The 144,179-nt window shown below is 41.9% G+C and overlaps 1 protein-coding gene across 4 annotated transcripts; it reads right to left on the bottom strand.

Moving 5' to 3' along the window:
* Positions 1-34,004: 34,004 nt before the first annotated feature.
* PIK3R1 (phosphoinositide-3-kinase regulatory subunit 1) lies at positions 34,005-129,334 on the bottom strand. Of its 4 annotated transcripts, XM_070357545.1 has the most exons (16): positions 129,180-129,334; positions 117,720-118,431; positions 62,342-62,434; positions 61,828-61,902; positions 55,482-55,613; positions 54,516-54,717; positions 54,225-54,304; positions 42,693-42,795; positions 42,063-42,161; positions 41,767-41,947; positions 41,372-41,497; positions 40,493-40,635; positions 40,108-40,284; positions 39,941-40,009; positions 39,055-39,225; positions 34,005-38,179 (listed from the first exon to the last, which is right to left on the bottom strand). In XM_070357545.1, the coding sequence occupies exons 2-16, from the start codon at positions 118,051-118,053 to the stop codon at positions 37,990-37,992; spliced, it is 2,175 nt and encodes a 724-aa protein (XP_070213646.1). In that variant the 5' UTR covers positions 118,054-118,431; positions 129,180-129,334; the 3' UTR covers positions 34,005-37,989. The 4 variants fall into 4 exon arrangements, with proteins under 4 accessions (XP_070213646.1, XP_070213647.1, XP_070213650.1 ...); XM_070357546.1 differs by lacking the exons at positions 117,720-118,431; positions 129,180-129,334 and adding an exon at positions 76,002-76,051; XM_070357549.1 differs by lacking the exons at positions 54,225-54,304; positions 54,516-54,717; positions 55,482-55,613; ... (2 more) ...; positions 117,720-118,431; positions 129,180-129,334 and adding an exon at positions 46,192-46,662.
* Between the last annotated feature and the right edge of the window lie 14,845 nt (positions 129,335-144,179).

The raw sequence follows: 144,179 nt of genomic DNA, 5'->3' as shown, positions 1-144,179 counted from the left end.
ATGTGGGATCTATTTCCCTGACCAGGAATCGAACCCTAGTCCCCTGCATTGGAAGCTCACAGTTTTAGCTTGTGGACCACCAGGGAAGTCCTTGTACATCTTTTTATTTTTTTAGACATGGTGCTATTTTGCACTTAATAGACTGCAGTATCATATAAACATAACCTTTACATGCACTGGGAAACCAAAAAAAAAAAAAAAAAAATTGTGTGACTCACTTTTTTCACTGTTTGCTCTATTGAAGTGGGCTGGAACTGAACCCGCAATATCTCAGAGGTCTGCCTGTGCTCTTGAGTGAGTATAAAACAAACAAGACTCAAAACATTGTTACCTGAATGCAATAGGTTGAAAGTGTGGGAAGCAGTTTTCACCCTGGTGAGAGGTTGGTCCCTGGGGAGGTTTATAAAAAATGCTGGGGCTGGGGTATAACCTCAGACCAATTGAATCAGCATTTCTGGGGATGAAGCTCAAGCACTGATAGGCTAAAAAATTTTCTCAGATGACTCTCATGTGAACTTGTATGTGAAGCACTGATGTGGAGTTTTGCTACTCCAAGTGTGGGCCAAAGACCGGAGCATAAGCAACACCTGGAGCTCAGTAGATGCGTGGAGTACCTAGACTTGCTAAATTAAATCCTGAAGAGTAACATAATCTTAAGTGCTTTGTATGTACATTAACATTTAAGGAGCAGTGGTAGGATCAATGATTCTCAAATTTTGCCAAGCATTAGGATCAACCCAGATGGCTTGTTATAACATAAATTGCTGAATTTCTGGTTTCTGGTAGGTCTCAGTAGGATCCAAGAATTTTACTTTCTTACAAGTTCCCAGGAAATCACACCTTGAGGACCACTTGTATAGAGCATTGGACAGAATGGGGGAATTCTAAGGAAGCATCACTTCTTTCAGGCAAACACCACCATCCTACAGGCTTACCTTTTCTACTTACCTCCAAGCAAACAAATAGACTCACGGACCCTGAACTTTTCAGGGTGACACTAAAAATAGTTACAAAGCCAGGCGGGAGGTTATATTGAGAGCATGAATGTATAGAATTCATCTTGAGAATGAAATCCCCTTTTCTTCTAAAGTCCCTCAGGATCCGCTCACTCTTTGGAAGGCTTTTTGGGGAATAGAAAGTCAGTGTCTCCTTTCTCCTGAGGCTAGAGAGTGAGAAAGAAGCTTGTTTATATGTGAAATTACCATCAGTTCAGTTCAGTTCAGTCGCTCAGTCATGTCCGACTCTTTGCGACCCCATGAATCGGAGCATGCCAGGCCTCCCTGTCCATCACCAACTCCCGGAGTTTACCCAAACTCACGTCCATCGAGTCGGTGATGCCATCCAGCCATATCATCCTCTGTCATTCCTTTCTCCTCCTGCCCCCAATCCCTCCCAGCATCAGTCTTTTCCAATGAGTAATTACCATAGCTTTTAAAAAATTTCTCTCTCAAAAAATTTCTCTCTCTGTGTCTCCCTCTTCTTCCTTCCCTCCCTCCCATTTCTCTCTCCTCTTTCTCTTCATACCTACCCCTCTTCTTCCTTCCCTCCGTCCCGTTTCTCTCTCCTCTTCCTCTTCATACCTACCTCTTTCTGTTTCTTCTCTTTTCCTTTTTTTGTACATCAGAGAAATTCATCAGATCAGTCAGGACACCTGACATCCTGAAGCAATTTCTTTCATCAGTTCACTGATCCAAACCTGCTCCCCGCCTGAGAGGACAGCAGGGGAGAGTCCAATTAACTTCATTTTATGGATGTGGCATCTGAGGCTAAGTTACCTACTCAAAGTTGCTTAGCAAATTGGTATTAAGACCTGATCACTACCCACAAATACTCTAAGACTTCCCAACAAATAAGCTGTCCATTCAGGCTTGCTTGCTCTTCTGTTCTCTTGGGAGAAGATGCTACTGAGGTGACTGGAAGTGGGCAAGTCCAGAGTATGACTCACAGGAGGGGTGAGGAAGAATGAATTTCTGCATCCTTCCAGGCTAAGCCACAGCTGCACCTGGATACCAGCCAGCAGCCTTGTGGAAGGAGCTGTGGTGAATGGAAGGGCCCGGAGAGGAGTGGGGAACCCAGGGCGTGAGCGCCTGAGGGGGTGTCCAGCCCTGGGTCCATTTGTTTATTTAAGATTCATTCATTTTATTTGTCTATGGTGGGTCTCCTTTGCTGTGCATGGGCTTCTCACTGTGGTGGCTTCTCTTGTGAGCACAGGCTCTGGGGCACACGGGCTACCACAGGTGCTGCACATGGCCCAATAGTTGAAGCTCCCGGCTTCAGAGCAGAGGTTCAGTAGTTGTGGTGCTAGGTCATAGTTGCTCCATGGCATGTGGGGTCTTCCCAGACCAGGGATCAAACTCGGGTCCCCTGGTTGGCAGGCAGCTTCTTTACCACTGGACTGCCAGGGAAGCTCACTCTGGACCTGCTTTACAGAGAGCCTAGTAAGAGGAGGGAAACCTTGATTTCTTTGCCATCACCCTTGTGTGTTTCATTCATCCCTTCCTGGTTTCTCGGGGAGATGACCAAGGACCACGTTCTCAGAATGGTTAGGAGGATAAAGGCTCTTCTCAGCTGTCTGCTTCCCCAGATCCTCCCCTTATATAGGTGGCCTCTGTTCCCCACTTGGCCTGACCTGGCCTTTTTGTAATATTGGGTGGCCACAACCTTTGATAAACACTCCACTTCTGACTGAAGGAACCCACTTCCCCTATGGTACATCTTTACTACTCCATACTCCATAGAGATGTTTTCTTTCTATGATTTGTTTTATTCTGATGGTTAACATTTATTGGGAGTTTTCTGCATGCCAGGCACTGGGTTAAGTTCTTTACATAGTTTTTACCCTCATTTAATTCTCCAACATACAAGTATTATTCTTATACCCATTTTGTAGATGAAGAAACTGAGTCACAGAGGATAAGTGAAAAATTGTAGTAAATGTGTTATGTGAAAGCCTTAGATGATCCCCATGGAGGAGATTCCAAGTGAAGGTTACTCCCAAACCTATGATATGGTCTATTCCCAAACTGTAGAGAGATGACAGAAGAGGAAATATTCTGAGTTCTCTGTTAGCAAGATTAGTAAGCTGTGGGGGAGGTTTAGCAATGTGGGAAGAAGGAGAGCAAGGCATAGGGCTATGGTCCTGAACATCATGAACCCCGGGTGTTTCTCATTATCCTTTCATCCTTAGCCTATAAAATGCAAAAGTTCAGCTATATGACTTCCAAAGACATTTCCAACCATAAGAGCCCATAATTGTACAAAATCAATGTGTTTTAGAAAACAGAAGTCCCATTTGACCCTAGACATTTGTTCCCTGTGTTGATAAACACTGAGCCAAGCCTTTCTGTTGGACAAGAGGACCTGTGGGAGATGTAACCTGGGAGAGGCCAGAGGCTGTGGTTGGACCTTCCCTGCCATGGTGAAAGAAGTCATCTGCAGGGAGGAAAGTTTTAGTTGAAATGCTTTACATGGGCTCACATATACCCAGAACTTGTGCCCAAGATAGCGGGCTAGAAGGATGTGTGCTCATCTTCCCCTGAGACAACACCAAAATCACAACTAGCTGCTGAACAGCCATCGACAGGAGAATGTTGAATCCCACCAAGAAAAGCTACTCTGAGTCCAAGGGCAAAGAAGAAGCCCCAACAAGACAATAGGAATAGTGAAATTGTGAGAAATTCCAATGTTCAAGCTAGATTTAGAAAAGGCAGAGGAACAAGAGATCAAATTGCCAACAAACCTGTTGGATCATTGAAAAAGCTAGAGAATTCCAGAAAAGCATCTACTTCTGCTTCCTTGACTATGCTAAAGTCTTTGATTATGTGGCTCACCACAAACTGTGGAAAATTCTTAAGGAGATGGGAATACCAGACCACCTGACCTGCCTCCTGAGAAACCTGTATACAGTTTAAGAAGTAACAGAACCAGACATGAAACAACAGACTGGCTCCAAATTGGGAAAGGAGTACATCAAAGCTGTATACTGTCACCCTTCTTATTTAACTTATATGCTGAGTACATCATGAGCAATGCCGGGCTGGATGAAGCACAAGCTGGAATCAAGATGGCCTGGGAGAAATATCAATAACCTCATGCAGATGACACCACACTTATGGGAGAAAGTGAAGAAGAGCTAAAGAGCCTCCTGATGAAGGTGAAAAAGGAGAGTGAAAAAGCTCATTTAAAACTCAGCATTCAAAAGTAAGATCATGGCATCCGGTCCCATCAGTTCAGTTCAGTCATGTCCGACTCTTTGCAACCCCATGAATCATAGCACGCCAGGCCTCCCTGTCCATCACCAACTCCCGGAGTTTACTCAAACTCATGTCCATCAAGTCGGTGAGGCCATCCAGCCATCTCATCCTCTGTCGTCCTCTTCTCCTCCTGCCCCCAGTCCCTCCTAGAATCAGAGTCTTTTCCAGTGAGTCAACTCTTCTCATGAGGTGGCCAAAGTATTGGAGTTTCAGCTTTAGCATCAGTCCTTCCAAAGAACACCCAGGACTGATCTCCTTTAGAATGGACTGGTTGGATCTCCTTGCAGTCCAAGGGACTCTGAAGAGTCTTCTCCAACACCACAGTTCAAAAGCATCAATTCTTCAGTGCTCAGCTTTCTTCATAGTCCAATTCTCACATCCATACATGACCACTGGAAAAACCATAGCCTTGATTAGACGGACCTTTGTTGGCAAAGTAATGTCTCTGCTTTTGAATATGCTATCTAGGTTGGTCATAACTTTCCTTCCAAGGAGTAAACATCTTTTAATTTCATGGCTGCAATCACCATCTGCACGACCTAGAAAAGATCTTCACAACCCAGATAATCACTATGGTGTGATCACTCACCTAGAGCCAGACATCCTGGAATGTGAAGTCAAGTGGGCCTTAGAAAGCATCACTACAAACAAAGCTAGTAGAGGTGATGGAATTCCAGTTGAGCTATTTCAAATCCTGAACAATAATGCCGTGAAAGTGCTGCACTCAATATGCCAGCAAATTTGGAAAACTCAGCAGTGACCACAGGACTGGAAAAGGTCAGTTTTCATTCCAATCCCAAAGAAAGGCAATGCCAAAGAATGCTCAAACTACCACACAGTTTTACGCATCTCACACGCTAGTAAAGTAATGCTCAAAAGTCTCCAAGCCAGGCTTCAGCAATACGTGAACCGTGAACTTCCAGATGTTCAAGCTGGCTTTAGAAAAGGCAGAGGAACCAGAGATCAAATTGCCAACATCTGTCAGATCATCAAAAAAGCAACAGAGTTCCAGAAAAACATCTATTTCTGCTTCATTGACTATGCCAAAGCCTTTGACTGTGTGGATCACAACAAACTATGGAAAATTCTGAAAGAGATGGGAATACCAGACCACCTGACCTGCCTCTTGAGAAACCTATATGCAGGTCAGGAAGCATGGAACAACAGACTGGTTCCAAATAGGAAAAGGAGTACGTCAAGGCTGTATATTGTCACTCTGATTATGTTACTTCTATGTAGAGTACATCATGAGAAACGCTGGGCTGGAAGAAGCACAAGCTGGAATCAAGATTGCGGGGAGAAATATCAATGAGCTCAGATATGCAGATGACACCACCCTTATGGCAAAAAGTGAAGAGGAACTAAAAAGCTTCTTGATGAAAGTGAAAGAGGAAAAAGTTGGCTTAAAGCTCAACAGTCAGAAAACTGAGATCATGCCATCTGGTCCCATCACTTCATGGGAAATAGATGGGGAAACAGTGGAAAGAGTGTCAGACTTTTTTGGGGCTCCAGTCCCATCAATTCATGGCAAATAGATGGGGAAACAATGGAAAAGTGACAGACTTATTTCTTGAGCTCCAAAATCACTGCAGATGGTGACTGCAGCTCTGAAATTAAAAGACACTTGCTCCTTGGAAGAAAAGCCATGACAGACACTTCTCAGCACAGGCGTGCTCTTGGTTACATAGGTCAGCTCTGTTCAGTGTGGATGGGACTGCTAGAAACACGAATACCAGCGGTTAGGAATCACTGGAGCCATCCTAGAAGTCATTTGATAAGCTGGCTACTGCAGATGTCATTGGATGTACTGTTCTGAGATTATTGCTCTAAGTTGGAACTACTTCTAGTATAAGTGATGACCTCAGCTAAATTTCAGGCCTCCTCTAGCCCAGCAGCTCTTTCTGTTCTCTGAACTTTAGACTCCAAAATACGGATGATAGGAAAGAGACAGCAACAAAGTGTCATGAATACTTAAAAAGAGCAATGAATAAGGATGGGTTGAGAGGCTCAGAAAAGCTTCAGGAATGCTGAGCATTGTCTTGCTTGGCCCTCGTTTTGCCTGTTACAAGTCAGGAGAGTTACTGAGTCAACTTTGACCAATAGTTTCGAATTCTCACCCCACCAGACCTTTCATCCATCCTGCCAACAAAAAGCAAATATAAGCTCGACTTCCTGTGCTATTTCCTGCTCAACCTCTCTAACGGGGTCAGCCTACACAGAAATGGTCAGAAAGGGGGCCAAAAGAGAAAGCATTAAGCTCAGCAACCGCCCTTCTTGCTCTGAGCTTTGCATTTTTCCCCCTACAATAATGAAATACAGTCAAATCTTGACAGAATTGCTCAAATGTTTTCTTTTACTTTTTTGTGTCTCACTCAAGATTTTATGAGATTAAAAAAAAACACTCCTTGTATTTCTAGGTGTGCATTGTATACTTAATGCATTCAGTTTTACAGGCATTTATATAATACCAACAGTGTGCTGCAGAACTTTGCAAGGTGAGAGTAAGAAGGAGATACAGTGAAAAGAGAATTTTCTTTTTTTACTCTAAAAAGTAAATTAATTAATTAACTAACTAATTGGTATACCAATTGGTCTTAGTTGCAGCATGCAAAATCTTTATTTGCCGCATATTACCTCTTAGTTGCAGCAGTGGGATCTAGTTCCCTGACTGGGGATCGAACCCAGGCCCCTTGCATTGGGAACATGGAGTCTTAGCCACTGGACGACTAGAGAAGTCCCAAGAATTAATTTTGAAAACTCTGCCCTCAAGAATCTTATGGTCTATTGGGAGTAACAAAGCATTAAAAAAAAAAAAAAAAAAAAGCTGAAAGAAACTACAGTACCCCAGTGGCAGACGCATTTGACTGGTGACCCAGCAGGCATTCCAGGACCTTTTTCTGGCCCTACTTCCACTATAGACAGAGAAGCGAGGTACTTGCTTTTCTGGAAGCTAGGGCTGCCCACATCGCCCAGTCCTGGCCCATGAGACATATGGTCTGCTGGAGATATTTGGGAAAGTATGTGAAGAGAGGTCTTACTAGCATTGCCCCTTCATCTTCTGCCTTGAATGTGAATGTTGGGCTAGCGTAGGGCGGTTATCTTGTGACTGTGAAGCACAGCTCTGAGGCCAAAAAGCCCACATGCAGAGCGATGCATGAAGGGAAACTTCGTCAAGGATGGAACCGCAGTCTTTCCAAACTTCCATCAATCCCCTACCTCCAGACTGCTAGTAATAGTCATTAAAGCCACTTTGAGGTGGCTTTTCTCTTGGTTTCATATTCTTCCTAAGTAAAATGAAAGAAGGCCAAATAAGTGTTAGAAAGTAAAGGCCCTGAAAGGTCAATGAGAGATGACTTCAGTGAGAGCTGGGAGCTAAGAAAAGGCTGGTCAGAGGAATCCAAGTCACTGGGGTGTGCTTGGATACATGGAATGTAGCAGATGAAAGGAAGGATGGCATTCGAGAGGAGATGCACCAGATATCCCCATTAATTGTTGTCACTGAATCTGTATCTCTAAAGACAAGATCATGTTGGTCCCTGTACCATAAGATGTGACAAGGCTAGGGACATCTTGTGTCGTTGGAGGGAGTATAGTGTATGTGTCTGAGCAAGGATTCTGGCATTAGACAGACCTGGGTTTGAACCCCAGCTCCTCTGCAAACTGGCTGCGTGACTCAGCACTTTGCATAAACTTGTTAAACTTTGGCTTCCTCATCTATACTCTCAAAGCAGTAAAAATTAACCAAATAACAAGCAAGGCACATAGATGGTGCTTGGTACATACTAAGTGGTAGTTATTATTACCATCAATAATATGAGTAGTAGTTGTGAATATGAAACCAAGAATAATCACCATCATCATTATGATCAGATATTATTTTGTGTATTTTTATAAGTCACCATAGGGATGCTTGTTTAACCCCTGGAACCCAGTTGTTCTATCTACCATATGGGAATACGCCACGCTACGCTATGCTAAGTCACTTCAGTCGTGTCCGACTCTGTGTGATCCCATAGATGGTAGCCTACCAGGCTCCCCTGTCCCTGGGATTCTCCAGGCAAGAACACTGGAGTGGGTTGCCATTTCCTTCTCCAATGCATGAAAGTAAAAAGTGAAAGTGAAGTCACTCAGTCGTGTCCAACTCTTAGCGACCCCATGGACTGTAGCCTACCAGTCTCCTCCGTCCGTGAGATTTTCCAGGCAAGAGTAGTGGAGTGGGGTGCCATTGCCTTCTCCGTCATATGGGAATATCATCTCTCAAAGATGTTTTGGACATTAACAAAGGTCCTTATGAAATCATTTTTCTTTAAAGAAAATTTGCCTGGAGTATATAAATAACATTGCATTTTATTATTTTTAAGCCCTTTAAATAGATTTTTAAGCTAAAATTTATCACATGATTGTTTGATCCAGCAAAAGATACAATAATTATGTATGATAAAAAGATAAAAACTTAAATAATGACCTTTAGGTTCAGTGATGTTTTCAGAGTTGCTATCAGTTCAGTTCAGTCACTCAGTCACGTCTGACTCTTTTCGACCCCATGGACTGCAGCATCCAGGCTTCCCTGTCTATCATCAACTCCCGGAGCTTACTCAAACTCATGTCCATTGAGTCGGTGATGCCATCCAACCATCTCATCCTCTGTCATCCCCTTGTTCTCCTACCATCTCCTGGACTTCTTTTTCCCAGCATCAGGGTCTTTTTAAATGAGTCAGTTCTTCCCATCAGGTGGCCAGAGTATTGGAGTTTCAGCTTCAGCATCAGTCCTTCCAATGAATATTGAGGACTGATTTCCTTTAGGATGGACTGGTTAGATCTCCTTGCAGTCCAAGGGCCTCTCAAGAGTCTTCTTCAACACCACAGTTCAAAAGCATCAGTTCTTTGGCACTCAGCTTTCTTTATAGTCCAACTCTCGCATCCATACATGACCACTGGAAAAAACATAGCTTTGGCTAGATGGACTTCTGTTGGCAAAGTAATGTCTCTGCTTTTGAATAGAATTGGCATAGTCTGGAGTAAACTGGATGAGACTAATAATTGAATTTAATGAAACTGGAACATCTACAAAAGATATCTTAAGTAACTGCTAAAACAAACTGCTGATAAAATACATAAAATTTTATTTTTAGTTTTAAATGGAACGTTAAGCAATTCAGAAGGATAAACTTCAGTTTTAAAGATTCTTTCCCAGCTTTATTGAGATATAATCGGCACATAACATTGTGTAAATGTCAGGTGTGCAGTGTGATAGTTGGATGTGTGTACAGTGAAACCATTACCACAGGAAGCTTAGTTACACCCATTACCTCATACACTTACCTATTTTTTTCCTCCTTGTGGTAAGAACGTGTAAGATCTACTCTCTTAGTATACAATATGCTATCGGAAACTATAATCACCATGCTGTATGTTACATGCCCAGAACTTATTCATCTTAAAACTGGGGCCTTGTACCTTTGACCACCTTCACCCACTTCCCCCATACCCTAATCCCTGGCAACTTCCAATGTACTTTCCATTTCTATGAGTTTGGATAGATTCCACATATGAGTGATAACATATTATATAAATTTTAAATTGTTTGTGGTTTCCTTCTGATCTATACTATAATTTTGTGCAACAAATTATTTTCCATTTAGATGAATTACAATATTTGTTATTGAAAGGAATGCATCAGCAAGCATCCTTGTTGTGTTGTTGTTGATCAGTTGTTTAGACATGTCTGATTCTTTGTGACCCCATGGACTGCAGCATGCCAGACTTCCCTGTTCTTCACCATCTCCAGGACTTAGCTCAAACTCATGTCCATCCAGTCAGTGATGCCGTCCAACCATCTCATCCTCTGTCATCCCCTTCTCCTCCTGCCTTCAGTCTTTCCTAGCATCAAGTTCTTTTCCAATGAGTCGGCTCTTCACATCAGGTGCCCAAAGTATTGGAGTTTCAGCATCAGTCCTTCAGGTGAATATTTAGGGTTGATTTCCTTTAGGATTGACTGGTTTGATCTCCTTGCAGTCCAAGGGACTCACAAGAGTCTTCTCCTCAGTTCAAAAGCATCAATTCTTCAGTGCTCAGCCTTCTCTATGGTCCAACTCTCAGATGCATACATGACTACTGGAAAAACCATAGCTTTGACTATATTGTCAGCAAAGTAATGTCTCTGCTTTTTAATACACTGTCTAGGTTGGTCATAGCTTTTCTTCCAGGGAATAAGCGTCTTTTACTTTCATGCCTGCAGTCACCATCTAAAGTGATTTTGGAGCCCCCCAAAATAAAGTCTGCCACTGTTTGCATTATTTCCCCATCTATTTGCCTTGAAGAGATGGGACCAGATGCCACGATCTTACTTTTGAATGTTGAGTTTTAAGCCAGCTTTTTCACTTTTCTCTTTTACCTTCATCAAGTGGCTCTTTAGTTTCTCTTCCTTTTTTTCCATTAGGGTGGTATCATCTGCATATCTGAGATTGTTGATATTTCCCCCAGAAATCTTGATTCCAGCTTGTGATTCATCCAGCCTGGCATTTCACATGATGTACTCTGAGGAACCAGAGATCAAAATCAGAGATCCAACTGCTGGATCATCGAAAAAGCAAGAGAGTTCCAGAAAAACATCTATTTCTGCTTTATTGACTATGCCTTTGACTCTGTGGATCACAATAAACTGTGGAGAATTCTGAAAGAGATGGGAATACCAGACAACCTGACCTGCCTCCTGAGAAATCTGTATGCAGGTCAGGAAGCAACAGTTAGGACTGGACATGGAACAACAAACTGGTTCCAAATAGGAAAAGGAGTATGTCAAGGCTGTATATTGTCACCCTGCTTATTTAACTTGTATGCAGAGTACATCATGAGAAACGCTGGGCTGGATGAAGCACAAGCTAGAATCAAGATTTCCAGGAGAAATATCAATAACCTCAGATATGCAGATGACACACCCTTGTGGCAGAAAGTGAAGAAGAACTAAAGAACGTCTTGATGAAAGTGAAAGAGGAGAGTCAAAAAGTTGGCTTAAAGCTCAACATTCAGAAAATGAAGATCATGGCATCCGTCCCATCACTTCATGGCAAATAGATGGGGAAACAGTGGAAACAGTGGCTGACTTTATTTTTCTGGGCTCCAAAATCACTGCAGATGGTGATTACAGCAATGAAATTAAAAGGTGCTTACTCCTTGGAAGGAAAGTTATGACCAACCTAGATAGCATATTCAAAAGCAGAGACATTACTTTGCCAACAAAGGTCCATCTAGTCAAGGCTATGGTTTTTCCAGTGGTCATGTATGGATGTGAGAGTTGGACTGTGAAGAAGGCTGAGCACCGAAGAATTGATACTTTTGAACTGTGGTTTTGGAAGACTCTTGTGAGTCCCTTGGACTGCAAGGAGATTCAACCAGAGCCTCCTAAAGGAGATCAGTCCTGGGTGTTCATTGGAAGGACTGATGTTGAAGCTGAAACTCCAATACTTTGGCCACTTGATGCAAAGAGCTGACTCATTTGAAAAGACCCTGATGCTCGGGAAGATTGAAGGTGAGAAGAGAAGGGGACGACAGAGGATGAGATGGCTGGATGGCATCACCGACTCAATGGACATGAGTTTGAGTGAACTCCAGGAGTTGGTGATGGACAGGGATGCCTGGAGTGCTGCAGTCCATGATGTTGCAAAGAGTTGGACATGACTGAGCAACTGAACTGAACTCTGCATATAAGTTAAGTAATCAGAGTGACAATATACAGCCTGGTGTACTCCTTTCCCAAATTTGAACCAGTCCGTTGTTCCATGTCCAGTTCTAACTAGTTCTTGTTTACCTACATACAGGTTTCTCAGGAGACAACTAAAGGGATCTGGTATTCCTATCTCTTCAAGAATTGTCCACAGTTTGTTGTGATCCACATAGTCAGTGAAGAAGTAGTAGATGGAATTCTCTTGCTTCTATGATCCACAGATGTTGGCAATTTGATCTCTGGTTCCTCTGCTTTTTCTAAGTTTGCATATCTGGAATTTTTTGGTTCACATACTGTTGAAACCTAGCTTGAAAGATTTTGAGCATGACCTTGCTAGCATGTGAAATGGGTGCAATTGTGCGGTAGTTTGAACATTCTTTGGCATTGCCCTTCTTTGGGACTGGAATGAAAACTGACCTTTTCCAGTCCTGTGGCCACTGCTGAGTTTTCCAAATTTGCTGGCATATTGCGTGCAGCACTTTCACAGCATCATATTTTAGGATTTGAAATAGCTCAGCTTGAATTCCATCACCTTTACTAGCTTTGTTCGTATTGATGCTTCCTAAGGCCCACTTGACTTCTGACTCCAGGATGTCTGGCTCTAGGTGAGTAACCACACCATTGTGGTTATCTAGGTCATTAAGACCTTTTTTGTACATTTGTTCTGTGTATTCTTGCCACCTCCTCTTAATCTCTTCTGCTTCTGTTATGTCCTTACTGTTTCTGTCCTTTATTGTGCCCACCTTTGCATGAAATGTTCCCTTGGTATCTCTAAGTCTCTTGAAGAGATCACTAGTCTTTCTCCTTCTGTTGTTTTTCTCTATTTCTTTGCATTGTTCACTCAAAAAGGCTTTCTTATCGCTCCTTGATCTTCTTTGGAAATCTGCATTCAGTTGGCTATATCTTTCCTTTTCTTCTTTGTCTTTCACTTCTCTCCTTTTCTCAGCTATTTGTAAGGCTTCCTCAGACAACCATTTTGCCTTCTTGCATTTCTTTTTCTATATATCCTTGCTCATATATAAATATACACACGTTCAGTTATCCATTTCAGGATTATTGGAACAATTTCAATTTTTTGATCTATATTTTCCCCTTTCATCTTAATTTGCCTTTACATTTCAATAATACCCCATTCAATAATTATTTTGTCATTTTCATTATTTTTCATGTATTATGTGTTAGCATTAATATGGATAATAGATGCTTTTACTACTGTCACTGTTTCCACTATTCTTTAAAGACAATTTTCCATATAGTGATTTTTATCTTGATTTTCCTTTAATTTGGCTAAAGGATTTTTTTTTTTTTTTAAGAAAAGGTAAACAGTGGGCACTCTTGGGCATTGTCTTAAATTTCTCTTGCCTTTAAACATGATCAGTCATTTGATGGTCATATAGTTGTTATGTCACAATCCTTTTCCCTCAAACACTGCGGATATTCTTCCACTGTTTTCTGTCATTAAGTGGCTTGAAGAAAAGCCATCATCAGCATAAGTGAAGAGGAGCTCAAAAGCCTCTTGATGAAAGTGAAAGTGGAGAGTGAAAAAGTTGGCTTAAAGCTCAACATTCAGAAAATGAAGATCATGGCATCCTGTCCCACCACTTCATGGGAAATAGATGGGGAAACAGTGGAAACAGTGTCAGACTTTATTTTTTTGGGCTCCAAAATCACTGCAGATGGTGACTGCAGCCATGAAATTAAAAGACGCTTACTCCTTGGAAGGAAAGTCATGACCGACCTAGATAGCATATTGAAAAGCAGAGATATTACTTTGCCAACAAAGGGTCGTCTAGTCAAGGCTATGGTTTTCCCTGTGGTCATGTATGGATGTGAGAGTTGGACTGTGAAGAAGGCTGAGCGCCAAAGAATTGATGCTTTTGAACTGTGGTGTTGGAGAAGACTCTTGAGAGTCCCTTGGACTGCAAGGAGATCCAACCAGTCCATTCTAAAGGAGATCAGCCCTGGGATTTCTTTGGAAGGAATGATGCTAAAGCTGAAACTCCAGTACTTTGGCCACCTCATGTGAAGAGGTGACTCATTGGAAAAGACTCTGATGCTGGGAGGGATTGGGGGCAGGAGGAGAAGGGGACGACAGAGGATGAGATGGCTGGATGGCATCACTGACTCGATGAACATGAGTCTCAGTGAACTCCGGGAGTTGGTGATGGACAGGGAGGCCTGGCGTGCTGCCATTCATGGGGTCGCAAAAATTCGGACACAACTGAGCGACTGATCTGATCTGATCTGATGTTTTTGTTTGGCTACTTATAATTTTTTTTTCTCTTGAGTCTTAAAAAGAATTACCAGCAATTTGAGGGTCTTAATTATTTTCTGTGACTCAGTGGGTTCTTTATGTGGGCTCAATCCTTATTCAACCCTAGGAAGTTTTTTTCCAGCAGTTCTTTCATAAGTACTCCTCTGCCTGCCCTGCTCTCCTGAAACTCCGAGTACTGTTGACCCTTCATGCAGTGGGAAAAACCTCGCATCACTTATAGTCAACCCTCTGTATAGGTGATTTTTCTAGTATCCATGATTCCACATCCTTGAATTCAACCAACTGTGGTGTGTGTAGTATTTACTGTTGGAAGAAAACCCACTTATAAGTGAACCCACGCAGTTCAAACCCATGTTGTTCATTCACTAGGTCTTCTCTCTTTCCACTTAGCATGTTCATTTCTTCTTTCTCTGTGTACTGAGAAATACCTTGAAGTATTACTCTAATTCATTAGTATAAGTTTCTGTAGGATCTGATGTGTTTTTTAACTGACAACTTTCCATTTTACACTTTGCTAATAGTGTTTTTCATCTGATAGCAGCTAGTGTGTGTACATGCATGCATGCTAAGTTGCTTCAATTGTGTCTGACTCTTTGCGACCCTATGGACTATATCCCACCAGGCTCCCCTGTACATGGGATTCTCCAGGCAAGAATAATGGAGTGGGTTGCCATGCCCTCCTCCAGGGGATCTCCCCTACCCAAAGATCAAACCCGTGTCTCTTACATCTCCTGCATTGGCAGGTGGATTCTTTACCACCACTAGTACCACCTGGGAAGCTTGATAGCTCCTAGACCTGATCTCAAATTATCTTCTTTTCTCATAATACAAGGTTTTATCAACTTTAACTGAGAAAATATTTTTTTTTCCTATAGTCAATTTGTTTTATATGGAAGATGTTTGCTCTAACCCTCCAGAAACGTCCCCTTTGTTTTAATTACTAAAACTTTTCAAGGGCCCAGAGATTGGCTGTAAAATTTCTGCAGCAGGGCAGTTTATCACTGAGAACACACATGAATTCTGCCTGAGATTGTGGGGGGTGGAGAAAGTTACATAAATGTCTTTTAATACTTTAAAGTTTTTAATTAAAAAGCATTATAAAACTTTAAATCATCTAAGAATTTCTAAACATTTTTCTAGACAACTACTACTGCTAAGTCGCTTCAGTCGTGTCCAACTCTGTGTGACCCCACAGACAGCAGCCCACCAAGCTCCCCCGTCCCTAGGATTCTCCAGGCAAGAACACTGGAGTGGGTTGCCATTTCCTTCTCCAACGCATGAAAGTGAAAAGTGAAAGTGAAGTCGCTCAGTCGTGTCCGACTCTAGCGACCCCATGGACTGCAGCCTACCAGGCTCCTCCATCCATGGGATTTGCCAGGCAAGAGTACTGGAGTGGGGTGCCATTGCCTTCTCCATTTCTAGACTAGAGGACCACTGTTTTGTGATGAAACAAGGGAGAACTCCTAAATAAAACCAGTCACTGCTCCTATTTGTTTTCCATGTTATTGTAATAGTACTGAATTAGCCAGGACACCGTTTGATCCTCCCCCTAACTGATATTGCTAGGAATCTGGTATGGGGATCCTTCTGCTTTTCTTAGCAACCGTCCTTCTAAGCAGAAGCAGAATGTGAGGTCCACTAGCCACTGGTGTATGTAGATAACCCAGTGCACCATCCGAAGTGCCCTTAAATTTAAGATTAGTCCTTTCCTACAGCTATAGGGGTGTGCTGGAGCTGACACAAAACTCAGCTGGCTATGTTTTCCAGTATTTTGCAATTTGGTTGTTATATACAGCTCTTATTTAAAAGTATGTGATACAAACTGAAAAATAAATTATAAGTATCATTAAAAATTAAATCATGTAAACTTACAATCAAATGTACACTCAAAACTCATCATTTCCTAGTTGCTTTACAACATTTTATTATCTGTGCTCTTAAGGATACTTTTTATCTCTTGTATCCATATGGTGGCAATACTAAGTCATATCGGTGTGCTCCTGTGTATCACTTCCCAATTCCCATTCAGTGATGTGAAGGAGACCTGATGGTTGATTATTTTCTACCCTACCTCTGTTGATCCACCATCACCTCTAGCATCAATTTTCTCTGAAATCAGGGGAGAGAGAGATGTGCTGTGGGGTTCTGCTGAAGATTTATAGCTATTTACTTCCCAGAGATGCCTATCCTTCTAAAGCCTTTGATCATAGACTGATCAGAACTTCCTTTGATCCTAGCCTGTGCTCACAAGTTTTTGTAGAAATTTATCAAAAGTTAAGTTCTTCCTATTGATTGTAAGTCCTTCCCTAAGGAAAAGGCCAAAAAACTTGGAGTCCCAGAGATTCATGGGTGTTATTGTAGCTGATACATATCATTGAAATTGATCTGTGAGAGATGAAGTTAAAAAGAAAATGAACAGTAAAAATGAACTGAATTAGGAAGTCCTGTGGGAGAACGATGAACAGGATGTAGTGTCACGTGAAGTTGGGCTCTAGACCAGATCAAGCTGATGTGCAGATAGGTAAGAGACAGTAGCATCTGGTTCCCCACACCCTTGCCATCTGGCACTGCCAAAGATGTCATATGGACTTCTTGAAAAGGTGCATTAGCTTTTATTTTGCACTAACTTTTAGTATCCACATGCCAAAATGTACATTAAGTGTCAAGAGAGATTTACCACTGAGCTTTCAGCCTGGAACAGTCTAGCATATAAGTTGTGGTCTGTGATTTTGTTGCCTTTCCTCTGAAGAACTCGCAGATCTACTTTTATCAGGTATGTTAAAGCAAATGCAGCTAGGAAATGAAGACATTGCAATATGATTATAGAGCCAAGCCATAGAACCTTTCTAGAACAATACCTAGCTTCCGCCACAGGGCACATAAGAAAGTCCTATACAGGGAATATCTATGAAACAATTTTTTAACTTCAAGAACCTTGTGTAAGAGGCACTAATCATTTACAAAGTCCACTCTGACAGATTCCTCCCAAGAATCAGGGCAAGGGAAATGTTTATCTCACAGTGAGCTAGCAAGTTCCTTCTATTGGAGTGTTAGGACTATGAAACCATTGTGTGGCCTTTTGTTTTTGCCTGACTAATAGGAAGCTCCATTTCCCTTCAATTATTGAAAATTTCCATGGGTATAATTTTATTTTCAATAACTTCTCTCTTCCCCTCTTCCTTCACTACCTGTTTTGTATCTATTTTACACTGCTCCTTTTTTTTCTTCACTCATCATACTTGTAATTAATAAAATGCTATACTATATTTTTATCAGAATAAATACCTAAATAGAACAGCCAACCATGTATGGATCAGTGACTTTAGTTTGTTGAATTATGAGTAGTCCAATGCTGTGTACCAACAATCCAATAAAAGTAAAGCAGTGAAATATTTTCTGGAAGTTAGTAAAATTATAAATAAATATTTTAGAAGTTAAGTAAATACATTTGGAATGGCCTAGCAAATGTTCGGTCCTATGCTAAGAACTCAGAAAATCCAGTTATGGTTTCTTGAGAACCTAATCTTATTGGCTAGGGAAGTCTTTCCAATGACCATAATTCCTGGCTTCTAGTTATTAGGTGCAGCCATGTTCCAGGTGCATTCTGTATATTATCTTATGTAGTCCTCACCCCTAAGACATCAACTCATTGGGTCAGGTTTTTATTAAATTGCTATCCAGGTGATTCTAATGTGCAGCCTGTGCTGAGAATTTCTAATCCAGAGTAAAAGAAATAGGTGTGACTGCAGAGCATGCACGGAGAAGGCAATGGCACCCCACTCCAGTACTCTTGCCTGGAAAATCCCATGGGTGGAGGAGCCTGGTAGGCTGCAGTCCATGGGGTCGCACAGAGTCGGACATGACTGAAGCGACAGCAGCAGTAGCAGCAGCAGAGCATGCAAAGCAGAGCCAAATGACGCCACAGCATTTGTCCATGCATAGGGAGGACAGCAGCCTGCCTGGAGCCGAGGGTGTGATGTCAGTTGTTGGAACCACCTGCAGAATAGGAACCACAGATGCAGACGTTCAATTCTGGAGAACTTGCAATGGAAGTAATGCCTATGACAGTACTTTTACAAAGAAAAGGAAAAATAAACTATGTTTGAAAAGTGATTATATTAAAGAGGTGCAATGGCTTAGCCTTGACAATACTAGCTCTCATAAAGGCTGGGGAGGAGAGATATCAGCTAAGTGTTGTTCCTTTTCCTCCAAATTCACATTCTGAGGTTTGCCACCAGTTGTGATGGTATTTGGAGATGAGGCCTCTGGGAAGTAATTAAGGTTGAAAGTGAAAGTGTTAGTCACTCAGTCCTGTCTGACTCTTTGCAACCCCATGGACTGTAGCCCACCAGGTTCCTCTGTCCATGGGATTCTCCAGGCAAGAATACTGGAGTGCGTTGCCATTTTCTTCTCCAGGGGATCTTCCAGAACCAGGGATTGAACCCAGGTCTCCTGCATTGCTGGCAGATTCTTTACTGTCTGAGCCATCAGAGAAACCCCAATTAAGGTTAGATGAAATAAAGGAGGGTGGGGCCCTCACGACAGGGTTAATGCCAGTTCTTATAGACACCTAAGTGCCTTCCCCTGCCCCCATGCACACATGTGCTAGCACACACACGTGAGGGCACGTGAGCAGAGAACTGCAGACCATAGGCCAAAAGAGGAAGACTTAGAGTAAGGCCCGCCTCCCCAGCTCCTCCCTCTTCAATTTCCCAGCCTCCAGAATGGTGAGAAATGGATTTCTCTTCTTTCTTGTTTATAAGCTATGGGTATTTTTGTGATGGTAGTCCAAGCTAAGACAAGGAGCAGCCTGGACGAGAGGTGAATTTTCTAAACGAGGTATCATGTTAAGGTGTCTCCTCTCTGAGGCTTTGCTTAACTGCTCCCCATGGCCTCTTCAGGCTTATTGTTCATTCCTCTCTACCATGTCTCTTATCGTGATAGACAATGGTTGTTTAAGAGTATGTCTTCCCCAGCAGACCCAGGTCTTTGAAGGCAGCTGCCTGCCTTCTTTATCGTTGGACTGCCAGTGCGTGCGTGCTAAGTCGCTTCAGTCATGTCTGACCCTGTGCAACCCTGTGAACTGTAGCCCATCAGGCTCCTCTGTCCATGGGATTCTCCAGGCAAGAATACTGGAGTGGGTTGTCATACCCTCCTCCAGGGGAATCTTTCTGACCCAGGGATCTAACCCGTGTCTCTTCCATCTCTTGCACTGGCAGGCGGGTTCTTTACCACTTGCGCCCCGTGGGAAGCCAGAGGGACGGGTAATATGGTGTACCTGCTGCTGCTAAGTCACTTCAGTCGTGTCCGACTCTGTGCAACCCCATAGACGGCAGCCCACCAGGCTCCCCCGTCCCTGGGATTCTCCAGGCAAGAACGATGGATTGGGTTGCCATTTCCTTCTCCAATGCATGAAAGTGAAAAGTGAAAGTGAAGTCGGTCAGTCCTGTCCGACTCTTAGCGACCCCATGGACTGTGGCCCACCAGGGTCCTCCGTCCATGGGACTTTCTGGGCAAGAGTACTGGAGTGGGGTGCCATTGCCTTCTCTGGACTTGTTGAATGAATCAATAGGCCGTTATCAGACTTCTCAAACTCATTAGTCTCTGTGAAAAAGATCATTACCTCTGTCAACAAAAACTGCTTAAAATACCAAACCATGAGTCACAGGGCCTCTCAAGACAAGTAAATATGAAATAAAGTGACCAGCACATTTTCTCCACTGTGGTAAAGTTATCCATATTTTTTGGTTTGGGAGAGTTTGGACTATAAATCATTGAGCTCCGAAATGAGACCTCTGTAAATAAATTGGTTCCAGCAGGTTAGTCATAGAAGGTATGGTATATTTCCCACTCAACACCATAATTCTCATGCACAGTCTTGGTGATGCATGGAGCTATCCTGTAACTTTACTCTTAACGTGATGAGTGGTGGCAGTTGGAGGTTGACTTCCTAGTCTTGTCTTACAGAGCAAACCTTTACACATATCAAACCAGGTACAGCTTTAGAAATTTTTATTTAAGAGAAAGTTAAACCTGAGGTCATGCTTCAGACAGCTGTGATTGAGTGCTGCACAGAGCAGGGAATTTCTGAGTTTCCTTCTGGAAAGTAAATGCAGATATGCATGTTGATGGTTACTTGTTTATCCTCCCGCTCTTCTTTTTTTGCTCCTGAAAGTATTTCAGCAGTTTTCTGCTAAGCTGATTTATGACGTCAGTACCAAGCTGGAGGTAAAACAAACAAACAAAACAAAAAAAGCTGCTATCTTTTGAGAAGATTATCTGAAGTTTGAGTGGTTAATAATCAATTATATATCTGTGTATACTTGAGATGTCACAACAGGATTCTGTTATTTCTTATAGTTTTATTGAGATATAATTGACATAGAGCAGTGTATAAGTTTAATGTATACAGCATAATAATTTGACATATATATTAAGTTAACATCTGTCATCTCATATAAGTACAAAAAGAAAAAATCGTTTTTGTAATGATATCTCTTAGGATTTGCTGTGTTAACAGCATTTAGATACACCACACAGTGTTAGCTACATCATTTTGCACACTACACTCTTAATCTTTTTTTATCTTACAACTAGAAGCTTGTACCTTTTGATCTCCTTCATCTAATTCCCACCCCTCTTTCTTGTAACCACAAATATGACCTCTTTTTCTTTGAGCTTTGCTTCTTGTTCTGTTTTTTGTTTAGTTAGATTCCAGATATACATAAGATCATACAGCGTTTGTCTCTGACTTATTTCACTTAGCATCATGCCCTCAAGGTCATCCATGTTATGACAAATGGCAGGATTTTCTTCTTTTTCCGGCTGAGTAATATTCTAGTGTGTATGTGTGTGTGTGTGTGTGTGTGTGTGTGTGTGTGTATAAAGGTTAAGGGGCAGGTATCTCTTTGACATAGTGTTTTTGTTTCCTTTGGATGTATTCCTAGAGGCAAGATTGCTGGACCACATGGTACTCCTATTTTTAGTTTTTTGAGGAACTTCCATACTGCTTTCTATAGTGGCTACACCAGTTTACATTCCCACTAACAATGTACCCTTTTCTCCACATCCTCCCCAGCTTTTGTTATTTCTTATCTTTTTGATAGTGGCCGTTCACAAAGAGTCAGACACAACTGAGCAACTGAACTGATAATGGCCTGACTTACATATAATGGGAAATGATTACTATAATAAATGTAGTTAGTATTCATCATCACATATAGATAAAATAAAAAGAAAATGCAAAACAAAGATTATTTTCCTTGTAATGAGAACTCTTAGAATTTACCCTCTCAACCTCTTTCATACATAACATATAGCAATGTTAACAATAATTATCATGTACATTAATTGTCTTATTCATCTTATAACTGGAAGTTTGTACCTTTTGACCACCTTCCTCCAATTCTGCCTCCCCCTACCCTTCAATTCTGGTTGCCACATATCTGATCTTCTTCTGTGAGTTTTTTTATTTTTATTATTAGAGTCCACAAATAAGTGAAGTCATACAGGATTTGTCTGTCTCAGTCTGACTTACTTCACTTAGCCTAATGCCCTCGAGGCCCACCTATGTTATCACAAATGCCAGGATTTCTTTGTAATTTTTAAAATGCTTAAATAATACTCCATTATATATATGTTTTGAACTGTGGTGTTGGAGAAGACTCTTGAGAGTCCCTTGGACTGCAAGGAGATCCAACCAGTCCATTCTAAAGGAGATAAGCCCTGGGATTTCTTTGGAAGGACTGATGCTAAAGCTGAAACTCCAGTACTTTGGCCACCTCATGTGAAGAGGTGACTCATTGGAAAAGACTCTGATGCTGGGAGGGATTGGGGGCAGGAGGAGAAGGGGACGACAGAGGATGAGATGGCTGGATGGCATCACTGACTCGATGGTCATGAGTCTCAGTGAACTCCGGGAGTTGGTGATGGACAGGGAGGCCTGGCATGCTTCGATTCATGGGGTCGCAAAGAGTCGGACACCACTGACCGACTGAACTGAACTGATATATATGTATATATGTGTGTATCACAACTTCTTTATCCATTCATCTATCAGTGAACACTTAAGTGGCTTCTATGTCTTGGTTATTGTAAGTAACTGCTATGACATGGGAGTGAAGATACCTTTTCAAGTTCATGTTGTTGTTTAGTTTGGATATATTCCCAGAAGTGGAATTCCTGGATCATATGGTAATTTTGTCTTAATTTTTTGAGGAGACTGCATCCTCACTAGTAATGCACTAGTATATAATCTCACCAACAGTGCACATCCTTGCCAGCATTTATTCTCAGTTTTCTATTTGAGGATGGCTGTACTAAGTATGAAGTGATATTTCAATGTATTTTTTAATTAGTTTCTTTTTTATGGAAGTGTAGTTGATTTACAGTGTTGTAAGGTTAGATGTTACTTAGTAAGCCCTAATGTCTGAGCCACCAGGGAAGCCCTATTTTATATATAGTAGTGTGTATATATAGTAGTGTGTATATTGGAGAAGGCACTGGCACCCGACTCCAGTACTCTTGCCTGGAAAATCCCATGGACGGAAGAGTCTAGTAGGCTGCAGTCCATGGGGTCACTAAGAGTCGTGTCACTTTCCCTTTTCCCTTTCATGCATTGGAGAAGGAAATGGCAACCCACTCCAGTGTTCTTGCCTGGAGAATCCCAGGGACGGAGGAGCCTGGTGGGCTGCCGTCTGTGGGGTCGAACAGAGTCAGACACGACTGAAGCAACTTAGCAGTAGCAGTGTGTATATGTTAATCCCACACTTGTAATTTATCCCTCAGCCCTTTCCCTTTTGGTGACCATAAGTTAGTTTTCTATGTCTGTGAGTCTGTGTCTGTTTTGTATATAAGTTCATTTGTATCTCTTTTTTAGATTCCACATGTAAGAGATGTCATATATTTGTCTGATTTACTTCATTTAGTATGATAATCTCTAGGTTCATTCATGTTGTTATAAATAGCATCATTTCATTATTTTTATGGTTGAGTAATATTCCATTGTATATATGTACCACCTCTTCATTATCCATTCATTTATCAATGGACATTTAGGTTGCTTCTGTCTTGGCTATTGTAAACAATACTGCGGTGAACATTGCATGCATGTGTCTTTCATTATGTTTTTCTCCAGATACAGGCCCAGGGGTGGATTACTAGATCATATGGTAGCTCTATTTTTAGTTGTTTAAGGCAGCTGTGTACTGTTCTTTGTAGTAGGTATTACCAACTTACATTCCCACCAACAGTGTAGGAGGGTTTCATTTTCTTCACATCCTTTCCAGAATTTATTGTTTGTAGCCTTTTTGATGATGGCTATTCTGATTGGTGTGAGGTTATATCCCCTCATTTTGACTTGCTTTTCTCTAGTAATTAGCGATGTTGGATATCTTTTCCTGTTCTTCTTGGCCATCAGTATGTCCTCCTTGGAGAAATGTCTATTTAGGTCTGCCCATTTTTGAATGGGTTATTTGTTTTTTTCATCTTGAGCTATATGAGCTGCTTATGAATTTTGGAGATTAATCCCTTGTCTGTCACATTGTTTGCAAATATTTTCTCCCATTCTGTGGGCTATCTTTTCATTTTGTTTATGGTATCCTTTGCTGTGCCAAAGATTTTAAGTTTAATTAGGACCCATTTGTTTATTTTTGTTTTTATTTCCATTATTCTAGAGAGTGGATCCAAAAAAATATTGCTGCGATTTATGTCAGTGTTCTGCCTACATTTAAGTCTTTGATCTATTTTGAGCTTATTTTTATGTATGGTGTTAGAGAATGTTCTAGTTTCATTTACATGTAGCCGCCAGTTTTCACAGCACCACTTATTGAACGGACTCTCTTTTCTCCACTGTATATTGTTGCCTCCTACATTTTAGATTAATTTGACCATAGATACATGGGTTTATTTCTGGGCTTTCTATTCTGTTCCATTGATCTATATTTCTGGGGTTTTTTTGTATGTGCCAGTACCATAATGATTCGATGATTGTGGCTTTGTATTGTAGTCTGAAGTCAGGGAATCTGATTCCTCCAGCTCTATTTTTCATTCTCAGGATTGCTTTGGCTATTTCGAATCTCTTGTGTCTCCATACAAAAACAATTTTTTTGTTGTTGTTGTTCTAAGTAAGTGTTAGTTGCTCAGTAACGTCTGACTGACTCTTTGCAGTCCTATAGACAGCAGCCTGACAGGCTCCTCTGTCCATGAAATTCTCCAGGCAAGAATACTGGAGTGTTGCTATTTCCTTCTCTTTTGTTATAGTTCTGTGAAAAATGCCATTGGCAATATGATAAGGATTGTATTGAATCCATACTGTTGGATTTTGTTTGCTAGTATTTTGTTGAGGATATTTGTGTGTTCATCAGACACATTGGCCTGTAATTTTCTTTTTTTGTAATATCTTTGTCTGGTTTAGGTATCAGGTTGATGGTGGCCTCATGGAATGAGCTTATGAGTGTTCCTTCCTCTGCAGGTTTTCTGCAGTTGTTCAGAAGGATAGATGTTAACTCTTCTCTAAATATTTGGTGGAACTCACCCATGAAATGGTCTGGTTCTGGGATTTTGTTAGAAGCTTTTAAACCACAGTTTCAATTTCAGTACTTGTGATAGGTCTGTTAGTATTTTTTATTTCTTCTTGGGAGATTGTACTCATCTAAAAATGTGTCCATTTCTCCCAGGTTGTCTATTGGATTGTCATAGAGTTACTACTTTGTTTTTTTGCAGAGTCAGTAGTATCTCTTCCTTTTTCATTTCTAATTTTATTGATCTCAGCCTTCTATTTCTTTTTTTTTTCTTGATGAGTGTGGCTGAAAGTTTATCCATTTTATTTTTTCAAAGAACTAACTTTTAGCTTCATTGACCTTTCCTATTATTTTCTTCATCTCTATTTCTTTTCTAATCTTTATGGTTTATTGCCTTCTACTAACCTTGGTTTTTGCTTGTTCTTTCTTTTGTTGCTTTAGGAGTAAGTTTAGGTTGTTTGAGACTTTTCCTGTTTCCTGAGGTAAGCTTGTACTGCTATAAACTTCCTTCTTAGAGAACGGCTGTTGCTGCAACCCTGTAGGGTTTTGGATCATTGTGCCTTAATTTTCATTTATCTCTAGTTAGTTCTTGATTTTTGTCTTTGATTTCCTCAGTGATTCATTGGTTGTTTAGTAGCATATTTTTTAGCCTCCCTATGTTTGTGGTTTTTTTTTTTTTTTACAATTTTTTCTTGTTGTTGATTTCTAGTCTCATAGCATTGTAGTCAGAAAACATGCTTGATATGATTTCAATTTTCTTAAATTTACCAAGGCTCACTTTGTGGCCCAGCATGTAATCAAGCCTGGAGAATATTCCATGTGCATTTGAGAAGAAGGTGTATTCTGCAGCTTTTGGATGGAATGCTCTATAAATATCAATTAAGCTTATCTGGTGTAATCTATAATTTAAGGCCTCTGTTTCCTTATTGATTTTCTCTTTGGATTATTTGTGCATTGATTAAAGTGGAGTGTTAAAGTTCCCCCACTATTACTGTGTAACTGTTGATTAATCCTTTTACGGCTGTTAGTATTTGCTTATATATTGAGGTGCTCCTATATTGGGTGCATATATATATATATACACACTTTTAATATCTTCTTTTTAGATTGATCCCTTGATCGTAATGTAGTGTTCTTTGCCTCTTGCAACAGCCTATTTTGTCTGATATGAATATTACTCTTAGACCTTGCTTTTGACTTCCATTTGTGTGGAATACCTTTTTGTGTCCCCTTATTTTTAGTCTGTATGTGTCCCTAGATCTGAAGTGGGTCTCTGGTAGAAAGCATGTACATGGGTCTTGTTTTTGCGTGCATTCAGCCTGTCTGTATCTTTCTGTTAAGAGTATTTATGTTTACAGTAATTATCAATACATGTGTTCTTATTGCCATTTTGTTGATTGTTTGGGGTTTGTTTTTGTAGATCTTTTTCTTCCCTTTCTCTTGTCTTCTTTTCTCTTGTGATTTGATGACTGTATTGTTGTGTTTGAATTTCTTTTGTGTGTGTCTGTGTTTGTACCATATAGATTTTTGGTTTGTGGTTACCATGAGGTTTTGATATAGGAGTCAAATAGATATAGATATACAAGGTTATTTTAAGTTGCTGGTCTTTTAATTTCAAATGCATTTCCAATATCCTGAATTGGTTACTTTCCTCTTTTCACAATTTTTGTTTTTTTAAGACTTTTATTTATTTTAAATTATGTTTTATCTATTTTATATTTATTTTTAAATTTATTTTTATGTATTTATGTATTGGCCATATAAGATCTTAGTCCCTGACTTGGGGTTGAACCTGTGCCCCATGCATTGGGAGCATTAAGTCTTAACCACTGGACTGCCAAGGAAATCCCACAATTGCTGGTTTTGATGTCATATTTTTGTGTGGATGATTTCCTACCTTCATTGTATGTTTGCCTTTCCAGGTGAGCTTTTCTATTCATGATTTTCTTGTTTCTAGTTGTGGCTCTTTCTTCTCCTAGAGAAGATCTGTAACATTTGTTGCAAAGCTCTTCTGGTAGTGCTGACTTTGCTTAGCTTTTGCTTATCTGTAAAGCTTTTGATTTCTCCATTGAATCTGAATGAGAGCCTTGCTGGGTAGCATGTTTTTGGTTGTAGATTCTTCCCTTTCATCACTTCAAATATATTGTGTCACTACCTTCTGGCCTGCAGAATTTCTGCTGAAAAATTAGCTAATAACCTTATGGAAATTCCCGTGTTTGTTATTGGTTGCTTTTTCCTTGTTGCTTTTAATGTTTTCTCTTTAATTTTTATCAGTTTGATTACTATGTGTCTAGGCATGTTCCTCCTCAGGTTTATCCTGCCTGGGACCTGTGCTTCCTGGAGTTGGGTGACTGTTTCCTTTACCATGTTAGGGATGTTTTCACTTCAAATATTTTCTCTGGTCCTTTCTCTTTGCCTTTTCCTTGTGGGGATCCCTATAATGCACATGTTGGTGCATTTTATATTGTCCCAGAAGTCTCTTATACTGTCCTCACTTCTTTTCATTCTTTTTCCTTTATCCTGTTCCAAAGCAGTGATTTCCACCATTCTGTCTTCCAGCTCACTTCTCTGTTCTTCTTCCTCACTTACTCTGCTATTGATTCCTTGTAGTGTTATTTTTCATTTCAATTATTGTATTGTTATCTCTGTTTGTTTTTTAGATTTTTTCTTTGTCAAACATTTCTTATATCTTCTTGGTCTCTTTTTTCCCTGAGATCTTGGATTATCTTTACTATCGTTATTCTGAATTCTTTTTTGGGTAGATTGCCTATCTCCATTTCACTTAATTGTTCTTCTAGGGTTATATCTTGTTCCTTTGTCTGGAACATAATCCTTTGCCATCTCATTTTGTCTAACTTTCTATGATTGTGGTTTTTCATTCTGCAAGCTGCAGTGTAGTAATTCTTCTTTCCTCTGTTCTCTGCCCCCTGATGGATCAGGCTGGTCTAAGAGGTTTGTGCAGCCTTCTTGGTGGGTGGGGCTTGTTCCTGCCCACTTGTGTATGGAGCTGGGTGTTGTTTCTTTGGTGGGTAAGGCTCTGTCAAGGTGTGTGTTTAGCAGACAGCTGTGGATTCATGGAGAATTTAGCCAGCCTGTCTACTGGTGTGTGGTGCTATATTTCTGCCCTGTCAGCCTGAGGCATCCCAGCACTGGAGCCTGCAGGCTTTTGGGTGGGGCAATGTCTTGGTGAGAAAATGGTGGCCTTGAGAGGGTTCATGCCAATGAGTACTCCCCAAAACTAGAGCCACTGATGTCTTTGTTCCCATAGTGAGCCACAGATGCCACCAGCCTCCACAGAAGACCATCCAATACCAACAGGTAGCTATGACCCAGACTCCTATGAGGTCACTGCTTTTTCCCCTAGTCTTGGTGTGCATGAGATCTTGTGTGTGCCCTCCAAGAGTAGAGTTTCTGTTTCCCCCAGTCTGGTGGAATTCTTATGATCAAACCCTGCTAACCTTCAAGGCCACATGCTCTGAGGGCTTCTCTCACTGCCAGACTCCCAGGCTGGGGAGCCTGATGTGGGGCTCAGAATTTTGACTCCTGTCAGAGAGCCTCTGTGATACAACTATTTCCCAGTTTGAGGGTGCCCACTTAGTGAGTATGGGATTTGGTTTTATCAATGACTGTGCCTCTTGTACCATCTCATTGTAGTTGCCTTTGTCTTTGGATGTAGGATATCTCTTTTGATAGGTTCCAGTGTTTTTTTAATCAATGATCGTTCAACAGTTATTTGTGATTTTGGTGTTTATGTGAGAGCAGGTGAGCTCATGTCCTTCTACTTGGCCATTTTCTCTCCCAATCTTGTTTGTATGATTATAATTAGCATTTTTTTAACCCACTCAAAGAGTTCCCTTTAGCATATCTTAGAAGGCAGTTCTGGTGGTAATGAATTCCCTCAGCTTTTGTTTCTTTGGGAGTCTGTATTACTCCTTTTTTCTAAAGGATGGCTTCACCAGGTGTAGAATTCTTGGTCAAATGTTTTTATCTTTCAATATGTAGACTATTGAAAGATAGTCTACATATTGGGCTTCTCTGGTGGCTCAGCTGGTAAAGAATCTGCCTGCAATGTGGGAGACCTGGGTTGGAAAGATCCCCTGGAGAAAGGAACGGCTACCCACTCCAGTGTTCTGGCCTGGAGAATTCCATGGATTGCATAGTCCATGGGATTGCAAAGAGTTGGACATGACTGAGCAACTTTCACTTTCATTCTCACACAGACTGCTGCTGCTACTGCTGCTGCTAAGTTGCTTCAGTTGTGTCTGACTCTATGCGACCCCATAGACGGCAGCCCACCAGGCTCCCCTGTCCCTAGGATTCTCCAGGCAAGAACACTGGAGTGGGTTGCCATTTCCTTCTCCAATGCGTGAAAGTGAAGTAATTCAGTCATGTCCAACTCGTAGCGACCCCATGAACTGCAGCCTACCAGGCTCCTCCGTCCATGGGATTTTCTAGGCCAAGAGTACTGGAGTGGCTTGCTATTGCCTTCTCCATGTAGACTATGTCATCCCATTTTCTCCCAGCCTGAAAAGTTTCTGTTGAGAACATGGCTGATTGTCTGATAGGGATTCCCTTATATGTAATTCCTTTCTTTTCTCTTGCTGCTCTTTGTCTTTTGATAATTTAATTATATTGTGTCTCTGGGCAGCCCTGTGCTGGTTCAACCTACTTGAGGTCTTCTGGGCCTTTTGGATCTGAACATCTATTTCTGTTTTGGAACTTTTCAGTCGTTATTGCTTTAGTTAGACTTTGTCCCTTTCTCTTTCTCTTCTTCTTCTCTTCTGGAATTCCCATAATATGAATATTTTTACTTTTTATTGTGTCCCATAAGTCATGTAGGCATTTTTCACTCTTTCTTTTCTTTTCTTTTGTCTTGTTGCTCTGCTGACTAGTTAATTTCAAATATATTGTCTTCCAAGTCACTGATTCTTCTATGGGATTGAGTCATTTTTGAAGCTCTCTATTGAATCCTCAGCTTTTTCAGCTCTAGGATGTCTTTTTTACTGGTTTGTTTCTTTGTTGAAGTTCATGTTTTGGTCATGTGGTTTTCCTAATTGCATTTAGTTTGTGTTCTTATAGTTCACTAAACTTCTTTAGGAGAATTATTCTGAAAATTTTGACTATTCAGAGTTCCATTTCTTTAGGGCTAGCTATTAGGGCTTTCTTAGTTTCCTTTGGTGGTATGATATTTACCTCATTTTTTGTGAACCTTGATTTCTTACATTGATATCTGTGCATTTGAGTATGTAGCCTCCTCTTCCAGATATTGCGTGTACATTTCGGTAGAGATAATTCTTCACCAGTTAGTTCAGATTGGGTTTCTGGACAGGTATCCTGGTAATGACCTTGGGCAGGCTGAGCCTGCTATTAGGGTCTATTACAGGGTGAGGCAGCAGTTTGAGCTTTGAGGTCAGGAGTGGGGTCATGTGCCACTGGCTGAGAACAGCTGGATAAGACTGCCAGCTTGGTTACTTGGCCACATGATGCTTTAGGATGGGCTCCACAGTTGCATGGATTATCTGGTCATGTTTACTAGATGGCAGGGACTGAGTAATGTACTCAGGAGTAAGTGGGCCTATGAATTAGCTTCCCTTCCCTGGCAGGACAGCAGGATAGGATAGGGTAGGACAGCCTGCACAACTGATTGTATGGGGACCTGAATCAGGCAACACTGTGCACTGAATATTTTGGTCACCAGTTTTGCTCTGGAGACAGAGAAAGCATGGGGGTATGCTCTCTGTTGAAGTTTCCATGTAAGCAGGATTACTGGATGGGCTATACAGCTTCCTGTGTGCTCTGGTTAGATTCCCTGGTCAGATAGGCTGAAGGCTGTCTTCAGCAGTGAGCAGGGCTATAAATTTGTTTCCCTGACTGAGCACATTGAGAAAAGTAGCTCCAAAGCCACAAAAGCGTTTTGTTTGTGGTCTTGACTCACAGAGACGTGGGCCCCAAGTTTCTTGGCTGAACAGGTCCACTAGCTTCACTCTAAGGGTGATCAGCTCTGTCCACCTGCCTCTCAGCTTGAGTGTTGCTGGGTTTCACAGCTTCCAGATGTTCTCACCAGCCCTTCCTGTCATATGAGGATGGGAGCCATGTTCTGCAGCTGGTAGGCCTGTGACTCAGCTTTTCTGCCTGGGTGTGAGCAGACCAGGCTCCAGGGCTGGCAGAACTCTTCCACTAGGAACTTGAATCAGATAGACCAGTATCCTTAGCCAGACTGGGCCACTGACTTGGTTCTGCAGGTGAGCAAAGCTGCTGATTGGGACAACTGCTGAAGCAGGGGCATGCTTCCCTCACTCCCTTGTTCTACGATTCTCAGTTGTAGCTTGTCCATGAATAGTTGAGTTGTGAATTGTTCCTTGTGTGAGGGGAAGTCAAATCAGGAGTCACTTATGTCACCATTTGGGTGACATCACTTATCAATAATAGCCATTCTGGGGACAACTTGTGGTTTTCTTTTGCATTTCCCAATGACTAGTGATTTGAACTTTTTTTCCATGTGCTTTTTGGCCTTTTGAATGCCTTAAAAATGTCTACTCAAGTCTCTTGCTCATTTGGATTATTTGTGGGGCTTTCTGCTATTGAGTTGTATGAATTTTTTATATATTTTGGATATTTACCTCACAAAACGTGCGGTTTGCAAATATTTTTCCCGTTCTGTTCATTGTATTTTCATTTTGTACATTATTTCTTTTGCTGTGCAAAAGCTGTTTAGTTTGATGCAGTCTGTCTTGTTTATTTTTGATTCTGTCGTTTGTGCTGTGTCCCATCCAAAATCATAGCCAAGACCCACACCAAGGAGCTTTTCCCCTGTTTTCTTCTGGGAGTTTCATGGTTTCAGGTCTTGTACATTTAAGTCTTTACAGGATTCTTATTTTTAGACAAATACTTTTTCGTTTTTAAGGGGCAAGTCCAGGGAGGAAATATTTTTTTGAGTTGACACAGTATCAAGTCTTACTATACTTACCTAACTCCAACCATATCCCAGAAGATTTGGCAGGCCAAGTTCTCTGACTCAGGGTCTTGTGGTTTAGATAGATGGACAAAGTGCCATCTTCAACTGTATTCTTCATCATATTATCAAGAACTTGGCTTCCCATTTTGACTCATCTGAAGTGTAGCTTTAAAACATGAACAAGATAAGAGGATTCTAATTTTGCTAATGCTTCTTGGCCATTGCTACAGATAAAGGGCCATACTACAGTCTTAGTGGTCTATAGCCACAGTCATGTTGTGGGTTATAACTTTGGCCAAATTGTAAGTGGAGAACTGGGCAACTGAGTTGTTTCACTCAATACACAACATGTGCTCTAGGAGTCCTGAAGACTTTCTGGACTTTCTCATAACCTTACTTCACAGGTGTAGAACTGGAGGTCTACAGGTATGTGGAGTTGATAAATTCCCACAGCTGGGTTAAAGAAAGAGCTGACCTAGCTAAGACGTCCTAAGCTGTAAATGGATCTTAGTCTCTTCCCTATATAGAGTCTATGCTATGAATACAAATGATAAAGTAAAACTACATATCACTCATTAATGGTAGTGACTTTTAACTAAAATATAAGAAGCACTATTTCAACTATCTGGTGATCTTAAGTAGTGATTCTCAAATTTTAGTATTAACATTAAAATCACCCAGAGAACTTCCTGAGACAGATTTCTGGGTCTCACTCTGAGTTGGTCAGGGGTGGGGCTTGAAGAGGCACTTCTAACAGGTTTCCAAGCAGTCCTGATGCTAATGCTGTTGGTCTGGGGACCACACTGCAGGAACCACTGTTCTAAAGCAACCCATGCCATTTCCTGCCACTCATTGTGTGCCACGTGTACCCTCTCCAGCACTTGAGAGCTATATGGTTAGATCCCCCAGCAGGAAGACCAACCAGTGGACTTTTCTCTGAACTTCCTAGTGCCTTTTCCAGCACTTAGTAGTGAAGAGCTGTAGCTTGAGTCAGACCGCCTGGGTACTCTGTGGTCATAGGGCTGCATGACGTTGGATAAGTCACCTAGATTTGATACTTGTTTCCCCACCTGAGATACTGTCTTCTAACTCATAATTGTGAAAGAATTGTTAAATCAGATAACACATACATAGTTTAAATGGATAATATTCACTTGGTCTATCAATCAAAGAGCAGTGAGGAGAAAAGAAATGAATCTAGTCTTAAAGAAAGGCCTGAATAAAGACGGTTGGCTACTTAGGTGACAGAAACCAGACTAGGTTTGGCTCAGAAACCAAACTGGGAGTTCTGAGAGAAACCACAAGTTTAGCAACAACATAAAGCTGCAACTACACCTTGTGTTAGAGTAAAAATGGGAAGACACAGTTGCCAGAGGAACAGAGAGGGAGAGAGGAGCATAGTAAGGCTGCTCAGATCCCCAAGTCTTTCTGGCAGGAGCTGGGAGATTCACCAACTAGATGCACTACCGAGGTAGTGAAACAAGGGAGAGTCGCTCCCTAAAAGCCAGAGGTCAGGAGATTCTGAGTATAGAGTTCTCTCTAATACAGAACAGAGCAGGGAAAGAGCAGGAAATGAATCCGAGCAGTACTGCCATACTTGGTGTATTAGTCATTGTTGCCATGACTGTAATTACTGTGTGCCCATCTCATCACCATCACCAGACCATGCCTTCATGTCTGGGACCCTCACTGTGCTTAGGTGTTGAGTGCCAGGTGCATGCAAAGTGACCTCATTATAAATTCAGTCAGCAATCAAAACAAGTGGGAAAGTTATTTTAGATTAAGAATGGTTTACATATATTGACTAGATGCTATAATGTGAAAGCAGAATCTAGAGTGAATCTTCGTTTCCTGTCTGGAGGTCCATGTCACCTTTGCATGCCGCACAGTGCCTCTCAGGACCCCTGTGCTGTGGCTGGCCCATATATGCAGCCCAGAGAACAGAGGGACAAAGGTTACTTTCACCGACCAGTTTTTAGAGAACGATTCTGCAGCTTTGGAGATGGACAGTGAATGGGAGGGACTGACAGTGATTACGTTTTCTTACACATGATATTACCTAGAGCTATTTCTTTCCACCATTAAGCATATAGTGAAATGGTGTAAATGACACTGACCCATCATTCACGTGACCACTCCTGTTTTTCTCACTGGACAAAAACGAGATAATGACAGTGATGGGGTGGGTGGGGGACTACAGAAGGAGATGCAACATTAACATAAAGAGGAAGAGTGTTTAAAAATTTCTTTGGTGATTGCTGAAATTTCAAACCATGACTTCAGTTTCAAAACAACCTTTATTCTGTTTGAAGACCTAATACAATGCATTAAAGCAACTTAAAACAACAAGACATAGCTCCATTGAACCTATAGCTTGAACAAATGTCAAGGAGGCACAGTCCCCCCGCCCCCCGCCCCAGGTGCCTTGTAAAGGCAAAATTACAGCTGACCATGACAACCTCCCTCTCGTCAAAAGACCAACTTTATTTTAACAATGTCATAGAAACAGATTTGTAAAAACATCGAACAGATCATAGCTTTAAAAAATACACACATATAAATGAGCTATTTTTGTTTTGCCTTTTTTTTTTTTTTTTTTTTAATAGCAGCATCCTGGGCAGCTAATGCTCTCTCATGGTGACAAGCTCAATGTTAAGTTGGTTAGTGTTTCCAATGAACCCAATTCTGTTCATACTGGTCATTTATACTGGTAATTTAACTAGATTTCTAAAAAATAAGAATTTGGCATTTCAGAACTTTGTCTCATGTGAGGCATTGTGCCATAAACTGCCCCTTTCTTAAATGACCCTAAACTCAAATTTCAGGGTCTGCTTTCCAACTGACTTGGATACCATGCATAGCAGAAGCACAGTTGTTAGAACCAGCAGAATTTTTCTCCCAAAAAGGAACATCAGTAGGACTTCCCAAACACGTTACTAGTTCATAACCAGCTATATGACAAAGCAGTTGGTTCCGCAGTGACAGCTCACATCAACACATTTGACTGAACACACCAAAAACGTGGGTTTCCAAGTTCAGTGAGCCACGGAGACCAGCTACCCCAAAGGAGTAACTTTTAAACAACAGAAAAAAGGCCAAAGAATTATGAACTTCTCACTCCACTTGCAAACAATTTTCACCTTTGTTAAGACAAAACAAAACAACTTCAAAGAAAAAAACCCCATACACATATACAAGAATTGTACTAGACATTGTCTCGTTATGTACTTGAACTCAACGACTGTGGATCTGTTTTGGCTGAAAGGTGTACTGGAAACAGTCCATGCACATATACATATATACATATATCAAGGGCCGTGAAGTTGTCAGAAGTTGCAAAAACAAGCTTTCTGCCTTTTCCTTATGGTTGTGATTTTTTTCTCGTGGGTGATTTCAGATCGCAGCGCTCCCACTTCTACAGCCCCATCATAGCCTCTCTGCAGCTTAGCTTCTGGCTTTTACGTTCAGGATGCTATACCGGGTGGGGAAAATCCACACATGGATGTAAGCATGTATCAGGAATGCCTCTGCTGTCTCCATTTATACTCACAAGCCACTCAGTGCTGTAAGATGAATGGTTGGACTCCAAGAACCCTGCTGGTCAAACATCTACAAAGACAGATGTGATGGGATGCTATACACTATCAATAAGGCGTCGGGCAGAGGTATAGCATCCTACGTAAGGTGTGACTCACTGTGATAGGAAATCATGAATTCTGCCTTTGCTGTTCAAAGAAAAATCTACTGCATTTATGCTCATGAGATGTAGAAATGAGGCAAGTGCCTAATACCATGCCATCTTGCAAAGTGTTGAAGCAAAAAAGGTGAACAGAACTGTAGCTTTTCCACGAAATACTGCATCTCAGATAGTTTAGAAATTAAATGAAAGTTAATAATATACATGGATGTGCTATCAAAAAAGCAATAAACCTAGCTGATAAAACTACTGTTTACTAATGGTTGGGCTTCTGTATGACATGGAAGGATAGTTGTAAAGCAGACACTCCTAGACTAAAACTAGGGGAATCATCAATTGTCTGGAGATGAAAGGGAGATGGTCAGGTCAGTACAGTCAAGTTTGAGGACTGACAGTCTGTCTGGCTGTAAGACTGACTATTGCTCTTGATATGAGTAGCTTCATGTAAAAAGGAAAAAAAAAATACATTCTAGTTAAGTCAGCTGCGGGATTGATCCTTTCAAAGGAACAACATTAAAAACAAAACAAAACCCCTTACCCCAGTAGTTGGAAAGAAAGAAAAACAAACCTGTGGAGAATCTAATATTGAGCAAGAAGAACTGAAGTTGTAAGATTCCATTTTAATCTCCCCTTTACTCCTTCCAGTGTAGGTACAGTTCCCAGTAAACTGAAAGGCTTTTACATACAAGTTGGGGATAGACACCTCTTGCTCTTGCTAAGGTAAGTTGGAAAGAATACTCTAACAATTCCTCCCTCTTCCCCACAATGAAGTAATAACACATACAATTATTTGGGTGAATGAGGACTGTTACTATGATTCCTACAACGGCCATGACTTCAACAAGCTCCCCCACAATCGGGGCAGGAACGATGATGACCATGTGAGGCTCTCTGATCTAAGTTGAATGGAAAGCTAGGAAAATAGCAGATACCTGGATAAAAATATCTTTTTCAGGTCATGCTTTTTCTTAAAATGGATGTTGGCTGGTTGGTAATGGGTCATCTAATGTTAAAAAATGCAGCAATGATATTTTGAAATCAGTGTTTCCAACAAGGATGAACACTGCTCGAAGACCCTGCCTGCCTTCCTAAGAACTAGCGTTCCAGGAGGTTTGTAATTGTCATGAGGGCATAGTAAGTAGCAGATCAAAGTGGGAAGAGACTCCACTTTGCAGTGATCCACTTCTTCGTAATAACAAGAAAGAGAAAGTGCATGCCATCTTGCCAACCCTCCCCCACCCCACTTGTACAACCCTTTGCTACATCCCCGTCCCTAGATTCAAGAAGTTCACAATTCTTTACGAAACAAACATTGCCAGGTACCGTATCTTAAGTCTTGAAACAACATTGTTGAACTCAGCGATACTTTGTCATATTCATATATCTTTTTTTTTTTTTTATTGAATAAAGCAGCTTTGAAGCTTATCAGGCACTGCCCAACAAAACATTTAGTCCAAAAAAAAAAAAATCTGTTATGAACTTTTTAACCTTGGGCTAACAGCCAAGTACTCTGTACAAGAAAGACTGTAAAATATTTCATAGTTTTAATTCTGAAGCCATTTTTTTTTAAACTGGCATCCTGTACATTTCTTAAAAAAAAAAAAAAAAAAAAGGAAATGAGTAACAAAATGAATTAACAAAAAAAAAAATCAGGGACAGTATTTTCAAGCAACAAAAACTGGGGCAGGGGAAGCTTATTCTGAAGGTACATTTAAAACAGATAACAACAGTGAAAATTAAGAATTGCATAGCACTGTGAATTTAGCCTTCAGCACAACAAAACAGAAGCTATTTGGTATTGATACAAATCCATCTATTTGATAGTTAGTCATCCAATGGTATGTACATATTTTATATACTAAATGTCATTTTGAAGTCCTGTTTTCAAAGCTCCATTTTTCTGTTGGTGGGTCTTCTTGGTTTAAGAATTTCAACAAAACACTTTCTGGCACTCTGCTACAACAAAACTTCCTCTGAACACACGGAGCAGACGTTCCCTCAAGTGTTCCCTGCGAGCGGAAGTGCCTTTCTGCTACATATCGGTTCATTTCGTTAGAAAATGAAATAATCCACAGTGCAGTGCGTCTGGGGGCCACCGTGCACGGCAACACCCAGGCTGGACCGAGCGACCCCAGGCTAGGGCTCGTCAGCCCGTCCCCGCTCCGGTCTCCAAGGTCCCAACTCTTGAGCTGGTAAAGCTTCTGAAAGCACGAACAAGCACCATGGTTAAAGGCCTCTTTGTCCCTGCACGCAGAGATTTTTGCATTTCTTTTTCTCTTTGTGTGTGGTTGTGGCTTTAAATTAAACCAAAAAAAAAAAAAACGAAACAGAAAGAGGGAAGAGAGAAAGGCTGACGAAGCACTCGAGACGAGGAACGGCGGCTGTCCGGTGCGTGGCCCTGCGATGCGTCTTCCCTTCCTGCCGTGGGGTCGAAGGCTCGAGTCCCATCTGAAGACAGGCGGCTGGGTGTCCGCAGCTCAGTTCCCAGGTCAGGCTGCAGGGGAGCCCTGTGCTTGCCAGAGGCCTTGGGGAGTCAAAGGTGAGGAGCAGGCTGGAGGGCGGCCCTTCATCGCCTCTGCTGCGCGTACACCGGGTAGGCTAGTGTGACGTTGAGGGAGTCGTTGTGCTGCACGAGAGAGGTGTGCTGGTAGTGGAGCACCAGCTCCTTGAGGGAGCTGTACAGGTTGTAGGGCTCGGCGAAGCCGTAGCCCGTGGCCGTCTTGTTGATGACGCAGTGCTTGACCTCGCCGTCCACCCTGCGCGGGGGAGAGAGCACACGGGCCTGCGTGAGCTAAAGAAGAGCGTCATGCCAAGGTACCCCCGATGCTGCCTGAGCTCGGGACTGGTGGCGCTGTCCCCGTGCTCCTTAGCGGCTGAGTGATTTGCGGGGGTAACCAGCTTCCCTGAGCCGCTGGATGGTCATTTCGAGACAGCTTTGGAATTGTCCACATACCTCTCCATCTACTCTAAACTCTATTGCCTTGTCCTCTATTCAAGGTCTTTCCCCTTCCTTCCTGTGGCAGTGGTCCTCTGCTTACACGGAGGGAGATGACAGGCTAGAAAATACCCGAGAGCCTTTTCCTTCAGCAGGCCACTCGCTTCTCTGAAATAATGTTAGTGATCCAACCTCTCCCCCTTCATGGTACTCCCCAGACTCTGACAATAAACAAAGGAAAACCAGCCCTAGGAGGGAAATGTCTTCTCTTGGCAGGGACAGTGAGCAGAGCCCTTTCTCTTACTGTTTTAACTGGTCCCTGATGGGGACTTTACCTGTTGGTGGTGCTTCCACGAGAATCTCCTCAGATTTTTAACTATACGGAAGCCCCCAAACAGCAAGTATGGCTGTTTCCATTTTAAAGATGAAAAGCAAAAGACTTCTCTTGATGAGACAGCTGCTGACCTGCCGCCCAGAGCCCCAGTTCTCCACCTGAATAGCAGCTTGCTTTCTACTAGCCCTCTGAACAGATAGATACTCCTGCTTAGATGTTCAAATATTAGGTTTTATTTCCTCTTCTACACTATCGTAATGCTTGACAATTAGAACTTTTTCAAATCTTGCCCCCAAGGTTGGCTGGCTGGAATACCTCCTTGACGTGTTTCACAAGACAGATAATTGGCTGGAGATACATACACCACAGAGCAGGCGTAGCAGCCCTGTTTACTGCTTTCCCGGACAAGAAAAGTGCCGTCTCGCTTCCCTCGCAACAGGTTTTCAGCTTTGTTTCGGTTGCTGCTTCCAACATTCCAAGTCTTCTCATCGTGGTGGGGCAGATCCTCATCATCTTCTACCAGCGAATATTGGCTGAAAAGGTGGAAGAGGAGGTTTCTGAGTGAAGTACAAGTGGCGGCCACTCGCTGCCCCTCTGAGGAAAAGCCCGCCTATCGCCTCGACCTAGTTCCTGCCTCTGCTCTGAGCGACTCAGGCTGGCAGTCACGGGGCTGACTCAACCAGCTCCTCGGGCCTGAGCTTCCTCATAGAGTTTAGCCTTCAACCCCCTGAACAAAGCTAGCAGCACTAAGTGAGACTCTTCCTGTTTTCAAGTCGGCAACTATGCTCAGCTACCTGGGCAGAGAGGACGGTATTAAACAATCCTGTTTGTCCAGTTTAGATCAGGAAATTGACTGACTAGGAGGAACGCCAGTTTTTAAATAATTGAAACAAAAGGTAGACATAAGCTTTAAAAATATACTAAACAGCAGTTGTCTCCCTCCCAACTCCCCTCTGACTGTTCCCAAAATATGTTGGGATTTTCCAGATGGTTCTGGGGCTTCATTATGGACACAGGGTCACTCATTCCCCAGCCTGTGGTGGGGGTGGGGAGGTGGTGTGGATAAATCTACGTTCTCCTTTGCTAAACTTTCCTTTTTGAAAATTCTCGGTAATGAGACAGATGTATTATCTCCTACAAGATAGTCCATTCCTCACTTGCTCTACAGACAAAGCAAGTCGTGCATTTTCCTCAAAAGAAAAAAAAAAAAATCACCCCTGCCTCCTCCCATCTGTACTAACTACTTACTCTTCAGTGTTTTCATTGCCCAGCCACTCGTTCAATTTCTTCTGCCGAACACCTTTCTGAGTCAACCACCTGGAAAAGAGTTTTAAAAAGAAAATGCATTAAGAACCTATCCTTTATTTTCACAATTACCTATCATGCACGGGCAGGATTCCACTTCCAGTACGTACATCAAGTATTGGTCTCTCGTCTTTCTTAGCTGAATGAGGTCTGGTTTAATGCTGTTCATGCGTTTGTCAATCTCACGATACTCAGCCGCCTGCTTCTTCAAGTCCTCTTCCAATCTCCTTCTGCTGTCGACAATTTCACTGATTCGAGACTTTAACTTTTCATAATTATGCATAATCCTGCAGGCAAGAGAGATGCATCTGTAATTACCTGGAGAATCATGAAAGTTCCCCCAAGGTTTCAGTATTGATTCTCAGCAGTTCGCGCCAGGTAAAGAATGCTTTCTCTCCCTGTCATTTCATAGAAACAGAGGTCACCTTTAGACAGTATAAGAGAAGTGTGGTGAGCTCAAGCACAAGGACAGTGAAACCCGCCCAGGCCACCAACCTTTGGATTTCCGTCTCGTTGCCTTCACGTTTGAACTTTTCTATGTATTCTTTGCTGTACCGCTCCTGGGTTTGGCACTGTTCTTCAAATATTTTTATGGTTTCATTAAATGCTTCAATAGCTGTTCTTTTCATTTGGATTTCCTGCAACACAAATTTTAATAAGACAGGGTCATTCCTTTCACAAAACAGACAATTTCTTACAGCAAGACACTGCTAGAGACAATTGATTGGCACTACTATCTGACATGTAAGTCCCAGTGTTAGCAAGGTAGGACTCTAATTCATAAAACTCCTTAAAATAGTATCAGAGAAGCACACATTTCCTTTGGAGAATTTTCCCAGTCTGTGGAAGATGACTGCTTGACACTTTGCTACAGTTTTCATCTTTTTTTAAAAACCATTCCACTTTTATCAGCAGTTTATGGCATCCTTCTGCTCCCTCTGGCGGTCCCAGATATGTGATGGCCTAGAGGAGATTAAGCCTCTAGGAAAACAAGGCAGTAAATGTAGCCTCAACCTTTCATTGCAACAGGACCTACCTATCATGGTTAAATCCCCATTTCAGAGATTAGACAAGTCTGTAGAACTTCCAGTTAGTATTAGCTTTTACTCTAAAGAGAATTCTGCAGTCAGCAATTATGTCAAATCAACTTAATTTATTATTCTGATACTTACAGGCTTCATTTAAAAGGTTTAGAGATATAGTAAGTAAGTACTAGAATAATTAACAATGATTCACAAATAAATGATCTCTCTCATCACTCTATTGCCAGAAAAAAACATTTTACAGTCTTTTTTGGAAGCTGAATATAACATGCACTTGATTCTAATAATTAAGAACTCTACAGTTTTAATGTGATTTTCACAGAAAACTCACCTGGGAAGTTCGGGTATAGTCTTCATATAATCTATCATATTCCCGACTTTTTTCTTGAAATTGAGTGTTATATTCATGTAATTTTTTCCCTACAGCTTCAATATTATCTTCTTTGACAACTTGATCCTGGAAGGATTATAGAGATTGGAAGAAAAAGGGAAAAATAAATTCAGTTGATAAGGTACTTTTAAATGACCACTGTTGGGAGGATTTTTCCACATCAGATATTTTGTTACAGTATTTTATTGTTAAAATATTTTATACATTTGTGATCACAAAATTACAGTTTGAAAGTTTTTTGAGTTTAATGACATGGAATTCATCTGCCTCAAAATATTTTCTACGCAATAAAAGAATCTTTTACAAATATTATAATAACATGGGTATGTGATTACCTGTTGGTATTTGGATACTGGATAAAGTAATTTCACATCCAGTTTGGGATTATACTGAGCTAGAGATTCATTCCGGTAGTGGTTTATTAGTTCAACCACAGAGTTGAAGGTTAATGGGTCAGAGAAGCCATATTTCCCATCTCGGTGAAATATTTTGATTAATTTGTTATTTCCTCCTTTCCTGCAAATGCAATATAAAAATAATGGCATTAGAATTCTCTTAAAAAAACAAACAAACGCCGGCATGTTCTACCATCACCCTGAACATGCCATTCCAGCCACGTGCCCTAACTCACCTTAGTGTAAGCGTGTAATCCCCGTGCATTTTAGTAGATGCGTCTCGTACCAAAAAGGTCCCGTCAGCTGTGTCTCGAAGTTTTTCATTCACTTCTTCCCTGAAGTGAAAAGAACAGGAGATAATGCTCACCTCGAAGATTTGATGGTTCTCGAGTTATGTTTTTTAAAGGCATTTTCAGAATTAACACCCAGTCACTCTGGACAAATCAGCACAGAAAATCATGATCCCCAAAAGGTTGCCTCTTTACTCCCCTCAAAAAAAAAAAAAAAAGCTTAGACTAAGAACGCCACTTCGTTACGTTTAACGTTAATTCTGAGAGTTCCTGTCTAATAGAGAGTGACTTTACACTCTGCCTCGAGGCAGTGCCACTTCACCCTACTGCCTCCCTGACATCTCTGGCAATAATGAAACTTCTCGGGTATTTAATTTCCTGCGGCATCCAGCACCCACAGCTCCCCGGAGCTCAGTGACTTCTATGGTCGTCTCTGGAAGGGAACCAACTATGCTTCATGCTTATGTTGGATGATATCCTAAAAATGGAATTTAGCAAGCTGGTGCTTTTGCTTTGCTTTCTCTTCCTCTAAACTCCCCAGCTCTGCTGAAAAACTCGGAGTCTCTATAGCCTTACCTCGAGATATCTCCCCAGTACCATTCAGCATCTTGTAAAGACATATTGTTATTCATACCGTTGTTGGCTACAGTAGTGGGTTTTGGTGGTTTGGGAGGCAGTGCTGTAGATGGAGGAGAAAGAAAAAGTTTTTGCAATCCCAACTGCAAATAAACATTTAAAATTCTACCCAAGTTCCCTTAGATAAACAACATTTTCATGTAGAAAAGATTAGCTATGAAACACAGCAGTAATGTACAAGTCCATGAAACTTTCTTTTTTTTTTAAATCAGAAATTTTTGACTACCGATTAAAATTTTAAAAAAGAGCTTAGAGACTAGCAAATAAAATGGGCTGGCCATGTAAATGAATTTCAAAGTAAATCCAGGGTCACAGCATCTTCTACTTTTAGGTTTGAGTTGTATTAAAGTTTCATATCTGGTCAAATCTAGCTAAAGTAAGAAACCACGAACAGAGTAGCAGGAGGAATCACATGGCTTGGTTTTAATTTCCTCCTCTTATTTAATTATAAAAGACAAATTTCCTTTCTGTCCTCCACAAATGCCGTTGCGGTAATAAAAAAGCTCATCTACACAGCAATATGTTTTAAGAGGAGGAATTGGGTTTCTCTAATCTTAGTATTTCAGGCACTGTTCTGCCAAATGCCACTTGAAGAGACTCCTCTGTGACCTCAATCTCTTTAGTATTCATGTTAATATTCTATTGGATAACTATGCTCTACATTATGCCAAGACTAATTAAAAACCATATCCCCTCTTCCTCAATGTCAAATCAGTATTCATATACCAACTGGTGACAAATAAAGACTGCAGTATTTCTGAATTTCTTAATTGGGAGGAAGGCTGAAATAATTGAGAAAGTAAAATAAGTCTAGGATATCTTGCTAAATTCTAAGTCATAAGTTTTAAAGCACCACTATTACATTTTAAGCAAAAATTATTTCAGGAGTCTAGCAGGTATATCTTATAATGCCTGAGACTCAATAATGGAAAGCCAACTTCTCTCACTGCAGTATCTTAAAAGAAGAGAGAGCAGACAAAGTCTCAACATTTGATTCAGAATAGTTTCAGGGCACCAAGAACTGAGTTGCAATCACTGCTACATTTGACATGCTTTCTAAAGTACCGAGTGTTATCACTGCAAAGTACCACACTGTTCTCAACCACTGTCAGAAAAGAAGCACCAAGGATGCAGCCTTTTAATTAAAGGAACAATATACAACAATATAACCCAAATAGCAAACGAGCTCGAGTCACAAAAGACACAGGTGAAAAACTGGAATCCAATTTATATCCATTCAACTAAGAATAAGCATTTACCAAACACAGCCTGACCTGCTTGCTGCCACAGGCAGTCAAACCATTTGTTTCATTTTCACACTGTGAGCAAACTCATTAAATTAGAACAAATTAATAAAAACAGACATCCAAAGAGGAGCTGTTAATAGCAGTTGTCAAAAAAATTAAATGCCACAACATTAACCAGTTCTCTAAAGAATACTGCAGTATTACCTGGTGGATCCATTTCTATATAAAACATCAAGTCTGTGCCACAATTTATATCTGTCTTAGCATATTCTAAATCCAGGTCTTCCATATTCCAAACAGTGTTGTACATTTGTGCGAGAGTTTCCTTGGCTGAGCTCAGTTATAAGAAAAGAGTCCGGCTTTCTTTGTAATGGTGTCTTGGAATTCATTTTAAAACCTATAAGGGGCTGCACTGTAACCTATGACATCACACACCCCAGCCAATCAAGTCACAAAAATGTCACCAGACCACTCCTGCTTCATCATTTCTCTTCCCTACCAGCTTTAACACAGCCCCAACCTCAAGAAGATCCTACATTTGACAGAGCTGCAATGTGTAAACGCTCTTCGTTTCAAAAAGGTGTTTAATCTGACTGTTCTTCTTGAGCCGTGAGTTGTCTAATTCCTTTTTTATTGCTCCTTGCAGCATGGTATGCTCCACTGTTGGCAGGCTGACAAAGCTGATATGCAGCAGCACGTAGCTTCCCCCCACCACCCCGTCCCCGCCTCCCCCTAGTGCATCTGGGTTTATAGATAGCCTGATCATTTCTTGGTTTAAAAATCTTACAAAGGCATCCAAATGGTATACTTAAGATATGTTTTACAGTCCTAAAATGCCTCCGATATATATTAAGAGCAAGAAGGATCAAGAACTCTCTGGATATTTCATGCACTCAGAACTTATACAGTGTCACAAATGTACTACATTAGAAAGCACAATTAAAAGAAAATGTAGAGGCAAAAATCTCTATTAAACACTGCAGTTGAAACTAGACTTTATAGAATATGGAATGCAACCCCCCACCCCCTCAAAAAAAGACAGGCCATAATATCAGAATGCAGAGTACAGGCAGAGTTATCTTTGCAAAGTATTTCTCACTGATGAGCCCATCTTCAGATTTACTGTGCTAAATACTGCTTGAGGGGGTGGGTGATGTAATCACTTGGGGGGGGGTACTTTTTCCCCCTTCCATCTCAAATGCCTCACTTTGGGAAGAAATATTATTCCTTCTTAGCAGTATTTAATGTAAAGAAATCAACTCCCCTATAAATCTAAATGCTAGTTCTTCTATAATGAGCAGGGAGGAAGGAAGAAAAGGTTTCCCTCACCCATGGTAAATGTAGCTAATTTAAAAAACTACAGTGGGCTGTGTGATCTGCGTACGTGTGCCTGTCACATATTTCTGTGACAATTTAAAGAACACAGAAGCCCTTGAAATTTATTCTTAGAAGTTGTCAAATTTGGAATCATAAAATATATAGAAATAGCAAAGGCAAGGCAGTCTCTGAGCACTGCTCACGTGTCCCTCTTCCAGCTTATTTCATTTTCCCACTAAGGAGGAAGGCAGATGCATCCTACACCCTCCCACCCTCTCTCACTCACATGCTCTCTTTGCTTAAAGCTTAAGTAACCCGAAATGCAAAGACAAATGGTAAAAATGGTAAAAGTGATGGTGGGGGGATAAGCCCTCAGAAAAGAATGAGAAAAAAATTTTTTTGAGTTTAATAAAAATGTTGACCCAAGTCCTCCCAGCAGCTTCGGACAGCACACAGCCCCAAGGGCTCCCCCACCCCATGCCTCTGGGCGCACTTGGTGCAAACCGGTCCTGCCGCTGGAGCCCATGTGGCAAACAGACCCGGGAGGAGGGCAGGGAGACAGGTGACTTTTCACGTCTCTCCCAGGCCTGGCCAGACCCCAACTTCCAGACCAGCACTTGGTAATTACCTTCCCTCCCCATTTCCAACGGGAGCCCATCTTTCCCTTACACTGCCCAAGGAAATGGGGGAGTGGTTCCACTAATCTCTCATCTGCCCTCCTCATGCAGTGCTTACTATCTCTCCCTCTCTCCCTGGGACACACACACACACACACACACACACACACACAGTAGAAATGAACCTTCCAAAAGAGTCCCCCCAAAACAGTGCAAAAGCCAAGGGCCAGAACAGTGCGTAAATGAAAGGCAACTTACTTTGCAGGTTATGCATTTCAACGGTTTCCCTTGGAAATGCTTGTATCCGACAATGGGAAAAAAAAAAAAAAATCCCCAAACCGATTCCTCCAGCCAGGCGGCGCAGGACCCCGGGACTCTGCCGCTCAGCGCCCGCAGCCCGTGCAGAAGCCGGCCGCCCGGAGCCCGGGCTGCGCCGGCGAGAGAAGGAGCCGGGGCGCTCGCACGTCCCTCTCAGATAAAGATCGCGGCTTCATGATTAACTTGGGCAGGTTCAAATATTTGCTGAGCTAGGGATTTCGGGTGGGGGAGGGGAGCCCAAGTCCAAGTTGTCATCATCGGCTAACAAGTGGCCACTGCCAGCCCGGGTCCTCCTCCTCCTCCTCCTCGCCGAGGAAGTGAGAAGGCCATTGTCAGGGGGCCTAAAATAGGTTCTCCACAGGCTGCGGCGGCAGCGCGGCTCGCAGGCTTGTGGGGCTCAAGTGGCCACAGTGCAGCGAGGCACTTGGCGCTGCCAAACACAGGAAGTGGCTGAGCTAGTTCAGCAAAAAATAGAATCAAAGCCTCGCTTGTAAAGGCCTGAACCTCTCTCAGAAGGGCCCAGAACACCGTGCCTCGCTCGCGTCCACCTCCTCCCACGCACCAGCACAGACAGCCCTGCAGGTGTCACGGGGGAGCCCCCGGGGGAGCCACCCTGCAGGGAACAGGGTTACAAACTGGTCCACAGGAGGAGGCTCCTAGGGAAGAGTGACTGCATGGCTCCAGTAAGTGCCGTAGTATTAAAAATACACTCAGATAAAAACTGTACTCTGCAGCTATTTGTATGGAGTCAGTTTCAACTCCAGTTGAAATGGCCATAAAAATGCATTAGGTTCATGCATATGCTACAGGAAGCAAAGAGTAGGAGGGCAAGGAGATGGCACCCCATGCTAGAGGAGTCTTTTCTCTTTACTTGATAAAAGTTGCCAAACTTAGGACCCTTGGCTTCTATTTAAAACAAACAAACAAACAAAAAAACCCCTAAACTTTGGCCAAAGAAAATTTTCACTCACATCAGCACAGATGGCTTCACTGTTATCTCAAGAACCTTAACCCAATGTAAAATCACAGAATCACTAGCTTGAAAACCAGAGCAAAATTCAGAGATCACTTAAAGGAATTCCCTCCTACTATAACACAACACACGTTTCAAAACCAGAACACTTGCTAGAAGACAAAAACAAAATTTAGAGATCACTTCAAGCAATTCCCTCCTACTACACACACACATGCCTGAAAACCAGAACACTCGCTTGAAAACCAGAACAAAATTTAGAGATCACTCCAAGCAATTCCCCCGTACAACACACACAAACTGTTCTGACCCAGAGTGAAGTGGTTTGCATAAGATTATACCACTAGTCCTAAACTCCTTTTTGGTCCTAAACTCCTTTTTCTCCACCCACTGGCCCTGCTCTTTACTTCCCTCTGCCAGAGAAAGTAAAAATTAACAAGTGAAACTGAAGTTAATTTCTTTTAAGCCACATGCAAAAAACTTCACACCTAGAACAAAACTGACTTTTTTTTTTTTTGGTTTCCTATTTTTAATTTTTTTGAAAAGCTGCCTTCTAATTATCTTCGAAGAAACATGCATTCTGTGATACCCTTAGACTCTATACGAGAAGGTGACATGCAATGTCAAAGGTCATATGCAATGATAAAGGAAGATCTAAGTGCTGACCCAGAGTCCAAAAGGGAGGAACCAGTTTCAGAATTATTGCAATATCTGGGAAATGCTGCCAAACTCACAATGAGAGTGATTTTACAAGCTCTGCTTTGGTGCAATTGATAGACTATGAAGCACCTACTTTTCCTATGGGGGAAAAATTAGTCTATAGGTGAATTTCCTAGCTCCTGCCGGCTGATTACAGACATAGGGTTAGTTCAGAGAATACTCCTGCATCGTGAGTTGCATAATCTTGCCCTACCTAAAAAAAAAAAAGTCTTTCTAAAGCTTGGGGATCTTGGAAACATCAGTCACTCACGCATACCTGTCTGGATTTACAGAATGTGTCACGTCAAAACCTTTTAAGATTAAAATGTTCTCTAGTCCAACGGTCTGTTTCCTGTGTCAGAAGAAAATTATCCATGGGGAAACAGCACACTACTTATAGAAAATCTTAAAAAAGATTTGAAAACTTTGCTTCAAATTTCTCACAGTATGTACAATCATCTACCACAGAGGTTCTATTAATTACTCAAAGTATGAGAAGAGTCTCTTCCCATTCAATTTTAGTCAATTTAGTAATCTGCAAAACACATGCTATTTATTAGTTTAAAAAGGGAGCCCTCTGCTGGTAGAACAGAATCAGTAACTTTGGCTCCAGAGAAAACTTGCTGTGTATTTATTTAACTCATCTCCCAGTGTTCAAAAGTTCACACAAAAAAACATAACTGCCCAACTGTCATTTAATCTATATGATTCACTAAGAAAAAAAAATAAATGCACAGATGTCATAACAACCTTGGAAATATTTTACACATGCCTGCTAAACTCTTGTAAGAAAACTTTTAATTTCTGAAACCCAGAGATTTCAGAAATCTGGGTTTCCACAATAGAAAACTTACTCAATTGAAAACTAACTTTACCTTCTAGATTCTTCAAAACTCTAAGTCTTACGACTTTCCTCTTCCTCAAAGTTTTGTAAAATTCATTTCAGAGGCAAAATAGGCCATGTAGCAGTTCTCAGCAGGTGTGAGCTAGTCAGGAAAAGGTTTCTTAATTGTTAATATAGTGCGAAAGTTCCAGACTGAATGCTGAATCTCATACGTGCCAATCACCATTGAGTGGCCAATGCCCCACAGGCAGCTTTCAACCTGCACAGCTTCTTAAATGGTTTTGTGGGCCACAATTTATGAACAAAAGCCCATTGGAAAAAAAAAAAAAAAAGGCAGTGAGAAAAAAAAATAAATGAACCCAAATCTTCTTTTAAGGGTTCAACTAATGCCTCTTTACTTAATTTTAACTTAAGACAATTTAGAGTAGAAAGGCCTTTCAGGGTGATGCCAGATCTGCAGTCCACATCCAGGGCTCGTCATGACCCTACACTAAGGAAAATGTCCATTAGAGTTTATACATAAACTCAGGTTTACAGATGCACCAAAGTTATACGTTCTATAGACTATCGGAAAAGGTGTGCCCATTGCTTAGCAGAAAAAAGAAAAAAGAGCCCCTCCACAATTTCCGTCTCAGCTGTCCCTTGAGACAAAGGAGGCTGCACTGTGAAAACATAAAGTAAAAGTGAACCGTAGCCTCCACGACGTGCTCCTGCTGTTCAGAGCACAAATACACTTCCTATTTTTTGTCAAAACCTAGCACGCCTGGCCTGTTTACTCCTACCCATCTATTAAACACACACAGTTTTTTCAAGGTTTCATTTCTCACCTTCGAAACAAGCCTCTAATGTCAGACCGCATTTTAAACCCAATAAAAAATAAATCAGAGAAAAGTAAAACTCTTTGAAAGTCATTTCCCTCTGGCTTAATGCTTGCTTTAGTCCTGGTTGCAAACCAAGCCCAGAGCATTTAAAACAAGATTTATGAATCAGGCTCTTCAGGATAAATGTTTTGCAATGCACCAGTGGTTAAAAATTAACTCTGACAGGTGTAGAAGGGCAAGGGGGAGAAAGAAAGTCATTTATTTTCCCTCTGGGTTTGAGGGTGCAATATTAGACTTCAATTTTCTGAATATATCCATGAAATCTGAAATATGTCAATACACTTATAATGGGTTTCATTCAAAGGCACCCTGTGTTAAATAGCCCCTGTTTTACCTTAGTTGCTCTATAGAAATCTGCTTTAGCAACCTAAGGATCAAGTAGGGTAAACATAACACAAAGTGATTCAAGAAAACCTGCTGCTCCACTTTAACCATTTTTGACTTTCAGTAACAAAGAGAACAGCAAACTGTCAACCAAGTTCTAAGAACATACCGGGTGCCTACTCTTTGAAACCTTAGTTTCTCTCCCTATAGGAGAGAAGTTACTTCACAGGTGTGCTGGTTGCATTAAATGGGTTGGTGTGTAGAAGTTCTCTGACAGTAGGGAACTTTATCAAAGAATTTTTAAAAATTTTATTTGGAGGATTATTATGCTATGCCCAGTTCTACGCTAGGAAGAGCCGAAAAGAAGGCTTTGTCCTTGAGAAATGTAGCCGAGCAGATGAAACGAACAGAACACTACTGAACAGCTAAATATAAGAGGACGAGGGACTTCAGGACATAAATGTACTGAATGGGTCAAAACCCTGCACATCCAGCAGGGGAGAGGCTCCCTGGGTGCCAAAGAAGAGGATGGCACTGTCAGCGGCTGCTGGGCACTGATACATCGTGTGCACTGGGTTAAGGGCACCAGGGCAAGGTGGTGGAGGAGGGCTGGTCCTGAGATGCAGGCGCCTCCACTCACCCGGCTGCACACAGGGCCGAGGCCATCAGACCTCCAAGCAGTGCGCCCACGGGGCAGCAACTGCCCGGAGAGTGTCCTTTCAGATGCCCTCCAGCTTTTCAGTGGGGAGCACTGCCTGCTGGGATTTGGACAGCACTAACCAGGAAGGCGGCTTGAGGAGACGGAGCTGAGAACGAGGCCAGCTCCGGTAGGGTCTCAAACACTAGAGCTGAGAGGAGGACACGAAAGGCATGCTATATTGTCACGTGCTTCAGTCCTCCTCACCTCCTTCAATTCTCATAACCATCCCAGGAGAGAGGCATTATTCCCATTTCACAGACTGGAAAACAGTTTGGAAAGGCTGAATGAAGGTCTTGGCAATGAAGCCAGCAAGGAAGCAGCAAGAATTGGAATTCAAACACCTGGATCTATCTGACTCATCCTCTTCTCTCCATTGCATGATGTATGAAGCACGACAGAGCAACTTGGAGCCTGATCTCAAACAGCCTGCATTGGGGCTGTTCCCTGTATGTGATCCCTGGGCGCAAACGTCACCTATTTTTAATGTATTACTTGCTGGAAACTTCAGAGAACTTTTTGACTGGACACTAACAGCAGCCCTGTTGCCAGTGAAGATTCCCAAAGTCCAGGCGGCAGACAGAGCCGCAGGCTGGTGTCCTGAGCCAGGCCCCCCGCCGCAGACCCACCCCTGGCTCACACTGGTTGGGGTGGCCCCAGGTGAAACCATCAAGCTCTATGGCCTTCAGGTGCAAGTGAAGAGCTGGACAATACTTTCAACTCTAAAGTGACGCTTTGGATGATACTGTCACTTAAAGTATTTACTGCTTTTTCAAACCTGGTAAAAATATCGAGCCGTTATTTTTATCCTTTACAATTTATTTTGAATAAATCTTTGAAACTCTTTCAATGAAATGCTATTTCTTCTTCCCCCTTTCAAGTTGTACCTATTCTTCAAAGCCCGTTTCAAGTTCTGTGTTTTTCCCTATAAGTTTTTTTTCTGTCTATTCAATTACCCTAAAAAGTCACCAATCACATCTCTCAAATTCTTTTTATACTTCCAGTACACGCCCTCCCACCTAGAATTTAATGAGATGCTATGTGCTGATGGGTCTTATTTGAATTGACACAGTGCCTCACACATCATTAGTTCTGCCTTTCATTTCCAGTTCTAACTGGCAACAACTAGAAAAGGTATCTGTTTGCCCCATAATAGTCTTGCTTGTCCTCCACCCCCCAAATATCATTCAGGCATTCATTTCTATTCACGATAATGAAGTTACTGCAAATGAATGATTTATGACTGTTCCCTGGAGGTGCGCCAGTACTGTTCTTCCCAGCCCCATGGGACGAGCACGTGTCAGGGTAATGATGAGACTCCAGGAAAATATCACGTTCCTACCAGGCCAAGGAAGTCAGTTCTCTAACCTGGGGTGTCCCGCCAATCATCTACACTGGAGCCATTCCTGAATACAAAGGTGTGGGTGAGGAGATACTGTCCTGGGGTGGGTGGGCTATTTTCACCAGTGAGAGGCACTGAAGCAACAAGTTAATTCCAAAGGTTCCATATGATTTCCAGAATCACGTGAGAGATATCACACAAATGGGGAAATGCCTCCAACTCGGGTTTAAAAATTAATTGGATGCAATTTGAGGGGGAGAGGCTGCTTGAGTTCTGGGATAGTCATTTTCAACAGAGCTGATAGAACAAATCCACCCTTGAAATTGGCACACTAAATTCTTAGCAGAAAGATGTAGGTAGGGTCCATGACACAGCAAGCAGTCTTGAGCGTGCGTGATGAAAAACAGTTGCAGAGCAAGCTTTTCTTGGGTGGAATTAGGCTGAAACTGAGAAAGACATTTAGCCACTTTACATCAGAAGCAGAAGCATCAAACTCTACCACCGATTCTAGTATACTCTGTGCAGTACAAACGCTTGAAAACTCTCGTGGAATGAAATCGTTTGTGCGTCTCTGTCAAGCTTGGTCTGGCTTTTCACTTCCATGTTTTCCCCTCTTTTCTGGAGCAGGGTGGGGCGCTGAGAGGACTAGGAACCCCCCCTTTCCTTGCAAGCTGGGCGCAGCTCTCCCTGTCTCTGAGATGGACCTCCACAAGAATCAGGAGGAAGTGAAAGATGGAAGCGCGATGCTTTGACCCAGGGTCCTGTCCTGTTCTTGCTGGTCCTCTTCCTCTCCACCCTTGTGATCAGTCTAGAGGGGGTGGTCAATAAACAGCTCTAGTGCCCTGGGCACGCTGGCCCATCCCCGTCCCACAGAGTACTTCTGACCTGTCACTGCGTCATTTCCTACTGAGCCCAAAGGCAGCTTCTGAACACCAACACAGAGCTCCCTAACCATTATCAAGTGATCTGAGCAGTCACACAGATGAAACTTTGTGGCCAACACCCAGGACTACATACCTGGGCCATACCTGTTAACATTCTCCGATGCAGTGGACCTACAATCCAGGATATCCCTGTTTTATATCCTCCTAGCTGGGATCTGGAACACTGGAATGGACCAGAGTTGCCTAATGGACTGTTTCTGCTACAGCCTTCACCTGTGGCTCCCATATTTTGGGTCTGTCCATAGAAGCCCTGCCCGATACCTGCGCCATGAATGCCCATCCCATCCTTTAGGTGGGTTTTAAGTTGAGGCCTTCCCCTCTCTGTCCACCCAGTTCAGATACAACTAAGCCTGGCTATGTAACATCCTTAAAAAAATCCGTGTGCACACGCGCACACACGCACACACACAAGCACAACATAATGTACCAACGTATGACTGATAACTGGGTTCCCATTGCTTGCTCATACAGAGATGAGTTTGGTAATTTGCATGAGCTACTTGTAATAAGCAATAAATTCATGATGTTTTAATTAAATTCAAGACATAAACTCACACTACAAGCGATATTACTGGTCCTGAAACCTCGCACTTCACTTCTAGGGCGCTCATCACCATTTCTAAATGACCAGTTCACTTTTAACCAAGGTTGTTTAGACTTTCCACAGTAGAAGAAAAATACATCAGTTTAGATAAAATCCACTGCTAGTTCCATCTGCATTTCCCACTTTGTTAAAAGGCTAACTGAATGCCAAGCTGCTTTCACGGAAGTGTATGGCTTGCTCTAACTTGTTGCAGTCAACCCCTATTCTCCTACTGCTTGCATTACTAAAAATGTTTATTTTGACAAGACATTTCTTAGCCTACGTATTTCCAAAAAACACATTCCAAAATACTTTAAATTACATAGTAATTATAAACTCCCTACCTTATAAGTATTAGAAAGAAAAACAGAAATGTCAACAAGTAAAATGAACGCCATAATTTATGCAGCAACCAGAAGCATTGAGTTGAAGGGGTCAGGGGAGCACTCCCAACAACCCTCACCTAAAACCAAGATCATGTAAAATCCACAAATTTTAAAAGCCAGATAATACTGATTATATATGCAGCACCCAGATATTTTTTCTTTAAATCATAAAGGAACATGTTGTTATGGATCTCAATTTCATGAGAAACTTATGCTACTTCAAAGGAGGTTGAAAGCTCCCATTTTTCAGGCTCTAAAAAATGAACAGCGAGGAAATTTTAAAAGTTCAGAAGGCATTACCTGGTGCAGGCTGGCGTTCATTCCATTCGGTGGAGATTAAGATTTCTATAATTTTTATGAGGTGTTCAGTATTCTCAGAACTACAAAAAAAAAAAAAAGAGAGAGAGAGGTCTGTTAGAAACCTTGTTCCCTAAACAACAAACTCATTTTCATTTCTGCACATTTGGGTGACTCTGTCTGATGGAAGTATGCAAATGCATTTGTGAACTAGTATCTTTAGAAGCCTAATGACCCATCACCTTAGGACTACCCTCATGATCCCCAAATCCAGGTTTCTCTTCTATCACTTACCTTGCTGCTGGGAATCTGAAAAGCAGAGGGCTGAAGAGTTCAGAAAGTACTCTTGCATTCAGAAGATTTTTGCTGGACGTTTGAGAGAGCTTGAAGAAATGTTTTAGCAAATACTGCAGTGTGAGCCAGTACTGATGAGGTATGCTGGGCGACCTAATGAGTTTCTTCAACAGCTGGATGTATTCTTCAGAACCCTGCACTTCTGTGAGTGAAAACAAAAAAAAGCAAGGAAAAGACTAAGAGACTGTTGGTAGCTATCAGTGACTAAACACCTAGATTTCCGTTCTAGCTACAGAGGAGTCGTTTAGAACGAAGGCACCAGAATCAGCAGAGAATTATGTTTGCTCTTCTCATTAGAAAAGGCATTATGAGAAAGTCGAAATCTCACGTCAAATGGAAACGCAAGAAACTCTTGGTGTGCAGAACCCAGGAGGTACTGGGTGTGCTGCCTTCTGTGGGCCAGCTTCGAGTGTGATTGGCTAACTCGGGGGAGCAGCAGATAAGTATCGCAGGTTTTAACTTTGAAGGTTACGAACCACAATTTCCTGTCCCCGGAGCACTTTAACTGAGCATTAGCTCCTGAAGCGGAGAGTCTTCTTCCCTGAACTCATGTTCTACTGGAGGAAGGTGATGAGAACATCCCCAGTCCCTCAGTCCTAGTCCAGTTCCCTGAGTCCAGTGATGATGCTTGGCACTCTGAGCCATTCTCTGATGTAGTATTAAAATACCGACCAAGGGTTCACAATTAGCCAAATTCAGCATGGGGATGCAAAGGAGAACATGGGTCTTCTACTGGATACCAGGGAAGGGAGGGACTCTGTGCTGATGGGACGGGGTGGGGGTGGCGGGGGACAGAGTCCTACTAACATTTTCTAAGCAATCTCTCTTTATATGCAGCACTTGAGTCTACAAGTCCATCCACATCTCAACACATGTTCAAGGAGGCTCTCAGAAGAGACAACATACCTGGGGCTAAAGAAATCAGTTCACTGGAAACGGCTACCGGAATGACAGGATTCGGTAAGTCCAGGAGATAGCGTTTGAAGGCGTCAGCTAAAACGTGCACATCGAACATCTCCAAGTCCAAGGAGGCGGTATCTATTAATAGAAATGTGCCACAACAACAACAACAAAAAATCAGACCTGTTATGCACTGTTTGGGGTGATTTTCTGAATATGCAACTTACATGTGACACGTGAAAGGAAGCAGGATGAGGACAAATAGAAGATGCCTGAGCATTTATTAGCAGTGTTCTCTCAGGGGCTGCTCGTGGCATTTCGAATAGAGCATTTCTCCTCATGCAGATCTGTCGCCCACACTGCAAGCATTTAGCATGAAGGCCCCTGCCCCTGCCCCTGCCCATGGTGCCAGAACACATTCCCAGACTTTGCAGCAACAGAAAACAGTGCCTCTGCTGTGGCTGAATTGTGTCCCCCACAACTCCTATCTTGAAGCCCCAACTCCCAGCACCTCCACATACCAATGTATTTGGAGACAGGGCCTTTGAAGAGGTGTTTAAAATAAAAGGGGCCATAAGAGTGAGCCCTAGTCAACTGGACTGGTATTATAAAAGGACAGAATTTAGACAGAGACACAGCAAAGGTGCACGCACAGAGGACACAGCAAGGAAGCGGCCACCTGGAAGCCAAGAAGCAGCCAAACCTGCTGAGCTGGGACTTCGAGCCTCCACAACGGTGAGAAAACAGACTTCTGTTTTTTAAACCACCCAGTCTACGGAATTTTGTTATGGCAGCCATGGCAAACTGCTGCAGCCCACACAGCATTTGCACATACATTCTGGAGATGGGGGTTCTGCCCTGGTGGAGAAGGGTTCTGTCTAAGGGTGCTGAATCACATGGTAAAACCTTCCTGAAATCCCAATGAGGAAACATGAAACGCAATCCTGTCCCCAGATTTCCTAAAATCTGAGTTGTTCAATATCAGTATCAATTTAACCCAAGAGAGTACAGACTGATTGATTTAACAGCAAGCGATTAGAGAATTTTACTAATCTCAAGAATAGCCATAAAAATAATGTGAACATCCTTAGAATATTTCTCCCTAGTACTGACAGAGTATTCTGATTAAGGTATTACTAATTAAACCTGTGGGCACCGAACTATCTCGAAAGAAATATAACATGTGCAATCTGTCCAGTAAATCCTTCATCTGGAAAAGAGGTCAGGCAATTCAACCCTGGGCTGATGTGAATCACAGCTGCTCTGTGAGTACCTGGGGTATAATGAGGCATATGGCCCAGTGGGAAGAAGTGCTGCTGGGGGCTGGAAGGACCACAGTCACTGCTGAAGGATGCACACTAGTGATGGGAAAGACGACTCAAGAGCAATTATCTGGGGACTCGTGTACTCAGTGGAGAACAGGGAAGCGGAGGAGCAAAATGCTACATCTTTAAACAGCTTTTTTTTTTTTTCTCATTAAAAAAATTTTTTTTAGAGGGTAACTGCTTTACAATGTTGTTAGTTTCTGCTTACAGCAATGTGAATCAGCTATTATGTATACATGATGGTAGCTCAGTTGGTGAAGAATCCGCGGGAGACCCTGGTTTGATTCCTGGATTGGGAAGATCCACTGGAGAAGGGATAGGCTACCCACTCCAGTATTCTGGCCTGGAGAATTCCATGGACTGTATAGTCCATGGGGTTGCAAAGAGTCGGACACGACTGAGCGACTTTCACTTTCATACATTTGTCGCCTCCCTCCCACCCCCATCCTACCCTTCTGGGTCATCACAGAGCACCGAGCTGAGCTCCCGCGCCATACGGCAGCTCCCCGCTTGCTGCCTGACACATGGCAGTGTAGCACGTCAGCCCTACTCTCTGTCCCACCTGCTCCTTCCCCGCTGCCCCGTGTCCACAAGTCAGTTCTCTCCGTCCGCGTCTCTATTCCTGCCCTGCAAGCAGGTTCGTCAGTACCATTTTTCTAGATTCCGTATATTTTCCTTAATACACGATATTTGCTAAACAGCTTTATTAACTGGGCTTTCAAATAAGTCTGAAAGGCGCACTGCTGCAAGTGCTGATACCACGTTTGGTAATCTGGATTCCAAGGCAGTTAGAAACTAACTAGGAGGAGTAACCTAACCAGGAGACGGACGGGACTGGGTGGTGGCCCAGGAGAGGATGAGAGAGAAGCAAAGTTCACCGGGAGATGTTCAGCTTGAGAAGGAGCGGCAGCATCCTGGACGCTCATGAACCAGGTGTGACACTGTATGAAGCACTCAAGTGGAGCTGGAAGCTCCCAGAGTTCCTTGAGCACATCGTCATCATAAGCCAAACCTGTCTCGCCAGCTAGGTAGATCTTATGAAAGATAATCATGTAATATCATAAAGCTCAGAGATATCCATCTGGTAGCAAATATGGACAGGGAAAGAACGAAAAGGTGGAGAAGCAAGGGGTTAAATCACTTAAATGTCCCACAAAGAACAAACCAGGTACATATCACATCCTTAGTTAAGTGTGGGAAGGGCAAGACTAGATCTCTGCCTAAAAGATCCATGTGGAAAGTAATATAACTAGTGTGACTGTCAAAACTGTGCGTGCATTCCTGCTGGAGCATTCCATAGCTGCTGGCCAGCTCCCCCCACCCCCCCAACCTGCCACCAAATCACCTGTATACTCCATTTAATGTCACTTTGCCCAGAAAATTCGTATTTCTTAATTTGCTCATCCTAAAAAGAGTAATAAACCATTTTTGCAATGAGGTATAAACTTTAAGATGCTAAATATTCCCCATGTCCTTCCCTCAGGCAGGCTATCTGCTGCCTTTTCTCTGTGCAGGAGCAGTGCTGATAAGCCATCCCTCTACTGGGACACTTCCCACTACGGTAATTACGAGTCTCTCTCGGAGACCGATGGGCACTCCTAGGCTGACGTCCCTTGAGGGCACAGACTGTGGCTCTCACCTGCTTTTCTCACATCCCTCAGGGCTCAGCACAGAATGTGCTTGTTAAATGTTTGTGGGCTGAGCTACTTTGTGGGCTCAGGACTTTCCTGAGAGTGATGTTAACTCACTGAAGCCCTTCTCCAAAACATGAGGTATTATTCCAAAGAGACTTTATAGCTTTTGAATGAAATAACCTTACTTCGAGTCTTCAGGTAACCTCACCTTATGTCAAATTCCACCAGAGCTGATGTAGTACATTCTATTTATTTACAGATAACTTCTAAAGCTCCTTGGACTTTCTGACTTCTGTTCTAGAAGTCTCCTTTTCCGTATTAAAGCTATCCTAACATGCTTTTCCAAGAGCTGGAAACAGCTGTCATGTGAGGACTATGGAAGTTGGCTGAGTCTTCAGGTCTGGGTTGGGGGCATTTACACTCTCTTCCACCCTGCTTTTCACTGAGTCTGCGCCTGACAGGTAACCAGTAACCTTTCCCACATTTCAGCCCTTCTCCCACTGGAAAGGAGTCCCCTCCCTGACTGATCTCTAGCTGAGTCAAGGGGTTGCCGACTGGGGTCCTCAATTTTGCTGCCCTACTCCTGACTTCAGGAGACACCAGTACCTGCAGACAGTTCTGATTGTCACAAGCTGGGCACAATCTCAGTGGCATCTACTGGGCAGAGGCCAGGAGTGCTGCTGAAATCCTACAATGCTAAGAACAGCTCCTTGACAACAAAGAATTATCCATCCTAAAATGTCCACGCACTGAGGCTGAAAAAGTTTGAATTTTAAAATTGAGGCATCTTGACACATGATTACCACATAATGATTTCTTATTTGTATATACCATTGTTAAAGCATCACCACAGTAAGTCTGGTTGATATCCACAGAGTCACACATAGAAATTTTTTTCTTATGATGAGAACTTTTAAAGAAAAAAATCTGAATCAGGTTAAGAGAAACCAAAAAGGTGGGGAGAGGGAGAATAATTCACACTATTAAAATTTTAAAAAAGACAATGTATTTTAGGGCAATACAGTGGGAGGGTAAAAAGAGTAAGGACTTTTAGGGCCAGAACAATCTGCATGCAAGTCATGGCTTTATAAGCAGCATAACTTTTATACACAAGACTGATGTGTGGATGAAATAAAGTAACTTAGTGGGTGCTACTAAAAATGGGCTGTGGTCCTCCACGCACATCCACCCTTTTCTGACATTGGTAATTCATGGGGTTAGTTAAAAGCCATGCTTTTTGTTTTTGAGTTTAAGTGACTTATCTCTGAGCTTCCTCCAGAGATAAGTTTTTAATCTCTGGAAATTACGTTTTTTTAAATAGACAAATCCTCAAGCTGGAAATAGTCCTGGAGGATCCTCACTCCTAAACTGAGATAATGTTTTTTACTCTTTTTGTTTTGCCACAAAATTTACTTTTATGGCACAGAATCCAAGGAAAACCAGTTTTCTCTGTGTGTGTTGATCTCAAATGGGGAAGAAAGCTGTCTATCAAAATATCTTGTTGACTTGAACTTGGGTTATTTATTCCCTCTTACAGGTGGTATGAAGATTTTTTTTTAAAAGCTCAACTGGATCATTTTGGTTTTGGTTACATTTGAAAACGTAACTACTCTTTTTCAAATAACTCCCATTTCATCAGTCTCTGAAGTCTAAACATTTCCTGTGACTTTTAACATGCTCAACTTGACCAATTTTCTGACCAAAACATGTATCTCTAGTTCAATTGGCTAGGACAAAATTCAGTGTTTCCTTAACACCCTGGTAAAGCTGTTAGAAAAAAAAAAAAAAGCCAAAAAACCACGGCTTTTCACCTTGCTTTTTCTGCCAGTCAACTTCTAATGACCTACTCTGGGTGTGTAGGAGGATGGGCCCTGTGTTGTGTGTAAGACTGATTTCCATGTACAAAGGAAAAATGAAAGTTAAAAAAAAATTTTTTTTCAAGCTTCAAACATTTGGGTGGTGTGTTTCAAGTTAAACTATCGACTGATGAAGATCTAATCTCCTTTCTTTCCCAGAAACATCTTTTCTAGAAATTTTCATAAGCTGCCTCGTTTTGAAGCTGCCTTACACTTCAGATTTTTTCATTTATTAAATATCACGTGGGTATTCTTTGCATAACTGTACATCTGAAAATGCTTCTTCTAAAACTAGATTTTACTTTTGGTTCAAGCACCCAAATCCAGTTAAAACAGTGCAAGGCAAAAAAAATTATCAGTAAAAAGAAAAGAATTGGGAGGGAATAAAGGGTCTAAAAGATTCCAGAAGCTGATGTAGAAGATGACTTGCTGGAATGATGGCAAGTAAATTTGTATTTTTATAGTTGTATTCTGTATGGCAACGAGAGAAGGAACTAATAGTTAAGGTACCATTTGGTTAAATTAATGGATGCCATTTATGGTGTGCTAAGAGTTGACTTGAATTGGCTCACAATTCTTCCCAAGTGGTAACACATTGGTAACATGAAATTAATCACGTAGGAATATTTACACTACACTACAAACCAGGGCTTCCTCCCCTTCTCCAAGAATTGGTTTACCAGCACACTACTAAATATAATATCATGATGTTGCAAGTGTTACTCACTCAGTTGTGTCCGACTCTTTGCAACCGCATGGACTATACTGTCCATGGAATTCTCCAGTTAAGAATACTGGAGTGGGTTGCCATTTCCTTCTCCAGGGGATCTTCCCAACCCAGGGATCAAACCCGGCAGATTCTTTACAGTGTGGTCATATGGCTCAGCTGGTAAAGAATCCACCTGCAATGCGGGAGACCAGGTTCAATCCCTGGATTGGGAAGATCCCCCGGGGAAGGGAAAGGCTACCCACTCCAGTATTCTGGCCTGGAGAATTCCACGGACAGTACAGTCCATAGGGTCACAAAGAGTCGGACATGACTGAGCGACTTTCACTTTACTTGACAAAAATATGGCATGAAAAGGCAAGCAAGCAAGAAAGGAATGAAGACAGAAAAGAAGGGAAAAGGTCAGAAGAGACCTTTGTTAAATGACAGGTTCATAAGTACTTTTTCAACTAGTCCAAATGAATTAGATGTAGCCAATGGCAAGGGTGGAGAAAGATGACAGATGAGCAGAATCAGAGAAATCCCAAGATGTTTCTCTTCTGTGCAGTTTCTGCAGGTCCAAGAGGCTCATGGCTGTGATGCCAGCCAACGTACCTGCAGGCAGACGGGCACAGACACCTCTGCTCAGGAGACAAATATCAAAGGCCTGCCCACTTACACAAAGAACACAGAGGGAAGTGTGCATGATTTCTGAGCTCCCTCCAAACCGAGAACGTTGCACGCTTAAGCTCAAGTGTTTTGTGCTTTACCTAAAACGCAAAGGTAAGAACCGTCTTTCCCTCTGTGTATTTCCAGCTCTCTGACACTCACCACAATCAAGAAGCTGTCGTAACTCGGCTGGGTTGCTGGAGCTCTGTGTTCTGTATAGAGTTGAACATTCCAGACCTAGGACACAAAACAGACTGAGTATGCAAAACACAGCTCTCTGGGGAACCTGCAAGCCTGCAGCCAGATAGACATTCCAGTTTTCATCCAGTGTCTATTCGAGATGTGTACGGAGCATTCTTGGAAGTCAACTCCCACTATTCATCTTATTTGGCATATCAATAATTTTGGCAAAATCATCTGGCCACTGAGGAACAAGTTAATTCTATTTATTAAGATAGGGAGAATTTAAAAGTTTCCATATAGTAACTACACATTAGTATGGAGTGAGAAGTCAGAGCAAGACTATCTCCCCACATCACGGCCACAAACAACTTATGTATCCAGCACAGGTGGCAGGAAGTGGATTCAATGAACGTCCACGCAACAGATACAAATGATGACACCCACGAGATCAGGCCATAACCTGTGAGCTGATTTCCCTGACCCGTTGGATTACCTTTCTTTTCAATGGCTTCCACGAGCTTGATAAGAAGCGGTGGAGCAACGTCAGGGGGTGCGAACTGCTCTGCAAGGTCTGGGAGAGTGGAAGCTGCAAACAAAAACAATCCTGCGGTTACGTTTGATCGAGGGTAATCCAATGCAGTCAACAGCAGTGAAAACGATCCCAACACGAGGTCATGGACTGCAATCAGGACAGCAGCAAACTCAGGCCAGGAAGAAAGAGAGCGCCTGAGCGGGGCCCTGTGTTTAGAAGGCTCCTCTCAGGCCACCACCCTCCAGCACTGCCTCTTCCCACGGGGTGAGCTGCCTGGGGCACACACCTGCTGCTCCTCTCCCAGGACACGATCAGAGGGCTCCCCAGAAGCCCAGATCCCCTGCCTCAGTGGCTTCTTGGGTCTCTGCCTCAGGCCCATCCTTCTGAGCGCAGACCTAGCTCCGGCATGCCCCACTGGCCCAAGGCATGGGCTGTGGCGGAGGGGAGTGGGCTCAGGATGGAATGGAGTCTGGCCGCGCAAGGTTCCGGCGGCATGGGGCCAAGCCAGGCGCGGACCAGCTCTCCACATGTCACCACGCTCTCAGGCAGAACTCGGAACCCAAGAAATCAAAATTCAGGTCCAGCTTCCTGGTCATTGTGAAGATATAACTGTCAACGTAATAGGATGGAACCGCTTTTATCAAACTGTCTGTCGATGTGATTTTAACTTTCAAATATTCAGATGCAAGTTGGGGCTCCTTTGTGTTTTGTCCCAGGCCCCACAAATGCCAAGGTGGGTGTACTATCAAATACAAAAGAGGTCCAAGTCCCCATGGACCTGCTGCTGAAATGCCTTTATTGGCTTACACATGCTTTGGTCAGTTAATATCTTAACACATGTGATACTGTCACAAACTGTTCTTTCCATGCTTTTATTTACATGTTTTACCAAATGATAACAAAAGAAAAAAATCTAATTGGGTGACACACATAATGTCCTTCAACATTTGATAACTGCATTTTTCACTCCAAAAAAATATAAATACCTTTCTTATAAGACACCAGAAGAGGGAGCTAAATATACGCACCTCAAATTTCTCAAAATGCAAAATATAGGTAAATGACAGTCTTTATGAAAATACCTAGCTGTGAAGTCTATTTATCAGCCACCCATAAATCACTTTTAGACACTTAAGGTTCATGGCTGTGTGTGTACTCTCACATAGTTTATATAATCTAAGACTAAATATTGAAAACTTCGTTTCAATGAGATTTCAGTGGTGTGACTTTTTAAGCCATATATCATGTTAAGCAAATTTCTAATGCAGCCCATCTTTCTAATAGTGAGATAGCACTATTAGAATATCTCACTAATAGTGAGATAGAAAAACAACAGACTCACAAGACAACCACAGTCAAGCAAGATTATGTTAAACTTTGACCTCAGAAAATTATTGTTTATGTGATTTTGGAAACCCAGACCCTGTAGTATAAGACCCTTCTATTCCCTGAGACAGTAACGTGATCTTGCCACCTAACTCTGTTAGCCATACCAACTACTGAGGATAAAAGGAGAAGAGCTATATTATGGAAGAAAATCCTATAGGAGCACTCTCCAGAAGAACTTGCTGTGATAGTGGAAATGCTCTATTAGCTGTGCTACCCAGCAAGTGCTCCGAGCACTTGGAATATAACTCCCGCAACAGAGGAAGAGAATTTTTAATGTCTATTGACTTAAAATGAAACAGCTGTAAATGACTACTGACCACAGTCCTGAAGAGCACAGTCCCACAGCCTGAACAAGGGCAAGTTTCGTCAAAAGCACATGAAAGATTCCTGAGTTGACTTCGTACTACAAAGACCTCACTGTAAAGCCGGCCCTGAGCACCCAGCATCGGTACATGGGACTCAAGAGTGTGTGAACACAGGGCATGCAAGGTCTATCCCTGAGTCTCCTGGGCCACTTTGTCCTGCTGCAACAGCACTTGAACATACTTGGCACTTCATAAAAGCAGGGCAGGCACGCTGCTGACTCGCCAGACAGTCACGATGCAGAAAGCGGAGTGGCGACTTCATCTCACCTGTGTTTCCGCCACCAACCTGAGCCTACGGATCACCTGGAGAACTTGTTATGCAGACAGACTGCTGGTAAAACTACAAATCCCCAGAATCAGAATATCCAAGAATGAAGCTAGTCATCTGTTTTAGGTTAGTAATACGTTTTAGGACAAGACACTTACTCCTTGAAAGGAAAGTTATGACCAACCTAGATACCATATTCAAAAGCAGAGACATTACTTTGCCAACAAAGGTCCGTCTAGTCAAGACTATGGTTTTTCCTGTGGTCATGTATGGATGTGAGAATTGGACTGTGAAGAAGGCTGAGTGCCGAAGAATTGATGCTTTTGAACTGTGCTGTTGGAGAAGACTCTTGAGAGTCCCTTGGACTGCAAGGAGATCCAAGCAGTCCATTCTGAAGGAGATCAGCCCTGGGATTTCTTTGGAAGGAATGACGCTAAAGCTGAAACTCCAGTACTTTGGCCACCTCATGCGAAGAGGTGACTCATTGGAAAAGACTGATGCTGGGAGAGATTGGGGGCAAGAGGAGAAGGGGACGACAGAGGATGAGATGGCTGGATGGCATCACTGACTCGATGGACGTGAGTCTGAGTGAACTCCGGGAGTTGGTGATGGACAGGGAGGCCTGGCGTGCTGCGATTCATGGGGTCGCAAAGAGTCGGACACGACTGAGCGACTGATCCAATCCCATCCGAATATGAGAAGCAAATCCATGCAAGTGACCCCCAGCCACTGCCTGAAAAAAAATCCAGCAATGACACTGCCCACATCTGTTAAAATATGAGTACACCTGAAAAGTCCTTAAAATAGAAGTATCTTGGGGTGGGGAGAGGGATACATGAGGAGATTGGGATTAACATATACACACTACTATATATAAAATAATCAAGGACCTACTGTATAGCACAGGGAACTCTACTCAGTATTTGCAGTAACCTATACAGAAGAAAATCTGAAGAAGACTATATATATGTATATATGAAACTGAATTGCTGGCTATGCTGTACACCTGAAATTAACATGATACTGTAAATCAACTATTCTTTAGTAAAAAATGCAAATATCTTGAAAGTTTCTTTTTAACTAGTCTTTTTAATTAAAAGCACTGTAAAAAAAAAAAAAAACACTATAAAAGAGCACAGCATCTCATTTCCTCTGGTAAACTATAAACTACTTCCTTTTGCCTTAGATTGTCAGCTCACAAAAAATATCCTCCCCTACAGATGGCTTCTACACTGAGCAAAGTGAAATTTCCTATCAGCACATGTAACAGGAGAAAAACACAAAGGTAGAGATCAGAGGTACAGAAATATTATTAATTAGGACTCACTGTAGCATCTCTGGAGAAGGCAATGGCAACCCACTCCAGTACTCTTGCCTGGCAAATCCCATGGACAGAGGAGCCTGGAAGGCTGCAGTCCATGGGGTCGCTAGGAGTCAGACACGACTGAGCGACTTCACTTTCACTTTTCACTTTCATGCATTGGAGAAGGCAATGGCAACCCACTCCAGTGTTGTTGCCTGGAGAATCCCAGGGACGGGGGAACCTGGTGAGCTGCCATCTATGGGGTCGCACAGAGTCGGACACAACTGAAGCGACTTAGCAGCAGCAGCAGTAGCATCTCTTAACCTTCTCAAACTTACAGATCTCAGCATACACCAAAGTGCAAAAAGCTAAAGATTAAATAGTAAATACATGAACCCACATATCCGCACAACATTCATCCAACTAACATGTCTAGCTCCTCTTTCTCTTCCCTCATAAATTACACAGGCATTTTTTTTTAATTAAAAAAAAAAAGTTAAAGTTGGCAACCAAAGATGGAATTGCTTAATAAACGTTTATCTTCTCCCAGAATCTTATCAACAAGATCATTTCTGCAAGCAAATATGAAAGTTAAATTAAGTGATAATTAAAGATTTCACCTAACTGTGATTGAAATGTGTACCCAACAGTTGTTATATTACTGGGCTGCAAATACTACATATAAAATTGTTTCTTCACTTCAGTTTGAAGGAGGGAAAAAAAAATCTTTCCTAAGTCCTTTCAATGTTTCTTTGGCAAAACATGGTAGTTTGCTTTCCATATCCTGAGATGCAAAGTATCATCTGTTTCACTCATACAAGTGCAACGTGAAGTTTCTAAAAAGCGCTGTGATGGCTATCAGGTGTCTATAACAACACCTTTCTCAAAGTACACCCCAGAATATTTTAAAAAGAAAAATACTAGACGTATGCAGTAGGAAGTACAGGTACTCCTTTGTAACACATCGAGTGAATTTATCACTGCATCTTTTTTTTAATATTGAAAAAAGCTTATTACTTAAATGTATAAATCATTACAACTGATTAAAGTTTTGCAATGGGGTTTTAAAAAGTAAATTTTACAAAGACACAAGGTTTTTAAAAATAACAATGCAAGGATTTCCTATTCTGTAGTACAATATCTATGATTCAGTCCATTTCCCTTTAAAATATTTAAACACAGGGGATGTGAAAGCTTTACCCAAGAAACTTATGAAGTTCACGTTTTCTACTTTGAGTATTAGGATCAATTAACAGTGAAAGTCTAAAAAGCATTTTAAAACAAAGTATTATTTCCACAATCCTAAAATCAACTATTCCTTTAGTTTTATTAAATACTCAAGGTCAATATTTACACTTCTGTTAGATCCCATTTTAAAGAATTTCAGCAGGAAATGACAACTGCTAAGAAGTACCAAATTTGGCAAGTTGTTCTTTGAAAAGTCCTTGATGAAGTACATCATACAGGTCAATAAAGTAAAACATAATGGAACTCATATATACACACACAATATAGAGGTCATATATGGTGACCATTAAACAAAACACAAATTAGCAGAGCGTAATCCTCATACATATGAATTCTCATTTGATTTCACCTTGCAGACAGATTTGTATACCTGAATGAGGAATGTTTTTTTGGTTTTTGACTCCTGCTGTAATCAGTGTAAACGTGTGGAGAGCCAAGTCTACTCTTAAAGCTGGGTGAATTTTAGATTCCTCCACTATAAGCAACACCAGTTTTTCACTTAGCTGAATCACTTTTCATCAAAAGAAATAGGTATTAAAGAGAAAGAAGACAAGAAAGAACAGCAGAAGGCTCTAAAAGTGATGGTGAAGCCAAGATGCATCTTGTTTAAAAAAAAAAAAAAAAAGAGGAATCAGCCTTTTACAGGAACACCAATGAACTAGTCATACTGTTTAAGAGCCCACTCATTGGAAAAGACCCTGATGCTGGGGAAGATTGAGGGCAGGAAAAGGGGGCGACCAAAGGATGAGATGGTTGGATGGCGTCACCGACTCAATGGACATGAGTTTGAGCAAACTCCAGGAGACAGTGAAGGACAGGGAAGCCTGGCATGCTGCAGTTCCACGGGATCGCGGTCAGATGCCACTGAGCGACTGAACAACAACAAACTAATGAACCTGTCCCAGGTTGTAGAAAAGAATTCTTGAGGACATGTCAGTCAGTCAGTTCAGTCACTCAGTCATGTCCGACTCTTTGCAACCCCATGGACTTCAGCACACCAGGCTTCCCTGTCCATCACCAACTCCCAGCGCTTGCTCAAACTCATCAGATGCTGCCTTTCCCACTAGTTCTATTTCCCCCCCTTTGCCCTGGCGACAACCAATCGCATGCACAGGAGAGAGCCTTCCCTCCCGAAGCAGGCCCTTCCCAAATCACTAACATGGACAGGCCTGAACAGTCCTTGGGCGCCAGTGGTGTGTGGGAGACAGTGGCATTCCTCACGATCAGTGGTGCCAACGCCGCTACAAAGTGCAAGATGAAACCAGCACACAGCTGCACCTTTTGGAGGCCTTCTCCATAAAAAAAGATATTTTAGAATTAGGGCCTGGCAGGGACGAATGGAAAATTTAGGCTGAAATTCTGGGACTCCAGAAACGGCCCAAGCCAAGTATTTCATTACTGATGGAAGCAGCTTGGAAGTACATAAAAAGCTGCCACTTACCTTTTAAAATGTAGTACAAATAAACAGAAAAGAAAGTATATGCAAACTGTGGATCAATATTAAATCAAGATGCTTGCCTATTAACTGTTGCTCAATCAAAACTTTTTTCCACCTGGAACAATCTCTCAGTCTTTCAAATGAAAAATGGACATTCTGGTAGGCTAAAATCTAACAAATCCCAATAATACTTTTCTCAAATAAACCTTATAAGCACATTCATACTTTATGCTTATAATGGTTAGTACTCTGAACGTTTAAACTTCTCAAGTTCCGTGGGCAAAGCCATAACAAATGCTGGCTAAGGCAATGCAGAAAAAAGCGAAACAAAACAAACAAACCCCACAAAAATAAAATAATCATGAGTTCCTTAACTCTGTAACTGCTTAATCAGCAGTATAGAGAAATTACTAAAAGCACAACTTTAAAGCCAAAGAGACCTGGGTTTTAATCTTGGTTTTGCCACTTACTGAGTATAATCTTGGGTATGTTAATTAACTTGAACCCCAGTTTCTTCACCTGTAAAATGGGAATAATTTTAAGTGTAGCAAGGATTAAATGAATAATACATAAACAAACACGGGTAAGCACAGTGCCTAGAATGTAGCCAAGCACAAGCTAATGGGTAGCTATTATTAATTTTGAATTATCCATTTAATCTTTTTTATTATTATTCATAGTTTTTTAAAATACCTAAAAGCAATGGTAAGTTTTAACACCAGAAATTATTAATTAAGACAGAATTCTCAACAGTTTTTTTTTTTAACGTGGCAAACAGGAAATATTTAATTAGAGTAGATATCTGCATTTTGCCTTTCCATATATAACACTCAGTATCTTTTCAGAAATTATATCTAAATTATCACATGATTTTCACTACAGCGCACTTTTTCCCTGTAAGGACTATCTATTTGAGCTACTATGTTTCAGTTTTCTGAATGTAAAGGAAGATGTGGTTGGAATGATACTGAACTTGGTGTAAACTAGGATTTTTCTTTTGGAGTAGGAGGAAGAAAAAAATACAAGCAACTGAAAATGGGAGTAGAAAGTAAATGTCAAAGGAAATCTTCAGCCATAACTACACTATTTTTAGGCATAACTAGTTGGGGGGAATTAAAGAGTTGTCAACAGATTTAAATAAGAAGTTTGCAAATCTTTTCAGATCCCGTAATTAGTCTTTAATACCTTTAAGTTTTATCTTCTCCCATTTATCTCTTCTGCTCCACAGCTGAAAAAAGGGATCTGAGATCCTCTGCCCATCAATTTATTTCTAGACAAGAGACTAGTCCAGGAAACAAACAGCAGGCAAAGACTTTATTAAACATAAGCAGACATTACAGTTTCGCTTCTGATGGCCTTGGCTGAAGTCTCAGCATTGAGATAACTGAAATGCAAGATTACACTTAATCTTTGACAGGCTAGCCTAATTAATTGTGATTCTTATCACCTAAATTGGAGTCTGATTTAAAGATTACCATTTATAGCATATAGCAAATTAAGATGCTGGGCAAGAGATAAATGGGGAAGAGAAAAAGACTTCTCCCTCTCCCCACACGGAAAATAATTTGTAGTTGAGTCCCTAGGATCTGGGAGCCTAATGGTTTATAAGAAAAGTTGGGATCCTTTGGTTGGTTGGCTTAGAAAGATTTCATACAAAGTGTGCTGAGAGGCCCCAAAAGGGAAGGAAAGAGAAGAACCGTGTGACTCAAACCCAACGGACGCTTGACCATTTATTGAGTGAATGACTATTACTGAACATCAGTCAGGAATCACACTGCCACACTAAGTATTTTACAGACAGGCTTTCACTTATTTTTTATAGCAGTTCCTTATCACCCTCAATTTAAAGGCGAGGAGACGGAGAGAAATGAAGTCATTTAATCACAAACCTCCTGAATAGTGTCCCTGAGTTCAGCTTGGGCCTGTTTCTCTTCACCAGAATCTTATTTTTTCTTTTCAAAGACAGAAACCTGTGATAAGTTTCTCCGAATCTCCCACCAAGGCTCCCTAGTTTAAGGGTAACTGCAGCAAGGGAGTCACGTGACACACAGTGGCTGCTCCCCAAGTGGGCAGCTGTAGTATTGATACTCTCTGGTGTCTTCAAGTAAAATGACTCTAATAACACCAGTTTTTGCACTCCCCACCAAATAAACAAAGGATGTTCAAGCTACCACGCGACTGCACTCATCTCACACTCTAGCAGAGTAATGCTCAAAATTCTCCAAGCCAGGCTTCAACAGTATGTGAACCCTGAACTTCCAGATGTTCAAATTGGATTTAGAAAAGGCAGAGAACCAGAGATCAAATTGCCAACATCCACTGGATCATCAAAAAAGCAAGAGAGTTCCAGGAAAACATCTGCTTCTGATTTTTTGACTACACCAAAGCCTTTGACTGTGTGGATCACAATAAACTGTGGAAAATTCTGAAAGAGATGGGAATACCAGACCACCTTACCTGCCTTCTGAGAAATCTGTATGCAGGTCAACAAGCAACAGTTAGAACTGGATATGGAACAACAGACTGGTTCCAAATTGGGAAACAAGTATGTAAAGGCTGTATATTGTCACCCTGTTTATGTAACTTATATGCAGAGTACATCATGCGAAATGGCGGGCTGGATGAAGCACAAGCTGGAATCATGATTGCCGGGAGAAATATCAATAACCTCAGATATGCAGATGACACCACCCTTATGGCAGAAAGCGAACTAAAGAGCCTCTTGATAAAAGTGAAAGAGGAGGGCAAAAAACTTGGCTTAAAACTCAACATTCAGAAAACTAAGATCATGGCATCCGGTCCCATCACTTCATGGCAAATAGATGGGGAAACAGTGGAAATGGTGACAGACGTTTTTTGGGCTCCAAAATCACTGCAGATGGTGACTGCAGCCATGAAATTAAAAGACTCTTGCTCCTTGGAAGACAAGCTGTGACCAACCTAGACAGCAGCTTAAAAAGCAGAGACATTACCAGTACACAACAAAGGTCTGTGTAGTCAAAGCTATGGTTTTTCCCGTTGTCACATATGGATGTGCTGCTGCTGCTGCTAAGTCACTTCAGTCGTGTCCGACTCTGTTCGACCCCATAGTCGGCAGCCCACCAGGCTCCCCCGTCCCTGGGATTCTCCAGGCAAGAACATTGGAGTGGGTTGCCATTTCCTTCTCCAATGCATGAAAGTGAAAAGTGAAAGTGAAAGACGCTCAGTCATATCCGACTTTTAGCGACTCCATGGACTGCAGCCTAACAGGCTCCTCCATCCATGAGATTTTCCAGGCAAAAGTACTGGAGTGGGATGCCACTGCCTTCTCCAGTATGTATGTGAGAGTTGGACTATAAAGAAAGCTGAGCACCAAAGAATTGATGCTTTTGAACCGTGGTGTTGGAGAAGACTCTTGAGAATCCCTTGGACTGCAAGGAGATTGAACCAATCAACCAGTTAATCAATCCATAAAGGAAATCAGTCCCAAATGTTCACTGGAAGGACTGATGCCGAAGTTCCAATACTTTGGCCACCTGACGCAAAGAACTGACTCACTGGACAAGACCCTGATGCTGGGAAAGACTGAAGGCAGAAGGAGAAGGGGACCACAGAGGATGAGATGGTTGGATAGCATCACCGACTCAAAGGACATGAGTTTGAGCAAGCTCCGGGAGTTGGTGATGGACAGGGAGGCCTGGAGTGCTGCAGTCCATGGGGTAGCAAAGAGTTGAACATGACTGAGCGACTGAACTGAAATGACCAAATAAAGAAGCCAGTACATTGCCCCTCACTAGAAAATACCCTGAACTTCAGATCCTGACGGTCCTAAAAAAATAATGGGAGCCCCGTTAATAACATGAGGGAGGTGGGGGCTCCAGGTGAGTCATGCTCTCTCTCTCAGGGGCAGGGTGGACCATAGAGGCACACCCTTCTCTCCCACTTTCATCTGATAATAGATTTCACAGTCAAGTGCAGAAAAAGTAAGAAATGCTTTATGTAGGCTCTTTCAACGAAACTTGAGAGGCACCAACCTCATAAGAATCAAAGGATCCTCTCATCAGGAGAGGGCTAAGGTAAACGAGAAACCGAACAGAAAGATACTACTGGGGAAACCGGAGGCCAGAATGAAGCATCTCAGTGGAGGCTGGAACCTTATAACTAACAGTGTAGAAGCAGGACATTACCCGACCAAGGAGGGAGTGCAGAGGGGGCTCCTGCCAAAGAGGCAAAGCTGTCCAGCGAAGCCGTTTTAAGAAAGCCTGGATGGAAATCAGAGAAAAGAACCACTAGATTCACTCCAGTAACTAAAGAGAGCAGGGCTTTTTCTCTGACAATTTTGAATATGCCAGAAAGAACTGTACAGTGAATATGAACATCCTAGATTTTATTATTAACATTTTACTGTATTTAATTACATATCTTTCCGTCTGCCTATTTTACTTTTTTGGATGAATCTCAAAATAAGTTGCAGAAATCAGTTGCCATGGACTGAACCACATCCCTCCAAATTAATATGTTGAAGCCTTACTTCCAACGTGATATTTGGAGATGGAACCTTTGGGAGGTAATTAAACTGAGATAAAATTATAAGGGTGGGGGCCATCACGATGGGATTAGTGCCCTTGTAAGAAGAGATACCAGAGAGCCCCAATATGTGCTGAAGTCACTCCAGTCATGTCCAGCTCTTTGCAACCCCATGGACTGCAGCCCTCCAGGCTCCTTTGTCTATGGGATTCTCCAGGCAAGAATACTGGAGTGGGTGGCTATTTCCTTCTCCAGGGGATCTTTCTGACCCAGGGATCAAACTCAAGTCTCTCATGTCTCCTGTGTTGGCAGCTGGGTTCTTTTTACCACTAGTGCCCCCCCTAATATGTGAGAACACAAAACAAGCTACTGTACACAGTCCAGGAAAGGGCCCCTGCCAGAACTCAACCACACTGGCACCTGGATCTCAGACTTTCAGCCACATGACCTGAACTGAGAAACTACTTTTTTTTGTTGCTATTTAAGCCACTTTGATATGGTATTTTGTCATGACAAACTGAGCCACCTAACACATCAACACACTATACCCAAAGAGAGGAAAGAAGCTATAAATCTAGGCGGGGGGGGAGGGTGGTGAAATCAATGCTAAATACCAATTCTATAGTTATTTAGTAAATGTCCTCTGTGTCAGATAGAATATTCCCCATGGCAGCCATTTGGGGCAGTGCTTCCTGAACTTTAATGTGTATTAATAACCTGATTCAGTAGATCAGGGTGAGGTTCGGGATTCTGCATTTCCAGCAAGCTCCCAACTGATGCCCAGCTGCTGGTCCTCAGACCACTCTGAATAGCAAGGATTGGGCCCACCAATTGGAGAGAGAAAATCCAGATCACTGTGGGAGACAAACTCTCAACAATTAACCTTCACACACTGATAACTTGTTGCTTAAATTGCTCTGGGCTTCACAGGCTGATCTTATACCAGATCCCACAGCACAATATCCAAATATGTGTCAGGCAGGTGATGGGTCTGGCTCTCAATTCTAATTAGATCTGCTATCATACCCAATTAAGTATCAGAAGAGAGAGATGAGCATTTTTATTCTCTTCCAAGGTGAAGGATCACCAGCAGAATGGAGACCAAGGTGTGATTTTATGACTGTTGCTCTGTGCCTCTGTGTACCATTGTGTGGGAAGAGATCACTAAGTCTCAACGTGTCCAAGGTCCCACAGAAGTTCAGGCCAAGGGCTAGAACCCAGTCCTGAGGCCCACACAAGAGCTTTTCCTACCTTGCCACATTCAGAGGACTCAGCTTGTTAAACTGCAGGGTGGGTGGGAGGGAGGAAGGTAAGGAAACATTAGAAAAGCTGACCTGACAAGTTACTCCTACTACAACCAGTGGTTTCTATGTACTGAACAATTAGTGTTGGAAACTGCTCAGCACTTGATGTGCTTCACCTCATTTAGTGTGCAGAACTCTGTGTGGAATTATGATTGTCCCCATTTTACAGAGGAGGAAACCGAGGCCAAGTTCAGCACGTTGGCCATAAAACCACTCCATGAACCTCATTTCCTCCTTACGCAGACATGCTGCATATGCCTTTCTGGAGGTTACGAGCCACGAGAAGCAGGGGGAATATCCTTGCAGGAAGCCAGTGGTAAAGCACTTGGCAACAGGAGACACCCACAGCTACACCCCTTACTGACAACAGGTGCGACTGTTCAACCTGAGCTTGGACTAGAGGGCCAGCTTCTCACCATCACCTCAGCTTTATCAGGACTGAACCCTCGCCAGTCTACTCAGCCAGGCTAAATATTCTCAGGACAGCATTTATTAAATGTTTTCTCATAAGGCTAAACTAAGCACATTCTTCCCCAAGGATGTAATGGGTTTTATTTTGCTAAATATAGCTGACTAACTTATCACTTTCTGCAAGATACAAATGGACTTATTTTGGTTAATCATCAGACGGGGAGAGGGCCCCGTGAATAATTTACCAAAAAAAAAAAATTAAAGATTTACATAGTAACTTATATTTCAGAGAGTCCAAAATGAAATATTAATGTCATATGCCTGCTTAATAAGGATAAGGGAGTTAAAATGCTCATGATCAAAGAGGCAGAGAAAAGGAAAAAGATGATGTGTCCACAGGATTACAAAGAAAAAGGTGAGAAAGACAAGGGACCTGAAAATAACTGAATAGATATACCCTGTCAGCTAACAGAGAAAATTAAGCAAGCAAGAGGTAACTTAATCATGCTTTTTGATTAAATGTGTTTTTTTTTAAATCACAGAAAACTAAGCAATTCATATATACAATAAAGGATAGCAACTGTGAGATAAAAGCAAACACAACCATTAACAATTGTGCGAGGAATCAAGAGTTTTTAAAAAATAAGAGTCATACTTTTACAACCTCAGACAAATGTAAGTAATTCTGGTGGGTTAATAAATTCTCCGTTTTCACAATGTACAACAATCATTTGTGAAATGAACACAAGGCTATTCACCCCTCAGCTAAAGAAGTCCATGGACTTGCTCTGGATGTAAATTTCTTTTTAAGGATAACAATTTTAGATGGGTCAGTATTGGCAGCAGTTGGATCCTATCATTAAATTCTCAAAAAAGCACAGGGTATAATAAATAGTACTATGCTACAGAGACTTAATTGTGCCAGACCAATCTACCATCTTCTTTCCCCCTAAACTGTGACCAAAAAAAAAAAAAAAAAAACCAGAAAAACGAGAAACAAAAAAACCAACTGTGATATACAGGAGGTCCTACAGATAGAACAGAAGCAAAATATAAAATGAATTAATTACAGAAAGAAATCTGACTACGTTTCCCAAAAGACCAGAAGTGAGCTAAAAAATACAGATTTTTTAGGTATATTTTTAGTAATTGCTTAAAAGTCAGCAAGGACAACGTGGTTTTGTCAAATATTATAATACAATACGTGGTCAAAGAAAAGGAGTGAATAAGCTTAACCCAGATACAGAAGTATTCAATCAGTCATAGTCATCAACATCTTAGATTAACAGAAAATACACTGTTAACAATTTGCAGATATCACCGTGTTTAAGCGTCCCAGTGAAAAGTGAGATTGGTCAGAAAAACCCTGGTTTCCTACAGTTGAAAGACCTGTGACGTTGTCATGAAAAAGGACGCAGCCGCCTCTCTCTTAACCACCAGAACCATCTGCGCTCCGCTCGGTTACACCACTCTGTCTTCAGCTGAAAGGGGAGCGACAGGGCCTGAACCACAGGAGCCGGTTGTGTACATTTTGTTCTTCTAGATTAGGCCTCAGTAACTTTATGAATTATGAGCTGTCAACTACTTTTTCATCTGCTATAGAATATGCTTCTTAGAAATTGTGGCTATAAATAAGTCAACAGATGTTTTCTGCTGACTTCAACAGGAGCTTTTAAAAGGGGCTAAACCTAAGCGAATTAATCCAAAAGGCTGTAGAAGGTTTCCCCCTGTTGGTCACTTTTTGCATTAGTCTTTTAAAGACTAAAGGCTTTCATTTCAGCCTGTAAAATACTTTCTGGGCATTACTTGAATGTAATTTATTAAAGAAACTGAAAATTAGGGTCCTAAAATACATTGCTGGACTTTCTGTGACTTCTGTTTAAAAAAAAGCAAACCAAACACTATTAAAATGCCATACCTATGCAAGACTGTTACTGTATCATATGAAAAGCAACCCAGAAGCCACTGTGTCATAGTAAGGAAAAAAAAAAAGACAACAGGCAAGGACATGAGTTCTAGATCTGTAAGTAACACATTGGGAACTTTGGGAAAGATATTTAATACCTCTGGGTCTTCACTTCTGTATCAGTGAAGTGGTAAGGATTAGATAAGTTCTAAAGTAACTACTAGTCCTTAAAATTCCATGATTTGAAGATAAAAGTCAAGGAGATCATATGCCCAATACTAAATTGCACTTAATCATAAATTACTGTAAAAATAACTATATCCCAGTTAGCCACCATGTTGCTGTAGATCTGAAAAAAATCACAGGTACCTGGGAGATGGCTGGTGTTGGCCCCAAGCAAAAACTTACGTTAAATAACCGGGTGGGGGGTAAATTAAATAAAGTAAGTAGGAAAATGGCAGCATTTAGTTATATTTCATTCTTATACTTTAACCCATCATTTCCAAAAGAGGAGGGGAAACTTTTTTGAAAGTGTTTTTAGGTGAGATATAAACTTCCACTTTTCCAGAATGAATAGTAAATTCAAGAAGAACTAAAACCTCCCTCCCGTTTGTGTGAGTGGATCTAATGGAAGACGACGGACCACATGTTCTTAAGTGTTTCCACAGTCACTGCTGCTGCAAGTCAGGGGATCTAACACTAAATGGTTTCTATCCAGCAGTCTTCAACCTTTGTGGCACCAGAGACTGGTTTTGTGGAAGACAATTTTTCCATGGACAGGCGGTGCGGGTGTTTGGATGATTCAAGCGCATTTTAATTCTATTATTGTCACATCAGCTCCACCTCAGATCATCAGGCATCAGATTGCAGAGGTTGTGGACCCCTGCTGTATACCACGATTAAAGGGGGCAGAGGTGGGGAGGAAAGATGGTGAAATTAAGAGTCAGGGTCAGGCCAAGTGAGGAAGGGAGGGGAGGAGTGAGCAGTCACTGGCTTAGACTGTTCTAGTCATCTAGGTCACTTCCTAGTCATGGTAACAGCCTTGCAAAGTCCATCTGTCTCACTGTGTATGTGGGAAAGACACAGGTTAGGTGGCTAGAGCAAGGTCAACTGACTAAAGTTTGGCAGAGCAGATACTATCACCCATGTCTGTCTGAATCCAAGGGCCCTGCTCATTCTACTTCACCTGTGATTTTCCTCCAGGGAGTTTTCTCCTGTTCACCCTCTTCTGGGGTCTCCCTGGTGGCTCAGCCAGTAACGAATCTGCCTACAGTGCAGGAGACCCAGGTTTGATCCCTGGGTCTGGAAGATCCCCTGGCAAAGGAAATGGCAACCCACTCCAGTATTCTTACCTGGAAAAATCCCAGAGGCAGAGGAGCCTGGCAGGCTACAGACCATGGGGTTGCAAAGAGTAGGACACGACTGAGTAAGCGCACGTGCGTGCACACACACATACGCGCACACACACACCCTCTTCTGAGTTTCTGAATTAAGTTGCTTGTAAACCCAGTTCCTTTCAACACCTTGAGATTTCTGACCAAAGCACACTGGGTTCCAGTAAATGGGAGTCCATGCAAAATCAGCTTGCGATCTATGCTGTGCACTCAGTGAATACAAATGTCAGTGAAAAAACAGGTAAAGGGACAGAATTAGATGCTCAGAGGAAATTGCTCTGTTCCCCAAATCCTAGATCTTTGTAAGTTTACCCAGTCCCCTCTGGACTTGGGGCTTGCCATTCAGTCATTTGAAAAATGGTACATTTTCAAAAATGTGGCAGTAGGAATAATCCCAAATCACACAAGATCAGGAAAAAATCATTCAAGATTGCTTAGTAGCTGAGGCTCTCATTACCGTGACAGCAATAATAACAATAGGTAACACTTATGATGTGCCAGATACTGTGCTAAGTTATTTTACTGAAATTATCTGATTATGATAATCAAATATTCTATCTGTATTCTCATTTTACACAGAAGAAAACGGAGGCTCAGAGAGGTTAAGAGCTTTGCCCAGGCTCACACAGCTGTACCAGTCAGAGCCAGGACTTAATTGAGAAGGGTTATCTGGTTTGGAGAACCAACCAGCAGTTCCCTTGCAAAGGGTTCTTCTGCACTGTCACTCCCCCCGAGGACACGGGGCACATGGCTTCTTTAAAGACTGCACCTTTTCTTGTCTACTCTGGAAACTGGTACAGCCAAGAGTCAGAACCACAAAGGAAAAAAACAAAAACACAAAGCTGTCTAGAGTTCTCCCAAGGACAGACCAGGAAAGCAGAGAACAGGTGCTCAGGAATAGCACCTCCTGCTGGCCCATGTCCCTGGTAACCATGTATTTTGAATTCTATGACATTCTATAGGATGTTGAGCATAGGTGCTCTGTACTCACAAAGGAGAGAAACCCCCTCCAGGCATGGGGACCACCAGTCCTCTCCACTGCTGAAAATCATGGCACGAGACAGACTATTTCCAAGGTCCTGTCTTTGAGTAAGTGACGATTCATTTTGGAAAAAAAGACACAGATATGCATACATGAAATGGAATCCAACAGAATATGCAAAATAGTCATTGAGTTTATAGAAACTCAGAGAAAGAAGAGGCTTTCAGTACCTTTAATGTGCTTAGTTCCTCAGTCATGTCCAACTCCTTGTGACCCCAGAGACTGTAGCCCACCCAACTCCTCTTTCCATGGAATTTTTCAGGCAAGAATACTGGAGTGGGTTGCCACTTCTTACTCCATGTACCTTGAATGGTGGGGTCCGAATGTAAGCCATGTTGGTTAAAATTTTCTACTAGCCACGTTATCAGCAAAAAGAAACAGGTGAAAGTTTAATCTTCTATTTAGTACTATATATCCAAAATAGTAGTATTTCAACATATGATTGGTATAAAAGTTATTAATGAGCTATTTGACAATTTTCATTTCTCTTTTCATACTCACAGCCACATTTCCATGGCTCAGGGTGACTGTGAAACATGTGGCTGGTGGACCCTGTACCAGGAAGCACAGCCTAAGAAGGACAGCTTTCAGCTTGTCTTCATGTGAATTTGGTAATCTGCAAAAGATGTTAGCTGTGGGATCAAAACTAAAAAAAACAGACAAAAAAGAGATATATTCCTTAGATCCCCAAAGACCAAACAAGAGTTCTGAGTTTTCTACTCTTCTTTACTCATTACTGTGTATAATGAGTACAACCAGCTTTAACCCTACTGTGAAGGCATTGAGTCTAGGGCACCTGCAGAGTTCATTATACACTAAGAACCTTCTGGAATATGCAGCAGCAGATGCCCGGTGTCCATCACAGTGCCTGGCCTGGGGTCAGGACATGAGGCCAGACCTGTAAGTCAGTTTTTCAGAAATGCCCATGATTAGTGAAATTGCTTCATCTGGTGGCTCTCCATCTGCTACTGGCTACCCTTAGAATTTGCATTCTGTGTGTCTGGGTGCCTCCTGTTAGAAACAGGTGGCTGACTGCAGCTGACAGAAGCTTGCATTATCTGGGAAAGGCTGCTACAGTCCAGCTATTAAGTCAGAAAATCTGAGGTCTGGTTAGGTTCACATCTTGACAGCGTGAGCTGCAATAATTTCATTTATAAAATTAGGGTTCGTTAACATGTCTGATGTTTGCTGCAGGATAAATAAACAGAAGTCAAAAACCAAAAGGATGGAGGTAGAAATGTCTACCTACTCTGATGGGCAGAGGCAGGCACCTTAGAGAGCGTTCCTTCTGATAAGCTGGTCCAATGTGTTACCCAGCATCTTTATATTCAGTCTCTTAATACACTGACTCTTTTCAGAAGGTATAATTTAATGTATCCATTCTTATAAAATCTTGGAGACTAAGCCCTATGGGTTATAATAGTAAATGCCTTCTGGGCTTCAAACCTCGGCTAAAACATGGGGCTGTGGACAAGGGTGGAGACACTTAAGGGACAGACTGAACTGTCCAAGGCAGTCTCTCCTGTAGCAGGTGTCCATGCCACCTGCTTCTAGCCCTAAAACTTGACTTTGTCCCAGTACATGGAACATGATGCTTCAATTCAGCTCCTGACACTTAAAAAAAAAAAAAAAAAAAGTTTCACAGCTCAAATATCTGCTTCCAGTTTGATCCCAGAAGAGAAGCTGTTTCCTTTAGAAAGTCAAGCTGCTATTGTTTTCTCCAAATGTGAAATGTTTCATGGGTGGCAGAGGCTGGAAGAGGCAAGCAGCTCCAATTCTGATGATGTGATAACATGAGAAAGAGCTCAAAGGCACCAAAGGAATCAAGATTCCTCATGCAGGAAAGGCAATGAGAAAAGAACAGAAATCTCCAGTGAGTGCGTCCTTCTGAGCCCTCCGGGCTCTTTCTGGCATAAGGTCTACAGGTCTGAAGGCAGTACGAATTTCCAAACTGCCTGAACTTCTAAGCAAAAGTCTGCATGAGCTGGCTCCTTGAAAGGCAGCTGACCCAGAGTTCTTCAAGGTAGCATGGCTTTTGAGGTGTCAGTGTGAATGGTTTCAGGGTTTGACTCTGCAGGTGAAACCCTGGTATAATGTGCTTTATGGTGGTAATACCCAGGAAAACTGGCTGAAGAGTATGGTCTGTAAAACTAGGTCCACACCACCTACACTGAAGAGCCCGGAGATTCATTTCAGCTGCAAACTCATATTTCCAAAAGGTGCTCCAGATCATGAAGAGAATATAGGTTTGGGGAGATCACTCTTGGAATGTGCCCCAAACTCACTGTACAAGGACACAGAGGATATGATCAGCTGACCGAATGCATTTATAAAGGGGCCCCTGTCACCCCAAATGTTTAAGAAGTCTTGTTCTATGAGGACCATTGGAAGATAAAACTTTGGACAGATTACAATCCATCTGAGGTGCTTAATTAAGAAACCTTAGGTGCTTAATGAAAGAGCAATCACTTTAGAATTAGTTTGACCTGGGTTCAAATGACACCTCTGCTTCTCTTCCACCGGGTGGTGTCTCCAGGGCAGGGAACTGGAGGAAGGACGATAATCACTGGACCCTGCACTTTGTGAAGTGCCTGATACATAAAAGCCTTTTAATGAATGAATGTTGGACTCCTCTAAGCTGACTCTTTCTGGATCTCAGTTTTCTAAGACATAAAACTATAAGGAGTGGATTATTTCTAAGATCTTTTCAAGCGCTCTCTGAACAATGGTTAAGAACTGAACTAGCTGTTTGAAAATAACTGAGCAACTGTGTTGTGTATTTCTGTTAACAATATGTTAAAATACCTAACGTAACGTATCACCAAGATTTTAACAACCATAAGTAATAGATCTTTCCTTACTCAGCACTTGAAGATGGTATATGAATAACTCAGAGATTACTGATGAACAATAAAATGATGTTATGGTGTTAGGAAAAAAAAAAAAACAACGAAACAAAATTGTAACACCATATACAGTAAGTGTTTGAAAATGTCAATTAATGCGTTCTGCAAAAATTGTGTAACAAACGAAGGAGAATACTGCTCTGCAAGATGCAAGTAAAAGTATCCTAACTTCAGAGTAGTGAAAGCCCCTTTCCCCATCCTACCGACTATCAAACTCTATCACTCCCTTTTAGGATCTTCCACAGATAATAAGCCAAAGGCATTAGGACCAACTTAAAATTAATAAAGGCCAGGCCTGTATTAATGGGTTGGTCTCTCATGGTAAAGTCTGCACTGCAGCAGGCTACTTGGTAGATGAGAGGGAGTGAAACTTGTGGGTAGAGGGACTTTGTGACCTCTCCCGATGAAGACGCAGCTTCCCCTGTCCGTCTATCACATTTCTTTGAGTTATGAGCCCCTATACTTGCTCCCGGAGAAGGCAATGGCAACCCACTCCAGTACTCTTGCCTGGAAAATCCCATGGACGGAGGAGCCTGGTAGGCTGCAGTCCATGGGGTCGCGAAGAGTCGGACACAACTGAGCGACTTCACTTTCACACATTGGAGAAGGAAATGGCAACCCACTCCAGTGTTCTTGCCTGGAGAATCCCAGGGACAGAGGAGCCTGGTGGGCTGCTGTCTATGGGGTCGCACAGAGTCGGACACGACTGAAGTGACCTAGCAGCAGCAGCTAGCATACTTGCTCCTGTAATTCAAAATACTGACAAGGAGAGAAATGACAGGCTGTGGAGGTGAGCGGGGCCTGGCTGGGCCCTGAAGCAACCCCCGCTCTGGGGCTCCCACCTGAGACTGTAGACTGTGCAGTGGCCCGTGTCCCCGTGGTACCCACCACAGAAGTGAGCAGGGTGAGCCATAAAGCACATCTGCCTCTCCCCAGTGTGGCCACGCCCCACGGAGGACAAGTACTAATGTAACCCCAAGCAGGCCAGGTGGATGCACTGGCCTTCTTCAACAGGGCAAAGCCTAAAACAACTGAAAACCAGGGGCCTTGTCCTGAGCGTCTCCATCCTCTCCTCCTAAAGCTGTGTCCTGCTTGGCAAATGTTTCTTCCTCCAACATCCCGCTCTCTTGCTAACTCTCCTCCCACAGCCCTGAGACCACTCAGGGCCCCACGGTCTCTCACATCACCCACCCCCTCCACCCACCATCCCCCCTCAGAAACCAGTCTCTTAGGAAAGGTCTGATAAATAATCACACTGAAATGGAAGTTAACAAAGCTTTCTGTGTCATATCAGAGGGACAGGGCTGATTTTAATAGGGTCTGCGGCAAAATTCTTCTACAGAAACTCCAAGCATAATCTTCTCTGAAAACATATACCCACTTATATGGTCCTTTAGTACTTTGCTATGAATGAATCATCAGAACATGTCTAATTAAGATCATTAAAATGCTCAGGATCTTGGTGGGTGTGCAAAGCTGAGACTGGATGATCACTGAAGATACCCAACCATCCTCGCTGTTAGTGCTTCAGCAACAATCCACTTCACACCACAACAGTAAAAGAAAGAAGGATAACAATAATGCCTTCAATTTCTAGACCCTTTAAAAGATTACAAAATGAGTTCATATGTGTTTGTTTTTGAGATCCTCGAGAGAAAACTAGATAAAGAAAAAAAGCAGAGGGGAGCGGTCAAGGGGGAGAAAGACCAGGTTAATAAATAAGTTCAGGATGTTATCATTTAAGACCAGAAAAACATCCAGTTGGGGTCATCAAAGTTGTTTTGAAGGATGTGCTATGTGGAATAAATAGATACTATTTTTAAAGGTTTCAGTGTATACGCCCCTATGAGTTCAGTGTCCCACTCCTTGCAACCAAGTACTTCAGAAAAAAAGAGTAAAACCACACCACAGAGGCACTCAGTTACCAAGCCTGCAAAGCCCACGACTTCGTGGTTTTTAAAGATGTTATCTGCATTTTAAAGCAAAATGGCTTGCAGACCAAAGTTCCAAGCATCACTCTTGGGAATTCTGCAAAGCATAAATAACATTCCAGCCAACCTAAGAACACTGCTGAATGTATATATTATAATCTCTCCATTAAAAGTGATAGAAGACCACAGACACCAATGCTGAAAAGCTGCTTCACCCCGATGGCCAGCACGTTTCTCTGGGCCCTCCATTTCTGAGTTAAAAGAAGCAGTGCAGGGTGGATGAAGTCAGGCTGGGATCCTAAAAGAATGCTATGAAAGTAGTGAAGCTGAGAATCAAAATGAAGATATATGCAATCATTATGAGCAAGCTTAAGCATGTTCTCCAACCCCCACTATCATTATAAAATCACTGACCCATTTTCCCCCAAGGAGTATTTCACAGAACATGGCTTCAAATTAATGCTTGGTCCATTAGGGTCAGGGAGAAGTAGCTAACAAGTGACATTTGTTTAATCCATTGCTGAAGGAGATGGTGAGGCTGAATCAGAGGCAGACCCGGATAAAGATGCTATTCGCATATAGCTTGGTCAAGAATGAATACCTCCAAAGACTCCGGAAAAGCCCTGAATTCACCGTCTGTTCCTGTCCAACACTAGCTTCCCTTTATCAGCAAGAGTGGGCCATTCCCTCCACATCCGTGGCATGGAAAAATCTTTATCCAACAAAAATTTCAAGAGTACTATAATGTGAGTACTTTGCAAATCAGGGGCTGAAACCATTTTCTTTCAGTAATTTTAGAAAATTATATACTGTTAAATTTCATTCCCCTTACTGAAAAATCTCAGAAGTTAAGCTCTAAGGAAATGCTTCTGGAGCCATCCAGCAACACACATTCCAGTCTAGATTCATTTCCCTTGAAGAAATCTTTCCCTGCCAGCAAGTATCGCCTCAGAGCAGCATCGTTTCCACTCACAGTGTAAATCGTGACCCGACTCGTGTCAACTAGGGACAAAGGCGAGAGAAGGATTTGGAGGCTACCCAGGGGAAAATTTAGGAATAAGATTCTGGATCCTCAGGAAACCCTGATTTAAGACACTGCTTCATCTGCTTCATTAAAAAAAAAAAAAAACAAAACTGTCCTTGTGCAATCTACTTCCCTGTATTATATACAATTTTAAGACTGAAAAGAAATATGATTGATTGATTATGGGCATGAACCATAGCTAAGCACTTCCAAGGGTGTCTTCCCTTAAATCACATTAAAATTGTACAAAGTAAGTTACAGATGGTGACTAACTCAATTACCAGGCTATTCAGACCAGCACCAAGGTAAGAATGACTTCAATACTAAACCAGTGTTCAGGAAATGTTGAAAGCGAAAGTGTTAGTTGGCAGTTGTGTCCGACTCTTTGCAACCCCATGGTCTTTAGCTCTCCAGACTCCTCTGTCCATGGAATTTTCTAGGCAAGAATACTGGAGTGGGTTGCCATTCCCTTCTCCAGGGCATCTTCTGCACCCAGAGATTGAACCCGGGTTTCCTGCAAGGCAGTCAGATTCTTTACTGTTTGAGGAAACATACCCATTATCCTGTCCTTAGAATACCTGACAAAGAGCCACTTTTTTAAAACTGAAGACTTCACTACAGCAGTCTTTATAAAGCTACCCTTTTGGATAGAGGTCTCAGATGAAGACACCTTAAGATGATTCTTGCTTTATGAAGAGATCCCAGTATCCCAACATGACATCATTCATTCTCTTTGAAGTTTTTTTTTTTTTTTTTGCCTTTCAATTTGGACTAGATGATCCCTATGGTCCTTTTCCAATCTAAAATTCCACTCAAAATTCTGTTCGGTAAACTTTCCATTTTCCACCCTGGAGAGGACAAGAGGAGGGAACTGACCACACCAAACACAGCAACATCTAAACAGCGTGTGAGTTTAGAGTTGGGATACAGATCACTCTTTTGTCAAGAACAAATCTCTCCTGGCCCACTTCCTGTTTGTTGTTGGTGCCAGGAGAAAGGGTGTTCACAGAGCCATCTTCAGAAGTTATGCCCAGCACTGGTGGGTCAACTGCTTTAAATCATATCCAAGCGCACAGGCTCCTATTCACTTGTCACATTTATGACCAAATGGCAAGCGTTTCAAAATCACTCAAGATTCTGGAAAGGTTATAAAAATATGAAAACAAACCCCCAAAATGGGATTTGTGGGAAAATAAAAAGACATTTAACAGCTCTTTCTTGGAATGGCTATTGATGGATTTATAGCTCACTGTTCTCAGTCATTCCTCTGACTAAATAAACTTTCCACCTGCTCAGTCCGCTGCTGAGAGAATCTGACTCCACCACAGTAAGTCTGAAGCGTGTGCTTCATTTACCATAAGGAGCTCAGACGAGGCAAATGTGTGCAGCTGGAACTGACTTGTGCCACATTTCGCCCATCCCCCAGCTCGTAAAGATTTCTGCAAACACCTCTGGAATCCCAGCTGTTTTCAGTGAAGAGTTGATGTTGGGAGCATCTTGCCTAATGTACTGAACTATCATCTTATTTAAAATAGGACTCTGAATCTTTTCTTTTTAAAGTAAGGACTAGATTCATTCATTTTCAAGTCAAATAAATGACCCAAAGATAAATTTAAGTTTAACTCTTTTAAAAACAGTCATATTTCACATTGAATGTGCTCCTGAGGCCAAGGGAAATGTTCTTTCCTTTCTGAAAGTTTCTCGCCAAGTACTAACAAACCCAGTTTCTTCCCAAGAATATTTGTTTTCTATCTCGCTGAGTCGAGTTTTAAAAGGGCTGGAATCTTTCACAAGGCAGAATAATTCCATTTGCTAGTTGGCGCTTTCTCCAAATCCAGCTTGAATCCTATGGGACACACAAATCCTCGTCTGAAATGTAGGATAAGTGTCATGAAACATACTTGGGAACTGGGAAACCGCAGCTCAAAGATAAACATGAAGATATAAGTGAAGACTCTCTTTGAATTAAAACTGTAACAAGGGGAAATACCATCAGGCACTAATTCTTTAGCCAAAGAAACAAGAACATTCAAGGAAAAAGTATGCACATTATCACTAATTGGAGGAAGAAAAATATCAATATGGATAATAATTAGTACCACTAGGAAGAAGGGACAAAGTAAAGAAATGCACATTTACCCTGAAAGACTGAAACTAGACATATAGTCAATTCTTCCCATCAAAGACTGGGTCAGGTATTATCTATGGAAAACACCCCCAAACTAGAAGCAGCAGAGAAGTGGACGCTCAGGAAGGGAGAACAAAACGAGGTAGATTTTACAGCTCCCGTGCTGCCCAGCAGCTGCCACTGGATGGCAGCTGGGTGTCATGTAGGTAAGAAGTGTGAAGATTTAGGATGGGTTGTTCAACATCCTCAACATGCTCTGCCCCACAATGCAAGGCTTCAGGAGATTAAAAAGTAGATCCTCTCCATAAAGAGGCTGAGGACCTCCAGCCTAGGAATTGCCAACCTCTGTTCTCATCATCAGCAAGTCCTGCAAAAAAATCCTGATTTACTATAGTATAGAATTGGGAACTGAAGCAAATTTAAACCTCCTAAATAACTTCCAGAATTTTGAAATTCAGAAAACTCTCTCCCTACAGTTTACTATTGAAACATTATCATCCCAAGCCCAGTACAACAAATTGAAACCACATTTTATTCTACTTTTTCTTGTTAACTTGATGGCTTCACCACACTTTTAAATGCTACACATGCCCCTCCTTCTCCCTTGGCATTTGATCTTTTTTTTTTTTTTTTGGGAAATCAGTAATCTCACCAGTGACAAGCTTTGCTTTCAATAAGTCTATCTGCCAACTTAAACAGCATCTCCTAAGGCAACAGAATAATGAAAGACACATGTAGGTACTTGTCCGTCATCAGACACCAACTCAAGTCGGCCTGAAATTGGGCCTGTAATTCTGCTGGTCGTCAGGTTCGGGAAAGTGTGCCAAGAGCGGGCCAGCAAGGCCGAGGTCTTAGTCTAAACAGCACAAGAGAGATGCAAGGGATGGACTTTTTCCATCTCTGCCGGACTTACTGTGAGACAAGGCATAGCCTTCTCTTCCACAGGAGATGTCAAGGATTGCTCAAACCCTTGGCAAACGTCAGGATCTTAAGACACCACATCGTGAATTCTGCCTCATTCTTGCCAGTGAACTTGAGGCAGGGCTTTCCAAGCCCAAATGCATGATTCAGCCGGAACATCTCCCAGGTCAGCCACTCCTTCCACACACAGCCAAGGCTCCACCAACACCCCCTACCCCCAGCAGGGTGGGGGACATGCAGACCTCCAGATCTGAGGCCCTCCTTGGAGGACACGAGTCCCCTCCAATCTTTCTCTCTCAGTGGTGTCAATTTTGTGCCTTCCTCTGGATACAGAAAGACTCAATTTTCAAACCCGTAAAATCTGAAAAATGAAAAGGCTAGAAGTTTTGAAAGAAAGAACAGGAGTTGTTCTAGCCCCTAAGGGAGGCCTCCTACTTTCTGCAGCTGAGTCTACCATCTAGAATCAGTGGCTGATGATCCAGGGCTCCTGTATTAGTCAATGGCTCAGGAACATTCAGCTTGCTTAGTTCAAATAAGTAAAAACGTCAAGGACCAGTAAAGCTCAAAAAAAGATATATTCATTATAAAGTTTTTTTTAAAACACAGGGTACATTGAAAAACCAACTCAGAAACACTGTACACCTTGCATCTACTGAACCAAGAAACTCTGGGTCATCTCATGCACAGCAGGGCCACCAGAGATGTCTGGAAAGGTGTTATCAAGAATACATTACACATTATCAAATAGCTATTTTAAAATCAAATCTAGAATTCAGGAATTTTAACTAAGAATCAACTACTTTACAAGAATCTTCCTGGCAAAAAAAAAAAAAGAAAAAAACCCTCAACCAAACAAACAATACAAACCCTAAGGCAGTTTAAATGGGATCCTTATTCGAAGGTAACCCATTGTATGCTGAGAGGTTTTGACGATAAATCTTTAATACCCAACAGGTGGTTACTGTGTCAGGAAATTAATCATTTCCCTCCCTTCCCTAGTGCCTCAGAGCATCCCAAGGCAACAAAGTTGATGGGAGCACCAGGTTAATTTCAGTATGTGCATAAAAGGTAAAAACACACACTTCTGATCAGAAAGGATCATTTCAGATATGAATTAGGTTTCATTTAGCTCTGTGGTGCTGGTAAGCAGATTTTGAAATTGCGTACCTAACTTCAAGAATCCCAAAGTCAATCTGAAATCCCCAGCAGCATTGCTTTCAGATTACTTTTGGGAGCAGAAGGCTAGGGATACACCACCACTAGCAAAATGAGGCTCTCCCAGTGTGGCTGAACGTCAATACAGGAAGTCTCTGACTTATATATGAACTGTGTTTTCCAAGCTCATTTGTAAGTTGGTTGTGCAAAACTTGGAACACATTTTCCCTAGAAACATTACAAAAGGTGGTTAGGTTCCCCAGATTAGACCACCAAAGTCTATTTCACAAGCTATTTTCAATAACTACATGGGTGATGACTGCAAGTTAGTGTATTTCATGGCACCATGGGTAACAGAATTTATAGTAAATACACACGGAAATCACTTGTATGAATTTCTCTATGTAAGTATTTCAAGACCAACAGGAATAATCCAGACCTCCCTCCCTTTGCCAGTGACGTCAGAGGCACAGGCAATGACGGAGCAGGGGGAAATTCAAGGGGTGGGAAGCAAGAGTTAGAAGAGACCTAGCAATTCCAGGAAGCAACTTGTGGGTTCTATCCAGCTGATGACTGTCATTGACACCCGAGACCCTGTGAGAGGCTCCCCCCGCCCTCCTCCTGCTTGGATGAGCAGAGGAGGGGGCACTGCAGCCCGGGCAACCCACATCAGGGAGAAGGGCAGTGATGCAGGAGAGGGGCTTGGTGCAGGGGTGAAAGAAAGCACCGCCTTCCATTTCCAAGGTTCGCTGTACACACAGCGGGGGTGGCACTTCGCTCATGCTCTTTGTTTGCCTGCACTTTTGGAGCTTCCCTGCAGGCAAGAAGATGTTTTATTCATTATGGTGACCCCAGCATCCAGCCCAGCATGGGGCATAAAATAAGTGCATAATAAATGTGAACAGAGGTGCCCAGGGAATCACCTCCACATCCCTATAGGAACAACTGAAGGTCACTGGCCTGAGCTGGGTATTCATTTACCCATCTGAATAATAAATATTATTAACTGGTAAACAAATCCCATCTGAATGTAAACGACTATATTCATTTACTCACGAAATCATCTACCAACTGCTTTCTATGTGGTGGCGTGATTGAGAAAGTACCTGTGTTAACATTTTCCCCCAGCAGTTTCCATCCAAAGAGTACTTGAAACGCTTGGTAAGTGATACCTATAAACACCTATTAAAATGCAGCTTTATGGGAGATTAAATCATTATCATAGCAGCACGGTAACAGGAGCTACTGGGCTAGTAGAAGTCCTAGAATGGCCTGTTGGACTAACATGTCCTTTGGGGAAAAGAAACTGTTTAGCTAAGACATTCAACTGCCCTACACAGTATTCTTTATAAATGAGTTTGAACTTAAACAGGTCAATCCTGTATGTTTAAGTACTGGATTCTGTGACAGCACCTCTTAGTGCCCAAGGCAGATCATTTCAGCAACTGAAAAAGCCCAGTACATCTGCTTTGATGGAAACAAACCACAAAAAGACCAAGGTGAGCTAACCACTATACAGATTGACGGTTGGAAGAGTGGATTTCTAAAAGGTATACAAAGCTGGGTAGCTGGAAAGAGTACAAGTTAAGGAGGGCTGAAGTTTCACATGTACCTAATTCCACTCTTCTGTAATGGTAGGAACCCCACCGACTGGAACAGGAAAATGACTCTGAATTTTAAATAATGAGTAAGCATATATTCCTTTTCCTAAAGGAAGGGACAAAAATAGAAGAGAAAGAAGGTATCATTACTGGTAAATGGGCAGGCCTTTACAGAAGGAAATTACACAGACTGATTGTAACAATGTGTTCCAACTTTCCTACATAAAAATGCTCAGGTCTTCAATTCTTCAACAGTGTTGACAAAGCTATCTTTTCTTCTCTATTTCAGCTTTTCAAAGTACACAGCAGGTATATAAGCCTACTCCCGACATCCATAGGAATCTGCTGCGAAACATTCCTTGATTTATTATGGCCTCACTCCAACCTCTCTTCTGCGTGATTTTTGTTTTTAATTGTACCTACTAATTTAAATTCATCAATATGTTGCTTTATAACAGTTTATGTATATTTTTAACACACATATAGGTGTGCTATGTACAAATTAAGTCAAATAACATATGGTTCTTCTCCTAATTTCCCTTGTACCACCTCTTCTGTAGCTGTTAAGAGTACTTGGTTCCCTAGCCAGGAAGGATGATAAAACAGGCTTTGTCAAATTTATTAACCAAATAGATGATGCCAACAAAGGGCATCAAATTATTTGGGAAGTACCTAAGATGAAAAAGCTTAACATTTTAAATGCCAACACATATGAGCAAAAAATAAACACAGGAGCAGTGATAGCCTTAATCCTAAATTTATTAGGATATATACCTACATATACATATGTAACACACAATCACTGATAAAACGCATTGTAAACTTTAATTATCTGTAGATGTAAAGGGTGTTTAGATACTGAGGAAACACAGAGGGAGGTAGACTTAAGATGCTATAGTATTAACAAAGAATTGGTACACTGGTGTTTTATATTCAGTAGAAGTATTCCTAATAATTGAATTTATATGTATGTATAAATACATATCGGAGAAGGCAATGGCACCCCACTCCAGTACTCTTGCCTGGAAAATCCCATGGATGGAGGAGCCTGGTGGGCTGCAGTCCATGGGGTCGCTGAGGGTCAGACTCGACTGAGCGACTTCCCTTTCACTTTTCACTTTCACGCATTGGAGAAGGAAATGGCAACCCACTCCAGTGTTCTTGCCTGGAGAATCCCAGGGACGGGGGAGCCTGGTGGGCTGCCGTCTCTGGGGTCGCACAGAGTCGGACACGACTGAAGCAACTTAGCAGCAGCAGCAGCATAAATACATATATAATATTGGGAAAAATAATTAAAAAGAACATTTTCCCAGTATGCAACCATTTGGGACTTTTCAACAAGAAAATAGGAACTTTTTTTTTGATTATCAAATGCACCTTAAAAGGACACGTGATGACCCTGGAGAGAGGAAGTCACCCAGGGCTATGCCCCATGTAGTGTTTGCGATCTGGAAAAAACACATCCTGGCACCAAGGGGCACGAAAAGCCAGTGTCACCAACCCCATCCCATTTTGGTTGGACAGGAAATGCTGGATTTCAAAGTCTGAAGGGAAGCCCAAACTACAGAGTTAGAAAAATGTTTTCAAAAAAAAAAGAAAAATGTTTTCAAAATCAAGCTTCCAACATTTGTCCAATTAAACATGCACTTATCCACTTAGGATTCCATTAAAATGGAATTCTGACAGTCTCAAAAATACATGTTTAAAAAGGGATCCTGAGAACAGATATTTAAGGGATCCTTCTCCTTAAATATCTGCTGTACTTTAATGATACTGGCTGTGCGAAGTTCAAAGCACAGAATAAAGATTCTCATCAGATCACACATTTTCAAATACCTCCACCCAGAGCACCACTGAAATAATTCTGTTTTGATCACACTTAGTACTTGGGACTGGCAAACCTTTTTTTAGTTTTAGTTCTTTTCTTTAACCAATAGGTGGCAATCTTTATCACCAAGAATATTCAGGCAAAAGATTCAGTTGGGTAAGATTGTTTTTTTCTCCCTCCTGTCAAGGCTCAGAATTTTTTTTTGTTTGTTTTTAAACAAATGAACTATTTGACAAATGACTGGTAATGGTAAAAAAATGAAAGAGTTGTAATTTACTAAGTTATTGTAATTTTGGCATGGAGGAGAAAAAGACAACCTGGAAATCTCCTCAAAAATAAACACCAAAAAACAGGAGATATTTTTCGGGAGGTGGGGTGGGGGGGTAGCCAGCATGGTTTTGACAGTATTAGCTCCAAGTACAGCAAAGAAAAAGTATACAATATACCCAGATAGCATAATAAAGATTGTGGAATGTCTATCAATGAAATTGTATAGGTAATGAAGCCATACAAATAGAAAAAGAACACAGGGGTTATAACTAGAAAACATCTTCAGAGCACTAGCCCAGTGTTTTTGTGGGGTTTTTTCGATTTTCTTTTGAGGCAACACATACACAACTCTGGCAAATTCACTGACCTTTTCGTTGAAACTGAGGTACTCAAGTTTGGGTCTTACAAAGAATTGGTATCACTACCGTTGCTGTCTAACTTATGTAATTCTGCTGTAATTGAATCTCACTTCTTCTTTGGATAGCCTCAAAAGAAGCTAAAAAAGAATTCATTACTATGGAGACAAAACACTTCTTCAAATCATTTTCAACTGTTTAAATCGGCCCTAGATCTTTATTTCCTGTAGCTCAACAACTTCAATTCCTTTCATTTCCTTCAGGTCTAAACATATCACTTAAGTCTATGAAATATTTTGTATCTGTCTGTGGCAAATGTGTTTTTCATGGTTTTGACTGGCATCTATGAGTATATCTGGCTTTCACCAAATATTTGGTTTTTAATACTCTAATTAGTATTGTGATGATGATGCCTCCCTGAAATCCCTGGCCTGTAGAGTGTCATTAATTCTATTTTACAGATGAGAAAACCAAAGTTAAGGATGTTACTGTCTTTAGGTCACACAGCAAATTAGTTACAGCAATTAGGACTAACGGTTGGCAAAGGGCATTATTCAAAGCCCTGAGATGCTCGGCCGCCGCACAGGGCTCCGTGAAAGCAAGAACAATGAAAAAGGACGCTGAACAGTGTGATGGTTGCTTGGGTGCTCCTGTAACGTCAGTAACGAACGCATTCTCCGATGCATCTTTACAAGCCCACAGAGATCAAAACTTAGCCTATGTAAAACTCAACCATCTTAAAATTAAAAGAAAAAAAAATTAGAATTCGTCAACTTACCACAACTTGCCACTGTTAATTCATTCACAATGCTATAAATAATGACGAAACATAATAAGAGATGTGCTAATTTACTACAGGAGTTCAAAATTTTCCTCCAGCCCGGAGGCTATTTTGATTAGAAAACAAGGGATAGTTAACAAGACCCATCACATACTGCACACCATGTTCTTTTCGGATGCGGCAATGTATTTCTTCCTTTTGACGATAGCAGCTGAGTCTGAGAATCTACCCAAAGCAGAGAGGCTTAGATGCCCGATTTAATCCGGCAATTAACTGTGAGTCACTTCACCCCTGTTTTGTCCCCTCAATAACAAAAATAATTCCTTGTGCTCCAGGGATGCAGGGTGGTTGATAAAACTGCACGCAACGTTGAATTTCTTAGAAACTGTGAAACACATGGGGTGTGTCGTGCACTGGAATATTACAGAATTCTAGATGACGTTCAGTTAAATTTCTCACCTCTATTCCCACTGATGGTCATGGTAGATCTGAGACATTCCAAACAAGTACATTTTTCTAAAAACATAACACTGTCTTAAGACTATTCTTAGAAAACAAAGGAAGAAAACTTAAAAGCTGACTAGTCAACTACTTAGGGAAAAGCAGCACTGATGTATTCAGCACGAGCTACAATTACAGTTACAACAAAAAACCCTTCTTTCTACCTGAGAAATTTAACTTACTATTCGATATAAAATGTGCAGTTAGAAGGAAAGTTTTCAGAAGGACCACTAAGTGAGCTTCATGTTCTAATTAAAAGAAATAAATCCTAAAGTCTGTAATTATGACCTGTTTAGGTGAGAAACTTTCAACACATGCTTCCTGCTAATTCTCACCGAGGAACAGACTTTTTCATACATACTTCAGTTCTGCATCCATGCAAACACTCTTCACCACTGTGCACCATGCCAGTTCTTTTGTTTTTCTACCGAACTAGTATTAAAAAAAAAGAAAAAAAAATCAAGGTGAATTATTTCATTGTTAAAAGGTTTTTATGTATAAATAAAAGATCACCAAGGCTCAATGGTTATCAGAATCTGGGTTTGCCCCAGATAAGTCATACTGCTGCTCATACGCCTCTGTCGAATCCAAAGGAATGTAATCTTAGTAAAGATATAATTAATGCAGCTACAGAACACTCCAAATTAATGCTTTAATTTAAACTACATCTGTCTAATCTTCTCATTGTAAGAGACCAGAGTAGCTAATGCTGGATTCTAGAAGAGCAGGAAGTAAACAAGAGTAAAGAGAGGAAACTGAAGTTACTTAATTGTCCATGAAACTTAAGGAACCATTTTATGAAGCTTCAATTAAACAGTCTCTTGTCACCCGGGTCCATGTGGGTGTTCAACAGCAGACTCTTCAGAATCTGGATCCCAAAACTAACTTGCTTCTTCCTCCTGAGCCCCCAAAGTGAACTGAGCACTTGCTTTATGCTAAAGCCCTGGGCTGGAAGCTTGTCATGATGTAGCTTCTTTTTGGTCACCATATCAGACTGTCTCCAAAGTAGAAGAAAGGCTACACAAGGGGATATGTGTTTACCACAGTTGCTTACACTGTCCCACTGAGTGAAAGAACAGAAGCTTTCCATCTCTCAGTCCCGCACCCAAGCAAATACACTTCTTTTAATTGTGCTTTGAGCAGATTCACTTTTCCTTTACCTAACTAAAAAAATAAAAAGAAAAATCAAGTCAAAGTGTTTCCATTTTAAAAGGTTTTTATGTAGAAACAGCGGATAAGATAGTTGGAAGGCATCACCGACTTGACGGACAAGAGTTTGAGCAAGCTCCGGGAGTTGGTGATGGACAGGGAGGCCTGGCGTGCTGCAGTCCATGGGGTCACAAAGAGTCGGACATGAATTGAGCGACTGAACTGAATTGATGTAGAAATAAAAGATGACTGAGGATCAGTGGTTAACAGAGTTCTCTCCAGAGAACATTCTGGGTAAGATACAACTATTAATATAAATTCTTAGTGGGGTCCAGGCCTCCTCTCCCCTCCACAATGAACTGAAATCAGTGACCTCTGTGGACAATTGGCTACAAATTATGATACTGCCCAGGCTCTAGAGTGAAATGATTTATTTAGCTGCAGCTATGGTAGGACAGAACGTTGTTTCCTTACCCTGCCCTCTTTTAATTCACTGAAACTTCCCTTCAAAAATGTTCTCGGTTACGACCTCCATGGATGGTTCTTCCCAGAGCTGAATTTTCTCTGAGGAAAATCCTCTCATCTAGTTGGAGTTCACAAGAGAGGACATTTTTTTTTAAACAGGAAATAGAACATCAAAACCCTTCAAAGTTTTATGTGTCTAATTAGAGCAGAGGAACAAATCTCTTAAAATGATACCTTAAGAGTTAAAAGGGCCTAGTAGGTTTATAAACCTATCAGAGAAGAGAAAAAAGAACAATTCTTCTGATACCAAGAACAGAAATACAAGTGACTTTCACGTAGCACAGAGGCAGAGTGTTCAAAAATGGGCCTTCCTCTTTCTTCGTGGCCTTTTGTAAATATTGCAACAGTGGACCAGTGGGAATTCTGGCAGGAAAAAAAGTCCCATCAGAGACTGGCTTTTTGTTTAAAAAAGAAAAAAGTCTTGCTTATGCAGAAAATTCTTGCTTTTTCCATTATGTGGTGTCTGGGGGAGGGTGGGAAGAGGAAGGCTTCTTTCTATATCTGTAGAGCACTGTAATTTAAAATGAGTCATGTAAAACATAAATGAAAATGTTAACCTCTGAGAACAGGGGTCAGTAAATTTTATTCCCACTTAGATCCAGTATTCTCTGGCAAGCGTGACTAAACTCAAACCAGGGGCTTTCCCTATAGATATACAGCAACTTACCCAGAAACTGAGGGTTACGTCTGAAAGAAGACAAGCTTAAGAAAGAGGCCCTGTGAATTTGAGAAATCCTTGTCTATGGTTGAGCTTTGGGCTAACTGGTCAAGCCCTCATACCTCCCAGTTAATGGGAGTGAAGCTCCCCCTATCCCAGCTACAGAGGATACTCTTAACTTCTAAGAGGGGAGGAGTTTTCTGCCTTAGAGTTAAAATAGACTGCAGTAATGGACACTGGAAAAGCATTTGAGGGCCTGTCTACTCTTGCAAGAACTCTGAGCCCCCAAGCTGTGGTTCACTGGAAGTAATGCTTCAAGTAAAAACATTAAATCCATCTTGATGACTTAACAAAACCACCTAGCACCTAGGACTTTTTCTTTGGCTTCTGACTTCATGACTGAGATGAACTGAAGTTTGGCTGCCGTGTTCCCTGAGGAAGACCCAGAGGCCACATGGGGACATTCAGTCAGTCCCCTGATCCATGTTCTAGCTTCAACTGTTCTCAGAGCTACTCTCTTTTCAAATTTTTAAAATTGTTAATTTTAAACAATTAACCTTTAAACGACACATTAAAGCACACATACTCTTCTAGACTGGCACTGCTATCAAAGAGTTAAACTCCAGGTTTAAACACTGATACTGTTCTGCTCAGATCAGATCAGTCACTCAGTCGCGTCCGATTCTTTGCGACCCCATGAATCGCAGCACGCCAGGCCTCCCTGTCCATCACCAACTCCCGGAGTTCACTCAGACTCATGTCCATTGAGTCAGTGATGCCATCCAGCCATCATCCTCTGTCGTCCCCTTCTCCTCTCTTCTGATAGCACAACACTTTTGCATGAACGGAATGAGGTCAATGTTTTAACTTATAGATTTCATATTCTTCCCTTTTTACTGCAAGAAAACTGTTAGAGAAGTTGACATTTTCATACAAATTGTCTCAAAAAAGTCTCTGGTTTGACATATGGTTCAAGCACATGATCTTGACAGAGACAAAATATCAGCCAATCAAGCATTTTTAGTTATCTGTCTTTAACATTTTTCAATTAATTTGAGAGTAACCTGATTATGGAGCAAAGATTACAAAGATGTGAGACTGTTTAAAATGTCTGCCTTTTAGTATTTGCTTTCAGAACCCGTGATTGCTTTAATGACATGATTTCTGGAGAAGTTACTTCTAAAGGTTCCTTCCTTCCCCATTTTCCTTTGGGGATGATACAGGTTGGAAAGCACACATCCTCAGGTCAGAGCCTGCATGCCAAGTCTCAGCTGTCTACCATCTACTACATCAGATGTCTAATGTCATCTACTAGGTTGTTCTTTCTAAGCCACCACCTATAAATAGCACTAAATAAATAAAATTATGGAGATAAAGCACAGAGCAAATGCTCACGCATGCTATCAAACATATCAATAAAGAATAAACTTGGAACTTCTCATCTCAGAGGTAAAACATTTCATCCGACACATATTTAAGAAAGGAAAGAGCCAGCATTCAGATTCAATGAACTAAAAAGTAAAATTTTAAAAACCGCATATATAACCTTTTTAGCAAATCAAAAATTCATGTAATCATTCAACTTGCTGTTCAGTCACTAAATCATGTCTAACTCTTTTACCACCCCATGGACTGTAGCCCATCAGCCTCCTCTGTCCATGGAATTCTGGAGTGGGTTGCCATGCCGTCCTCCAGGGGATCTTCCCGACCCAGGGATCAAACCTGGGTCTCCTGCATTGGCAGGCGGATTCTCTACTACTGAGCCAACAAGGGAGCCCTCATCATTCAACTAAATGACCATAAATAAAAGGTCTAAAATACGGTAACAAAATTATCAGAGCCCATACCACCTCTGTCTAAAACGCTGAGTATCAACTGTGTGAGATGGATTTCCGGGAAAAGACTAACATCAATCAGTAGTGGTCTATTCAACGTGTATAAACAAGAGACTTTCCTCCCTTCCTTTAAAGAAGGTTTAATTACTCTATTCACCCCCACCCTCTCCATTTCCCTTTCTGAGGAAATTATACACAAATGTGAGACAACATAACCTGAAGACTATTAACTATATTTACTAGCATATAAAATTTGGAACATTTCAAAATACAACCTAAACACAACTTTGACACAGACAAAAGATGATCCTTTAGGGACCTGGAGACTCTGAAGCCAAAGCCTTGGCTGCATTTTAAATTCTTCTAGAAAGTGGACTGAGCAGGGGTTGCCCAAGAGATGAGGAGGACAGTGGTTTTGCATTCTGGAAAAAGATCATTGTGAAACTGACCCTATGCTTCTCTTCTGGAGTATATGAAGGAACTAGCCTCACAGCTATACTCTAACTAACCCCTGCCCCTCAAAAAAAAAAAAAAATCCCATAAATATCTTCACTCTTAAAAAATATAAATTCTTGAAAATATTAAAGGGATGTAGTTACTAGGCTGAAATTCACCCAAAGCAGCTCAGGGGATGAAAACAGTTAACCAGTGACAACTGGTTTACGTGGCCACACTGCCTTCAGATAAGCAGAGGTCTCAGCCCACTGCACAGTCTCCGGAAGCTGGCAAAGCAAACAAGAGCAAACATTTGTGTGTCTTGCAAGGCCCTTCCTTAATTCAGGTCAAAGTCAGATGACTCTAATCACAGAAGAGCTGGATACATGTGATCTGACAAGAAACGGAGTTTTAACCTAAACAACTGTACATTTCATGTTCCAGTGTGTTTAAACTTCCTCTAAATGTTAAAGCTGACCAGGTTTCTCAAGCTTCCCTTGAGGGGAAGATTAGATCACAAATGACAGTTACAATATAACTGTGCATGTAACTGCAGAGTGATGGTCAGGAAAGTAGCGAGTTAGAGTGAGCTTTCAATCCTTTCAAGCCTGTTGTAGTGAAACAGCAGATCAATTACATTTGCATAATCAACCCAACAATGACTTTCCTATTGCCTTACATACTGCACTAGCAGATAGATGTTTACATAAACATTGTCTATATAAATGTTATTAAACACACAAATTATAACTTTATATAATAATGTATGTTACATTATATACATGCATGCATGTATATACATGTATGCATGTTACATACATGCATGATTATATGTTACTTATACCATTTTATAAATTTATCTTTTATGTTTTATATATCTATGTATATATATAAAAAATAAATCTATGGATATAGATATATAAAACGTTTTGAGAAACCCTAGCCAAGTGAGGGCTGATGCAAAGGTTAGTATTTTAACCATTTAATAAGCCCCACAGCTTCCAACTGCCAAGGGAAGGACTGTCCCTTAAAACTCATCACCTCTTCCCAGTCTGTTCCGATGAGGTTCTTTTGCTGGACCCAAGAGTAACTCGTGCATTTGTTTCATTCTCTTTAGATTTTCTTGGGTCTATTGCCTGAGAATGGAAAAACCTGGTTAACTCCTTTTTTCCCCCCCATATCAGACCACAGCATAGGTCACTGGCAAACCAGGAGATGATCTGTCCTCCTGGCTGGGAGACCGTGGCCAGAAACACAGTAGTGTCACACAGCACAAACAACACTGCCCAAGCGTGCATCACTGTGTCACACCGTCACTTACTAATGCTGGGTCAGGACGTCCCTGGTGGCTCAGTGTTCATCTGCCTGTCGATGCAGGGGACCCGGGTTCAATCCCTGATCTAGGAAGATTCCATATTCTGCGCAGCAGCTAAGCTGGTGAGTGATAACTATTGAGCCCACACTCTGGAGCCCTCAAGCCCCAACTACTGAGCCTGTGTGCTCCCACTACCGAGGCCCACACACTGTAGAGCCTGTGCTCCGCGACAAGAGAAGCCACTGCGACGAGACCCCACTCACAGCAACTAGAGGAAGACTGCACGCAGCAACGAAGACCCAGTACAGCCAGATAGAAAGAAAGAAAGAAAGCTGGGTCAAAAGTCACATGGCTGGGGTCAAACCCTAACTCCTGCATAAGCTATGTGACTACGGGCCATTAACTAAGCTTTTTAATTTATCTTTAGAGCAGGTAAAACATTAAGGCCAATGTCATGACACCTAATGAAAAGTAACATGTCAATGTAGCAAAATGTTAGAATAGCATCTGACACAAAACAAGTATTTGTTGAACACACAAATATAGGTAGGTAACAAATTGAATTTTGTATTTCTGTATGTATATATGTGTTGATATATGTATTTCTTTAAATTTTCATACACGGTAAACATTTTCTCCATGTCAATAATAGTTTTGCTCTTTGTGTCTAGTTGTTTTTTTAATAAATATACCTAGGTATTTGGAAGAAATATATCTTACAGTTTTACTCTTCTGCTAATTATTTTTAAGATAATCAAAATGAATTGCTTTTCAATCTATGCTTTTCTAATTATAAAACTTAATGAAACGGCAATTTTGAAGTTCACCCTCCTGACATGAGAAGTTCAAAGTATCTCCCTGAGTTCTTGATTATCAGAGAACACCTCTCAATTCCTTCCACATGATATATAAGGAGGCAACACACTGAGGTCTTGCGTCAAAATTTTTCTTCCTCAAAACTCCATCCACCACCTTGGCTTTACTGGTACAAAAGAGAAGGAAGCCTGAACTTGGGTTTGTGATAGTTAAGCAGATATTTTGGCAAGATGTTTGATAGTATTCTTAAACAAAATTTTTTTAATTGTCAAAACGTATCTAGAGGTGGCCTTTCATTGATCTTATCTGAACAATGTGAGCAACACTTTCAAATCAGCACAAAATACACACAGGCTTATTCTTATATTTGTTTTTTTTCCATTTGATATGACTTAGTTCTTTCTCATTTATCAACACTTAAAATCCCCAGGTTGTATCTTTCCACAATGCATCTACAATCTTCTTTATTCTCTCTTTGGACTTTGGAAGAGCTTTGAGTTTCTCCTCCACGACATTAATTTTACTTTCAGTAGTGTTAATTCTATTCTTTATTGCCATCCCCTACGGATTTTAATGCGCTATACAGCATTCTTAATTTCTTTACAATTTTTTCTTAATGGTTTCACTCTCATTTCATCCCATCTAATTCTTTTTAGCTCATCATCTAACTGCTTTCTGCTCCTCTTTCATTTGGGCCACTGTTTGGCGGTCTGCTCTTCCTTCAATCTTTGCTATGATCTCACCTTTCCTTTACAAAGCAATGTTTTTCAGCTATTTTCCCCCTCCTATTTATTGGTCATTATACAGGGAGATATCTGCCTAGCCCTGGTGTTTGCTCTGAGCTACTGCTGATCCACATGCATGCTGGCTTCAGACCAAGAGCTAGTGGGCAAGTTGAGCTGAATAGTTCCCAGGCCAATTTCCAATGTGATTTTCATTCCAATATAGTTTTGCTGAAAGCAAACCTTCTCCAACCTTTACTGCCAAGGCTTTCTGAAGCTCTAAATGATGGTGGACTCAAACAATACTCAAACCCTCAGGAAACACAGCTCTAACTCTACCCGACCTCCAGCACTTGACTTTTATGGAATAAGATTCTTAGGATGTAACAGTAATACCAGCCCCTACCCACCCCACCCCCAGCTCTGCCTGGTTATTTTCTGAGTTATGACCTTCCACTGAATAAAAAGGCACTGTTGGAGGAGATTAGAAAGAGGAAGGGAAGAGCATTCTGGGGACAGCTGCTAGGAGGCTCTTTCTGAATTACAGGCAGAGTCAGCAAGGACATGGCTCTCCCTACCTATTTTTAGGTGTCAAAACTTATTCTGCCCATATTTTTAAACCCAGTTCCGTTTGGTTTACAGTAGACACTACTCCAGCTAGTTCTAGTTTTTTTAACTGTTTAGAATGTAAGGGCTTTTCTCTACCTTCTTAGAGACTCCAGCGAGAAGCATGTCAGGACTACCTGGCAGACACCTTTTTAAATCAGAAAACTTTTAACAAGTTTCCTTTTTAATTGAAAAAATTAATAATAATCAAAAATAAAAGCATCCAAGAATTTTTACTGGCACTCATATCCCTAGAAAGACTTTCTCTATGTAATGTCACAGTGTCCTTTTAAATTAAACACCTAGAAATAAAATTCACCTGAGCCTTTCACTTGCCCTCATCTACCCTCTTGTCGTCGGAATTCAGGTAACAAAAACACGATGTTTATGTTATAAACTTGGCAGTGACTAATATTCCTGAGAAATAAAATTTGACATTCAAAGGAATTTATTTAGCCAAACTCTAAAAATGGCATTTATTGCTAATTTTGACAGAACTCAGGTACGAGACTTTATATTCACTTGATTTCATTTAAGATTTCTTATAATCAGGAATTTTAAGCAGCTGCTATCCACACACCAAAACACATAATTTTTATGCTGAATATCCTCAGCTTTGGGCTTTTAAGAAGCAGGTAATAACCAGCCTGTGCTCAATTTTAGCCAAAATGACTCAATTTTGAATCAGAAGTCAGAAAATGTAGAGCTCAGGGAAACATTTGAGGCAGACATTTAACTTCTTCCAACTAATCACTTATCAAAAACTGCACATACACACATGTAACCAAAAACTTGGTTTCAGGTTCATGGCCTTATCCATTATCAGTCTCTTTGCGACTCAACTCTTTCATATTTTTAGCAACATACGAAAACTCTATAAGTTGTAGGTAAAATAAGATAATTTGTGTGACTGTATGAATGTAACAGCCAATTAAACTTAACAGATTAAATATACATAATTACAGACCACCCAAAAAGCAGAAAATAATTGACTTCTTCAGTTACTGGTAACTCCACAAAAGACTGCTTCACGAGACCCACCCAACTGCCTGCTGGAGTGTTCTTGAACCTCTGAATGCTCCTTTTAGGGAGCCCCCCTTTCAAATATTTATACAATCATTTGAGCTTTAGTTTCTTAATCTGGGAAATAGTTATAATAATGCCATATTTGCAGGGTGGCTATAAGGATCAAAGGAAAAATGTCTTTAAAATGCCTAGCAGAATACTTAGCAAACTGTTAAGTCAGCAAATTTTTAGAGTGTATTTTGAAAAAGCCATTTTCAGTATTTAAATAAATACATGGGGAAACATGGGACAATGACTCTAATGTATACTTTGATAACTAAATTCATTACATCTCATTCCTTGGTACCCTGTAGATAATCACTGAGCAATTATTTACCAATAAAAATCACATCTTGCTCTAACTTCTTTGAACCTCTCTCCTTTGAAAATGGAAAATTTACTTTTTGCTCCTGGAAGAAACATGGCAAGACCTAAGTTAACCATGCTGTAAAATAATCTGAAATTATAAATTAACAATGATACAAATATTCAATGACATTTCCATAGTTAAGACACAGGAATAGAAAGAAATTTCAAATGAATTATTTACTGATAAAAGAAGCAACATTCTTAAACATTAGAAAAAATTTTAAAAGAATAAAAATAAAGCCACTAGTGGTTTAGTGCAGATTCACAATAGGTTATTCTATGAACAACCTCAGGTCATTTTGAAAACTGCATTTTCCAAAACACAGTAGCCAGTGGGAACCAATGCTGCCTTTCTCTTGCTGTGGCGGTGGTCCCACGCGCTGAGCCTGAGGGCACTGTGCAGTTAAAGTCTGGGAGAGAACACTGACCCCTCAGTAGTCCCTCTAGTTTTACAATGCACACTCACCTAACACTTATGCAAGAGTATTATTCTCTTGGGTGGATATTTTAATATGTCTATCTCATAAACTGGAAGAAGTCTAAATAAATCTTTAAAACTTGAATAGGCAAATGTTATAAACATCACCTCCTGCCTTGGAAAATTTAACAAAAAACCCACTAGAAAAATCCCTAGGAGCTCTGATCACATATCACGTCAACAAATGCAGTTATGCCACACAGACACAGGCCAAGGGAGGTATTCCATCAATGTCTTTTAACTCGCTGATGAACTGCAATGTGTAAAATGGGAAGACTCCCAAACCAATTTTGATGCCAGCGATAAAGGTAGAGCATAAATTCTCACACTGGTGAAACAGATCTTAAAATCATACAGTACATAGATCTGCAAAAACTTGGTACCAATTTGGCACTTTCATTAGCAACAATCCCACATCATCCCAAGTACAGACCTGCAATCAGATCTTGCGTGAGGTCACGTGAGCACATCTGCTCAACTGTCCTTGTTTATTTCTCTGAGTTCCTTCCTTATTTTCTCTTCTAGCTTCTGGGTTACACTATTGTTATTATTATTTTTATTTCTTGGCAGGGGCTTCCCTGGTGGCTCATATGGTAAAGAATCTGCCTCCATTGCAGGAAAGACCCGGACTTGATCCTTGGTTCGGAAAGATTCCCTGGAGAAGGGAATGGCAACCCATTCCAGTATTCTTGCCTGGAGAATTCCATGGACAGAGGAAACTGGCAGGCTACAGTCCATGGGGTTGCAAAGAGTCAGACACGACTGAGCAACTAACACACACACACATACATTTTTTGGCTGCGTCCTTCAGCATGTGAGATCCCAGTTCCCTGACCAAGGACTGAACCTTTGCCCCATGCACAGGAAGTGATGGAGTCTTAACCACTGGAGGTCCAGGGAAGTCTCGGTTTGCATTACTGGGGAAACACTACTAGTAAGAACTTACATTTTCTGGGTTTTGGTTGCCCAACAATTCTTATAAACAGGAATGGAGAAACTTTCACTGGTCAAGTGTCACTAAGAGGTTAAAATAAAAATATAGCAAGAACTCAAAAGATCCAGCATCTACTTCTTATTTTACAAGTAGAGACCACTGAGATAAGAAGGGTTACATAATTTACAGAAAGCAAAGCTGAGTGGAATTTTTGATTCAAATAATATAGGGATTTCTATTTCACATATGCCTACATCTTCACCATCTTGTTTATCAGATTTGATCATCAAATTACAAATAGTCTCCTACAATAGAGTGTAAGGAACTCGCAGTGCTAAGTTTAGTATGCATCAGATTGTGACAGGACAGAAGGATCTATAGGTACTGCATAACACAAGCAGCCAACCGAGAACAGACAAAATAGATGAATGCAAACACCCCCAAGCAAGAAACAGAGGAGAGAAGGTATTCAGGAAAATGACAGCCAAACTTTAGGTCGCATAAAGTCAGGAGGACAAAGTTCTGCATATAAAAATGAAACAAAGATCTTCTGCATGCCCGTTTTGTTTTTAACTGCAAAGTTATGTCTTATCAGAACATTTAAAAAATGCATACTGCATGCAATTATCATAGCAGATGCAAATCAGTCTTTTATATAAATTAGTAACTAGGAATAACACATTTACTATATAAAGTATGCTAACATTCCATTAAACTTGACATTTTAGGGAGCTGTACCGAGTAATTAAAATAAAGCCAATTTCTAGTTCACTCTGACCTCCTCTATTTAGATTAGTTTCATTGAACGCTGAAAACACTGTTTTGATATTGAATGCTATAAATTCAATCAAGACCTCAAAAATTAAGATATAATCCATCATGTAATTATGCTTCTCATTTCTAGTTAAAATATCAACTTATTTTCTCCCATTTTAGCCTTCAAACCAATTTTATGCCCTTCCTCATGGAAATTTGTTAGCAACAAAAATACACAAATATGCAACAGCCAGCTGTACTGCTAACATCTGTTTTGTTTTACTAAGAAAAACATGGATATGTAAATAGCATCTAATACTTGGTATTCTTATTTGCCAGAGGTACCATATTCTCCCCTTTCGGGAAGCTACTTAGCATATAAGGTGCCATGTGTCACTAAATTTCAGAATTTTGAATGTTTATTTTCTCAAACTCTGACTTACTGAAAAAGTGCTTATTAATCAGAATTCAGAATTTTGCCTGTTTTAGACAAAGATGCGTTCACTGAGAAACCAGAAAAGACTGACATCAAAGTTATCAAATGATCTATTGACAACTAAGCTAAAAAGTTAAAACAGAAACACTTTTAACATACAGCGTTCTACTTTCACAACAAAGAAAACTGTATCAGAACATTAACATTAGCTAGGTTGCTAGTAAACAAAACAGGATCACTCCACTCACACAGCTCCTGTTTGAATCAGAAGTGGGAGGGCTTTGCTGGGTTGCACAGATGCAGACATGGGACCCTTTACCCATTTTAGAAAAAAGAACAGGGAATGAAACCTGTAGAGCCAGTAGCCTTAATAAAAGCCTCTGAAATAAAGTAAGTAAAAAGTAAATAATATTAATTTTACTTAAGTAAAAAGTAATAATAATGTTCATACTACAGCTGAGATTCTAAATGACACAGGCCATGGTAGCCTGGGAGGAAAGCTTTTCCTCGAATGTCTTATCTGTAACCCTGAACTTAGCTGTCACGGAAGCTCCAGGAAAGAGACTATCAAGACCTTCTCGTCTAATAACACACTGGAAGAAGGAGGGAGGAATTCTAAATTCTCTAGCTGAAGAGGAGAGAGTCCAGCTCATTTCCACCTGGGAGAGGGGAGCTTCCGGCTCCTTCTCACCTCGGGGTGGCCTGCAAGTTTCTAACGCGGCTGGGTCAGCTCCGGGTGGAACCTTCCTGCTAAAAAGCAGCAAAGGTGAGAATCCTTTCTCTTCTCGTCAATTTCCTTTTCAAATAACCGTAGATACGGAAATTGTTAATTAGGGTTACTTCCTCCGGGGAAACTAAATAAATAAATTTAACAGGGACAACATCTTAAAATTAGAGAATTCAGTAGAAACATTGGTGCTTCTGAGAGAGAGAATTGTGTTCTAACATGTAACTAAATGCCTGAGTGATATATTCTATCATGAGAGAAGTGGTTAGGCTCACCTGATTTTATCAAAAATGATTATCACATTCCCCCCTCACCCAGGCCTGCTCTTTAATCAATTACATTGACATCTTTCATCAACACTTTTCTCTTCTTACTAAAACACAAAGAGCAAACACATATATTGGGAATTCCCTGGCAGTCCAGTGGTTAGGACTGGGTGTTTCCACTGCTGGAGCCCACGGTTCAATCTCTGGTCAGGGAACTAAGATATCCACGCTCCCGCCCGCCCCACAAAAAAACCACTTATATATTAATATCTGGGTAAAATTTTCTATTGTTCTGATTTTTTTCTGATTGGTCAGAAGTTAAAGACAGGACACCAAGGCCCTGATCTTCAAATATCCTATAACCAGGCCTGCTTGCTCCCCAAAGCAGAGTGACTGATGAAAAACAGGGAGTCAGCACCAAAGTGAAAGGTCTCACCCCATCACTGGTGGTTAACCACAGTCCTCCCGCATCACAGCAAAGTCTCACTTAAGCAGGAGGAAAGGTGAGGAAAGTTGTGAGAAAGCAGATTCTGAACTAAAATAGAATTCATGAGGCAGGAATTCGTGAGGCACAGCAAACTATTTTCACGGGTACCATTTCTGTGGGTAACAGCAGTACGTTCTACCACAGGGCTCAGCAGAGGTGTATAATTTGGGATCAGGTCGCCATCCTCTGTGACCTCTGTGTAGTGTAGCTGATTTATGTGATTTATTACAGCTGGCTTCCCAGACAGGGAACGACAGCCGTGAAGGGACACACAAATGCTGAGTGTGAAAAATGGAAAAATCACGTGCCTGGGGAGACCGTGAAAGCAAACACAAGCTGCAGGCTTTTCTCCTTTTCTGTTTAGAAAGAATTTTGATCAAAGTTTAAAATAAGCCACACCAAATGTGTGCTTTATGTTTTATATGTGGGACCAGCTGGGACCCACTGTGAGAGTCCAAAGTAGGAGCTGGGGGAGGAGTGTGTGGATGGGGGATGGAGGTGGGGATGAACTCAGATTCCTAAGTGATCACTCAGGCTAGCGGATTTCAACATCCTCTACAAACTGCTGTGGTCCTGGAATCTCGCTAGTCTAAATATTCCACATTAGCGTGACTTTAATTAAAGGACTGCAGAAGACTGTCTCGAGAAATAGCCCCAGTGGATGCTATCTGAAAGAAACACATTTTGATTCTCTTGATTCTCTTATCCCTAAATCCCCACTTCCATCAACTCATTTCCTTGTGTCAGGGGAAATATGGCAGCATGGTTGAAGAGGGCTGTGTTTATGGGAATGCCATGTCCCGTGCAAGCAGCCTGATGCAGAGAGGGTGGAAGGATGGCTTTTCAAGAGCTCACATGTCCCATCCACTGTGCACACCCATTACCTGCACCAGGCAGGGAAGAGGTTCTCTTCAGAGAGGGTAAAACAGGGTTTGACTGGGTTTTGCGGAAATGAAATGTGCTGCTCAGAGCCGCAATTTTAGCTTCCATGCAAAGAGGAGATAAAAGATGGGGAGTGAGGGCATAAAGTCTGCTCCTGAGGACACTTGCTCATCTTGACACAAGTTCTATTCACTTTGCTTAAGTGGCTGACCGAGCCCACTCTCAGCTCCACAAGCTTTCCTGCCAGCAGAACTACCAGTCCTAGGAAACGGGATAAAAAAATAACAGTTTTACAGACCACCAGGCAACAGTCGAGGCCAAGGCTGCAAGATCCCTCAGATGTGAATGATGTGCATGCACAATAAACCATGATGTCTAAAAACAGAAATGGGCTGCAACAGACTTGACATACAAAGCATATGGCTCATTTCCACAGTCACGTGGGCTGTGAACCAGTTAGATGATACATTTCAACAGCAAGCATCTGTCCCCCTGCTGAGCACCCACAGCACTGTTGGGACAATAGAGACTGCTCTGCCCTCACGGGGCTTATAGTCTACCCGAGGGAGCAGAAAATAAACAAAGGACATGGCAAGTAAATTCTGTAGTAAGTTAGATGATAAATGCTTTGCCAAAGCGGAGAGGAAGGCTGCCACGTGAGACTGAGGTAGGCAGAGCCAGTCTCCTTGAGAAGAAAGCTTTAAGCAAAGAGTGGAGAGTAGGTCAGCTAAGAGGGTGTCCAAGCAGAGCGCAAGGTGGGAAAGGGGCTTAAGGGGGGCTGCAAAGTGCATCAGAGGGCACGCCATCTCTCTCAGGTCCTGACTTCATCTTTCATCCCTGCTTTCTGGCACAGAATAGGCACTCAGATCATTTAAACTCCAAGAAACACAAGGTTATCAAGTATAGAAACTCAATCCAAACAGGCCAGCACTTACTAAGAAAACTGCACGCGAACCAGATAGCTGAATGGCACATTGTCCTGAGAGGAACTGGGTGCCAGATCTTCAAATAGGTTTGTGACCCTCTTTTCCTCCCCAAAGTGAAACATGACAGCTTTATTTCTAGGAACATACAAGAAAAGTGGGGAAAGCATGTTGTTATCTAAGGGGGAACTTCTCACACAGATTCTACTTGTGGGCAGAGTTTAAGGACAACTTCCTTTTACAAAGAGGGTAGGCAGTGAGGGGTCTTAAAGGCACGTCCCAGCGGCCTCCTTTTATTCCAAGCAGGGGTGCCGTGCCCACCATCCCCAGGACACTCCTTCCACAAAAGAGACCTGCATGTCACAGGGGTACCTCCTCAATAAAATAAAGACAGTCAAACCTGAAAAACAGGCTAAGTCAGGTGAAGGAGTAAAAACGGAAAAAAGGCCAATGAATTCAATTACAGTAAGAAAAGAACCATCCTTTCTCACCTTCACATAATTTGTCCCTGCAAACACTTTTCAAATAATAAACACACGCTTAGGCAAACGAAATTAGAGTCCCACAGGTTCCAACAAATCTGTCCTTACAACTGTTTTCCCTATCAATCTGACATGCAACTAGCATGAGCTGCTGAATCCTCTTCAGAAGACATTAACATTCAGATTAACATTTCTAGAAAATCTAATATTTAGCATCTCAGCTCCCTACCCAACCTCCCCATACTACCTTTTCAACCTTTCAATGGCTCCTAGTTTCTCATTTATATTCAGGCCTGCTCTTTACTTTAGTGCACATTATGTATCTCTTTCTTATTAAACTCTGCTAAAATTTTTTATTTTACTCTAACTTTCTATACATTAAAAAAAAAGAAAAAGCTGTTAAAAATCTCAATTGTTACCATAGTACATGAGAAAGAAAGCATTATAAAATATTTTATATTTTACAAAGAGAAAATTATTTTTAAGGAATAACTGGCTTCTCCATATGCTATAATCAAATGAAGTTACACCTGACAGCAGATATCAAACGCAATTTTTGTGTAGCAGTTATTTTTACAAAATTTTTGTCCCTAACCTTGGCAAGGCACCCCTTTCCACCTGTTAAATAATCTTTTCTACTCCAACTCAGATATTTTTATGATTTTGTAATCTTTCGTGTTGTGTGCATGCTTAGTCACTTAGTCGTGTTCGACTCTCTGCGACCCTATGGACTGTAGGGTCCTCTGTCCCTACAGAGGACTGTATGGACCAGGCTCCTCTGTCCATGGAACTCTCCAGGCATGAATACTGGAGTGGGTAGCCATTCTCTTCTCCAAAGGATCTTCCCAACCCAGGGATCGAACCTGGGTCTCTTGCATTGCAGGCAGATTCTTTACCATCTGAGCCACCAGGGAAGTCTCAAACTGCGACAAATGAAAATGAAGTGAAAGTCGCTCAGTTGTGCCTGACTCTTTCTGACTCCATGGACTACAGCCCATAGAATTCCGTCCATGGAATTCTCTAGGCAAGAATACTCCAGGGGGCAGCCATTCCCATCTCCAGGGGATCTTCCTGACCCAGGGATCGAAACTGGATCTTCAGCACTGGAGGCAGTTTCTTTACCATCTGAGCCAACACAAATTGCCAACAACCAATAGACCACAGAAAAAGCAAAGAGTTCCAGAAAATCCTTTACTTCTGCTATATTGACTACATCAGAGCCTTTAACTGTGTGGATGACAATGAACTGTGGAAAATTCCTAAAGAGATAGGAATACCATGTGAATACCAGCCCACCTTATCTGCCTTCTAAGAAATCTGTATGCACGTCAAGAAGCAACAGTTACAATTGGACATAGAACAACAGAATGGTTACAAATCGGTAAAGGAGTATATCAAAGCTGTATACTGTCTAAGAATTTGTCCATTTCTTCCAAGTTGTCCATTTTCTTGGCATGTAGTTGCTGATAATAGTCTCTTAGGATCCTTTGTATTTCTGTGTTTGTTGTGATCTCTCCATTTTCATTTCTAATTTTATTGATTTGATTTTTCTCCCTTTGTTTCTTGATGAGTACAGCTAAAGGTTTGTCAATTTTATTTATTCTCTCAAAGAACCAGCTTTTGGCTGTGTCGATTTTTGCTATGGTCTTTTTGTTTCTTTTGCATTTATTTCTGCCCTAATTTTTAAGATTTCTTTCCTTCTACTAACCCTGGGGTTCTTCATTTCTTCCTTTTCTAGTTGCTTTAGGTATAGAATTAGGTTACTTATTTGACTTTCTTCTTGTTTCTTGAGGTATGCCTGTATTGCTATGAACCTTCCCCTTAGCACTGCTTTTACAGTGTCCCACAGGTTTTGGGTTGTTACGTTTTCATTTTCATTCGTTTCTATGCATATTTTGATTTCTTTTTTTATTTCCTCTGTGATTTGTTGGTTACTCAGCAGCGTGTTGTTCAGCCTCCATATGTTGGAATTTTTAATAGTTTTTCTCCTGTAATTGAGAACTAATCTCACTGCACTGTGGTCAGAAAAGATGCTTGGAATGATTTCAATTTTTTTTAATTTACCAAGGCTAGATTTATGGCCCAGGATGTGATCTATCCTGGAGAAGGTTCCAAGTGCACTTGAGAAAAAGGTGAAATTCATTGTTTTGGGATGAAATGTCCTATAGACATCAATTAAGTCTAACTGGTCTATTGTATCATTTAAAGTTTGTGTTTCCTTAATAATTTTTTGTTTAGTTGATCTATCCATGGGTGTGAGTGGGGTATTAAAAGTCTCCCACTATTATTGTGTTATTGTTAATTTCCCCTTTCATACTTGTTAGCATTTGTCTTACATATTGTGGTGCTATGTTGGGTGCATATATATTTATAATTGTTATATCTTCTTCTCGGATTGATCCTTTGATCATTATGTAGTGTCCTTCTTTGTTTCTTTTCACAGCCTTTGTTTTAAAGTCTATTTTATCTGATATGAGTACAACTTTCCAAAACTGAACCAGGAAGAAATAGAAAATCTTAACAGACCCATCATAAGCACGGAAATTGAAACTATAATCAGAAATCTTCCAAAAAACAAAAGCCCAGGACCAGATGGCTTCACAGCTGAATTCTACCAAAAATTTAGAGAAGAGCTAACACCTATTCTACTCAAACTCTTCCAGAAAATTGAAGAGGAAGGTAAATTTCCAAAAGAGGCCACCATCACCCTAATACCAAAACCTGACAAAGATGCCACAAAAAAAGAAAACTATAGGCCAATATCACTGATGAACATAGATGCAAAAATCCTTAACAAAATTCTAGCAAACAGAATCCAACAATATATTAAAAAGATCATACATCATGACCAAGTGGGCTTTATCCCAGGGATGAAAGGATTCTTCAATATCCACAAATCAATCAATATTATACACCACATTAACAAATTGAAAAATAAAAATAATATGATTATCTCAATACATGCAGAGAAAGCCTTTGACAAAATTCAACATCCATTTATGATAAAAACCCTCCAGAAAGCGGGAATAGAAAGAACATACCTCAACATAATAAAAGCTATATATGACAAACCCACAGCAAACATTATCCTCAATGGCGAAAAATTGAAAGCATTTTCCCTAAAATCAGGAACAAGACAAGGGTGCCCACTTTCACCACTACTATTCAACAAAGTTTTGGAAGTTTTGGCCACAGCAGTCAGAGCAGAAAAAGAAATAAAAGGAATCCAGGTTGGAAAAGAAGTAGTAAAACTCTCACTATTTGCAGATGACATTATCCTCTACATAGAAAACCCTAAAGACTCCACCAGAAAATTACTAGAGCTAATCAATGAATATAGTAAAGTTGCAGCATATAAAATCAACACACAGAAATCCCTTGCATTCCTATATACTAACAATGAGAAAATAGAGAAATTAAGGAAACAATTCCAATGAAGAGAATACAATACTTAGGAATATATCTACCTAAAGAAACAAAAGACCTATATATAGAAAACTATAAAACACTGGTGAAAGAAATCAAAGAGGACACAAATAGATGGAGAAATATACCGTGTTCATGGATCGGAAGAATCAATATAGTGAAAATGAGTATACTACCCAAAGCAATCTATAGATTCAATGCAATCCCTATCAAGCTACCAATGGTATTTTTCACAGAGCTAGAACAAATAATTTCACAATTTGTATGGAAATACAAAAAGCCTGGAATAGCCAAAGCAATCTTGAGAAAGAAGAATGGAACTGGAGGAATCAACCTGCCTGACTTCAGGCTCTACTACAAAGCCACAGTCATGAAGACAGTATGGTACTGGCACAAACACAGAAATATAGATCAATGGAACAAAATAGAAAGCCCAGAGATAAATCCACGCACATATGGACACCTTATCTTTGACAAAGGAGGCAAGAATATGCAATGGAGAAAAGACAATCTCTTTAACAAGTGGTGCTGGGAAACTGGTCAACCACTTGCAAAAGAATGAAACTAGAACACTTTCTAACACCATACACAAAAATAAACTCAAAATGGATTAAAGATCTAAACCTAAGACCAGAAACTATAAAACTCCTAGAGGAGAACATAGGCAAAACACTCTCCGACATAAATCACAGCAGGATCTTCTATGACCCACCTCCCAGAATATTGGAAATAAAAGCAAAAATAAACAAATGGGACCTAATTAAACTTAAAAGCTTCTGCACAACAAAGGAAACTATAAGCAAGGTGAAAAGACAGCCTTCAGAATGGGAGAAAATAATAGCAAACAAAGAAACTAACAAAGAATTAATCTCAAAAATATATAAGCAACACCTGCAGCTCAATTCCAGAAAAATAAACGACCCAATCAAAAAATGGGCCAAAGAACTAAACAGACATTTACCCAAGGAAGACATACAGATGGCTAACAAACACATGAAAAGAAGCTCAACATCACTCATTATCAGAGAAATGCAAATCAAAACCACAATGAGGTACCACTTCATGCCAGTCAGAATGGCTGCGATCCAAAAGTCTACAAGCAATAAATGCTGGAGAGGGTGTGGAGAAAAGGGAACCCTCTTACACTGTTGGTGGGAATGCAAACTAGTACAGCCACTATGGAGAACAGTGTGGAGATTCCTTAAAAAATTGGAAATAGAACTGCCATAGGACCCTGCAATCCCACTGCTGGGCATACACACTGAGGAAACCAGAACTGAAAGAGACACGTGTACCCCAATGTTCATCGCAGCACTGTTTATAATAGCCAGGACATGGAAGCAACCTAGATGTCCATCAGCAGACAAATGGATAAGAAAGCTGTGGTACATATACACAATGGAGTATTACTCAGCCATTAAAAAGAATACATTTGAATCAGTTCTAATGAGGTGGATGAAACTGGAGCCTATTATACAGAGTGAAGTAAGCCAGAAAGAAAAACACCAATACAATATAATAACGCATATATATGGAATTCAGGAAGATGGTAACGATAACCCTGTATGTGAGACAGCAAAGAGACACAGATGTATAGAACAGTCTTTTGGACTGTGTGGGAGAGGGCAAGGGTAGGATGATTTGGGAGAATGGCATTGAAACATGTATATTTATCGTATGTGAAACAGACCGCCAGTCCAGGTTCGATGCATAATACAGGATGCTCGGGGCTAGTGCACTGGGATGACCCAGAGGGAGGGGATGTGGAGGGAGATGGGAGGGAGGTTCAGGATAGGGAACACATGTATACCTGTGGCAGATTCATGTCAATGTATGGCAAAACTAATACAATATTGTAATTAGCCTTCAATTAAAATAAATAAATTGATATTTTAAAAAAAGATAGGAAACTAAAAGTGTTAGAAAAAAAAAAAAAAAAAAGCTGTATATTGTCACCCTGTTTCTTTAACTTATATGCACAGTACATCATGAGAAATGCCGGGCTGGATGAAGCACAAGCTGGAATCAAGACTGCCAGGAAAAATATCAGTAACCTCAGATATGCAGATGACACCATCCTTATAGCAGAAAGTGAAGAGGAACTAAAGAGCCTCTTGATGAAAGTGAAAGAGGAAAGTGAAAAGGCTGGCTTAAAACTCAACATTCAAAAAATTAAGATTATGGCATCCAATCCCATCACTTCATGGCAAATAGATGGGGGAAACAATGGAAACAGTGACCAACATTATTTTCTTGGGCTCCAAAAGCACTGCAGATGGTGACTGCAGCCATGAAATTAAAAGATGCTTGTTCCTTGGAAGAAAAACTGTGACCCAGACATACATATTAAACCTAGACAACATATTAAAAAGTAGAGACATTACTTTGCCAACAAAGGTCTGGCTATTCAAAGCTATGGTTTTTCCAGTAGAGATGTATGGATGGTGAGAGTTGGACTATAAAGAAAGCTGAGGGCCAAAGAATTGATGCTTCTGAACTGTGTTGGAGAAGACTCTTGAGAGTCCCTTGGACTGCAAGGAGATCAAACCAATTAATCCTAAAGGAAATCAGTTCTGAACTATTGTTTTGAACTGTCAAGTTAAATGTATCATTTGGGCATTACTTCTAACAAATGGTATAATGTTTATAAAACAAGTATCCCTGTTGGGTTGGGATGGAAGAGAAAAGCTCTTCTCTTCAAGAATCTTTAGTGAGTTCCTTGACTTTTATAAAATATTCCCAATTCTATTTAGCCTTGCATTCTGCTTCTTCACTCTTGGTACTTCATTCATTTACACTAGAATAAGTCAATGTTAAAGAAGACACAAAAGTACCAGGAGCTTATCCAGAAATACAGAGTCAGTTTTACTTGACAATAACCACTGCAGTTGAGTCCACCCATTAGAAACACATCTTTCCATACCTTTCTCTGTCTGTGGGCAAAAGATTATACAGGGGGAATAACGCTTGAGATTTACTAGTGAAAAAATGACTTGACAAGGCTGTTAACAGCAAAACAGCAAAAGGCTTGTCCCTGTGAAACACCTTAAGGAACAGCTGTGCTCAGAGCTGAAGTGGAGACCATCTCCCATCAACAATGAGTGGGTTTCGGGGTTTCCCTGGTGGCTCAGTTGTAAAGAACCCGGCTGCCAATGCAGGAGACATGGGTTCGGTCCCTGATTTGGGAAGATCCCACACGCCTCGGAGCAACTAAGTCCATGTGCCTCAACTAGCGAGGCCGCATTCTAGAGCCTGGGGAACCACAATTATTAAAGCCCAAGTGCCCTAAAGCCCGTGCTCTGCAACATGAGAAGCTACCACAACGAGAAGCCCAAGCACTGCAACTAGGGAGTAGTCCTCTTTGGCCACAACTAGAGAAAATGAAGACCCAGTACAGCCAAAAATCAATAAATGAAATTACATATATATGAAGAAAAAAAAAAAAAACACGAGTGGGTTTGGATCAAGGTGGTTTCCATTTGAGAAAAACATTCAGTGGCTTCTTTTTTTCTCATGAACAGACGACATGACCCGGGCAGCAAGAGGTTCCCTATGCATTTATACTAACTACAGGATTGAGTTTGGGCTTCAGCCAGTACTCCTGGAGAAGAAACCAAGAGGCAGACATCAGGTTATAAAAACACTGGTTTCCTCTCTGCCGAGTTCTGTGGTCATTTTATTACTCTCTCCATTTTCCATGAAGAAATATACTTAAGTTAACCTTACCCTCTACTTTCCCCTAATGATTATTTGGATATACATTACCAATTACACGAATAAGAATGCAATAGGTGTTTGATTCCACGGTGACTCTAATAATCATGTTCAGAGACATTCACTAAACACGTTCTCATATATCATGTCCTATTTTTATAACAACTCTCCACCCCACGAACACAAATTTCTAGCCATGTAATAACTAATCAACTTTTATGCACCGCATGTAAATTCAAGTAAAGCTGCTAAAACAATTTCTGCCCAGAGCATTTTAGCCCAGCCCAACCAATCTGAGACTTTTCCTTTAAAAAAAAAAAAAAAGGAGTCATGAAACAATCACTCATCAATACTGACCTTGTTGCTCACTGTCTGCTTCAGTTTTTGAAGGACCTGGGGCAACAGGAAGGGGTCGAGGTGGCCGGGGCTTTGGTGTGGGAGGCGAGATCTTTTTCCTTCCAATATATTCTACGTAAGTTCCCGGAAAGTCTCCCCTCTCCCCTGTCGTCTCATTATAGCCATTTAACCAGCCAATTTCTTCAGGCTTGGCTTCCTGTCCATCACTGAATCCAAGAGCGACCAAGGACCCTTTGTTCACAGTCAATATGTCCCCCAGGTGCAAGTCAATGTCTTCTTCCCGCTCCTTCTTATAGTCGTACAGCGCCCGGTACTGGTACCCCTCGGCACTCATGGCTGCAGACCTGAGACCATGCGACGGCTGAGGCTGGCTGCACACTGCAGTCTACCCTGACGTTTCTCCGGGAAGTGAATTCAGAGTGTGTGCGAAGGCTCCTGATACACCTCCAGCAGGAGACAAAGCATCAATCTCCAAAGGTTTAGGAGGAGAGGTGATTGGCCATCCGGCCGTCCATCTGTCCTCCATGAAGGGTGTGACTGAAGTCAAGGCTCTCCTCCTCTGTGGCCACGGTCCCCCCACCAGCTTCCTCTTCAGCGACTCGTCGACAAGCCGACTCCAGGCTGAGTCCCCCGGCGAGGCCCGATCCTTTCTGACACTCTTGTCACACTGCCCATCTGTCATTGACTGTGGCACGCCACATGCGAGCTGCACCTAGCAAAGGGAAAGCAAGACTTATGAATGAGCAGCACACTTGGGCCATCTGCATGAGTCTGGACTTGGACTGCCATTCAACAAGTACTTAACCAATCTGGCAGACGGACATGGGCCGGCGTACTTGGGCTTCACGCGGTATACACAACAAAGATGAGGGAGGCAGGCAGTCCCTGCTTTCTAAGAATGCTCGGCAGGCTGAGAGGGGTGCTGGCACGTGGCAACATCTCTGAGACAAGAAGGGACACAAGGAAGCGTGACATGAGGTACATGTCCTAAGAGAGCAGAGACTGAACGCTAGGGAGTTCCAGCAGGGGAGAGCCCACATCTCACTGCAGGCATCTGAAGACAGAAAGAACATGCGGCATGAACTTAGGTGAAGCTCTGAGGAGGCATGTGTCACATTCTGGGAAGAGCCAGAACAGGCAGTCCAGTATGTGTGAAGCCAAAGAGGAGGCGTCAGATCCGAGTTAGAAAGATAAGCAGGGGTTGTATGACACCACACATGCTCGTGGCGGGTTCATGAGTAATGCTATCTGCAATGAGCCAGAAAAAGGCTTGGAGAAAGGGGACGGGCAGGACCAGGGTTACATGTGAAGAATTTCTATCTAATCCTGATGCATGAGAGGGGCTGTCATAGAGACAGAAGAGGAGAGCCAGGCAAGGTGTTTTGCAGCCATCTGGGCAAGTGGGCATGAGGGCATGAACCAAAGTGGCAGGAGAAGGCGTGGAAAGGCGGGAACTGAAAAGGGACAAAGAGGTGTGGCGGGGTGGGGGGGCACGGCAGTGCTGAAAAATGGATGGAGAGAGAGAAGCACACGGGCCTAGGATACTGCATCCCAGTGTGGGAGACAGAGAGACCACAGCAAGATGAGGAACAGGACCGCAGAGAAGCCAAGAGGAAGGGCTCTTCCCAGCCTCGAGAGCTGAGTGAAGGTTCAAGGCGCTGTCCGACTACTGGGGCCTAGAGATCAGCTACTCCATCCACTATTTTAGAACTCATTTATACATGACATCAGATAATCGAGAAATATTTACTTGTGTGTCTGTTTAGCAACATGTTACTATGTGGTAATGCAAAGAAATAAAAAAGACACAAAAATTCAGTATATAATACCAGAACTTAGGTCATTTTGCTGGTGCCTTCCAAGCAAAAAAAAGCAAAGTAGAAAGTATAAACTGTACAGAAAAGTACAAAATAAAAAGGAAAAATGCTCTCTCCTTCCCACTTTCTCCTTTATCCCAAAGGTTATTACTGTTTGATATTAAAAAGCAATAAAAATGATTTTTTTTTTTTTAAACAGAGAAAGAGAGCAAAAAGGGTGCGTGACCCTGAGTTCATGAGAAGACCGTAGATACCAGTGTCAGGTAAAGGGAAGCCAGGAGGCCTTGGTGGGCTAGCAGTGATGCTGAGCATCCAAACCCACGTGTGAGTAGCTGAAAACCTGGTCTGTGATTCAGGACAGGGAACACACCTGAAGTTTGGTTATCAGCTGCAAATAAGACATGGGCAAACTCAATGGAATAAAGGAACTCAGGGGAAAAAAAGAAATTAAAAGTCAAAAAAAAAAAAAAAAATCCAAGGACAAAACATTGAGGCTCACTGAATGCTGCTGAAATGGGAAAGTCAAGGTCTGAAGACAATGCCATGCCCTGGAAATACGGGGTAAGAGGGTTCAGGTAGAAAAGGGTGATCTCTAAGACGAAATCCTGCAGAGGCCTCTGGGAGTGTAAAATAGGCAGGGCTAGGTCACCCCAGGGCTGCGTCCATCGTGGACGCACAGTAGAAAAGCAGAGCAAGCCACTCGAGTCTAATGGTATAGAGGATCTGTTGTTGTTCGGTTGCTAAATCGTGTCCAACTCTGCGACCCCATGGACTTTGCGGCACGCCTTTAAGGAGTTAAGGAATAAAGAGAAAGCAGATAGCTGCTGCAGATCACTCTATGAAGACAGTTCAGTGGAGGAGGAAATGCAAGGTTCTTCTTTTTTTAACTAGTGGAGGCAGAGGGCTTGGAGAGTCAAGAGACTCTCTTAAGAGAGGCGGTAAGAAGCTTGGATTGCCGCTAGAACAACAGAGAACAGCGCGCACTTGGACGCACTATGCGCCCCATGTTCATTTCTCCAGGTTATCTTGGTCATAAAGAGGAAAAGCAAACTCAAGGTTTCAGTTAAGCTGGCTGAACAATAAAGCAATAAAAACAATAGCCTCACAATGTCGGTGTGCTATGTCAAAGAGAGCTTTTGTAAGTTTTCAAGAGTGGAACCCCTTAGAAGTTTAACATTATAGGCACTCTGCGGTGCAGGCATCTTAAGAAGCAAAACCTAATCACAGATTAATTGTTATACTGGCATTCAGAAGTGTAAAGCATTCAACTTTACATGGCTAAAGCCTCTTAGCTGTAATACAATAACGCTCTTAGGAGAGTTACATATTAAAAGAAGCAAAAACAAACACTAGAGATCTTTGTGTAGTAAGAATATTAATTTGGGGTAGTATTCTACTTTGCATTTCAGTCGGCAGAGGAAAAAAAAATTAAAGCAGCCAGCAGAGCATATGAGAAAAATAAACTATGTTATGTTTGAAGACAGCCTCTCCTTTTGCCAGATCCAGAATCAAATTAAATATTCACTGCATAAATTCACACGAAAATGTAGAACTAGCAAATCCCATTTTTAGTACTAATGTACTCTGTTACAAATGAGACACAGAACTCTAAAGAACATGGAAATTTACATATCCCTAAATGCCTGGAAACCAGGCAATATGCCTAAGAATAATTTAATTCCTTCAAATTTGCCTTGAAATTTTTGTTAGCTTTTCCTGGCAGTTTATATCTTTTGGGGGGGAGGGGGGGAGGAAAATCCTCAACTAGTAGGCTGGGTAGATCTTTCCGCCAGATGCTGCCTATGGCTTCCTGTTTCAACAACCCAGAAGGCCAGTTCGGTGAGATTCTTAACAGAATGAGCAGTATAATGATCCCTCTCTCCCTTCTTCCCTGTCCCCTGCAATTCCTCCTCTCCCCTCTAAAAAGTCTCAGCAAATCGCCAAGCCCTGCTCATGACATCTCTCTGCAGCTATGCATGTCCTGCACCAGGGACACTGTAGTACGAAAAGCCCTAGGTCTGCTCAAGGTTTTATAAACCTAAAAACTATGTTAACACCAGCCTGAAGCTAAATCCCTGCAAAGAGATAAAGAACCCTGAGGAACCCTAAGACTCTAGCAACTGCTAGACTCTAGAGCAGCAATAACAATCCTCGCCTTAGATGCCAGAGACTTGTCTCTACAAAGCTCCCCTTCCTCACCATTTGTAAGAACCACCTTACTTTGTGTGTAAGAATCTTGTGCAGAATTCTGGGCCCTCCATCGGGGGGGAAAAAAAAAAAACATCCCCAGATCTTCTATGACTCTAGGGCTGCAAGTAACACACACTACTCTTATCTTCTGGGACTCCACCATCAAGGCCAGAAAGACCAATCAAAACAATCCAAGGTCAGCCATGATTCAGTGGCAATTAAGTGAGTGGAGAGCAGTTAAGAGGGAGAGCTGCCTAGCCATCTGGGGGGCAGGTGAAAGGCATCCTATGGAGAGGCACAGAGAGGCCTTGGCTAGAGGGAGGAAGCACGTGGCTTCTCTGCTGCACACCTTACACTTTCTCCTGATGGCCACGCCCATTTTAATGATGTCATAGTCATCATGGTCATCATCTAATACTGGGAGCTATAGATAGATGTATTAACCCATTCAACCATCACCATCAAATATTTATTGGGAGCTATATATGTATTGACACGGGTCAGTGACTATGAGGTGGGTACTACCAACATTCTCACTTTACGCAAGAAGAAATGAGGTGCAGAGTTTGTGTCTTGGCTGTGATATCTTGGCCATGACAACGCTCAGCAAGTGACAGGTAAAACTAGAGTTCAGATCCAGGCAGTCTGGCTTCAGAGTCATCACTTTTAACATTCTAAAACCTGCTGCTCAAACTCAGTTTCCCTGGATGCCCATGGATGGCCAGATACGTCAATAAGGTCACCCATGTAGATTCCTTGCCTGCATACTCAGACCTCTCAAACTCATCCTGATGGTCTGCTTTTTACTCTCTGTGATAGTGGCCTTACTGGCAGTATCTGTGGCTCTTTCACAAAAAAACACCTGCACAAAGAGAAGCCTTTCTAACTCAGCAGGAGTGCCCTCAAGTCCAAGACTCAGCATCCTGGACCATGCAGATTTTCTTCCAAAGAGACTTCACTGAGATGCATCCTTGCCAAACAAGTCCATAATGGGGTGAATCAAATACTGGGCATCTAACTTCTAGAAGGCTTCCCTCTTCTGGAATCCTGTCCATTTCTGCTCTACAAGCTTCAGCTTCTGTCACCTAAATGCCTCTTGCTGCTACCCCAGTCCTCTTCACTGCACAACTTCTGACAACTCAGTCCCTGCTGGGTGGTGGGGGAGAGAGATGTAAATCATCATTCACAGGCACTGGGGAGACCATGTCTAGAGGACTGGCAAGTTCTCTTTCTCTCACCTTCAGGTTTGCCCCAGCACAGCAGCAATCTCTGCAACCTCGGACACTGGTAGTGCCTAGGTTACTCGCCTGCGGTCAGTGTGGAGCCCAAACTATACGTTCCCCAGATTCACCAGCTTGTACCTCTAACCCTTTGGCTACATGCACCTGTCCATTGAACTATTTCCACTCAGTTCCAATGGAATTATTTCCATAGTTTAGGTTTTTATATGCAGATAATATCCACCACGGGGCTTCCCTTGCAGCTCAGATGGTAAAGAATCCATCTGCAATGCAGGAGATGCAGGTTCGATCCCTGAGTTGGGAAGATCCCCTAGAGAAGGAAAGGGCAACTGACTCCAGTATTCTTGCCTGGTAAATTCCATGGACAGAGAAGCCTGACAGGCTACAGTCCACGGGGTCGCAAAAAGAGTCAGACACGACTTAACAACTAAACAACAGTATCCACCATTAGTAATTAATGTTTTCAAATACCTGAGGCAGTTTTATGACATAGGCTCTAAGCCAGTGCATAGCCTGAGTTACTGTAACAAAAGCTATAAAGAAAACCTAGGAACAAATAACAAATTAACTTCCTCTTATTAGAACATCATATGAAACAGTTCGAAAGTTCCTTAACGGGAATTATGTTGCTCCTATCTTTCAAGCCTTTTACAGACTGCCTGCAATGAAGGCAGATTTTCTCTCTGCTAAAATACTGACCAATTATCATTCTGTTCCTCAGAATAAAGTTGTTTCTGACGCCCCACAAGAAGCTATCCATGACTTCTCCATGTCCAACTGCTTGAAAGTAAATTTTCAATTTAACCCTCTAACCCGCAGGCATTTGGGCAAAGAACCAAACACAACTCTTTGAAAAGTCCTCTGACTTTGTTGACTTACTCATTCCCATTTACAAAGGACAGAGGTTTAGCAATCTTGGTGGGGAGGCAGGAATAAAGAATATTTTCAAATCACTTAAAATAAACCAAGAATATATCCTGATCGTGTGATTCTACCTTGCCATGAAATCAGCTGTTTGGCCCTGGTTCTCAGCACAAGACAGACCTTCAATCCGGCTGCAAAGCTACGGATCAATGCCTGGGCCCCAGCCCTACAATTCATCCTTTCATCTTCAGTAGGGCAAGCTCCCTACCTAAACTCACATCGCTTTTTTAAAAAACAGAAAACACAATTCATCATCTAATCATCATCTAAAAATCTTTTCCCCTTTTAAATATGGTGTCCTGGAAATCATGAAAATCAAATTTTCCTATTAAACATAATGAATTTCAACCTAAAGTGCTGGGCTCAGGGTAAAGTTTTATGGGGTGAGAATTTCATCTCAATTAAAATAAAATGAGGGGCTGGGATGAAGCCCCAAACCAGCGTCCTCAAGTATCCCCATTCATTTTTCAAACCAACCAGAATGAGTACCAGGCTGCCATGCTCTGGGGGAGCTGGGCATCTGAGCCATGCCTCCTGCCTGCAGGCCCTCCGGGGGCTGGGTATGTGGGGACAGGACAAGCCTTGGTCAAACAACAAGAACATGGGGCTCTCCAGAAAGCAGAGCGATGGGATGGCGCCAGCACTGCCCGAGGCAGAAACACAGCCCCAGCTGGACGCATTTCTCAGGCTCAGTGGTCATCACAGGGAGGCTGTGGCTTCCAGAGCCTGAGAAACACATCCTATAACCCAGAAAAGGCCCTGGGGTGGACCATTCCAGTTCTCTGCATCACCCCGGGGCAAGGAAGCCCTGAGAGGAAGCCGCCCTGGAATGGCAGGGCGGAAGAAGACACTCTAGCGTCTCTCCTCTTGCAAAAATAGGATGTTACTGTGGAAAATTCTCAGCAAGCAGGCGAGTATAAGCACTGGACTTCACACTCAAAGATGCTTGTCCCCATTGGGGCCTAGATTTTCCAACCTGACCAAGCCTCTTAAACCTCTCTGTGCCACTGTTTATTATGAAGATGAAAGGAAATTATTTATACAGAGGCTGAGTTCTGGTCTTGATAATCGGAGCTTAATATAATACCGACACAGTGCTTACTAGGGGCCAGGCACTGTCCTTCTAGTTTTGTATATATCAACTCATTTAATCCTTGCATTCTGGGTACAGTTTATCATCTCCATTTTACAGAGAGGAGAATCAGCACAGAGAAGTTAAATAATGTGCCTCAGGTCAGACAGCCAGGAAATCACAGCTGTAGCAGCAGTACTGTATATCCCATCATTATTATTAGCATTGATTGCCACTTATACAATTCCTATTTAAAACTGGAAACATTTGCCAAGAATTTTTCTTTGGCACTGCTTCTAAACTCTGCAAACTGTACAGAAAGATTCCTGAAGCTAGCCAAAATAAAACTCTGTTTCTTTAACTCCTTTTCAGAGTAAATAGATAGACAGATAAGGGTTGCTTGTGGACTTTGTCCATCTAGTCCTGGGGCAGAGGGTGGCTCTATAGAGGTCAGGGCTGAGGAGACCTGGGAGGGGCCAGGGCTGTGTGAGAGGGTGGTAAGAGGCAGGGGGTGGAGTTAGGGGACAAAACTCTCCAGGAAGCTGTGGTGGCTGCTTCCTAGCTGCCTTCAAAGGAAAACAGGTGATCCCACTCACACCATTCTCCAAGGACTGAAAGCAGTGGCTGCTCCTATTGCAGCCCTAGCTCCTAAGGCTGAGTCCAGGGCTGAACCACTGAAGTCCAGTGAGGGAGAGGGGTACAGCCTGGCACCTCCCTTTCTTCACTCTCTCCTCCCTTCTGCCAGACTCCTATGACTGCAATACTCTTTGGGGTGATTATTAACATGAACACCATTTTGACTACAGGTGCAGGGGGTGGGGGGCAGTGGGGGTGGGGAGCATGTATGTATAGATATACTTCAAGGAAAACAATGCTGGGAGGATATAAAATCTCCAAGATGTTTTTATACTAGGATTTTTTTTTTAAGCAAAAGGTATATTACACTCACTCTATCCTTTCAAATATACACAAAAACCCTAACATCACCCAAACAGACATGGTTAGCAGTAATTACAGTCTGTTTTCAGCTGCTTTGGCATCATGTATGTGAAATGGCCTTTAATTGCCACTTTCTTAAGCAAGTAATTCCAATAAAAGCGTTGGTAGAATCATGGCAGGTAATCACATTAGGGTGTAGGTAGAGGAGACCAGGATACAGAGGGGCGGGTAGAAAAAGGGATAGGATGAATATTTCAAAAATGAATTACAGGCTAAGTTTTTTATTAAAAGCCGTCATATAATTGATATTATGCCTTGCTTTCTAAGGTGATAACCCCTTCCTTCCATTGATAAGTAAGGGCTTCTGAGGGCTTCACTAGGACACTCTATTCTCTTGCCTTCACTGGCAAATTCCTGCGTCCTCCAAAATACAGAAGAGCTGTGCGGAGCCCATCTAAATGTATAATATACTAAAAAAAGGCACTTCCCCTTTTCTTCTGCATTGTGTATGCCTCAGTTGTGGGAGAATTAAAAGCAAAACACCAAATGCAAACATGATCTTAGCTTTCAATATTCTACCTGACCACGAAATCTTTTTTTTAAATCTGCTCATTGACCATCTCTTTATTCACGAAAATTGATTTTGCATATGACAAAATGCAAACACAATGCGAGCTCAACTAGAATTGTTCCTGTTTTAATGAGCAAGTGGACAATCTTTCAGATTAGATGTCTTTTTAGAATAATCCCTTAAAATACCTAAGAAAGAAAGATTTTGACCAACATAGTAGCCTAAGAATTACCAGGCATTCATGAAATTTTACTTAAAGATATGAGCAAAACTTTAAACAACACAAAATTTGAATAAGTGGAGCAGGCTTGCATGAAAATACAAAACCCTCTATAACCAACCAAGGTGCACTTGACATTTCCAGCAGATAAATTTGCACTACCACCACCACTGTCAATAAGCAACATACATATCACCTATGACTTACTGTACCACTTCTGTTTCCCAAATCAACTTAATACTTCAGGGCTTTACCGTTCTTAATCAATTTAAAGACACAGGTAGAGAAAGACAATACCATTAATCAATTTCCATTAATCAAAAATGAAATGCTTTTTTCACGTCAGCCCTCAGCATCAGAGGTGAAAAGACACAGCGATATCATCATTTTACAAAAGCAGATAAAACAGCAGATAGTAATGTGTACAATGCAAATATCTATTATGCAACTGACAAGAACAGGTCCCAGATCAAGATGAAAGTTAAAAAGCTACATCCTAACACACTTTACAAGCCAGTATCAGATATACAAAACTTTCTTCCAATCACAAAAATTTATATACTTCTATGGAAAAAAAGTACAACTCTCTAGTTGCAATTGGCATATAAAAGCTAAAGAGGCCAGTAGTTGACATAACCTAGCATTTCTGCAAGGCAGAGACCCTCCTCCACAGGCCTTTCCAGTTTAAACCTGATCCTCAACCAAACATATCTTTCCAAATTGAAGAGGGATCCCTCAAAAAAAAAAAAAAAAAAAAAAAAAATCACTCTGGGTATTTTCTCTGGAATGACCAAAACACTTGCTTCCCAAAGCTTAAGTAACTCTTGTTCCTTAGAAAACTATCATCTACTGCTTTTAAAAAACTATTTCAAGACAGTGTACTCTATCAAGAAATTATGGCTAGGAGTGATTTTTTTCCCTCTCTTTCAATGATTTGTGTGTTTCAACGATTTCAATGTTTGTGGCCTTCTGTGCAGAAGTCACCAAATTCCTGATGATGACTGATAAACCTGTCTTCCTACTCTGGCCTTTTCTAGCTGATACCTACCTATTCTGACCTTTTCTAACTAACACCTAACCACCTTTAAAGTTGCCAAAACGCAACACAAGCCAATGAGGAAAAAAAAGGTGGGGGGGCAAAAAAAAACCCCACTTCACATAATGCCTGGGTAACTTATATTGTGAATGTCCCGCCTAACAACTAAAAACTTCAGCCCCATCACACTGAAATGACAATCTAATGCTGCGTTCAAAACCCGGAACTGTTTTATCCATTCGTACTTCGCACAGACTGACAAAGAGGAAAGAACTGGAGAGGGGTAAAAAAAAGGCCGGAAAAACCCCTATCGCTTCGAAAGTCATAAAACCCCCCAACCCAGTAAACTCACACTTATGTACCAGCAGTGCTGCAGCTACACCAGAGATTAACGGTAAACGTGAGAGCTTTCTGATATTAAACTACGTCCAGAGAAGCAGAATTTCCCCAAATCCAGTTCACACACATTCTGCATTCAACATGTAACAGCCATTCCGCTCACACCCTTTCATTACACGATCGAATCTGGTTACCAAAGTACATTTCTGCACTCGAGCGGTTGGCCTGAGCTTTCCTGTTCTCTTTGTCTTGTGATCTGCCGGGCAGTTTCTGCCCTTGGGAAGTGAGCGTGAGAGCTGTGGATTCCAGACAATTCCGCACGATCTTTCAGCTCGGGCTTGCACGCTCTCTCGCTCCCTCTAGCCGGCTCCATATTGCGGGGCCGGTCCCTCCAGTCTAGCCCCACGTTACAAAAAGCTAGATTTCCGGGCTATCCGAAGACCCCATTAAATCTGCCTCCAACAACCTGCCACAGGCCCGGCCGGCACCACACGCCGAGTTAGGGCCCCGGCGATCGGCCGCCCCGAGGCACACTTCCCCCACCCCGGAAGAGGAGGGAGGCAAACTTCGAAGGGCGGGGGCCGCGGGCGAGCTCCTGGGACCCCCGCCCGCCCCGGGGAAGTGCCCGGGCAGCGACCCGGCTGCAGCCGGAGAGCGCGGGGGAAAGCAGAGATCCAGCCCGCTACGCGAAGCCGGCGGTCAGGGACCTCTTCTCCGCTGAAGGGCTCCGGAAAACTGCAGCCGGGCGACTGGGGGAACCCTCAGGAAAGTGTACGGTGACGGATAGGTGGCGGAAGCCCGAGTTCGCCTGCAACTCCGGGGACGAATGCTCCCGGCGGCGCGCACACCCCGCTCGGAAGAGGACCAGGGAAACGGGAGCCGCGAGGGAACCCGGAGCACGCGGGGACGCTGGCCGCGAAGGGAACCCGCGGCTGCCCGGAGGGCGGCAGATGCCAGCGGCAGGGAGGACGGGGGCCGGCTCGCTTCCTCCGGCTCGGTTCTGCAGAAGGAGAAGCGGCTGCTGGTGACAGGAAGAGAGCGGCGGTGGCCGCGCGCGCACGCACCGCCTCCCCCTCCCGAGCACACACCCGGACCCGCTGCCGCCGCCTACCTCCCCCGCCGGCCGGCTTCCTTCCTCTGCTGGGCCCAGGCTGCACCGGCAGCCTCTGGCGCGCACGGCTCCGATGAGCCCCTGACCCAGCTCAGACCCGCCAGCCGTTCCCGACCCGAGCTCGCCGTCTCCAACCCGCTGCCAGCCGTGGCCGCCGCTTCCTCCAACTCCGCTCCAGCTGCTCGCGACTCCTTTCCGTGCGCCCGCAGCTCCAGCGCCGGGCAGCGGCCCCGCCTCCGGCCCCGCCCCGCGAGCCCCGCCCCCGAGCCCTCGCCAACCAGCGCCCGCGGCTCCGCCCCTCTCCGCTGGCACCGCGCCCTCCGCCGCTGCCATTCACCGCGCGGCCTGCGAGCCCGGCGGCCAGCTGGGCGGAGCTCGGTTCCTGCCGACTCTTCCTGCGGCCCGGTTCGCCTTCCGCCCCCAGCCGCGGGGATGCCCTGGGCTACCCGGTCGAGTGCTCTGGGTTTTCGCCCGCCAGCCCGGCCAGGTTGCTTCCCGCCTAGGGCTGAGCCGGCTGCCGGGCGTCTTCGAGACCGGAGGCGGCAGGTCTGCGAGAGACCGAGGACGAGTTCAGACTTAGAAGCTGCGTCTCTAATCGCGGTGTCTTGAAACACACCCCAGCCTCTTTCGAGCCCCCAGCGTCCCAGCGCAGGGGTTGGGTTGAGGCTGGGAGGACTCGGATTCCAGGCTCGCCAAAGCCGGAGGCCCTGCAGTTCTCGGCTTGGCCAGTGCGGCCGCGGGGGTGGGCGGAAAAACCGCGCCACCCCGCGTGGCGCCTCGGGGTGAAGGAGGGGTGAAAGGGTGAACCGGAGGGACGGGCGTCCGCAGCCTGCCTGGAACTCCAGGACCCTGGCTGGCACTGCCGCCCCCGGGAGCCAGGCGGGCCCGCCAGAAGGGCAGAGTTTTATGAGGAGGGCGCACGCTGACTGATCCCTCCCAGTCCTGAGATGACGGAGCAAATGTAGGTCGCTCAGGCAGACCGCAGTTGCTCGTGGGGTCGGTGGGAGAAAGCTCACGTGAACTGTGAATTCCTTAAATTTCTTAATTTTCTAATGCACATTTTTCAGCTAGTCCTCATTATTTTAGTTGCTCAAGAAAAATCTGCTGTTGATACAAACCTTCCTCTGACGATATGATGGGATGCCACCACCCGCTCTGTTCCTCTTTCGCCCATAAAAACATGTAATAGTCCGCCTTTTAAAAACCTCTTCCCAGATTCCTCTTTCTGCGGTTTCGAGACCTGCACCCGCCCAGTCGACTTGCCCTAAAGCCCTGTTCCCAATTTCCTTGCAAGAATATTACTTTTTTTTTTTTTTTAAACCAATAACTTACTTTTGTCAAACTTTGAATTTGGTGGGTTTTTTTTTTTTTTCAGGTATTTTTTTAATTCCGTTGTTTTTTTCTTTTCTTTATTTTTAATGGACAATGGAAGTAGAGGAAGAATATCCTGAAATTTGACTGTCCTTGGGAAATACAGTCATCCCTAAAGGTGACTCACATTCTGATGGACAGCTTAGTTCTACTTTAGGGTTTTCAGGCCTGGCATTTTTGTTATTCCAACGTATTTCTTGAGGTGGAGATACAAAAGCAGACAGCTACCTACTGGTGTAAGAATCCACTTCATCTAAAAGTAAATATGAAGTTTACCAAGCTACATCATTCCCATGCATCCTGTGAAATAAAGGACCTCATACATTGAGCTTTATAAACGAAAGGAGGGGCCTCACCCTGTGACAGAATAATTTTATCCAATCCAATAAACTGAGATATAACTGCTATGACATTTGCTGTGTTTCTGTTAGGCATGGGCCGGAAGAAACCTTACCAGCTGTCTCCTTTCCTACATAATGAGTTCCTGGAAAGACACTTATATACTGCTCTAGTGGTGTTCTATTCTCCCTAAACTAAAAATAGCATGAAATCCTTGATCAAGCTTCTTTTTCTAGACTTCAGCCACTTATTTCCAGTATATATGTATTTTTTCTATCATATTTGAACACAAAGCATAAGTCCATAGAGTGTTGCATGGAAGGACAATACGTCTCTCTTTCCATAAATTGAATAATTTTAGTCTTTGTTTCATCTCTATTAAATTGATCTCTTCACCATTTCACTAATATTCAAATATTTATTCATTTTCTACTAACTTGAATAATAAAAGCGAAAGTCACCAGAACAGCAATATTCAGATTTTTAAAAAATAACCTTTGCTTTAATCTAATCTTATCTGGACTCCCAAAATGTAACTGTTATAAGAAGTCATGTGGTGAGACCAAGAGCATCTCTAGGTCTTTGGACCTGCCATGGCATTACCTCTTGGGAATTTGTTGGAAATACAAATTCCCTCTCAGAGAAATAGACATACTGGGGGTAGAGCCTGTGAATCTGTTTTAATATGCCTTCCAAGTGGCATGCTAGGGTGTGAGAACCATTGCTCCAGGCCTAAGGCATCTGGAAACACACACGGAAACCACTGCAATAAAATGCTCAAATAAATGCGCAAACACTACCTTTCAATCAATAACAGCCGAACTGGTGGCTGGCAGCAGTGCCACCATCAAAGAGCTCAAAACGTCAAAGGAGGTACAGTTCTCAAAGGGAGAGAGGATTTATCGTGTGGTGACACGATATTATGGTTGGTGAGAGCGAAGGTGGCTCAGAAGGCAGACCTACAGGGCTCAAGGACCCCCAACACTGAAAGGCTTTCAGAGGCCACAGCAAGCTGAGAAGTACCCTCCTCAAAGAGGACCAGTAGGATATTCTCGTTTGTTACCATCATTCCAGCTACTTCAATGACAGGAGTGCTAGAATAAGCTTCTGTTAGGACTTCCCTGGTGGTTCAGTGGTTGAGTCTTCCTGCCGAAACAGGGGGCGCTGATTCAATCCCTGGTGCAGGAAGATTGCACATGTAAGCCTGGGCCTCACAACGACTGAGCTTGTACTCAGCAACAAGAGAAGCCAGTGCAATGAGAAGCACGTGCACCACAGCTAGAGAGTAGCCCCCACTCGCTGAACTAGAGAAAGCTCACGTGCAGCAGCAAAGACCCAGAAGAGCCAGAAATAAATAAATAAACAACTTCAAACAAAAAAATAAACTTCTATTAGACATGAAACCTAAGTCTGTCATTCAGGGTCAAAATCAAAATTAAACAAGAACAAATGCCTTCAAGCCTTTGTCTTAAAGCCCGCAGCATGGGCACTATGTAGGAGCTTGCTAGATCTGCAGAATCCCAGACCTGCTGAATCACAATCTGCATTTTAACGAGGTCCCCAGGTGTTTTGTATGCAAGTTAAACTCTGAGATGCTTTTAGACCAGTCCTCAATTTTGGAATTGCCTGGGGAGCTTATAAAAATCCCAATGCCTGGATTACACAACAGATTATATCAAAATCTTTGGGGGTTGGAACAGAGTCATCAGTAGCTTTTAAAGTTCTTCATATGATTCCAGTATTTGAAGCCAGGTTCAAGAACCACTGTCTTAAAGGACCCAGGTGGGAAAGGTGCCACAGGAAAGCCAACTGGGGAGAGACTGGAGCCTAAATGGCTGGTCTTAAAAGAAGCAGCTGGTACTAGAGTTTAGCTGACTGTGGCCATGCAGGAATGTGAGCCCAGATTTGCCAGGCCTTTCAGAGAGAAGTTGGAAATCCAGATTTTTTTTTTTTTTTAATGGGCGATTTCCCAATTATTAAATGCTGGCAATTCATTCAACATTTTTTGAACCCTGGGTTTAGGCCACATAAGAGTTATGACCACCAGTTTATAGTTTTATGATGATCTATGACATAAAATTAAGTGGGCCTAAAAAAAGAATAAGAAAAGAAAGAACACCCAAGAAGATAATGAACTTGAGGTCAAACTGTTAATCTCAAGGCTCATGTATTTTGAATCTTCTGTTCCCTACAACACCAAACATTTGCAGGAATTCAATGGCTGAGAATTGGTAATGGGTAAGATACCAGTGCTAGCAACCTTGGGGCAAAATACTCTGACATTTTGCCCAATATTTTTATTTTCCCTATCTCCTGCCCTGATAACTAAAATGGGAGAAAAATCAATCTTTGTATTATTTAGCTTAAAATTTTCCACTCTTTGTGAGCTACCCAGGTTAAACACATATTACAAGGAGCATAAAAAAATTATTGGCTGAAATAGTACTTCCTAGCAAAGGGAGAATTCAGAAGGCCAACAGATTGAGAATTCTCATTCTACTGTTTCTGAGCTTGTACATGCTGATAACCATGTTGAAGGATCAGAAGGAGAGGCAATTTCCTGACTGTACCCTCAGTGAACATGTCAGATCATCATCACCTGTACTCAGAGTTCTTTGGTCATAATCTGTGGTCTGGGCATTTCTTGTCTCTTTCAGCTCTTTAGTCCTCACACTTTAGGAAGGAAACTAAATAAATCAACCAGTATGCAATGGAAGTAAATGAGCCACCTTAGTAATAGTTTTCAGTTAATTCTATTCTGTATCTGCTCTCAAAATCCCCTGTAATAAGAAGCTGGATTTAAAAAAAAATTAATACGATAATCTAACTTGAGTTGATAAAATATGAAACATGCAAATGAGATTTTTGTAGCTATTTTCTTTAATGCCAAGAACCACTTGTATTTTTGTATAACTCCAGCAAATAATAGACTTCCTGGTACACTGTGGACACTCAGTAATGGAGAAAGGTCTGGAAGCTTAAATGAAACAACTGGAAATTCTTAATATGTGTTACTGTTAAAGCAATAGAATGCAAAGGTTGTTCAGACAGAACCTCTGAATGTCTAAGTCAGAACCAGATTTGAGGACAGAGCAACTGGACCATTAATGCTACTAGTCAGTGAGTGGTGCTGAAACATCACCAGGCCTGGAGCAACTGGAAAGCTACATGCAAGCAAAAATGACCCTTGATGTTAGTACCCCACTGAATATGGGGTATTGACTGAAAATGGATCACAGATCTACACTTAAAAATTGAACTATAAAACTTCTAAAAGAGAACATAGGTTTAGGAAAGAGTTCTTAAATACTAGGACACAAAAAGCATGAACTATCAAGAGAAGAAAATCAATAAATTGGATTTCATCAGAAACATTTGTTCCTCAAAAACCACTCATGAAAATAAAGAGCCACATCTTGGAGAAAATATTTGCAAAACATATATCCAACACTGCTGCCGCTGCTGCTAAGTTGCTTCAGTCGTGTCCGACTCTGTGCGACACCATAGACAGCGACCTACCAGGCTCCCCCGTCCCTGGGATTCTCCAGGCAAGAACACTGGAGTGGGTTGCCATTTCCTTCTCCAATGCATGAAAGGGAAAAGTGAAAGTGAAGTCACTCAGTCGTGTCTGATTCTTCACGACCCCATGGTCTGCAGCCTACCAGGCTCGTCCATCCACGGGATTTTCCAGGCAAGAGTACTGGAGTGGGGTGCCATTGCCTTCTCCATATATCCAACACAGGACTTGTGTTTAGAATAGGTCAGGAACTCTCACAACACAATCATATTTTTTTTTAAAGTAAACAAAACAGTTTTAAAAATGGACAAAAGATTTGAACACTTTACCCAAGAATAAAGTGCAGAAGCTCAGCATCTTTAGTTATTAGGGAAAAGCAAATAAAAACCACAATAAGAAGGGATTCAAATAGATAACTTGCATGCAGCGTTGATAACAGTGCTGTTCGTAATAACCAAAAGCTGAAAACTACACAAATGTTCATGAACAGATGAAAGGCTAAACAAAGTATACTGATGTGCAGTGGAATATCATTTGGCCGTAAAAAAGGGAATGAAGTCCTGACACAGGCTACAACGTGGGTAAACCCTGAAAACATCCATACTACACAGGGTGGGGAAGCTGGAGGGATGTTTCATCCTGCCTTTGGAAAACCTTACCAAAGCGTCCCAGGCACCTGATGGGGAGCACCCGTCCCCCATCAGTGAGCCGTGTTGTTTATATAGCCCACCTCACACGCCTTCCCTTGGTACTATTTCACTTGTACTCTTTGATTCCCTTTTGTGTAGGCTCCTTGAAGCTTTGTCATTTTGATTAAAAATCGTTTACAAAGCTTACAGTATACTTAGTTAGCTTTCAGCTTTCTGAGCTAACGTCACATTCCAGTCCTTCCAGTTTTAGAGACTAAAATGTAGTCACCTTGTTTAGACTTGGGTGATATATAAGATTTTCTCCATCACCATCAACAGACTCTCCCTCTCTGGCTAGTTGCTCATATGTTCATTGTTAATATGGATTTCTTTTTCAGAGGGTCCCCTTTTCTGAAGTTTGGAGCCACCTTTCTCCAACAAAAGCAACCTCTTTAGATCTATAAACATGAGTCGGTTGACCTAAGGAAGCAATTCTGAAATGTTCTATGTTTTTTAAATTTAAAATGGGCTTGCATTTGGAAAATGACAAGAAGTGTAAATACGATGAAAAGCAAGCTGATAAATTGTATTTCTTGGTGATTCAACTAATTGGAAATTTCACCCATAGTTGATTATATTCTACACCCAAGCTTTGAGCACTGGCACAAATTGTTAGGGTGCCGTTACAGCTGTCTGGGTAAAAGGATTGGCTTAAATATGCTCATGTTGGCACTGCCAGCATAAAAATTAAGGGCAAAGTCACACTGATAGATAATGAGCCCTTTATCAAGGAAACTGTGTTGGACAATCTCAGTCCTCAGAAAGAATTTTTCAAAAGAAACCCCAGCCTTTGTTCCCTCCACTGGAGGGGATCCAGAACTGTCAGTCCGAGCCCCAAGGATTCAGACAGCCTCACAGAATAAAGGAAACCCATTACCATCAGCCTCTCCAGTCTACTTTCCACCCCACTGCCTTTCCTCTAGGTCTTGCCAAGCTGGGTGTGCAAAGAAAACGCTTTACATCAGGTAAGGCTATATTCTGACAGTACCAATTTTCTAAAAGTAGTTAAAATCTTTTGTTGGGTGACTGTATCCCAATGTTAACAAGGATTTCCTCTCTTCAGTTATGAGCAAAATGCATTGTGAAGGAAAGACGACTCCTTATTTAGGATGGTTTGGGAGGACATGAGCTTCTTTAACCATGGATATGTTTGAAACATACATCTTATGCTTTCTGTTGTAAAAGGGAGCCATGCTTATGATGGCTTTTGTGTTGGATTGCAACGATTCAAGAGGGCTTGGTCATGAATTCTTTCAACTGATGCATCTGCTTTACATTGTAGGCAGAGCATGCATCATGATTTCCGTTTTACAGATGAAGAAGATAACTTGGGAAGGCTATGTGATTTGACCCAAGTCTCATAGATGGAGAGCAGCAGAATAAAATCTTGGCTGGGGCTTTTTAACTGTAGGACTGCAGCATATGCTGCCTTGTTCAGTAATACCTCCCTTTTGGTTAATGTGCTCCTTATCCTCAATCTGTGATAAGTCACTTCTAGGCAACTTTCAATCTAACCATTGCAATTATCAGCTAATCTATCATCACTACAAATCCAGGAGAAACTGTGCTTCTGTTTTATGTCTTTTAGCCATGAGGTTTGAGGGATCTTAGCTCCCTGACAAGGGATTGAACTCACAGCCTTGGAAGGCCGAGTTTAAACCACAGGACCACCAGGGAGGTTCCCTCAGGATCTAGGCTGATCAGAAAACTTCACACCTCTGGGAACACCTCATTTGCTTCCTTGGGTAATCCTGAATCACAGAGTTGGCAGGTACCTGCTGCATCTATTAGGTTGGTGCAAACGTAATTGTGGTTTTGGACTGTGAATTTTAAAACATTATAACTAGATCAAACACATCTTTATTAACCAAAATAGGAACCATTACAATCAACACATTTTTGCCAATAAGAAATAAACTTGTTTATGCCTATATTGTAAAAATCCGTGCTTCAGGATTTGACAAACACTTGGAAAGCATTTTCTGCATCCTGCTGGTTGTGGAAGAACTTTCCTGGCAAAATGTTGTCAACATGCTTGAAGAAGTGGTGACTGGGCCGACAAGAAGTCAGGCGAATATGGCAGATAAGGCAAAACTCTGTAGCCCAATTTGTTCAACTTTTGAAATGTTTGTTGTGCGACTTGTGGTCAGGCGTTGTCGTGGAGAAGAATTTGGCCCATCTTTTGACCAATGCCTGCTGCAGTTTTTGGTTCATCTCATCGATTTGCTGAGCATACTGCTCAGATATAATGGTTTTGCCAGGATTGAAAAAGCTATAGTGGATCAGGTAGATCAGATGGGCAGCAGACAACCAAACAGTGACCATGACCTTTTTTTTGGTGCAAGTTTAGCTTTGGGCAGTGCTTGAGAGCTTCTTCTTGGTCCAACCACTGAGCTGGTCATCACCAGTTGTCATTTAAAATCCAGTTTTCATTGCACATTACAACCTGACTGAGAAATGGTTTGTTGTTGTTGCATACAATAAGAAGATAACACTTCAAAACAATGATTTTTTTTGATTTCCAATCAGCTCACAAGGCACCCACTCACTGAGCTTTTTCACCTTTCCAATTTGCTCCAAATGCCAAATGACCATAGAATAGTCAATGTTGAATTCTTGGGCAACTTCTCCTCTAGCTGTAAGAGGATCAACTTCAATGATGCTCTTAGTTGATCATTGTCAGCTTCCAATGGCTGGCCACGATGCTCCTCATCTTCAAAGCTCTTGTCTCCTTTGCAAAACTTCCTGAACCACCACTGCACTGTATGTTCGTTATCAGTTCCTGGGCCATATGTTGATGTTGTGAGTTGACTCTGCTGCTTTACAACCCATTTTTAACTCAATAAAAAATTTGCTTGAATTTGATTTTTGTCTAACATCATTTCCCTAGTCTAAAATAAATATAAAATAAACAGCAAGTAATAAGTCATTACCAAAAAACAGAAAGTGAGAAATGCACATTAAAATGATGTATAACATAACCACATTTAAGAATGTATTCCAATATCAAACAACAAACTTCAACAATTCAAAACTGCAATTACTTTTGAACCAACCAAATAGTTTAACTCTGTTATATTTCAGAGAAGGAAACTGAGTCTCAGAGAGGGTAGATAACTGTCTCCATAATACTGAGTTAGGTGATGCTCCAAGTCACACAGCCAATTAGTTACAGAATCATGACAAGAACCTACATCTCCTAAACCAGCTGTGGGCCTTACTGGTCTGGCCCATGGCCTCACCGGTATGATTCTGGTTTAGCTGGTGCCTGGTAAGCACTTGCCAAGTGTAACAGGTACGGTTGACTTATGGAAGACAAGGTTTATGACTCGTCTACATGACTACAGGTCTGTCAACAATGGCCTTGTAAAATGTTAATAATCTTGTACATAATTCAGGCACTGAGCCACATGAAAAAATAGGAGGAACCATGCAGGCTTATGATGCAATCTAAGGACAAAGCTTCTTTAAATGTGAAATGCTATAAAAGACTCTACCACACAATTCTGTGGCAAAGAAATGGCAATTCCTGCTATTTTTTCAGTCAGTCAATTCAAAAGGAAAAAAGAATATGTACCCATTTCCCAAACCATTTACCCAGCCAAAAATGATGGCACATACCCTCTCTACACCCAGCAACACCACCATCTCCCTTCTGCAGACCATGTGGGACCACATTAAAACTGTGTCCTGACATTCCCCTCATGCCAGAGACATTCCCTCACCAATCCTTGGTGTAATACCAGAAATCTGTTATTCTACACATCATGAGACTCAGTACCTTCTTTTACTGGCCATAGTTCACGGCACATGGGATCTCAGTTCCAGGACCAGGGATCGAACCTGCAACCCTTGCACTGGACACACAGAGTCTAAACTGCTGGACCACCAACGAAGGCTCAGTACTTTGACAGAGGTGGCTTTGTCAAGCTTTTCCTTATTCATCCTCTCTTAGCAAGGGGTTCAGAAACTTCTTGGCTTAACAATAAGGCTACCCTGCAGAAGGTACAAGACCATTCATCTTAGATTCAGGTGGTATCCTACAAGAGGGCATAAGAGCCATTCATCTGAGGCAGGCCAAGCTCATATGCTTTTGCTCTAGTAAGAAGCTTTGGAGACAGCTGTGACTGTCCACCAGTAGAAAGCTCAGAAGAGATGAGTTTCTGTCCAGGGATAGGTCTTTCTTCACCTGGCAGGCCAGTGGCCCTTGCCTTAGTAACACCTCCCTGCAGAATAGGTTGTTGGGCTAAGCTCATCAACAGAAAGACAGTGTGCAGAAACATAACATGAATTTGAAAAGAGGGAAGAGAATAACCGCTAACCACACTTCTTATGAATCAAGCACTGGTCTACATGCTGTACACATAAGAATTAATATCTCCACTGTGCCATCTCTCCCACTTTGCAGATAAAGAAACTGGCACAAAAAGATCAGGGACCTGGTACAGCTGAGTTTTGAACTCAAGCAACTTGGTCTCACACAGCATCTTCTAAACCAGGGGTTTATAAACTCTATCTTGCAGGTTAACTTCAGCCTACCACCTATTATCGTAAATAACTCCCCTTTCTGTGCAGCTTTTATGCTCACCTGGCAGAGTTTGTAGTTGCAACAGGGACTGTATGACTCACAAAGCCTAAAATTGTTACTAGCTCTTTACAGAAAGAGTGTGCTGACCCTTCTTCTGAATTATACTGGAGGAGGGAGAGGGACTGTTCTCTTCATACCTTTTAGAATACAAACACATCTGAAAGCTGTTATTACATAGACTAACATGCAATATCCGGGAGAGAGTTTAGCATCTAATTCTTTCCCATTTGTCTTAAAGGTGAGGAAACTGAGGTCTGGGCACATGAGAGAAACTGACCTCCAGATGACACTGATAACAGCAGACACGGATCCAGAATCTAAATCCTCAATTCGCTGCCCTGCTGTGTTTGAGACAACACCTCAATTTTCAGTTAGCGCCTTAGCAGGAAAGAGTTAAAGATGAGTTGAGAGCAAGACTGGAACGAATCAGAGCGACCCTCCAGAAGATGGAGAAGGAAGTTAAAGGTAAGTAAAGAGAGGCCAATAGGGAGGAAACTCAGTCTGTGCTGATAAATGTGTGACCCCATGAGTATAGTTCATGGAATTCTCTAGGCCAGAATACTGGAGTCACTAGCCTTTCCCTTCTCCAGGGGATCTTTCCAACCCAGGGATCGAACCCAGGTCTCCCTCATTGCAGATGGATTCTTTACCAACTGAGCCACCAGGGAAGCCCGATGAAAGTGTCTGGAGGCAGTTATTTCACAGTTTTGTCAGGGCAGCAGGGCAGGGCCGCTCATGCCTGCCTGGATTCCCATCCCTTGACTTCTCTTTGCAGCCTTGCACATTCCAGTTTTCTCTGAAGATTGTTCAACAGTTTGGATGTTAACTGTGACTCATTAAAATAAAAGTTTCATTAGCAGCACAAAAAAATAAAAAAAAATAAAACTAATGTAGACTGTCTACTGGACTCTCAGAAGTAGAAGTTTCATAAACGGTATTAACCATGCATTCGTTTAATTCTAACTGGATGGTAAATGCCTTGAGGGACATTCCAAAAGTCATGAATACATGAGTATGGTCTACAAAGAGGGCCCCACCCTGAGAAGTTAGAATGCAAATATCGACCTGATCACTTCCTAATGTTGTTCGAGGCCCATCCATAAGAAAGCCCAGCCAAAATCTTTATTTCTGATCATTTTCATCACCCGTCATATGCAAAGTCCTCATTTTATCTTAGAGCTTCAAAAGAAAACACTGTCAAAACCAGCTTCTTCCTGACTTGTCATTTAATATGTTCTCCTTCATTTCCAAGGGAACAAAGTACATATTTTCCCAAATGCAATTGAAATTGCAACCCCTGCTCCTTCTTTTAGGGCTTTGGGGAGTCAGTGTTAATCAAATATTAATGAGAATCAAAAGAGCTAGAAATTGTTATATAATTTTCCATCTACAGAAATGCAAATGATGTTTCAAATCAGCATAATTTTACAGTTAGTGCATTGCTTTGTTGAATCCATTCAAAACCTTGTAGTCCGGATCATGAAAAGTGTTAGTTGCTCGGTCATGTTCGACTCTTTGCAACCCCATGGACTTTAGCCTGCCAAGCTACCCTGTCTATGGAGTTCTCCAGGCAAGAATACTGGAATGGGTAGCCATTCCCTCTCCAGGGGATCTTCCTGACTCAGGGATTGAACCCAGGTCTCCTGCATTGTAGACAGATTCTTTATCATCTGAGCCACCAGAAAAGCCCAGTCCAAATCATATACATTCAAATACAAATATACTGGTGTAATCACTATCTAATATGACATTCTCAAAATTTTGGAAACTTCAGATGTCATGATAGCGCCAGTCCAAAGAAATAAAATATTTTGTAAAGTATCAACCTTTTTGAAACTCTTCTCAGATGGAGCTGATGGCTCACATATGTGAATTTACTCAGTTGGGATGGATTGGAAAACTTGCACTATTTGCCTAACCTCTGCTTCTCCAGGATTTGCAAGCCTGGTACTGATGCAGTACCCACGGGTTATCATAGGAGCACCCATTTCAGCCAGAGTACAGTGGGGTTTATGAATCAGTGTGGGAGGACCATCCCCTTTTCCTCAGCTCATACTTCCTGGCCACAGCTGATTGGTCCAAAGGAGGACATGTGGCTCAACTGAGCCAATGAGTTCCTTTCTCAGGATTTTGGATTTTGTGATGAGTCAGTCAGTCTGAGCTCTAACATTTAAAACTCCCAAACTGTCTGTTACCCTATTTTCTTTTATGCTGACATGAAATGTCATGGAAGCTGGTTTGTGAGGAGAGAGAAGAACAAACAGCTTTGCAGAGAGGGGGAACTGAGGAGAGCTACCATGGAGTCCTGATTTCCTGATTTCAGCTTTTCCTACAGATTCAAATTTGTGTCCATGAGATACCTTTATATCATTACAAGAAAATGTTTTTTCTATTTAAGTTTATTGGAGTGGGGCTTCTGTCACTTGGCATTCAATGTCTTAATAAATACATAGTATTAAAAAATTTTAAGGAGAAGATGAAATAGAACTATGCTAGTGAAATATGTATATTTACTAAGAAAGCTTATTCACTCATAAGTAAGCTTCTTCGAGTAAATTGAAAGCAGATTAATAAGGCAAGTGACTTGAACTTAGTAAGTGCTCAATAATTTTGTTGTTGTAGCTGTTGTTTGTTTTAATGGATAATAAATAGCAAGGACTGGTGAGTGACATATTGATCACCTGGAGAAAAGAGAAGGAAAGTATGCAATGAAAGCATACTCCACATGCCACAACTCAAGACCCGCAGTCACTCTAACCATGTCTGGGGCTAGCTTTTGTCCCTGTCTCAATAAAGAGGACAATTATCTAGTCTGCTGTATAAGCAGAACCCCAGTAATCATCTTCTCCTTTTCTCCTGTACCAAGTCCATCATTTCACCATTCCACCAGTCCCAGTTGTTCAATAGAAGAGAAGTCTCTCATCTTTACCCATTTCTTTTCATTTCCACTGGATTCTTTACCACTAGCACCATATGGGAAGCCCTCCATTGCTACTACCCTAATCCAAAGTTGTTGCATCATTTACTTGTCACTCAACTGGACTCCTTTCTGAAATCTTTACTTCCTAGCATTTCTTACTCCATGGTTCTAGCTAAAGGATGCTTTTTGAAGTGTAAATCTGATGATGACATCCATCTCCCCCCAAACACACAATATATACATCTTTTAAATGTTATATTGTTTCCTCTTTGCTGCAGGGCAATGATTCTCATTCTGAACTTCACAATAAAATCATCTGGAGGCCTTACAACAAGCAAACACACAAGCAAACAAAACTTAGGCCTGGGTTTCACTTCCAGAAGTCTGGATTGAATTGTTCTGGAGTGGGATCTTCTGATCAGTATTTCTAAAACACTCCCTAGGTGATTCTAATGAAAAGTTAAAGTTGCAAGAACTGCTCTAGGTGTATAAGCCCTGCTTCATGGGGGCTGGATATGGTCTTGCTTCTGCTTCCTTCTCTTCCCTCATTATCTGCCACATCCCCATCCACTGTTCTCCAGCCACGCTGGTCTTCTCTTGGTTGCTCAAAATCCCCATACTCCTTCCTGCCTGGGTCTACGGCCTCTGAGCAGCTTTTTCCTGTGACACACTCTCCTTTCTCTCCAGATCTTCACTCTATGTCACCTCCTTAGGGAAGACTTCCTGGACCTTCCTGAGTAGGTCAACTGCCCATTCTGGCCCACTGAACTCTGCACCTTTCCTTTATAGGTCTTGTCACAGTAAGCTTTATATTTATGTGTAAGTCTCTGAATCATGTTTGTGTTCCCCACTAAACTATACACTCTGTGAGCAGGGGCCCTGTTTGCTTTGCTCACTGCTGCATCTCCAGTCCACAGCTTTCCTCACAAAGGAAGACGAGGCGGCCCTCTTTCTTTGTGACGAGGACCAAGGGAGGAGAGGGAAATATTTCCTGAGGGCTACCCTACTGCTATGGAAATTAAAATTCAGTGCCAAGATTTTTGTTATAAAACTAACAAAAACTCCAAAGGAAAATTCAAGTCTTAAGTGGAATAGGCAATAAAAAATTTTAAGGGGCTTGTAGTTGATGGTGGATGGAATGGGCAGGGCATAAAAGGCTCAAGTTAGGTGAAGGGTCCAGAGGAGAGGCTCTGACTCCACCAGGGCTGGTCTTCATTTCACCCCCATAAACTTCTACCTATGGCTTAAGTGGCACGGCTTGAAAACACAAAAGGAGAACCTTTGCTCAGTAATCCCCCTGGGCCTTGGCAGGACAAGGCAGCAACGCTATGGGGTTACTGGGAGAGACTGTGGTTTTGTCTGAGTTGCAGAGAGAGGACCCACTTCTCTAGATGGGACATCTAGTTTGGTGACTAGACATACAGCCAGACTCTCTTTTCAAACTCCTACAGAGAGCTCTGGTACTTACTTGCCGCATGACCTGAGGACAAGTTCGTTATGTTCTCTGTTTCTGTTTTCAGACTGTATCATGAGCAAGATGACAGTGCAGTGGGTATACAACATTATATAGATACAA

The sequence above is a fragment of the Bos mutus genome, chromosome 20 (genome assembly GCF_027580195.1).
Source record: "Bos mutus isolate GX-2022 chromosome 20, NWIPB_WYAK_1.1, whole genome shotgun sequence".
In the NCBI taxonomy this organism is placed as follows: domain Eukaryota; kingdom Metazoa; phylum Chordata; class Mammalia; order Artiodactyla; family Bovidae; genus Bos; species Bos mutus.
Note: the sequence above shows the minus strand (reverse complement) of the source record. Positions and strands in the feature narration are given on the sequence as shown.

Coding starts and splice junctions, on each gene's coding strand:
- PIK3R1 (XM_070357545.1), bottom strand. CDS start 118,053: ATGAGTGCCGAGGGGTACCAGTACCGGGCGCTGTACGACTATAAGAAG. Junction 54,718..55,481: donor ACTGATTTCTTTAGCCCCAG/GTATGTTGTCTC, acceptor TTTCACTCACAG/AAGTGCAGGGTTCTGAAGAA. Junction 40,636..41,371: donor ACTATACCCGAACTTCCCAG/GTGAGTTTTCTG, acceptor TTTGTGTTGCAG/GAAATCCAAATGAAAAGAAC.